General features: G+C 44.6%; 3 protein-coding genes across 6 annotated transcripts; 2 read left to right on the top strand and 1 right to left on the bottom strand.

Moving 5' to 3' along the window:
* Window positions 1–3,912: 3,912 nt before the first annotated feature.
* On the top strand, window positions 3,913–28,503 carry GSS (glutathione synthetase). Its single transcript, XM_068987451.1, has 13 exons — window positions 3,913–3,979; window positions 6,990–7,124; window positions 12,199–12,344; window positions 15,354–15,429; window positions 15,736–15,875; window positions 16,571–16,687; window positions 20,176–20,256; window positions 20,358–20,435; window positions 21,973–22,039; window positions 24,709–24,903; window positions 25,375–25,456; window positions 26,895–27,084; window positions 27,952–28,503. Exons 2-13 carry the CDS (start codon window positions 6,996–6,998, stop codon window positions 28,073–28,075), a joined length of 1,425 nt encoding a protein of 474 aa, XP_068843552.1. The 5' UTR covers window positions 3,913–3,979; window positions 6,990–6,995; the 3' UTR covers window positions 28,076–28,503.
* Window positions 28,504–29,191: 688 nt separating this feature from the next.
* On the bottom strand, window positions 29,192–71,507 carry ACSS2 (acyl-CoA synthetase short chain family member 2). Of its 4 annotated transcripts, none has more exons than XM_068986958.1 (19): window positions 71,291–71,507; window positions 65,488–65,683; window positions 43,166–43,257; window positions 42,844–42,947; window positions 42,580–42,652; window positions 42,227–42,302; window positions 41,951–42,065; window positions 41,133–41,171; window positions 37,124–37,261; window positions 35,947–36,117; window positions 35,505–35,638; window positions 35,181–35,313; window positions 35,043–35,099; window positions 34,771–34,851; window positions 33,018–33,126; window positions 31,497–31,565; window positions 31,026–31,202; window positions 30,160–30,234; window positions 29,192–30,018 (listed from the first exon to the last, which is right to left on the bottom strand). In XM_068986958.1, exons 1-19 carry the CDS (start codon window positions 71,466–71,468, stop codon window positions 29,891–29,893), a joined length of 2,145 nt encoding a protein of 714 aa, XP_068843059.1. In that variant the 5' UTR covers window positions 71,469–71,507; the 3' UTR covers window positions 29,192–29,890. The 4 variants fall into 4 exon arrangements, with proteins under 4 accessions (XP_068843059.1, XP_068843061.1, XP_068843060.1 ...); XM_068986961.1 differs by having other exon boundaries at window positions 29,887–30,018; window positions 30,160–30,230; XM_068986960.1 differs by lacking the exon at window positions 30,160–30,234.
* A 3,607-nt stretch (window positions 71,508–75,114) lies between these two features.
* GGT7 (gamma-glutamyltransferase 7) lies at window positions 75,115–98,802 on the top strand. Its single transcript, XM_068987417.1, has 15 exons — window positions 75,115–75,283; window positions 82,461–82,696; window positions 83,068–83,219; window positions 84,693–84,810; window positions 85,679–85,746; window positions 85,961–86,034; window positions 86,600–86,796; window positions 88,923–89,010; window positions 90,538–90,665; window positions 90,835–90,923; window positions 91,618–91,767; window positions 91,886–92,003; window positions 92,765–92,902; window positions 94,916–95,008; window positions 98,740–98,802. The coding sequence occupies exons 1-15, from the start codon at window positions 75,115–75,117 to the stop codon at window positions 98,800–98,802; spliced, it is 1,881 nt and encodes a 626-aa protein (XP_068843518.1).
* Window positions 98,803–118,612: the final 19,810 nt, after the last annotated feature.

The following is a 118,612-nucleotide window of genomic DNA, read 5'->3' as shown; positions in this document are numbered from 1 at the left end:
ATGCTGGGCCACCTGGGAAGCTCCCCTGAGTAGCATAATAATGGGTAAAATCGGACCTCACCCTGCCCTGCAGGTAGTCCCATAAGGATAAGTCGTAAGTGGAAAAAAGGGACTGTCAGAGAGTAAGTCATCGCTTCTTCCTGGGCTTCTGCTTCCTCTTGGATGAAATGAGAGCTGGACGAGAAGCTTGTGAGTAGAAAGTCTCTGAGGATCCTAGGTGCTGAGGAGTGTGTCTCCCCTTTATCAGCCTACAGCTTTAAGAATTCATCACACACCATGAGCACACAGGCCCTGGCATCAGTTCTGATGCCATCAATTATCCCAAGTGTGCCTAAGGCAAAGCCCAGCTGAGTCTGTTTCTTCTCAGCAAAATGGGAACAGTGACTTTTCCCTCCTAGGATTCCTGCAGCTTGTAAATGAGATAACACATATAAAGTGTCTGGGACGGGCCTGGCACACAGTAAATCCTCAACACATGGAGAAGTCCTCCCTTTGGTTCCCAAGGCATTTCCTGAGCAGCACTGCTGGGCCAGGCCTGTGCTATGGGCTGGAAGACAGAGGAATTCTACTCTGAATGGCCAAGCAGTGGCCCTCAGCCAGGTAGGGAGACAGCCTCATAATTCCAGGCAAAATGATGCCATTGCTAAAAAGAGACAGCAGCCACGTGCACAAATGCAGACCTTGGGACAACACAGATGTCCCAGTCAAGAGGCCCAGTCTAGGCTTGGCCAGAGGCCCTTATGGGCGAAAGGCAACATACAAATTCAAGAGACTGGCCTCCATTCACATAGCAGTGTAGCCATTCTTCTCTTTTTTAACCTCATCCAGACTCAACTGTTCCCACAAACCCTAAGAACAGAGTTTGTAACGGATTCAGAAGTCAGCTTTGCGAAGCCTGAGCTCATGGCACACCCCAAGGTGCATGTATAGGGGCACAGTGGCAAAGAATGTGAAGCTCCATGATCTTTGACAAGTCAGGGCATCTCTTCAAGCCTCCAAGTCCCCAGCTGTAAAATGGACATGATAACAGTCCTCACCTCCCAGGGTCGTGGTGGAAGTGAGATAGCAACTGCAAAGCCAGCACCCAAGTACCCAGCCCTTAATGAGCAGATCAAATAAAGATTAGCTATTATTAGAAAAAAAGATTCCATTTTGAAAGTGAAGGAAATGAGGGGATCCAGAGATGTGAAAGGCCTTGACCACAGTCACATTGGTAATTTGTGGAGTCAGGATTTGAACTCGTGTCGGAGACATCGAAGGACTTGGGGCATCATAAACTCTGTCTGCTCCAAAATCTTCAGCAGGTTCCCTGTTGTCCACTAAAGGGAATCTATCCCTGCCATGGGGTGAGGAACCAGCAAAGGCATTAGGCCAGAAAGACCTTGGGCAAGTTCCCTAACCCTGGCCTCCTTGATCTGGGATACCTGAGTCAGCCCAGAGAGGTCTTTGAACTCCTCCCCATGGTCTGCAAAATGTTTACATCTAATGGGGATTCTCAAAGGAGTCTATGGCCTCAAAAGTAACAGACCACAGACTCAACCTCACTTTGTGTTTTTCTTATCCATCTAAAGGAGACACAGTACCCACCTGGAAAGGCTGGGAGGGGATCAAATAAGACAGCTTATGAGAAGCACCTGAAACATCCCATGATTTAACCTAATCTGGTTTCCCTCCCCTATCTACTATTCCAGGTGCTGAGGCTAAAGTGGTGAACAAGACAGATACTGCCCCTATTTTCATGGAGCTCACTTTCGAGTGGAGGGAAACCCATAATATTAATAATTTCAGATACTAAGAAGTGCTATGCAAAAAATACACAGGAAAATGTGATACAGGCTGATCAGATGGGGATATCACCTGAGGAGGAAACATCTGAACAAGAAGGAGCCACTTATGCCAAGATTTATGGGGAAAAGCAGAGGTTGGATGGCATCACCGACTCAACGGACGTGAGTCTGAGTAAACTTCAGGAGCTGGTGATGGACAGGGAGGCCTGGCATGCTGCAGTCCATGGGGTTGCAGAGAGTCAGACATGACTTAACGACTAAACAACAGTAACAAGGGGAAAAAGCATCTGGGCAGAGGGAGCAAGAAAGGCAAAACCTCGCTGAAAAGATGCATGGCCAACAGCCCCTCACTCCCAGTCTCACCACAAACTGGGGTCTTTTGAACAAATCACATAACTTCTGAGGCTCAGCTGCTACATCTACAAAATGGGAATGAAGATACCTTATCTGCCACAATGTGAGAGAACTCAACCAAAGAGGTGTTAAGGTCTGGGATACTCTCCAAATCTCACCAATAGGCACCTGATATATATCATTCGGCACCCAACTTGAAAGAGGAGAACCTGCACTGAGAACGCTGGGTCACGGTTTTTTATTTTTAATTTCACGCTGCACTAGAAATAGATTCCTTTGTTCCTTGTTAACACAGGATTTTTCCTGGCACCTGGGTTTTATTATAGTAATTGCTGCTTCAGTCTCTCTCTTAGGTACAAAAGCAGGCAAAACAGTGGAATCACTGTTGTGACAAGCAGACCACCTCTCCCTTCCTTCCCACCAACAAAACTGGAAAGCTGTGTGTCCTGTAGATAGAGCATGTTTAAGGAGTTGGAACCATCCTGTCCTCTGGATTGGGCCACTGATTTATCATCAGTCATAGTTCTCTCTTCTAAATATCTCTTTTGTCTGTCCCCGTCTCTCCATCTTCTCAGGCCTGCCTCATTATCTCATACTTTAGCTCCCTCTGAGCTCTCTCTGGCCTTGGTCTCTGCGCTTATAAACCATCAGCCATGCTGTTACCAGTATCTTATACACCACATCTCTTTCTTAATATCTTTAGATAACTCATTGCACAAACGCTAAACTTCTTAACCTAGTATCCAAGGCTTCCTCCAAGAATGAGCTCCTAAGAGGCTGCTCCAACCCCCCAGTGTCTACACCAGACTCCTCCTTGTCTCCAAAACAAAACTAGCCACATTCATTATTCGGCTTTTTTGTTTCTGCTCCGGCTGTTTGGTACCCTGTCCCCATTCCTGCCTCTCACCTCCACCCCTACTTCCTTCACTGCTTACATATTCCTACCCATCCTTCAAGACCCTGGAAGGCTTCCCTACTTCCCCAGAAAAAAAGTTTACCTATCTACCTTTAATAATCAGATGTATAATGAGGGGCCCTGTCTTTCTCATGGTTAATTCCCCAGAGCCTAGACGGATAAATTCAATTTAATTAAAATTAATATCAGGTGCTTCAGACTGAGAAGAACCTATTACAACCCAGAAGGAAGGAGCAGTTAAAAGAACTGGGGCACTGCCAAGGGGTGAGGAAGGATAGGGATCAAAAATCTGCATTAAAAAAAAAAAAAGCTGCAGAAGATTCTGGTGTAAGTGATATTGGACATTTTGTGAAGCACTGGATCACCCTCCAAGTTCCTAACTTTAAAACTGCAGGAAAAATGAGAAACTACTTTGCTTCTGCCATTAAGGCTTTTCCTGAAGCTGCCCCATGGCTGGAGAAATCGGGTGTTGTTTTCTGGGACCCAGTTAAGTAGAAAACAGAAGCCTGGGTTCCAACACTGGCTCAGCCTTCAGCGTGCTATGGGGACCCTGCGCGGGTCTCTGTCTCTCTCTGGCCTCTATGACCACTCCTACTCCCAACAACTGTGTGTCCCCTCTGTAGTGACTGTCCCATTTTGGCCACCGGGTTCCCCCATCTTGCATCGGACATCGCCAGCTCTGACGCCCTACGTGCTCTGCACTCCCCTCCTTCCCAAGGTCCCATCCCCCTGGGTCCAGCCACGGACTGTCCCCTCCCAGACGCCGTCCAGCTCCGCAAGTACAAGCCTCCTTCCCCGCCCTGCTCTTTAAGCCCCGCCGGGTCGGTCTGCGCAAGCGCGTTGTATCTCGAGGCCCCGCCCCCTGAAGCTCGGGTTAAGGCGTCGGAGACCAGAGTAAGGAACGCGGCTGGACGACGGAAGAGTAGGTTGGGGCACAGCAACGGCGGCCCGCAAGGGTCATGTTTCTTCGGGAGGAAGGACACGAGGGAGGGGTCTGGTCAGCGATCGGAACCCCGGTGGCCGGGAGATGTTGCCGCTCACACCCATGGCAGGGACCTGGAAACTGGTGTCCAGTGAGGGGGTGGGGCTGGTGCTTCTTGATTTCAGATTCCCCAGATCTGACTCCAGATCGGGCTGGTGTCGGGGACTCCATGCCGGTGAGACTAGAGCCGGAGTTGTTGGGGGTTTTTGTTTTTGTTTTCTTTAAACACAACAGAAGGGGAAACGATTAGAACCAAACTTTGCCCCCCACTGAGAGCAAGCGGGCCCAGGAGGTAGGGCAAGCCTGGGCAAGAGACTGTGTTGTTGGCCCCGGCTTCCCGCAAGCATTGACCTGGCCCTTGGCTTAAAGTCCGACCGGGTTTTCTTGCGGGCGTGTTAAAGCTTTTGGTGATCGGGCTCCAGCTTGTCATTCATTCACCATTCATTCATTTAATATTCATCGAATTGAGTAGTAGGCGCTGGAGCTAGAGAAGTGATCAAGACCCCTATTCCTTACCGAACAGGGAAAACTAATGAGCTGTAGAAGGAAGCCCCGGGCGGGGAATAGGGACAGCTTCTCAAACTTAAGTCGTGAACGCTGGTCGGGAGGGGTGAGGATTGTCCCAAAGAAACAAATGCCAAGGCCTGGAAGCGGGAGAGAAGCTGGTGTGTCCTGAAGATACATCAATCACTCTGAACCTGTTCAGTGCTTAGGGGAGAGATGGCGGTATTCGGAATTAGGCTGCCAACAGTGGAGGTGGAGAGAAATCAAGGAGTTCAGAGTACAATATACTTAGAATCCACAGGATTTGGGCAGAAAGGGTGTAGGCAAGAAGTATATACAAGGCTTGGGTGCCTGGGGAAGGACTACCCACTCCATTACTCTGGCCTGAGAATTCCATGAACTGTATAGTCCATGGGGTCACAAAGAGTCCAATGCAACTGAGCGACTTTCACTGTGGGTGCCTGGGTGGGGCTCATCAAGAGCAGGAGCAGATTTATGGGCAGACAATACATTCTATTCTGGTTCTATGGAGACTGTCAGTAAGCAGTGGGATATTCTCCTATGAAGGTCAGGAAAAGCACTACAGTGAAGTTACAGATTTGATGTCATCAGCAAAACAAAGCCACAAGAAGGGTTGAGACTGTAGAATGAGAAAGGGCCCGATCAGTATTTTTCATAGTAATTATTTTTGTCTTATCTTTCTTTGCATCCTCAGTCCGGGTCCTGGCATTAAATGCCAGTCAGCGTTTACCAGCTAAACAAAAGGCCAACAGCAGGCAAAGATGTTGGAATCTCAGAGCTGTGAAGAGATGGGGGCTACTGGAGGGTTCCATTGCTCTAAAGTCAGAGTCACAGGTGCTAGTCTTGGCTTTGCCACAAGGCTGCTGCGTTACCTCTGACAAGTATTCTCACTGTAAAATGGGTACAGCCAGAAAAGAAGCTCCCACATATAAAACTCCAAACACTGCTAAGGCACTGCACACAGATTTTATTTTTCATTTAATCAACACAGTGTCCTTATTTATAAAAGAAGTAATTATCATGGCTTCAAACCCATCTGACTGACCCCAGAGTTTCGTTCTCTACTAGGACTGCCCTTATCTGTGTCTCACCTGGGAGGACCCCTTTGAAACCACATGGTCATTCTTTCAATACATTGTGCTGAGGCCCACAGACTTTCATGATTTGTTTAGCACCAGTTCTGTCATGGGGAGTGGGGGATGGAGCCAAATATGATGGAGATCATTCTCCAGCTCTCTTCCTGTGACCACTGAGCTGAGCAGCCGTGTTCTGTCCACAATTTCTCTTTCAGATCTTCTTAAACCCCTGGGGCCTGCTGCATAGTCAGTGAGTGTCAAAGTGTGAGTTGGTTCACCCGGTGTGTCTCTGGCAGCCAGTGGGACTCCTATTACACTGGGAACTTGGGTTTCAGTTATTCCTATCCTGCTAATATGACTTCTCAGAAATGTTTTCTGTGTTTGGTTCTGCGATGATAGATGTCCATACAAGGAATGCCATCATTTCCTTCTAGTGATTTTGCCTCTGGTTAGTATGAGGGAGGGGTTCACTTTATTTGCATTTAATAGTATTCCGCAGAGGGCTCCTTTTCTCCACTCTTGCATAATTTATTTGAAACCTGCCTACATGGGTTGTTGGAGCTAGAAAGGGAACTAACAATATGTTGCAGTGGTTCCCATTCCAGGAATATTTATTTAAAAAAGAGAGCTTCAGCTCTTCCCTCCGCTCAGACCTCTTGAATCAGAATCTCTAGCAGGGCCTAGGATCTGTATTCTTTAAAGAATACTCTGCAGAGTATTCAGCCGGTTTGGAAACCATGGTCTAGTTCAGACCCTTATCTCCCAGGTAGAGAACCTGCAGTTCTGGGAAGAGAAAGAACTTGTCCCAGTCATATATGACATTAGTGCCTCTCTCTCCAATGAAAGTAGGGCTTCCCTTGTGGCTCAGTCGGTAAAGCATCTGCCTACAATGCGGGAGACCCGGGTTCGATCCCTGGGTCGGGAAGATCCTCTGGAGAAGGAAATGGCAACCCACTCCAGTACTCTTGCCTGGAAAATCCCATGGATGGAGGAGCCTGGTAGGCTACAGTCCATGGGGTCACAAAGAGACTTCACTCACTCACTCCAATGAAAAGCATTGGGCTGGGAGTTCAGAGACCTGGGTTCAAGTCCAGGTTTTGCTAGTCATTATCTTGAGCAAGTCACTTCATCTCTCTGAGCCTCCGCTTCCTTACTGGGAGAATAATGGCGTCATTGTATTAGGACTCAAAAGAGAGACTGTCAATGGAAACGCTTCGTCAGACTTTCCATTTTGCGCTCATGGAAGTCGTTAAGAGCTGCCAGCCAGTGTTCTCTTCCCTGTACCACACTGCCAGTTGCTGGGCCCCAGGCCATCTGTCACTAAGCCCTCTTCTCTCCTTCTCTTGCAGGTTGGGATGGCCACCGGCTGGGGGAGCCTCTTGCAGGATGAACAGCAGCTGGAGGAGCTAGCAAGGCAGGCTGTGGACCGGGCCCTGGCTGAGGGTGTGTTGCTGAGGACCTCACAGGCACCCAGCTCCTCGCATGTAAGCCTCTTCTCAGCATTGACCACACAGCTTAGATCCTACAAGGCCCCTGCTAGGCTGGAGGCAGTTCCTTTGGACTTAAAGCCCACATCTCTTTTGCTTTATTTTTTTTTCCAGTAGCTTAAATTTATCTCTATAAGAGATAAATTTATCTTGTCTTAATTTGTCTTAATTTTATCTCTTAAATTTATCTCTATCTCTATAAAATTTATCTCTAAAGTTACCTCTGTAATATTAAAAAGCATCATGCTTTAAGCTGAGTAATCAACTTTAAGTCTAAAGAGCTTAAACTGTGACTTAGGCAAGTTACTTAGCCTCTCTCAGCTACCGTTTCTTCAAATATAAAAAAGAGATAATAATGGGGCCTACCTTATGGAGTTGGTAAGAGAATTAGAAGATAATTCACATGAAGCACCTTGTCCAGTAAACTTATTTTTTAAGCTCCCCTAATCATACTACCATCCCTGTAATTGGTTTGTGGTATATCCTTCCAGGTTTTTCCTCTGTGCATTTATATACATATATAACTATATAAAGAGGGGCTTCCCAGGTGGCACTAGTGGTAAAGAACCCGCCTGCCAATCCTGGAGACACAGAAGATGCAGGTTCAATCCCTGGATTGGGAAGATTCCCCTGGAGGAGAGCCTGGCAACCCCCTCTAGTATTCTTGCCTGGAGAATCCCGTGGACAGTCAATAGTGTCGCAAAGAGTTGGACACAACTAAGGAGATTTAGCATGCACATATAAAAATAAATGCAGTTGACCACTGAACAACACAAGGATTAGAGGTGTCTGCCCTCGGCACAGTTGAAGATCTGCGGGTAACTTATAGTCGGCCCACCATATACATGGTTCCTCTGTATCAGAGGTTCAGCATCCACAGATTCAACCAACCTTAGATCATGTAGTACTGTAATATTTACTGTGGAAAAAAATTATGTATCAGTGAACTTGTGCAATTCAAACCCGTTGTTGTTCACAGGTCAACTATATATAGTTTTTAAGAAACAAGCTGAATCAAGTATATTATTCTATGAGGTATATGTTTGTTTTTCATTTAACAATCTGCCTTAGAACTCTTTCCAACTCCCTTCATTCATAGTATTCCAAGTGTGAACGGATCACAGTTTAACTTTATGGATGGCTATTTCGGTGATTTCTCATGTTTTATGATTACATAAAGCCCTACAGGGAACAATCACACGCATGCCTGTTTGGGCACCTGTATGAATGTTTCTCTAGGGTTGATACATAAAAGTAGAACTGCTTATTCTAAACCACATCTCAAAACAAACAAACAAAATCTCATCCCTTTAAAAAGAATTTGTTTTGTGACCAGGTAAGACATTTTCATGGTTTGAAACTCAGAAGGTGCACGAGTTTACAGTTCAGTCCTCCCTTCCACATTCCCTAACCACCCAGTTCTCCTGCTCTAAAGGCAACCCGTGTTTCAGCATTCTTGTTTATTCTCTGTTAACCTTACTCTTAACAAGAAAATATGTATATATTCCTCTTTCCCATTTTTTTACACAAAGAAGTGTGTTAGACAAGCTCTTCTGTGACTTAACACTTACCTTATAATTATTCCCGTTAGTGGCTAAAAAGCTGCCACCATCTTTTTTTTTTTTTTTTTTACCAAGCCGCATCTCTTTTGTCTCTCTGTGCCCAGAACCAGTTAAGGGCCTGGTGGAGGGTCCAAACTTAATAACTGGTTTGAGGCCCAAGTGAATGAGAATGACTCTCACCTAAGGCAGACTGATACTGTAAAGGTTCTGCCTCTGGCTTTAGGATTATAATTCTCTTTGAATTGGTGTTTTAATTCCCATCCGATATATAGCCAGGAGTAGAATTGCTTGATCATACAGTAGTTCCATTTTCAGCTTTTTATACTGGCTGAAACAACTTACATTCCCACCAACAGTGTTTGAGGGTTCATTTTTCTCCACAACCTCTCCAAAATTTGTTATTTTAGTCTTTTTGATGATAGCCATTCTGACAGGTATGAAGTGATATCTCACTGTAGTTTTGATTTGCATTTCTCTCATTAGCGATCTTGAGCATCTTTTCATGTACTTGTTAGCCATCTGTATGTCTTCTTTGGAGAAATGTCTATTCAGGTCTTCTGCCCATTTTTTGATTGGTTGTTTGGTTTTTGATATTTAGCTATATGAGCTGTTTGTAAATTTTAGATATTAACCCCTTGTCAGTCATATCATTTACAAATATTTTCTCCCTTTGTGTAGCCTGTCTTTTCATTTTGTCTTATGTCAAAAGTGTTCCACCTATGTTCCCTTCTAGGAGTTTTTTGGTCTTTTTTAAAAAAAATTTTTTAAATTTATGGCTGGGCTGGGTCTTCACTGGTACACAATGGTTTTCTGTAGTTTCAGAGAGTGGGGGCGACTCTTTGTTGCAGGCCCTAGAGCACACAGATTTCAGTCGTTGTGGCACACAGGCTTAGTTGCTCAACAGCATGTGGAATCTTCCTGGACCAGGGATCAAACCCATGTCCTCTGCTTTGGCAGGCAGATTCTTACCCACTGCAACACCTGGGAAGTCTTCATCTAGGAATTTTATGGTTTCAGGGTTATATTTAGGTCTTTAAACCATTTTGAGTTTATTTTTGAATATGGTCTGAGGGAATGGTCTAATCTCATTGTTTTTCATATAGCTATCCAGTTTTCCCAGTACCATTTATTGCAGACACCATCTTTACTCACTGTGTATTCCTACTTCCTTTGCTGTGGATTAACTGATCATAGGTGCATGGGTTTATTCCTGGGCTCTCTATTTCTGTTCCATTGATCAATATGTCTGTTTGTCTGCCAGTACCACACTGTTTTGATTACTCTAGCTTTGTAGTATAGTCTGAAGTCTGAGAGAATTATAGCTCTAACTTTGTTCTTTTATTTTCAGGGTTGCTTTGCAATTCAGGGTCTTTTATGGTTCCATATAAATTTTAGGATTATTAGTTCTAGTTCTGTGAAAAATATCATGGTTGTTCTGATAGGAATTAGTTGCTTTGGATACTATGGCCATTTTAACAATATTAATTCTTCCAATCTAAGAGGCTAGGACATCTTTCCATTTCTTTGAATCATCTTCTATTTCCTTCACTAGTGTTTCTAGAATGTATACTCTTGGATGTTTATTGAAGCATCTATTTGTAATGGAGGGGAAGAGAAGGAAACCACCTTGATGTTCATACTAGAAGGCTGCTGCTAAGCTGCTAAGTCACTTCAGTCGTGTCCGACTCTGTGTGACCCCATAAACGGCAGCCCACCAGGCTCTGCCATCCCTGGGATTCCCCAGGCAAGAACACGAGTGGATTGCCATTTCCTTCTCCAGTGCAGGAAAGTGAAAGTGAAGTTGCTCAGTCATGTCTGACATTTTGCGACCCCATGGACTGCAGCCTACCAGGCTCCTCTGTCCAGGGATTTTCCAGGCAAGAGTACTGGAGTGGGGTGCCATTGCCTTCTCCATACTAGAAGGCTAGATTCACTAAATTATGGTATATACAAAAATTGAATACTATACAGCCACTGAAAATAATGAAAGTATTCTATTTGAATGTATTTGGAAATGTCTCTGAAATATTTATAAAGCAAAGGACACAACAATGTACATATTATATGCTTTTGCGTGTGTTAAAAAAAAGAGAAAATATGTATGTATACATACACATTAGTCTAGAAGGGTATGTGAGACACTAGTATATAATTTTTCATGGGGTGGCAAAGAATCAGACATGACTGAGCATGGACGCATGATCATGAATACATGAGCATATCATGGGGAGGAGAACTGGGTCATTGGGGACAGGGTGAGAATGAGACATGCTTTTCACTATGTCTTTTGAATTTATATTATGTGTTTGTATTATCTATTCAAAATAATAATATTTTTAAAATAAATTTGTAAATGGCAACTTCAAACAGCATTAACTTATACTACCATAATGACAAACATACTAACTCAGAGGTTAGACTCAGTGATGCTTCATAATATAATATAAGCACAAAGTCGTAATATAAGTCACAAAGTCATCTTCTCTTTCCCAAGTTCTTTTTTTAAATTTTGTATTTATTGGTTGTGCCAGGTCTTAGTTGTGGCATACAAACTCTTACTTGCAGCATGTGGGATCTAGTTTCCTGACCAGGAATTGAAGCCATGGCCCCCTGCATTTGGAGCATGGTGTCTTAGCCACTGGACCACCAGGGAAGTCCCTCTTTCCCAAGTTCTACATCATTTGTTGTTGGAAATCTCAGAATGTATTATCCCCTTCTAAAAATAGTATTCTAGGTGGTATTTGGGTTTCCTGACTCTGCCAAAGTCCAGAGAACTCAGAATGCAGCTGAATGAATTCCAGGCCTGGCAACCTGGGTCACCATCTCCAACACTGGGGGGAAACCAGCCCTGGCTTCTCCTCTGGGGGCCAGAGTCCACTTCTGCTACAGCAGTGCCTGCGGGACTCTCTCTCTCCCTCAACCAGAAGGCAAGGGCACTGGCTTGGATGGGAACCCGCCAGGAGAAGTGTGTGTGTGTGTGTGTGTGTGTGTGTGTGTGTGGGTGGGTGGGTGGGTGGGTGGGTGTGTGTGTGTGTGTGGTGGTTGTTTAGAAACCATCATGGTTCAAATCCCAGTTTCACTTAATAGCCTTGTATCATTTTGGTCATGTTACTTAACCTCTCTGAGACTTAGTTCCCTTATCTGTTTAGTAGGTATAGATAATAATAGTATCTTTCTCAAAACGTTAAATGATGAATCCTTGTAAAGTATTTAAAACAGTACTAAGCATACAGTCAATGTACAATAATTTTTTGGCTTATTTGTCTAGACTTTGTAATTTTTAATCTTTTTACATTTAAAAAAAATCAGAAGTGATTGGTCAAAAACAGTCTAGAAGTTCTCTTAATACCCACTCCTCATCCTGTTCTCCCTCCCTTCCCAGAGGTAACCAGTATTCTGCAGTTTGTGTGTTTTCAGTAATATGGGGACACTTTCCATGGGATTACGTTTGCAGGAAGACAACACACTCACAGGCATTCTACCCATGCCCACTCTCTCTCCTTGATCAGGTGGTGAGCTATGCTCCGTTCACACTCTTCCCTTCACGGGTCCCGAGTGCCCTGCTGGAGCAGGCCTATGCTGTGCAGGCGGACTTCAATCTCCTGGTGGATGCGGTCAGCCAAAATGCTGTCTTTCTGGAGCAGACTCTCTCCAGGTACGGAGGAGGGTGTTGGGGGGCAGGAGATGCTAGAGCTGAGGGACTGGAAGACTGGGACTCATGAGGTATTACCCCAGCAGGTGACTTTGTGGTGGGGGACAGGTACTCCCCAAGAGAAAGAAAAATTAATAGAATAGAAGTCAGGAGAGCTGGCTTCTAACCCTGGCTCTACCACTTGCTTATATGGCCTCAAACAAGTCCCTTTCTTTCTCTGGGCCTCAATTTCTTCATCTGTAAAACGGGAAAGTGAAAGTGAAAGTTGCTTAGCCATTTCCGACTCTTCGTGACCCCATGGACCATGGAATTCTCTAGGCCAGAATACTGGAGTGGATAGCCTATCCCTTCTCCAGCAGATCTTCCCAACCCAGGAATTGAACCGGGGTCTCCTGTGCTGCAGGCAGATTCTTTACCAACTGAGCTATAAGGGAGGTTGGCCTAAATCTAAGATCCATTCCAATGCTGACATTCTGTGATTCTCTGACCTGTGGCCTGCCCCCTGCTTTGAAGACTGAAATTTCCATTTGGAATTAGAGAAGGTCAGGGCTCCCCAGGTGGCGCTAGTGGTAAAGATCCTGCCTGCCAATGCAGGTAGACATAACAGACTCCGGTTCGATCCCTGGGTTGGGAAGATCCCCTGGAGGAGGGCATGGCTACCCAGTCCAGTATTTTTGCCTGGAGAATCCCATGCACAGAGGAGCCTGGCGGGCTGTGGTCCATAGGGTCACAGAGTCAGATGTAACTTAGCACGCATGCATGCAGCCTAGTTTTAGAGAAAATAGAGGGCAGAAGGGGTTATTGGATTTAAAGTCAGATTTTTTACTCATCTTAAGTAGTGGCTCTTTCTTGTCACCTAAGGCCTCTCATTCTGGATGAGATGGGGTGCATACTAGGCCACGCCCAGTTCATGAGGATACATGGCCCATGAAATGGCTCATTCCACCCACCTCTCTTTGTCTCTTCTCTCTTCTTTTTTCCCTTGAGGCCCTGGGGCAATGGATATTTATTTTAGAATGAAATTAGAATTAAATATTTGTGTGTGTGTAGATAGAGAATACACACATATATACACACATAAATATAATTGCATGTCTGATTAATTTATCAAAAAATTTATTTTGTTAAACACAAAATCTTTTAAAAATGTGCAATTTGGTGTGACGGTGAATAGGAGAAGGGTTCGTAATGCTAAGAAGTTTGGAAACCATTAAAGTGAAGTGAAATGAAAGTTGCTCAGTCGTGTCCAACTCCTTGTGACCCCATGGAATAGTCCATGGAATTCTCCAGGCCAGAATACTGGAGTAGGTAGCCTTTCCCTTCTCCCCCTGGATCCCAACCCAGGGATCGAACCGAGGTCTCCTGCATTGCAGGCAGATTCTTTAGCAGCTGAGCTTTACCAAGGAAGGCCCTGGAAACCATTGACTTGGAGCTAAAAGTCCACTGAATCATGAGTATATAAACTTCTCCAGGATATTTTCCTTGTGTCTTTCTCGGGATAGGCCCAGATTTTGTACCTGTGACTCTGGATTGTGGAGAAATATGAGCAGCCTGATTTTTGACCTTTATCCCAAAGCTGCAGTTACATGTGAGACTCCCTGTAGCCCAACTCTGCAACCCCTGCCTTTGTTACTACCTTCTCCTCCAAAATACACGCAACCCTAGCTTATAAGGGAGAAAAGGCCAGGATCACAGCTGGAATAGCAGCCTAGGCCCTGGGGTTGAAGGGGAGCATCTCTTCAAAAAAGGGTAAATGTGTCTCAATTTTGTTAGAGGCAGAAGCCCAGCTGGTGTCTCTCCTCCTTACCAGGGGCTGGGAGACCCCCTGAGAGAGCTGATGGGGAGCGGAGGAACTTCAGGGCAGGCCTGAGCCTCATAGGCTCAGTGGGGACCCTGTAGCAAGGTGAGCCTGAGAGTCAGGCTTGAGCAGATATGCAGAGATTCATGCCTGAATCTCGAGAGGCAACAAGGTACTTACCTGTGGGTGTTTCTTCCTAAGGCTCCAGAAAACCATACTGATGGGTTCCACCTCGTGTCCCATGTCACAGCAGCACACTTGTCCATGAGCATGAGTCAACACAGACATGTCAAACAGGAGAGACGACGCTCACCATCACACAAATAAAATGGAGCGTTATAACTGCAGGCAGCACTATGCAGGAAAGGCCCACAGTGCTCTGGGAGTGCATACCAGAGTATCTGACCCAGATATGGAAGGCTTCCGATGAGGACTCATTGAAGAAAAAAATGAGGATGTTTAGCTAGAGTCAGAAAAATCTTTGGAGGCACCAGGCATAACTGCTGTCTTCTAATCTGAGGCTGCCAAGCAAGAGGCGGGTAGGACTTGTCCTGGGAGATATCAGAATATAGGGGAAGCTATAGAGAGTTAATGTTAGGTCACCTAGAAAGCTTACCAACTACATAATGGTCATGGCGTATGCTAGTTTTGAATTCTTGGGGCCACACCCTATGTTCAGTTCTATACATATAATATCTCATTTACTCTTCGCTATAACTCTTTGTTAAGCTTCCCAGATGGGCCAGTGGTAAAGAATCCACCTGCCAATGCAGGAGATGTGTTCGATCCCTGGGGTGGAAGATTCCCTAGAGAAGGAAATGGCAACCCACTCCAGTATTCTTACCTGGAGAATGCCATGGACAGAGGACCCTGGGGAGCTACAGTCCATGGGGTCATAAAAGTCAGATATGACTTAGCGACTAAACAGCAACAGCGCCATGTTATAAATTTATATTTCTCCTCCTTTTCCAGATGACCAAACTGAAACATAGAGGTGAAGCGACTCTGAGGTTGCCTAGTAGTGAGTGGGAGAGCTGGGATTTGAACCCAGGTCATCTGGCTCTAGAGCTGGGTTCTAAACTACTGTTCTCTATGGGGTTGGTGTGGGTATTCAAGTTTGGGCCAGTAGACCTAGAGAGGATTCAGGAAATAGTGGAAATCCTTGGCCTTTAATGTCCCATGTAGCCCACAGAATACCCTGCTTCCTCTTCCAGCACCATCAAAAGGGACAGCTTTACTGCTCGTCTCTTTGACATCCACAAGCAAGTCCTAAAAGAAGGCATTGCCCAGGTAACCATTCTCCATTCACCCCAGTCTGAGATGAGACCTGCCCTTCCCATTTCTCTCTCTCTCTTTTAACCAGAAAAATTTGGCCTAGTCACTGAGCTCATGGGAATCTGCCTTGCGTTGGTCCCCATGGAGTTTATACATTAGTGGCCAATCCTGGAATGACCAGAGGAATGATTCCACTGGGTGTGGGAGCGTCAACTGGCCCCTCTAATCTCTGCGTACAATTCACAGTACCTTTTGGCTCTGTGGCTAGGCCCTCGGGGTCAGCCCTGGGCAAATGTCCTAAGCCTTCAGTTTTTCCCCTAGACTGTGTTCCTGGGCTTGAATCGCTCAGACTACATGTTCCAGTACAATCCAGATGGCACCACAGCCCTGAAACAGATTGAAATCAACACCATCTCTGCCAGCTTTGGGGGCCTAGCCTCCCGGACCCCAGCTGTGCATCGGTGAGTCCCTTGGGCAGTCCTGGGCACACAGGTGAGGTGTCAGCCTGATGAGCCTACAATCACAGGTGGGGCAGGGATCTCCAATGCTGACTGTGCCCTCCTGGGCCTTGGGTCCTGTGTTTCCACTTCATAACACAGTTTCCACTTGTAATTAGGTCTTGATATGTCAGAGAGAGAAGGGACTTTGTGATTCATCTCATCCTGCCCCCTCTTTGTGTAAGTCACTGTTCCAGGCAGAAGGAACAGTATCTGTAAGGGCCCTGAGGTAAGAAGGACCTGAAAGGAGGTCAGAGTCTAAGGCAGAGAGGGAACAGGGGCTTCCCTTTTGAAGGCTGGACCCTAGTAGCATCCACATCTAGTCAATAGTAATGCTCTAGGATTCTGTGATTCCACACAGTCTGTAGCAGGATTCCAGATGACATGTGGGGCTCAGGGAAAGGGGCTTCAGTTTACTGGGAGGCTGGTGTGGAGTGGAAAAACAGGGTCTCGGGGCTCCTCTGGTGTGTACACCAGCCACCAGGCTTAGGGCAGCCCAGCACATTCCAGCCTGAGGTGGATCCTCCGAGGGCATCATGGTAGGATGTTTCTTAGTGCTCAGCTGATTCTCAAAGTAATCTTCCAGTAAGTGTCTATGAGTCACAAGCTGAAGAGTCTTCAAGGTCCATCCAATTGCTAAGACATCTCTCTTTCAACAGACATGTTCTCAGTGTCCTGGGTAAGACCAAAGAAGCTGCCAAGATCCTCTCCAATAATCCCAGCAAGGGACTGGCCATGGGGATTGCCAAAGCCTGGGAGCTCTACGGCTCAGCCAAGTAAGGGAAAGAAGTGGCAACAGAATCTTACTTTAGATTCAGCATTCATGGATACAGTAACTTCTTTGCCTGACATCATTAGGAAATGAGGGATTTTTTCTTGAAATAGAAGCTTACACTTTGGCGTGTCAAAATTATTTTACTGGAGTTTTGGTCTTCTTAAGTAAGAGGTGATATAATTTAGTCTTTGATGATACTTTAATCTTTTCTTGTTGGCTCCAGGTCATTCATTATAACTGTCACTGATTGCATCTTGATGTAATGCAAAGCTGCTGCTTAGAGCGAGAGGTGTGAGAGGCTGTTTGCCTGCGCTAATAACCCAGCTATTAGGCTTTAAGCTCTTATTCATTATCTTCATGGTTTTTCTGTCTGTCTCCCCAGTAAGAGCTCTTACTTCTTACTGCTGTCATTGGGCTTGAATTTAGAATCCTCCACTCCCATTCTTATACCTCCTTTTTGATTTGTTATAGTTTGGGAAAGAAATTGATCTGTTATGTTTGAGGGCCTCTTTAATGAGTAAATGCATAAACTTTGATTTAGGGATTTTATAGTGTCTGTTTTAACTGTTCAGAGGCATTTTTTGCTTCCTTCTTTTTCTCACCTGTGTTCCAGATGTGTAAAGATGCTAGGTAAGTGACTTCTGGATGAATGTGCAGCCACTGTACTAACAATTACTGCAATGTTAACATAGCATTATCAGTTAACCATTAATGAGCACCCACTAGTACCACACTCTGTTCTAAGCATTTCATATACAGGATCTCAGTGAATCCTCAAACACTCTGAGGTAGATACTATTCATCTCCCCCACTTTAAAGATGAGGAAACTGAGGTTTAGAGACGTGAAGTGAATTGTTCAAGGTCAAGTGGTATGGTTGGCAGTAGAGCCATGAGTCCATCTCCCTCTAGAACCTGCATTCTTCATCACTTTATTGCCTCCCTGGGCTTGTTGAGCTTCATTGAGACTCAAGAAACCTCAGACTCTGAGCATTTGGAAGTCATCAGACAAATGTTTTGTCAAGTGGAACTCTTGGCTAGGTTATATTTTAAGAATGAAGCCAAGAGATGGGTCAGCTAGGAAACAGCTGATAAACAAATGCTGTGGGGGATTTCTCTATCCATGCTGTGAATAATGTGGAGAGAAAAGACTTGTGTACTCAGAATTAGGCACTGGTAATTAGGAGGTGTGGGGTCCCTGAGCTAAGAGTGGATACCCTCATTTTGAGAGTCAAATAGGTACTTCTGCTGATCCAAATATGACCTTTGCTAAAGTCTGTTCTTTTCCTTGAACATCAATTTCCTCACTTGTAAAGTGGAGGTAATAATAATAATACCTAAAAGGATCGTACTGAGAATTAAATGAAACCATAGATTTGAAAAATGCTTTAAAAACACTCGTTGAGGGTCATTATGTATTACTTTCAATAATAACAATAGTAATAATAACTACCGTTTAAAGAGTTCTAGTTTTATTACACAGAAGAGCAAACTGAGGGCTCAGAGAGGTTGCAATGACTTACCCAAATCACACAGCTAGTAAGTTTAGAATTCATATTTATCTGCCTCGAAAGCCTGTGATCTCTCTGTTGCACTGTTCTTCTTTTAAGAGGAATGGTCCCGTAGGATAGACTGAAAAACTGAGGTGCAAGCATTTGTAGAGCAGATGAATTTTTGTCAATTATCTCATACTTTTTAAAAAGAATTTAAAAAAATTAAGCCTGGAAAATGAATTGTGATTTTAATTTAGACATTTATTTGAACACTTGCAAAATACAACGTCTGTGGTTAGAATGAGTAGGGATAAGAAGAGATGATTCTTAATATAAAGGTTGGCAACTATGACCTGTTTATCTCTCTTACTTATAAATGGGGAAATCAGGGTACAAGGGAAGAAACTGACTTACCCTAGGGTGTACCTTAGGTCCCTGGCAGGACTGGGAGTCAGGGTGCCCACTCCCAGTCAGCAAGCTCCTGCCACTTCACCTTCCTTAGCTGAACACTCTCCCAGTCCTGCTCCCAGCAGACTATCAGAACTAAAGGCAGGAAGAGGTAGAATGTTTTCCGAGTCTGAGTCCAATTATTTGGCAGGGGGCAGGCTGACTTCATTAACCAGAGCATGCAGTTCCACTTTAACCTACAGCTTCCCTCCTCCTCCTCTTCTTGGAGGTGGGCCAGCCTGGGCCAACTGCCACATTCCCACCCATGAGCAGAGCAGATCAGGCTACAAAGTTAAGAGCAAGGTCATTGGCCCTCAGGACTCTCCAGGCAAGATGGCTTCTGAAAGCACTTAGCTTGTCTCCAGACACCCAACTCAAAGCCAAGACTCAGCTTAATATCAGCTCTGAAGTCAAGAGATTTCAGGCCGACTAGGAGAGGGGTCATAGCAGGAACTGTGTTTTAGCTAAGTGGAGAAGAGTTAGGCAAAGTGTAGCCCAAGAGGTTTAGCTGAGGAAGAGAGAAGCAGAGACAGACAGACAAGAGGCTAAGTACAGTAGGTCAGAAATCCACATTTAGAATCCTAAGCGAAGTCTGCCCACTCTTCAGGAGTCTTAACAAGAAGCCTTGGGCACAGAGCAGTATAGCTACAGCAAAAATGGAGTTTGGTACTGCTAAGCATTGGCTCTAAGAGAGTCTGGCTGGGAACTGGACCTGTTTTTGATAACTGAAAATAGCTTGATTGGTAATCAAACAGACAATTCTTTGGCAGTAGCATTTCCCTGAGTCCTTGAGCTCTTGTTCTTTTAAGAAACATGTGGATAAGCAGAAAGGAAGAGGCCAGGTAAGCCCCAGTGATCCTGTTAATACTGTGGGACCAAACATGGCCCCATGTGCGACACAGAAATGTTGGGAGGCCCCAGGAAATAAGGCCTTATTCATAATTTGCTCTTTAGAGTTTCTATAGGATTCTGCTGAACTATTTTAGTGTTTTATTCAAGAACCACACATTGTTTTATTATATGTTTCACAATCTAGTAATAGGGTCTTGTTTTATTATATGTTTCACAATCTAATAATAGGGTCATTAAGCCCCAAACCCCATTATTCTCTTACAAAATATTCTTCTGAAGTTCCATGGACAGAGGAGCTTGGTGGGCTATAGCCCATGGGGTCACAAAAGAGTCAGACATGACTTAGCTACTAAACAACAACTCTTAACCTCTTTACTCTTCCAGAAGATTTTTGAATCATTATGTTAACTTCTAAGAAAAAGTCCTCTTGGGTTTTTGGGATGTTTTTAAATCTAAATTTTAATTTACACAGAAAATTGACATTACTACATCTGCCTACTGGCGAAGGAGCAAAGAGATCTCCATTTTTTCATGTTTTCTACTTTCAGGAAATAATGTGTTGTGTAGCCTCAGGTATCTGTGCCTGAGGCAGTCCTGAGATGAGAGAATGTCTTCTCTTTCAGGGAAGCTGTGTTCTCATTCTCAGTGCTGAAGGGGGTGGGATGGGGTCACCTGGGGCCACAAATGTTCTTTCCCCAGTGCTCAGGTGCTACTGATTGCTCAAGAGAAGGAAAGGAACATATTTGACCAGCGTGCCATAGAGAATGAGCTACTGGCCAGGTAAGTAAAGGAGGGGAGACCTGCATGTGTGGCCCCTGGGTTGCGGAGAGCCAGTCAGAGCAGAGAAGGCAGTCTCTCTAACCCTTGCCCTTCTTTCTCAGGAATATCCATGTAATCCGACGAAGGTTCGAAGATGTCTCTGAAAAAGGGTCTCTAGACCAAGACCGAAGACTATTTATGTAAGTGTCCAAGGAGCATTCCCAAGGATCCAGTAGAGGGCTGATTTGGGAAACTCATCCTGCCGCCCTCTTCCCCTAAATGACCATTTCTTCTGGGAGATGTGATGGCTTGCTTCCTTCTCTCTGAATTTTAGGGTGAACACTGAAAATATCCCACCATCCCAGGCAGTTTTGGAGAAGCCTAGTTCTGCTTCTGGAGGGTTGTATCAGAACTATCGACATTCTGGATAACCTTGTTTTTCATATGCCTCTGGGCTTCTCAAAGTTTTCTTGCCCTTCTTGACTAGTCACTTTGGACTTGGGCAGTTGGGTTGGGCGGTCAAGGAGGAAGAGGAGTAGCCAGCTCATTCTTTGATTGGTTCTGGGAGTTGCTTCTCTGAGGTCACAGGCAAGACTTCAAGGGGGCTGGATTTGTGCTCCAAGCCAGGCTCCATGCTTCCCGTTATGGGCCACCATCAGGTGACTTGACTTTATATTTTTAATTTTTTAAAGATTGACATTTATTTTATTGTTAGCTGAGCTGGGTCTTTTGTTGCTGCTCGCAGGCTTTCTCTAACTGCAGCAAGTGGGGGCTGCTATTCATTGCTGCGCTCAGGCTTCTCACTGCAGTGGGTTCTCTTACGGTGGAGCATGGGCTCTATGGTGTGTGTGTAAGATCTTCCTGGACCAGGGATTGAAACCCTGTTCCCTGCATCGGCAGGCAGATTCTTAACCACTAGACCACAAGAGAAGTCCACCAGGTGACTTTAGTATTAATATCACATATTTAGACCTAGAAATTTGTGATTCTTAAAATTAAGAACCTCTTGGCATTTCACAATACCACTATTTTCTTTTCTTTCTTTCTTTTTTTTTTTTTTTGACCATGCCATGCAGCTGGAATGATTTTAGTTCCCTGACCAGAGATCGAATCCCAGGCCCTTGTCAGTGAGAACACCAAGTCCTAGCCACAGGGCTGCCAGGGAATTCACACTTAACTGTTTTCAAAATGTGCTTTTATCTTAACAAAACAAAGTCATTAATTTACTTTCCAGATATATCAAACAATATCAAATAAAGAAAAGGGGAAGAAGTTCCAAAATACAGTCTGTGGCTTAACTAGATTCATATTTTGCATCTGCCCACCCTCACCCCGCTACCATTTAAAAAAACATCAGCCTGGTTTCAGCTACTTTAAGCGGTATAAATACAAGTGTGTTTTGCTAGCAATATGATTCTGCCGCTGAATAATTTTGAGCCCACTTTTTCAGAGTTTACCTAATTTGATTCTGGTCACCTTCTTTTTTTTTCCCTGCAGCCTTCCTAGAATGACTCTAGATCTGGAACTATTGGAGAGCATTTCCCCTTCCAGTTTTTAGTGGAAGCACTGATGGTGTGGGTGTTTACTTCATGCTTCCAGTGAATCCCTGTTCAGGCCACCCCCATGGGCTGACTTTCAAAGAAGTCAAAGGCATTTTGATGCAGCCTGCAGCAGACTGAACCATCGAACACATCAGTTTTCGTTTAACACAGCAGCTTTCTCCATCCTGTCTTCTAGGGACGGCCAGGAGGTTGCTGTGGTTTACTTCCGGGATGGCTACATGCCAGGCCATTACAGCTTACAGGTTGGTGCTTTCCATTAGCCCACTTTCTGCCTCCTGGGACCCACCATTGTTCCTCAGAGATTCCACACACGGATCGTAACAACCTGGGTTTTTCCTTGGGCCCTGGCTTCAGTTCTTCCTCCCGGAACTTCCTCTCCTCCCACAAGCTTTTTGCTACCTCTCACTCCCTAAATACACACACCGTCTGCCAGAATCTAAATCCTCACAAATCCACAGTGCTTCAGCCATTCACCTTAGTTTCTAGGGTTATGCTGGTAAATATGTAACCATAATCTCTCTGGGGAGGCACGCCCTTATTTATAGCATTTGCTGATTTCTGTTGTAACTACTCCCATCATGACCAATTTCAAAGCTACCCAACTTAACATCTCTGAACAGAATTGGGAAGAGATGGGCACAATCAGCTCTCACTACCCAATGCAAACCAGTTTCACTGCACCAGTGACCAGTTCCTTCTTGCCAGATCTTTTTTCTCTTTTATCTGCATCCAAAAGTTTTTATCTGCTGTCCATTCATACTAAGGACACTAATGATATCACCTTAGCTTACTATCTTACCATGTAGTTTCAAAATTGCATTCCACATCTACTGTTTCATTTAATCCTTACACTGCAGGAGGTGTATAATTATCCCCATTATATAGATGGAGAAACTAAGATTTGTAGGAGCTTATCTTAGGTCCCCACAGGGAGCTCCCAGGCCTTCTGACTCTCAGTCCAGTGTCATTCTTAGCATATCATTCTCTTCCTCCTGCCCCTGATCCACAGCATGGAGAAGCTAATAGGAAGCTCTTCTTTCAGTTGGGAGAAGGTAAAGGAGAAAATAAGTTAGAAAATACCATGAGCAGTAGTCTGGGGATCCTGAGCGTTTGACTCCATGTTTGGGTGACCATGGGCAGGATGCTGTGTCTTTCTGGGCTCAGTTTCTGTAAACTGAGGGGACTATACTAGAAAACTGAGGGAGGTCCTTCCAGATCTATAGTTCTTTGAGTGTAAGATCCTCTCTGAGGCCCAGCCTATACAGGGAGCAGCTCCACAGAGGTGGCAGCTCTATAGAAGGCCCTTTCCTCTAGAAAGTGGTTAGTGGTAGGAGCTTGCTGACTAGAGAAGAGAGAAACTGTCTATTGGGAAAAATGGATCCAGGTTCTAGGATAAGGGGCTTGAGGGAAAGGGCCAAAGAAAACTTTATTTAGAGTTAATAGGAAGGAAATTAATGCACAAGGAGAACATTTTTAGGGAACTGAGAAGCTCAGACTGGGTTTAGACATGGAGACAAATCCTCCAGGCTTAGTGACTTGCTAGGAGACGGTGAGCAAGCCCCCCTGCTCATCTCTGAGTTTTGCTTTCCCTCCTTTCCACAATGGGGTGCTTTCCTGGGTTTATCTCCGACGTGCAGGGTACCTTTAGCTCTACCCAGAACACTAGCTCAGTTGTTAGGTGTCTGCGGTTATTGATGAAGACCAGGCAGAGGTGCTGCAGGTGAACATCAGAGGAAGGACATCACGTGTCGGGGTGAGAATGGCATGGGGTGGTGGTATTGCTCCTTTGGCTTTGGCCCTGATCCTGCTGTGGGCAGTTTGTTGTGATCTGGAGTAAAGACAGACTGTCCCTCTGGTGCCCTAGAAGAGAGGCTAGAGTGGGGGAGTGGGGCATGGTCCTCTGACGTTTCCCTGCCTCTTATACCCTGAACTCCTGACCCACCAGACTGTTCGTCCTGCGATTATTCACCTGCAGACCTTTGCTCATATTACTTTGTTAACCTGAGTACCTCTTCCCTGTTGAGTCTCACCTGTCACTCTCCCTGTTCTGTCAGATTTCCCCTCATTAAACAACAACATATTTACTGAGCACCTGCAAAGCTTCAGGCATTGTGTTAAACACTGGGGATACAACAGGAAATGAGAGCCAGACAAGAGTCCAGTTCTTGTGGAGCTCACAGTGTGCTCAGGGGGATGGTCATCAGAAAGTAAACAAAAGTAGAAAAAGTTGTTGTAAAAAAAAAAAAAAAAAGAAAAAGTTATTGTTGTTGTTTTTTTCCTGGCTAGGGGAAACAATAGAGAATTATGGAGAAATGACATTAAATAGGGTGCTTTGAGAAGGTGACTTTGAGCCAAGACTTAAGGATGAAAAGGATCCAACCATCCATTAGAAAAGCCCAAATGACAAGAATCCCAGGCGGAGGGAAATGCAGCAAATGCAGGCCCTGAGGTAGACATGACATTTGTGTCCGAGAACTGATAGACCTGTGCGGCTGGAAGGTGGGAGTGGGGTGAAGGGATGGCCTGGAATGAAGTTGAGAAGGAGACAAGAAGTATATCCTTACAGGATCCCCTTACAGGAGAAGAACAGCAGTTTGTATTTTATTTGATGTACAGTAGGAATCTGAGCTCATAAACAAGTGTCTCCTTCCCCTTTCAAACCTCCTCATCCACTGTTCACCCTTTTACCTTTTGTCATTTCCCCTTTTAGTTACAGTCGTGTCATCGTGCTAGGCTGTGAGCTCCCCAAGGGTAAGAATCCTGCATGTTAGGAGGAGGCCACACCTGCCTCACAAGTGTGTTACAAGGGCCCTGGGAGGTGATGCATGTGAGGATGCCTGGCACCTGATGGGTGCTCATTAAAGGTCAGCAAAGTCAAAGTAGAATTCCATTTGGTTTCTTCACTCCACAGAACTGGGAAGCACGCCTGCTCCTGGAGAGGTCATGTGCTGTCAAGTGCCCGGACATTGCCACCCAGCTGGCCGGGACCAAGAAGGTGCAGCAGGAGCTGAGCAGAGCGGGCGTGCTGGAGTCCTTGCTCCCCGGGCAGCCCGAGGCTGTGGCCCGCCTCCGCGCCACTTTTGCTGGCCTCTATTCACTAGACCTGGTGCGTGGACAGCCCACTTCTCCCAGCTCAGTCTTCCTCAGTATTGGGGACCCAGAGCCCAATGTGTTGGGGAGGCTGGAGCTGGCACTGGGCTGGACTTGAGTCAGTGATGCTCTGAGGTCCCCTGGAACCCTGGAGGCTGGAATCCATTGTAAGCTCCCTCAGCAAAGATGGCAATGGGGATGCTAACCAGGGAATGGGGCTGAGGTAGACAGCAAGAACTGAGGAGTATCTGTACCTGCGTTTCAGGCCTTGGGCTACTCCTGAACAGTTGCCAGAGAAAGCTGGTACTCCCTGCTACAGGGGATCCACTGGGGTTGTCTTGTCCAGATCGTAGCATCCAGCCTAAGGGGCTTTATGGCCCTTTCTCTTCCTGCTCTTCCTCTAATGCTGCTCTGCACAACCAGCAGGACCTTGGCTCTGTGCTCTTCGGCCTAAGATGCTAGTGACTACTCTCTTGCCTCCTACCAGGGTGAAGAAGGGGACCAGGCTATCACCAAGGCCATTGCTGCCCCTAGCTGCTTCGTGCTAAAGCCTCAGAGAGAGGGTGGAGGTAGGTGGTGCCCCCTTCGCAGGGCTGCTCAGTGAAGGGGGTTGCAGGAGGTCACCAGTGCTGACCTGCACTTGCTGTGGGCACAGTTCCAGGCTCCAGGGGACACGAGAGGAACTGACCCAGGTGCCCCACCTTGGACAGTGTCACGGGAGACCCTGTGATCACGTGCTGTGGAGCACAAGAGAATGTGTGAGGCAAACGTGATGACCTCTACACTACAGAAACACCCAAGCACCATGGAATGTGATTAACCAGCACTGGAGGGTGTGGGCAAGTATAGTCTGAGGTGCCTGTGGGAGTGCAGGAGGGGGCATATCAGGAGGTTGGATACCTTCCTGCCTGGTTTGAACTCTTTGAGGGCAGGGATCATATCTGCCTCATGGATCCAGAGATGGATATTTTTTTTTTGATCTTGGCCTTAAGGGTTGGGTAGGCATTTCACAGGTAGAAAAGGGGGAAGAGCATTCCATACAGAAGGAGCAACCTCAGGCATAGGCTTCCACTGGTCCATGGAAGTGTGGTACGTTTGGAGGTTAATAAGTTAACTGCTGAGGCTGGAGCGCAGCGTGGGAGGTGGGAGAGGGAATGATTTGGTTTGGAAAAGATGGCTTGGGACCTGATTATAAAGGATGTTGAATATACGTAGGAAATTGGGTTTTACCCTATGGGTGGTGGGAAGCCATTAGCAAGTTTAAAGGAGGGGAGGGACACATGGTGGATCCGTGTTTCAGCCATGGGAGAGTACACGGGGAGACATTGGCGGTGGAGGGACCGTAGAGGAGGCTGGTATAGTCGTCCAGAAGAGCAATGCAGAAGGCTGGGCCAGAACTTGTGACAGTGTGGAGTACGGACTGAAGGGACACGTCTGAGTCAGTGACAGGTAATGGGCAGGGAGATCGGCGACTCGGGAATGCCTTTCACTTGACTGGGTGCAGGACGGCCCAGGAGGAGCAGACCCAGGCAGAAGTAATGAGTTCTGTTCAGACATGCTGAGTTGGATTTGGTAGCCTCTGGGATATCTGTGATGTTTAGAGCATGGAGCTTTAGCTAAAGATTTGGGAGTTAACAAGTTATAGGCTACAGATGAAGCCTTGGAAGAGATCTCCCTGAAAAAGAGTGCATACATGGAGGAGAGAACAAGGGTAGAGGAATGATTCCTTGGAAACCCCAACATTTAAGAGGGGCAGGAGCCAGTCAGGGAGGCTGAGAAGGAACAGTCATAGCAGGGCAGGATGGTATGGTGGGAGGTGTGTCCACTTTTGTAAGAGCCCTCCTGTTACGGTGACATTTTCCTCCTTGGAGAACAAGCCTGCCCTGGGTTCACTGAACTGCTGTCAGGAACTGACCCTCTTGACCTGCCCACATGGCTCTGGAAGTGGGAGTACAGGGTAGAGAAGGTGGGCAGAGGGTCCAAGGTGACTGCTTAGTGAAATTGCAGGTAACAACCTATACGGGGAGGAGATGGTACAAGCCTTGGAGCGGCTGAGGGACAGTGAAGAGAGAGCCTCCTACATCCTCATGGAGAAGATTGAACCCGAACCTTTTAGGAATTGTCTACTACGACCCGGCAGCCCTGCCCAAGTGATCCAATGCATTTCAGAGCTGGGCATCTTCGGGGTCTATGTCAGGTGAGCCAAGCAACATGTTTCCTTATGTAGTAAATGAGGCCAAGGACCTAAGATCTGCCTACCTCACAAGGCTATCAAATGAAGTCCAGATAACAAGTGCTTTGCAACTATAAAGGAAATTCCAAGTGATATCAAGATGGCTAACAATATAACCCTGGACTAGGAGACCCCAGGGAAGAAAAGTTTAGGTCCAGTCCCAGGGCACCTGGGATGCTGGGGAAAGGTAGGATGGGCCAGCTAGAGGATAAACAGTGGCTTTGAAAAGCTGAGTGGCCCCTGGGCTTGAACTTGAGTACTAATGAATCAGGAAGAAGACAACTGGGGAATTTGTAAGGAACAGTTTCTGGTCTCTCATTACCACTTCCTGCTACTCACTCCAAGATCAGAGCAAGGAAGGAATACCAGATCCTATCATGCTCCCCACAAGAGCCTGCCCTCTCTATAATCTTCCCCTCCAACCATTCCACTTAGAGCATCTCTGCCTGCCAATTCCTCCCCACCCCCTACCGCCATCTTGAGAGAGAGGTAGAAATTTAGAGCTACAGAAGATGAAATGTGAGCCTGGCATCATGCTAAATGCTTTTCTGGTTTTCTTTAAACCTTGTCACCATCTTAAAAAGTGAGAGGTATTATCTCTGTTTTAAATTGAGGAAATTGGTACTTAGAAAGGCTGAGTAACTTGTTTCAAAGGGGGAGCTTATAATATCCACGCTAGGATGCAAACCCAAATCTGATTCAGAAATCCGAGCGCTTTCGCAGGTGTAGTCAGTCACCCATGTACTGCTCAGCCGGGACCAAAGAAGGTCTTGGGTTTGAGGGCTGAGTCCAGGTGATGGAATTGTGTATCTCCTGCCCCTGTTTCTATAGGGAGGGAAAGACACTTGTGATGAACAAGCACGTGGGACATCTGCTTCGAACCAAAGCCATTGAGCACGCAGATGGCGGTGTGGCAGCTGGAGTGGCAGTCCTGGACAACCCATACCCTGTGTGAGGGCACAGCCGGGCCTGCCTGACTGCACTGCAAAGACCTTCCATCCTTTGTCCGGTCATTCCTCGCCTGCCCTCTTGAGGGGCTGCCCTCCCCTTACCTTGTGGAGGCTGGTCTCTTCTAGAGATTTCCAGGGTCTTCGTGGAAGGGCAGATGCTGGGTACCTTCCCCCTTCTCCCCAACCCCCCAACCCCAGCTTTCCCTTCTGAGAACCAGAAAAGCTGTGTTTCCCTTAGGTGCAATCTAGAGGCCCCTAAATCTTCAGGGTGTGGATACAGCTGAAAGGAAGCTGATTTGAGGTCAGGGTCCATAACCTTGCCACCTTCCTGTTAGCCCCTTGTCAGCCTTTCCAGCAGGTTCTGGACCTAGGCTGGGACTGAGGGGTAGGAGGAAAAGGGTAGGGGCACAGCCTTTCCTCACCTCTGCCTTAAATAAAACTACTTGGCTGATTCTGTGATTCCTTTGTTTGTACATTTAGGGGAGGGAGAAGCTATAATCCTAGTCAGCCCACTTCAGATAGATTGGAGCAGGGGAAGGAACTTGGCTATAACCAGTCTCCCTAGCTCCAGATCCTATGGATAGGACCCTAAAATTTCAGTCCTTAGTCACTCACTAATGCTCCCACAGGATCACAGGGAAGAGAGACAGTCTCTAGCAGGGAGAGCAATCATGATCGCGCATTACAGTTATAATTTGGCTTTAGTTGCTTTCCTGCTTAGTTCAGGAGCTTGTCAAAGGGCCGAGAAGCCCTGGTGAAAATGAAAGTGTTAGTTGCTTAGTTGTGTCTGACTCTGCGACCCCATGGACTGTCAGGCTCCTCTGTCTATGGGATTCTCCAGGCAAGAATACTGGAATGGGTTGCCATTCCCTTCCCCAGGGGATCTTCCTGACCCAGGGGTCAAACCTGGGTCTCCAGCATTGACCTGCCTAGCGCTGCCTAGAACCAAATTCTGGAAGGAATATTGGGGTATTCCTGAGGAAAATCACTCCCCTTTCCATCCCCCACACAGATCAGAGCAGCCAGTAAGTATACACCGTGTAAGACACTGAGGAAGGAAGTCACCACCTTCATGAAGTCACAGACTTTATTCCTACAACCACAGGGCCTGAGTACAACTGGGGTAGGAAAAGAGAGCTTCATCTGAGAACGTCTCTCGCGGGCAAGACTGTTCAGGGGAGGCTGGGAACAGAGGGCAAGAAAAGCGAGTTTCTCTGGTCCTGGGAGCATAACACATATACTCCTCTGAAGACACAAATGATCTGAAAGCCCTCTGGAAATTGAGCCTGCCTGCAGAGCCCCTGGAACAAATGGCAGACAGGCACTGCCATCCAGTACAAAAGGGAATTTAGACCCACAAGAGAAGCAACAAAATGTTTTAAAAAATAATCATTGTTTCATGACTCACAAACAGGCATTTCTCGGGGCAAGTGCATGCCCAAGATAAGTACTGGTGCTTCCTGAGAAAGATGACACAGGATTAGAGTTGCTTCCCTGTTTCAGTCCATGCCTTCATTTGCCCACTGAACACTTAACTTGGGTTTGGGACATGACCTTCAGGTCCCTTCAGGGCTCCAAGAGCGCTTTGCAGTCTAGGGGCACAGCCTGAGGCTGACCTGGGCCCTCTCGCATCTGCCTGGCGGTTGCAGGAAGTTGCCTCCACCCAGAGGCAAAGATGGTCCTCGGTCCCAGACAGCTGGACAAGGGAAGTGCTGTGGGTCAGCACTGGCCCTCAGTACTCCTAGATGGGGGCAGGGAGGGTGGGCAAAACTTTGGAAAGCCAAGCAGGGGGTAATCCTGGGTTCCAGGCAGGGTCTTATTCATTGGATAGTCAAGCAGCGGTGGCTGAAAAGCTGGGTGATGATGGATGGGTCGACTACAGTGGACGTGTCCCCCAGGTCGTGGTCATTCTGAGCGATCTTCCGAAGCACCCGCCTCATGATTTTCCCTGGGGGTCCACACGCTTCTGGTTACCTGGTGACAACACACTGACCCACTCCAGCCCTGCCAAAACCTTCCATCCATGCACACTCGCCACCAGTGGGCCTTGGCTCATCCAATCCCAATCCCTAGAGGCCTCTGAACATACCTGAGCGAGTTTTAGGCAATCCAGGTGCATTCTGGATGTAATCTGGTGTGGCAATGGGGCCAATCTTTTCTCTAACTGTAACCAACAAATCATTACACATTTTTCCAGTACCCTTAGCCAGGCTGCCCAAAACCAAGGCACAGATGGCTTTGTTCCCAACCTAATCATTCTCAGGCTCGCTTTTTGTCTTTCTCTCTTTTCAACACATTGTCTCTTTACTCTCTCATTGTATATTAATTCACCTTCATGGAACTCAAGCTCTAGAATCAGCCTGCTAGAGTTGAAATTCACTTTACTTGCAGTGTGGCCTCGAACAAGTGATTTACTCCTAAATTCTCTGAGCCTCAATTTCTTCATCTTTAGAATGAGAGTAAAAATAGGATCTATTTCATGGAGGTGTGTGCACTCAGTTGTTCAGTTGTGTCCGGCTCTCTGTGACACCATGGACTGTAGCCCACCAGGCTCCTCTGTTCATGGAGTTTTCCAGGCAAGAATACTGGAGTGGGTTGCCATTTCCTACTCCAGGGCATCTTCGCAACCCAGGGATCAAACCTATGTCTTCTGCATCTCCTGCATTGGCAGGCAGATTCTTTACCACTGTGCCACCTGGGAAGCCTCATGGAGGTGTCTAGAGATTAAATGTATTAATGCATTTAAAACACTTAGTTCAGTGGCACAAAGAAAGAATTCTACAAATATCAATCATTATTAACATGGTGGAGACTGAGTGGGAAGAGGGCAGTCAGCGCCTGGGATCTATCTGTGATTTGAGAAACTAGCTCACTATAGCCCCTCCCCAACAACCTGCTGTGGTGACTGGGCCATCAGGACAGACCTAGCAATCCCTGCCCAGGGAAGGTCCTTACTCTGCTTCTTGAGCTCCTCAGTGAGAGCTGGGCTGAAGATGTGGCCATCGCACAAGGTGACAAAACAGTAGAGGCATTCGCCCTTCACAGGATGAGGGTGGCCAACCACAGCTGCCTCTGCAACAGCCTTGTGTTCCACAAGTGCTGACTCCACCTCTGCCGTGCTCAGCAGGTGTCCTTGTCAAGGGAAAGGAAGTTGCCATGAGAGAGATCCCAGCCCCTGTTCCATCTGTCCCAGTAAGGCAGTCCCGGTCTGGTCAAATAGGGACAGCCTTTCATTCATTCCTCAAGGGACATTGTTGCCCCACCATCCTGGTTCCCCTCCTCCAGGTACTCTTCAGTGTTTGTTACTCTTTAGCCCAGAAATGAACACTGCATTCCAGGTGTGGTCTGGCTCTCTTAGAAGGCTTTGGCTGGGAGTTGCCGGGTGAGCAGGGTTAATGAGAAGCAAAGATGGTCCCTGGCCCTCACCAGATACGTTCAGCATGTCATCAATCCTGCCGGTGATCCAGTAATAGCCATCCTTGTCCCGCCGGCAGCCTGGGAGGAGAAAATAAATACACCACAGTAGGACACCGCAGCGATCTGCATCACCAAACTGCCGTACGCACGGCAACAGCCTCCTAACAAGTCTTCCTGTTGTGCTAGCCAGGCTCCAAGACGGTCACACCAAGCTCCGTCTCCTGGTATCCGTACCCCTGTGTAGTCCTTTATCTCACCGTACTAGGGTTTGTCTCATGAGCAATTGCATTTGGCGGAAATGATAGGATGTCATTTCTGAGATGAGATTATAGAAGACACTGTGGCTTCTATCTTGGTTGCATTCTCTCTGATTATTTGCTCTGGGGGCAGCCAGCTGCCATGTCATGAGTAGCGCTATGGAGAGGTCCATGTGGCAAGGAACTGAAGGTTTCTGCCAGCAGCCACATAAGTGAGCTTAGAAGTGGGTCCTCCAGGCTCAGTCAGACCTTTAGATGACTGCAGCTCCAACCACAGGTTGACTGCAACCCACAAGAAACTCTGAATGAGAACCACCAGTGAAGCCACTCACAGAATCCTGATCCTCAGAAACTATGAGATAATTATTGTTTTTAGTTCCCAGGTTTGGAGTTAATTTGTTCCATGGCAATAGATAACTAATATACTGACCTAAAGTCTATTCTCCATAAAACAAGCAAAGTTATTTTCTAAATAATATATAAATTATAATCACTTCTCTGCTTAAAAAGCCTGATGGTCTCCCACTGTACACTGGATAAAATCCAAATTCCTCACCATGGCTCACAAGGCCCTGTATTATTATCTCCCTCTCCAACCTGATACAACATTCTTGCTGTTGCTCACTACATTCCAGCTACACAAGCTTCAGTCTTTTCCTCAGACATTCCATGCTTATGTCTCTCTGGTATAGAACATTCATTTTTACTCCAGATATTCCCATACCTGGCTGCTTCTTTAGGTCTCTGGTCAAATATCACTTCAAAGAAACTTCTCACCACCCCATGTATGGTGGCTGTCCCTGCAGTATTTATTTGCTGAATTTATTGCCTGTCTCTCCTCACTAGAATGTAAACCCCATGAGAGCAGAGACCTTGCCCACCTTATTCATGGTAACAACTCCTGTGCTTAGATAAGTATTACGTGCTCAATAAATATTTATGGAAGAATGGATTGGTGAATGGACACATGGGCAAACATAGGCTCTAGACATGCGGACACACATGACATGGTAATACATACTGCCATGTGCTGCCTGTCTTTCAGCCCAGCAGTGATGGAAACAAGAACATTTTCCCTCATACATCGAATCTCAGCACCATGCTGAGAGCCTTCCTGCAACACTCATTCCTGTTCTTATGGTCTTCTCTGTATCTCTGACTGGATATTACACATTGATACATAAGACACATCCCTAACCAACTCCTCTTGAAAACGAAAGGGGATGGTACATGTCTTAGTGGGAGGTGTGGGAAAGGGACAGCCAAGGCTCACCATCTCCTGTCACGTAGTACCCAGGGAACTTCTTAAAGTAGGTGGTCTCAAACCGTTCGTGATTCCCATAGACCGTGCGCATGATCCCTGGCCAGGGCTGCTTGAACACCTGGAAGATGAGGAAGTGGTAACCATCTGCTACACTGTCTCACAAGAAGACAGTTTCGTCTTTGCCAAACCTTAGGAGAAATAGCCTGAATGCCATTCCCAAGAAGTAGAACAAAGTATATGCTTTGGAGACAGATAGTCTAGGCTTGGAATCCTAACTCCGCCACTTACTAACTGTGTGGCCTCAGGTAAGTAACTTTACATCTCTGAGTTTCAGGATCCTTACCTGTAAATCAGAGAAAATAATTTCTACCTCCCAAAGTTATTTTGAGGATTAAATTAATAGTATGTGGAAGCTGCCTAGCACATGGTCTGTTAGTAATAAGCATTTAGTAAATTTGAGTCTCCTTTTTATAAAAAAATTATTTTTATTTATTTGGCTCTGCTGGGTCTTAGTTGTGGCATGCAGGATGTAGCTCCCCAACCGGGGATTGAACCCAGCCCCCTCCATTGGGAATGTGGAATCTTAGCTACTGGACAAAGGAAGTACCTTGAGTCTCCTTTTAGGTAATCCCTCAGGGATGCAGGTACAATTTGTTGCAAATGAAAGTAGTTACATAAAAATGTGGGACCTACACATAAGTAATAAGTATTGCCCCCAATCAGTAATGTTCTGTGGCAGCAGATTGGTGGGATGGACAGAACTTTATTCTAAGAGTCAGAGGACCTGGATTAGTCTTGCCCATGTTACTAACTTGCTCTTTTAAAAGTGTGTTAATCACTCGGTCATGTCCGACTCTTTGGGACCCCAAGAACTGTAGTCTGACAGGCTCCCCTGTCCATGGGATTCTCCAGGCAAGAATACTGGATTAGGTAGTCATTCCTTTCTCCAGAGGATCTTCCCCACCCAGGGATCGAACCCAGGTCTCTGCAATGCAGGCAGATTCTTCACTGTCTGAGCCACCAGGGAAGCTTGCTCTTAGTAAAAACAAAGTGGGTTGGAGGGTGAGGGTGCTAATGATCTCCCTACAACTACTAAATGATCACAACAACAGCTTACATTTATCAAGCACCAACTCTTAGGTTCTGTGCTAAACAAACCCTTCACATGAATCATCTAATCAATTCAGCAACCACAGGAGATAAAGATACTGCTGCTATTGCTGTTTAGTTGCTAAATCGTGTCCGACTCTTTTTTGCGATCCCAGGGACTACAGCCCTCCAGGCTTCTCTGTCTATGGGATTTCCCAGGCAAGAGTACTGCAGTGAGTTGTCATTTCCTTCTCCAGACAAAGGTACTATTGTAACTCTTTTACAAATGAGAATATTTATGTTCAGAGGGGTTAGGTAACTTATCTAAAGTTACAGAAGAGGCAGAGCCAGGTTTGAACCCAGACAGGTTGACTCTGGAGCCTATATGATTTTCTACTATGTCTTTCAGACCCAAAAAGGTACCATCAAGTATCTTTGAGTAGAGCCCTTAAGAGCCTTGTGGGCCAAAAGGCCTAGAGGCAGGCAAAATATCCAGAAGGATTGCCCCACTAGGGCCTCTCTGCAGAGGATAAACCCTCAACCAGGGAGCTTTAGCCAAAAGCAGCTACCAGGAAAGGTTAGGTTCTAAACTCTAAAGGAAAGCACACTGTGCCCTTCTGTGGACCATCCTCCCCTCCCCCTCATCAGAGACCCACAAGGGCCAGGATCTCACCAGATAGCCTTCAGCTTCACCTTCCAACTCTTCCCCAGACTCATTCAGGATCGCAGGAGCTACCCCGAAGAATGGGAAAGTCTAAAAGCAAATAGGAGACAGGACTCACAAGGAGGAATGAGACAACTCTGACTCAACTCTCTACCTCTAGAGATTCCCAGAGCCCCCAGTTTCCCACACCTATCAGTCCAGCCCCCCACCCTCTACATAGGCTGAATGCCCCAAGACTCTCCCTGGCCTAGCCCAGGACCAGCCAGGGGAGCCTCACTCACAGCAGAACCAGGCTTCATGGGTATGGCCCCAGGGAGGGGGGTCAGCATATGGCCACCCTGTGGAAGTCAGAGATCAGGGGTTTGAGTCACTCTTCGCACACACTGCCTGAGCGCCAGCCTTCGGAACCTGTTACTTACTGTCTCTGTCTGCCAGAAGGTGTCCACAATGGGGCAACGCTGCGCACCTACCACCTGGTGGTACCAGAGCCAGGCCTCGGGGTTGATAGGTTCGCCCACAGTTCCTAGCACCTGTAAGGACGCCCGGCTGTGCCTTGGGCAGGAGAGTGGGGAGAAAGGGAGGCTCTGAGCACCATTAGGAACCAGGAAGACGTGCACAGGCTCTTCTGCCCCCTCCCCTAGTCCAAGCCAGGGTGTTAGAATAATGGGATGGAAAGGACTGTGCAAAGGCCAGCACCAGCTCTGAGGGACACTCAAGAAGCAGCAGCCAGAGAGGGGTCTCACTTGGTAACAGGCTCATCTCCAAACTTCATGAGCAGACGGATGGCTGTAGGTGCTGTGTAGAACTTGGTCACCTTGTATTTCTCCACAATATTCCATAGGCGGCTCACATCCGGATATGTGGGAATCCCCTCAAACTGACCCCAGTAATAGCTGGTCATTTTCAGTCCTTCTCAGTAGTCCCTCCATTCCCCTACCATACCCTCAGGCTCAGTATTTTGCCTTTTCTGACAAATCCCTGTCTTCATACCCTTACCAGACAAGCCAAGAGATTTTCCCACTCAGCATATACAACCCTCTGAGAACTCCTCTTTCTCAAGGAAACAGGTCATTGTATAAGTCCCTCTGCCTTTAGGCAAGGTGGCCTTGGGAGGTCATCACCCAGGATCATCTTGTCCATCCCCTAAATAAACCAGGTAGCCATGGGTCCCAGCACCCTTCTTACCAAAACACTGGTGGCACCATTGGCCAGTGGCCCATAGGTGACATAGGAATGGCCAGTGATCCAGCCAATGTCTGCGGTGCACCAGAACACATCCTCCGCATGAAAGTCAAACACATACTTGAAGGTTGTGGCCACATAGAGCATGTAGCCCCCAACTGTGTGTACCACGCCCTGTGGAGAGAATAGGGCCTCAAGTTGGGCTCACCCTCACTGACTACCAAATATAGAGGAAAAGCCTCCCCAGGGATTCTGGCCCTGCCAGCACTGCTTTTACAGCATCCATCTCTCTTCCATCCTCCTTCCTCCACGTTCCCATCTCACACACCACATATATTTATATAGTCAGTCCATCATCCACACCCACACCCTAAGATGGTATTTCTGAACCACCCACATTATTTTCACACACATGGACCCTTTTGGTACACCCACATCTAATAGTATCTCTGTCGTGTGTTTGTGTATACACACTCAATTATACGTTGACAGAATGAGAGTGGGGAAAAAAGATAATCTTCTTTGCTTGCTCCATTAATACCCTATCCCTACCAGGCTCCTCCATCCATGGGATTTTCCAGGCGATAATACTGGAGTGGGTTGCCATTTACTTCTCCAAGGAAAGAGAGGCCCAAATTGTGTCTTAACGATTCATTGAGGAATATTCCAAAGCATGTGGAGAGAATAATTTATGGATGCGGCAAGTGGAAGGTAGAGTGATATATCTTTTAAGTTGGAGTTCTAAGTGTTTCCAGTTCCCACACTGCTCTGGGAGGGACTAGATGTTACCAGTGTGGCATATGGAAGGGATTGAACTCTAAGAGCTGTAGTCAAGAAGGCCAAGAGGGATCCCTGTGCCCACTCTTGGCCTTGACTTTACAGGCAGCTCTTCTTCAACCAAACCACATGGGTATGGGCAGGAAACACAGATGTCAGCCCCATGGATTTATCCTTTCCTCCTTTTCTGGGCACCCTGAGGCTCCCCACTTGAATTGTCTCACCCTGGGCTTCACCATCAATGTCTGAGGATTTGTCAACTTGATTTAGAAAAGGTAATGTGATATTTCTGAAACTCAGAGTTGTAAATTTCATGTCATTACATGCTTCCTCAGAAACTCACTTCTCACCCTTACACAGTGTATGTACACACACACACACACACACACACACACACACTTGCCTTGGGTTTGCCTGTGGAGCCACTAGTGTACAGGATGAAGAGTGGGTCTTCAGCATCACACCATTCAGGCTCACACTCATCCCCTGCCTTCTGCATGAGTTCATGCCACCACAAGTCAACCCCCTCATTCCAGGAGATCTGCAAGGGGAAGAAAATAGGAATGGGCAAGGAAGAATTGTTAACAGGTCAGGCTGGGGGCAAAATTCACCCCTACCTAGCACCTGGAAAGGCCAGGGTGGGAGTGGCAGATGGAGGTCCTGAGAGGGAGGAAGGGCCCAGTGAGGGTGAAATGGGGCAGGGAGAACAGAAACAGAACAGGAGGCTTCTTGGGTACTCCCAGCACCCTGCTTCAGAACTTCTCTCACCTGGCCTCAGGCTGAGGCGGGCCCCCCTTGGTTGGTCCCTTCTTGCTCTTCAATTCCTAGCTTAAATGTCACCTTCTTGGAAAGGTTTAACCTAAACGGCATCTGATAGGCTCCCAGACCCACCCTCACCCCTACTATTCTTCTTCTTCTTTTTTTAATCAGCTTCTGAAATTAGTTTCCCAATCAGGAATTGAACATGGGCCCTTAGCAGTGAAAGCACAGAGTCTTAACTCTGGATGGCCAAGGAATTCCCACCCCTGCTATAATTCTTGATCACAGCACCTTATTTCTTTACCACATAGCACATATTTCCAGCTGTTTTATTTAGCTGTTTACTTGATTACTGTCTCTCCAGATAGTGACCTCTATGAGTACAGTGGCATGTCTATCTTTCTTGCCCACCCCCCTAAATCTCCAACACCTAGTAAAATGCCTAGCACTCAATAGGCACTCAGTAAAACTTTGTTGGATGAATGAATATGGATACACAGGCCTGTATACACACATATGTACTTATGGGACTAGTGGCTCATCAGCAGGGATGCAGATACCACACAATTCAGAAATGCAGAATTAGTCAGAGCCTGCAGGTGAGGTGGGTACCTGACCCCAGTAGTTAGTAGCAAAAGAGTCAACAGATGTTGGTCCAAGCATCTTTTTTCGCATGTCCGGACATCATCCACATCTGGAGGTTCCTACTCCAGCTCTGCCCCTGCCCCTATACCAGTGGTACCAATGGGTTTCTCATAAAGACACTTTCTTGAGGTTCCATTCAGCAGGAAACTTTGCTTTAAGTTGGTGGAAAAGGATCAAGGTGGATTTCTCCCAGTAGAAGGATGTCCCTCTAATACTGAAGTGCCTTTCAGATCTGTCATCCTGAAATTTTTCTAAACTCTCCTTGAAACTGTTTTACTTTCTGAATTATATCACCTATTTGAAAAACTGGTTTTAAGTCTACTCTTTGCTGAGTGAAGTTGTATTCCCTGAATTCGTCCAAAGTTGCACTGGATTTCGATTCCCAGTTCTGCCACTTCCTATATATATATGACCATGGACAAGCCACTCTACCTCAAGTTACTCATTTTTAAAATGAGGATAGTCATTCTTGCCCTGATAGTCTCACAGGATTTTGGAAACATAAAAGGAAATCTGTTCTTACCTAGTAATCATCAAGCCTTGGATTGTCTGGGTGGGTAGAGGAGACTGATGAATGTCAGAAAGGTGAAAAGTTAGTTCAATTCCACTGAACTCCTCTGGGAGGTGAAATAAGAGTGTGATGATGGAAACTATTGTGGGTTTGGTTTAACTGTCACAAAACTGTTTCATATTCATTACTTCCTTGTTCTATAGTCCCAACTGGCAGGTAGACATGATAGTATAAGAGGAAACATCCTATTCCTCTCATTATATGGTTATATAGTAATTTATTGCGTGCATATTTGGTTTAAAAGCCCCAGAGTGTTAGACACATTCCTTGATAAATTATAAAATTACCATTCTCCTTTTTCTGAACTATCTGTCTCTTACTCTGGAGAATTTGAAGTTTCTGGCACATAAGCATGACAAGTCCAGGTCAAGAGAGACACCATTGAGAAGAAAAAGAACAGAGAGAAGGTCCCCACAAGGTAGAAAATACAAAAATACACCCTACTTTTTTTTAGATTGGAATAGCCATACGGCTTTACACATACATTGTCACATGAATAATTTTTTGCCCACCAGATGATCTAATTGAGATGAGGGCATTAATGTGTTTAAGAAGTGTATCAATAGTGCTCTGAGCAAATGGAGCTAGTCTATGGTGCTGGTGTGGATTGTCACAGAAAAGGCACTAGGTACATGTAAGGGCAAAGCACAGTTACATTGTGGCAATGAGGGGACTCTCTTAATCTTGTAAAACTGCTTCCTTTGTGGGTGTGGGTAAGGATGGGGAGGGGTGGGTACTTTGGGGTGGGTACTCCAGGTGTGGAGCTGATAACCAGCACCAGGAAGCAGGCTGAGAGCAATCAGTGGCACACATGTTGGTTGTGAATTAGGTGTATACCTATGAGGGCCCAGGGCTTGGAACCAGGAAAAGGTTTGCATTTTCTGAAATAAGAATCAAAGAGCTGGCCTTTGTTATTGGACCAGGAAAGCCTTAGGGAGGGCAGCTGCCAGGTGCGAGAGAGGAATATGAGGAAGCTCATAGGTAATATGGTTGAGGAAGGTCCCTGCCAACTGTAACAGGCCCTCCCTTGAAGACTGCTTAAGAATGAGGGGTTTGGAACTCTGCCAAGATTTCCATAGTTTTGACTATAGTTCTCAGGCCAAGCCACCTGGGTTTTGTAAGCCAATTTTTATGGTCTTTGGGTTTTTGGTAACTGAGTCTTTTTACCTCCAAGAAATAAAATTCCAGGAGCCTGTGGCCTGACAACCTCTGGTATTAAGAATTATAAGAGTTTATTTCTTTTCTAAACTCCCTTTTAGAAATGCCAGCCTGTCTGCTATATTGGAAATAATAAAAGCTAACATTTATGGAGCAGTTACTATGTGTTGAACACCTTACCTATACTGACAAAACCCTGTCAGGTAGGTACAACTTTATCCTTATTTTAGAGATGGGGAAACTGAAGTAAAGGAGCTTAAGAAACTTGCCCAAGTTCCCATATAGCAGCTAACAGAGCCAAGATGTGAAGCCAAGTGGTCTAACTCCAGAGCTATATTCTAACCACTAAGTTTGTTTCCTCTTTCAAGAGAAAAGTCTTAGGTTCCTGCCTGAGTTTTCAAATGAAAACATTTCCCCCTAGGACTCAGATCTGTCTCCACCGTGCTAATGAGAATAGAGAAAAGGTGTATTATATTTACCATTAGCCTAAGAGGTTGATCATAGCAGATTGAGAGTAAGACATCCTGTGAGGATGGTAAAACTCAGAGGAATAGTGGCTTTTATGTTTTGTTTTAGTAAGGAAAGAGGTTCCTTTAAAGCATTTACTATCATGTCTCCATTACTGATAAGGGATCTGAAGTCCAAAGAGAAGGGGTGACTCATTTAAGGTCATATAGCTAAAAATTGGTCTCTGGACTCCAAACCCAGTCTCTCCTCTATACTAATCAGCTTTGAGTTCCCTATACTAATCAGCTTTGAGTCCCCACTTAAGAATCTCTCTTCTTAGAATCACCTACAATATAACTTTTGTTGAATTTAATTATATCAGAGTTTATGTGTAGTTTGTAAATCCGAAAGTAGTTTATAAATATATTTAGAAGGCTTCTTCTCAGCTGCCAACTTGATGGTGATTCCCAAAGTCAAGGTCTGCATCTCCTCTACCTGTTCCTCCTCCTGTTCCTTTCCTGGTTCTGCCTCAGCTAAGTGCACAGTAAAAACTTTCTGACAGATTGCTTGGTCCTCTCTCCCACAATGGTCCTGAGAAGCAGGAGTGAAATGGGATGTCTGTTGCTACCTCTCTGAGATCCATGCTCTATGCCAATTCAGAAAAATAAGCATTTGGCCTCATGACCCTTCAGAGTGACTTAGACTAACTAAGGGTAGAGAGAAGGGGGTTAGGTCTGGCAGTCACCTCAATGGGGCGAACAGGCAAAGAGCAGTTGGACAAGCAAACAAGCATGCAGGAAAGCAGTGCCCAAGGCAACGCAGAGGTGGATACCTGGGGCCGGATGTGCTTGGGTTTCTCTTTCGGCTTACCCTGTTAAGAGCCGACGGAAAGGGTGGTGAGCAGGGTCCAAGGATAGGGGAGGGGAGGGAAGGGTCAGTGTGCCCCAAACCTCTGGCTGCTTCCTTTCCCTCTGGTTCCTCTCTCACTGGTCCTCCCAGCCTCCATTTTCCTGATTCTGTTCACAGCCTCTATACACTCAGAACCCCAAATGCTGACAGGGTCTCCAATGTTCCTAGACCAGACTAAGTCTGTCTAGCTCTAAGACTACTCAAAGCCTCTCAAGTCACAGAATTTCAGAAACCCTCTGTCCTTCTGGACCCTGGAGCTTTTATCCTTCATGCCCCTTAGACCTGGAGGCCACCACTGGGCTTTTTCATCAGAAGCATGTATCCAACGCTATCAAGGGCCATCTGTTGAGTGGCAGATCCTGGTCTTTCCATGGTGGGACCACATAGGTAGCCCACCCCAAACCAAAGCCCAGTATTTAAGATGACTACATATAGTCACCCAGGTCAGCCCATTTCTAACCCAATCCCAATCTCTAAAGATCCCTGATGCCCATCAGAATACTCCAACCAGCACAGGAGTCTTCCTCACAATCTCTTGTGCTAAGTTCCCAAAGCTCCCTACCTACATCCAAGGTCAAAGTCCCCTATCTCCAGTCAGCCCTGCCAGGGAGGCCATTCCGAGGACTGCTCCTAGATCCTCAGCATTATGGTAAGGAAACAAAGATGGACATCAGGAACTTCCTGGGGAGGAAGAGGGAGCCAGTTGGAGCCCAGAGGAGGGTATAATGGTACCAGACTCACCTGCACATCCGGGCATGGCCTCTTAATCGGAGGAGACTGGCTAGGAGAGTCACCTGTGCCCAGCTCTGCCCGCCCCAGGTGCTTGACCACAATGCAGCATTTCACTGGGAAACCCCTGGAGGAAAGAAAAGCCTGAAGTGGTGGGCTAGTTGGCTCAAAGGAGAATTTGGCAAGACCCACCCATGCCTATCTAGGGTAGGAGGGACAAAGGAGACCTGGCACTGGGGAAATGCCAAGTCAACTCAGGGCAGTAGCCAGCAGACCAAACACACTTACTTCTCCTGACACTTCTCCAGGGCCTCGTCAGCCAGCTCCTTCAGGTTGACAAGCTTTTCCCCCCTGTAGAAGGCATCTTTGGGGAGCAACAGATATTCCAAGCCTTAGGAAGGCACCACACTTCTACCCCTTGATCCCTAGTGGGTACAATGTTCAGTCCTTCCTGGGTAGGCCTCTTGTCTATGGATCTTCCAGCTAATTTGAGCTAACAGAGGGTAGGCTGAGGTGGAAGCAGGAGATAAAGGGTAGGCTGCTCCTACCCTTTACATTAATCAGTCCCAAATACCAGCTAGCTGGTTGAAGACCAAGACTGAGTGTGGGGGTTTTGGGGAAGGGGTGACAGACTTAGTCACCTGTAGTAATGAGAAGGCTACAATTGGAATCCAGGATCCGTTCACAAAGAGACTCTGAAGAGAACCCTGCAAACTAGAAAAGGGAAGAAAGACTGAGAAAGAGGGCAACCCAAGGATCGAGTGAACAAAAGGAATAAGGAACCTATGACACAAACATTCTAAATGCCTTAGTCTGGTTTTCCAGATCTTCCATCATCCAGGCTCAGCCTACTTTTCCTGAGCTGTACCCCCAACCCGGCCCCTTTCTCCAGCCCCAATTCCTACCACAATGGAGTGCAGAGCCCCAAGGCGGGCACACGCCAGCATAGCCACCACGAGCTCTGGGATCATGGGCATGTAGATTGCCACTCGGTCACCCTTGCAAATGCCTGCAGGTAAAGGACACAGATCATGGACCATGGTGGATCCCACCTGCTGCTACGTGTTCCTTCTCATCCAATTATCTGCTCCCCCCCACCTCCCCACCCAGGTGACCTTTTTTGTTCCTCTGTTAGCAGATTCCTTCTTTTCCTTCTCAACTTCCCCCAAGTCCTCAGATACCCCCAGGCTGGGCTCTCCAGTCCTCTCCCTATATCCCCACACTCACCCTGTTTTCGGAGAACATTGCTGAACCGACACACTTGGACCAGAAGCTCTTGGTATGTGATCTGGGTGGTTTCCTCTGGCTCATTGCCCTCCCTGAGATGTATCAGAAAGAGCCAGTCATTAGGGAATATGACTTCTTCCCCAAACAAACAAACAAAAATAAGAACAGTCATAAAATCCATTCATTAACACCAAGGCCTGGGAATATTCTGTGAAGATGAGCCATCTGCCACCACACCTTGAGCTGACTGATCAGACGCACTGGCCTTACAAAATATACTTTATACACAAGCTGTGTGTCACTGGAAAATGCACTGCCATCTCTGAACCTCATTTGATAAAATGGGATCATGATCTTCTCTCTTCCATTCGAGGCATGTATTAAGGAGAAATGGTATCACGAATGTGATTCTTCCTGAAAGTGATGTCAGCATTGCATTGGTGTTATTCAAAGTGGGGTCTCTAGATTACTTGTACCCAAGTCACCTAAGGAACTTGTCAAAATGTAGATTCCTGAGCCCAAACTTAGAATCACAATCACAAGATCCAAGAATCTGCTTCTTTACTACAAATTGGTATAAAGAATCAATAGGTAAATCAGATGCACCTTTAAAGTTGAGAATCACCACCCTCTATCAACTTCTTGCTGTCTACCTCCTCAGCCTTGCCTCCTACTCCTTTCTAGGCTTCAGCCTGGTTTCCTTCAGTCATTTCTTCATCGATTCATTTGCTTATTCAACTACTATGTTCTATATATACGAATAGAAATAAGGCACTGAGAATAAGATAAGCAAAATCCCTCCCAACATGAAGCTTATATTCCAATGATAGTACAGGAAATATACAAGTAAAAATATAACAGATAATTTAATTTCCAATTATGATAAGAATTATGAAAGCTATAAAAAATGACATAATAATGACCGAGAAATTTTTAAAAAGACATCTTAAGGATTCAGACTGTATACAAAGATTTAACTGTAAGAATATCCCCTTCAGTATTATTTTTCAATTTTATGATTTTTAAATAAGTAATTCTACTGCACAATTGCACTCATCTCACACACTAGCAAAGTAATGCTGAAAATTCTCCAAGCTAGTCTTCAACAGTATGTGAACCAAGAACTTCCAGATGTTCAAGATGGATTTACAAAAGGCAAAGGAACCAAAGATCAAATTGGAACATCTGTTGGATCATTGAAAAAGCAAGAGAATTCCAGAAAAACATCTACTTCTGCTTTATTGACTATGCCAAAGCCTTTGACTGTGTAGATCACAACAAACTGCGGAAAATTTTTAAACAGATGGGAATACCAGACCAACTTACCTGCCTCTTGAGAAATGTGTATGCAGATCAAGAAGGAACAGTTAGAACTAGACGTGGAACAATGGACTGGTTCCAAATTGGGAAAGAAGTACGTCAAGGCTGTATATTTTCACCCTGCTTATTTAATTTATATGCAGAGCACATCATGTGAAATGCCGGACTGGATGAAACACAAGCTAGAATCAATACTGCCGGGAGAAATATCAATAACCTCAGATACAAAGATAACACCACACTTATGGCAGAAAGCAAAGAAGAACTAAAGAGCCTCTTGATGAAAGTGAAAGAGGAGAGTGAAAAAGTTGGCTTAAAACTCAACATTCAGAAAATGAAGATCATGGCATCCAGTCCCATCACTTCATGGAAATTGATGGGGAAATGAAACGGTGACAGACTTTATCTTTTGGGGCTCCAAAATCACTGCAGATGGTGACTGTAGCCATGAAATTAAAAGACGCTTGCTCCTTGGAACAAAAGCTATGACTAATCTAGACAGCATATTAAAAAGCAGAGACATTACTTTGCCGACAAAGGACTGTCTAGTTGAAGCTGTTGTTTTTCTAGTGGTCGTGTATGGATGTGAGAGTTGGACTGTGAAGAAAGCTGAGCGCCAAAGAATTGATGCTTTTGAACTGTGGTATTGGAGAAGACTCTTGAGAGTCCCTTGGACTGCAAGGAGATCAAACTAGTCAATCCTGAAGGAAATCAGTCCTGAATGTTCATTGGAAAGACTGATGCTGAAGCTGAAACTCCAATATTTAGGCGAAAACTGACTTATCAGAAAAGACCCTGATGCTAGGTAAGATTGAAGGCAGGAGAAGGGGACAACAGAGAATGAGATGGTTGGATGGCATCACCAACTCAATGGACATGAACTTGAGCATACTCTGGGAGTTGGTGATGGACAGGGAAGCCTGGCGTGCTGCAGTCCATGGGGTTGCAAAGAGTCAGACACAACTGAGCAACTGAACTGAAATGAACATTAAAAGATATGTAAATTTTTAAAATGAATTTGAAAATTGAATTTTAATGCTGTTCAGAAATAAATACTTCACAGTCCCCAAACAAACATAGAATGTGGAGGTGGGAAAGAACAGCTTTAAGCACAGCACAGGCCTATTAGACAAGCATATAAACATGCTTCTATGTTTATATACTCTTTTTTTTCTATACAAATGGTGACATACAATATTCATTTTTCTGTATCTTGTTTTTTATTGAATATCACAAATCTTAAATATAGAGCTTGATCATCTGGCTTAATTTTTAAATTTAACAATATATCTGGATATCATTTTCCATCAAGACTTACAGTGCTATTTCATTTTCTTTGTCATATGCATAATGTTCTACTATTTGTGTGTGCCATCATTTATTTAACAAATAAATATTTCAATGAGTATCTTTATTAATATGTCATTTACTCACTTGAAAATATATCTGCAGGATGAATTACTAGAAGTGAAATTGCTGGGTCAAAGATATGGACATTTAAATACTGATAAATACTAGAGGATAAGTTCTTTAAGTAGGATGGTCAGGGAAGGCCTCTCTCTGGAGAGGTGACATTTGAGCTAAGACCTGAGCAATGAGAGTAGGCAAATGTATGAGTTCTTGAGAAGAGTATCCTGGGCGGGTAGTAAAGAGCTTGGCCTATTCAAAGAACAGAAAGGAAGCTAATATGGCTGGAGCGTAGTGAACAAGAAGGAGAGTAACAATCAGAAGTAGGCAGCAGCCAGATCACATAGGGCTTTGTAGGCACGGTAAGAAATTTGAATTTTATTCTAAGGAGATTCTTCCTGGCTTCCCTTATACACAAAGTGCCACTTCCACAATCTTAATCACACCAATGCCCCAGCTCAGAATGCCTTCCCACCTTTTTTGGGCTGCACCACGTAGCCCTCCATAAAGGTCACTGTGCTTCCTCTCCTTCCTTACCACCCAGAGAACTTACGAAGGAGGTAACTAAAATCCAGAGAGAGGTAGGAGCTTGTCAAGATCACAATAATAAGCGGCAGAGCCAAGAACAGATCTTCAGGTCTTCTGACTTCAAGTCAGGGCTGTTTCTCCTCATAGTGTGAAGGACAGGGACCAGTAGGGAAGCCAGGTCTTTGACGATTTTATGGAAGATTATCAGCTTCTTTCCAGCTCCTGGCTCAATGAGTTAGTTACTATCCTCTCATTGGCTTCACCTTCCTAGGGCTAAGAGGAGAAAAGCATAGAGCTGTTTAAAGTGGGAAGGAACTGGGAGAGAGGAAGCTGGCAAATGGCCCTGAATTCCGGATGCAGAAAAAGTCACTTCCTTAATTGGCTCACTGACAAGTGGCACACGGGAACGTCTCTAGTTACAGCTAAATGCTGACGTACATCTCACACCCATGCATACGTGTCCCCATATGTATGCTGACCTGTGTACCCCTGCATACATAAAAACATGTATACTAATATAAAAAACATTGCAGACATAGGAACTGCTCATTGGCACACATAGGAACAATCAGCATTAATGTATGGATATAGGACTCGAACATGGGCCCATCTGCAAGTATATGCACCACACACTTAAGTATCCACCTATGTGCACCTTCCGGAAACTCTCTATCACATTATTCTGTTTTATTTTCTTTGTGGAACTTTCTATGATTTGAAATTAGCTCATGTATTTTATTCACTTGTGTATTATCTGTATCTTTCACTGGAATATAAATTCCATGATAACAATGACCTTGTCTCTCTTGTTCATTGCTACATCCCTAGCAATGAGATTCAATACCTAGAATAGAGACTGGTACATAGAAGGTGCACAGGCACAGATAAGAACAAACCTAAACAAGAACACAAGAACAGCTTACTTGAGCCCACTTCCAGTTACACACACACACAGAGTGTACATCTCTCTCCCTGGCTCTGTGCTCAGATTATACATTATTGATATAGGCACCTTACTCCTTCCAGTGTCTTCTTTCTCTGACATACACACTTGGCTGGGGCCCCAGATGGTTGGGAGAGGGGAGGGAGCATGCATGCACACACACACATGTGCATGGGGACACACACCCCCCCAAAATGTAATATTACTCAGCCATGAGAAAAGAGTGAAACCTTGCCATGTGTGATAATATAGACAGACTTGAGGATATTATGCTAAATGAAGTAAATCAGAGAAAGACAGACACCCTATGATTTTACTTATATGTGGACTCTAAAAATAAACAAACATAATGAAACAGAAACAGATTCATAGATCTGGGGTTGTTGCTGGGGGCAGAGGAGAATGGGGAATGGGTGAAACAGGTGAAGGAGCTTAAGAGGTACAAACTTCCAGCTATTAAATAAATGTCTTGTGAATGTAATATATAACATAGAAAATATAGTAATAATACTACAACTTTGTATGGTGACAGATGGTAACTGGACTTATTTTGATGATCATTTTTGTAATTATAAAAATATTGAATCACTATGTTATACACTTAAAACCAATATTGTAAGCAAATTATACTTCAATTTAAAAAAGACGACTGAAGTGACTTAGCAGCAGCAGCAGCAGGTGAACACATGTACACCCATGGTGGATTCATGTCAATGTATGGCAAAACCAATACAATATTGTAAAGTAATTAGCCTCCAATTAAAATAAATAAATTTATGTTAAAAAATAAAAAAATAATAAATTTTTAATAAATTAATAAATAATTTAAAAGACTAGGTGAAATATCAACATGTTAAGCATATAAAATAAACAAGTGAGTGCCTATAATATAAATCTCTACATTTTATATATCTGGAACATTTCATAATTTTAAAATTTGAATAAAATAAGTAAAATATTTTACTATATCAAAAAAATAAAAAGAAGAAAGCAAACAGCAGCATGTGCCCACTTAGTTTTAGGGGGGAAAATAGAGAGGTGCGGGGACTGGAAAACTTGAGAATACATGGTCTGGAAAGAGGAGGCATCTAACACTTAAATGTAGTGCCTATTAACTTTTGCCCTCTGGGAATAAGGTCTCAATACTGCCCAATTTTTTGGTTTTTCAAGAGAGACCTGGAATCTGTTTCTGAATTTTTAAGTTTGATGCAATTAACTTTAACTTTAAACACTGTGGTCAAACAAAACTATTAATGAAAGATTTAGCTGATGGGCTACAGATTGGGAACCCTGCAGCAGACCCAGCTACTTCCCTTTTACCTGGAAGCCATATGGTATGGGACAGCTCAAGGTATATAATCTTTTTTTTAAGGAAAACTTCTACAACTAGCTTATCCTTACACTCTCCATATTCACTGTTATCCATTACTGATGCAAAATATCTTCAGAATTAGACTACTTCCCTTCACATCTACTACCATCATAGTCCAAAGTCACCATTAAGTATGTCAGATCATGTCATTCCTCTGATCAAAATGTTCAGATGTCATCCCATATCATTTTGAGTAAAAGTCCTCACACTGACCTGCTACATGATTTCCTCATTACCTCTCTGTCCTCAAATACTCCCTTTCTCTCTTCCTCTCCCCACCTCTCTGCTCCAGCCACATAGCCTCCTTACTGTTTGGCAACACCAATCACACTTAACCTCAGAACTTTTGCCCTCCACTTGAGTATTCTTCCCCCAGAGAGCCACATGATTTATCCCCTATCTTTTGAGTTATTGCTCAAATGTTGGCTTCTCAGTGAGGTCATCCTTGACCACGCCATATAAAAAAGCACTTGTCCACCCCCAGTCCCAGATACTCCAAGGTAACATCTTCCAGAAAGTCTTCCCTAATTTCTCTTTTTCCTCATCTACCTCAAAGTGGAAAATTTTTTCTTCCTTCCAAGTCCCTTTACCTTACTTTCCTTGTGATCTACTGGTTCCACCTTGTATTACATTTATTGGGGCCTTCCTGTTCCCATTATACCCTGGGCTCTTGAAGGGAAGGAATTGTGTCTTCTTCCTTTCTGTTTTCTCTAAGCACAGTTGGCACAGTAAATACTTAAGGTTCATGGTCAAATCAGTGAAAAACTTATAACTAATTAATGACAAGGGAAGACTGGAGAGCTCTTTCTCTTTGTATGAGGATAGTCATTGAATTGGAGATTTTAGTTCCCTAAACTAGCAGAAAAGTAAAGCACAAGATAGGAGGAAAGAGCTGAGGAAAAAAAAAAAATAGATGGGGAAAACTGGGTTCCTCATAGAAGCATCAGAAGGCAGGATCTAACCTAGTGAGTTAGGTATTCCAGGGAAGAAGTACCCAGATGAGAGGAGTCAAAACTGTTCTAAAAGGAAGACTGGACTTATCTGTTTAGCCTGGAGGTGAGAATATAATGAGAAACCTGATAGTAAGTCTCAAACACCTGTATCTCTGTTGCCACCACCATAGTACGAGCCACCTTCATGTCGTGCCTAGATGACCACAGTGACGCCACACTGGCCTCCCACTACACTCCTGCCCCCTTCCAATCTACACATAAACCAAAATGATCTATTACAAACACAAACCAGGCTACAGTATCTTCTCCAACTCATTATGTACCATTGTTCCATTATGCTTACCAGACTCCAAACACATTGGCCTTCTGACTGAGAGAACATGCCATGGTCTTTTTCTATTTTTCCTGAACTCTTCGAATGGCTTGCTCTACCTCATGTTTCAGATCTTGGTTTAACTGTCACTTCCCTAGTGAAGCTTTCCATGACCAGCATCAGTCCTTCCTGACATTCTTCATCACAAAATTGTTTATTTTTTATAGCATTTTTCTCAATTTGTAATTGTCTTATTTATTTACTGTTTTTTGGGATTTTTTTGCTAATTGTCTGTCTCACCTACTAGACTGTAAGCTTCCTGAAGGCAGAGACCAAGTTAGTCTTCTTCACTACTGAATCCCCAACACCTTGCAAAGAACCTTGTATATAATAGGTGCTCAATAAATACTTTCTGAATGAATGAATGAACCTGAAGGATTATTATGGGAAAGAAACAAATTAGTATTTTGTAACTATAATTGGAAGAGCTAGGTCAATTGGGAGAGTGCAATATAAAGAAAGCCTTTTTAAATGTCAGGCTTCCCTGGTGGCTCGGATGGCAAAGAATCTGTCTGCAATGAGGAAGACCCAGGTTCGATTCCTGAGTCAGAAAGATCCCCTGAGGAAGGGAATTGCTACCCACTCCATTCTTGCCTGGAGAATTTCATGGACAGAGTTGCCTGGTGGCCTACAGTCCAAGGGGTTGCAGAGTCGGACACAATTGAGTGATTAACACTTTTTCTAAATGCCAGAGTTGTCCAGAAGTGTAGGATTGTGCAGGTTGGAACAGGGAAACCCTGTCGTCTATTGGATCATTCTCAAGGGAGTGGGGTCCCTGGAATTTCATTTTATAAGCAATCCATGTGATTCATGTTCAGTGAACTTTCAGATGACCTTTAAGACCCTTCCAGTTTTGAGATTCTTTGATTTGGGAAAATTAAGAAATAATGTGTTCTCTGATCCATGAAGCACTGCACAAATGTGACGCACTTAGACATAAGTATATCCTCAAGTCACTTTCCCATTCACCAAGGGAGTGGGGTCTGGAAGCAACATAGCTTGACACATTAGTAGCTTAATGTTCCCTCTGGATACTCCTGGCTGAACAAGGAAAAGGGCTGGAGGAGGAGGTGGGAGGAGGCAAATACCAAAGACTGAATCATAAATCACTTAGAATGCCAGAGGAAGATAGGGCTTTTGATGTTCACCACCCTTATTCACAGATGAGAAACCAAATGTACAGATGGGAAGTCATGGCCTGGAGGTTACTTAGCACTTAGCAGCACTATTATTGTAAAGCAGAGCTATTCAATATGGTAGCCACAAGCCACATATAGCTACTGAACACTTAAAATGTTCTGGGGGAACTGGATTTTTAATTTAATCTATTTTAAATATTAACAGTCACCTGCGGCTAGCTCTAGAGTCTATATGCCTCAGGGCATTCTCCTGCTAAATAAACTGGACTATATAAGGAGAGAGATGTTTCCAAAACCCAGGATTAGCAGAAAGAAGAAAATCAGTGCAGGAGTCCTGAGAACTGTGAGGTTAAAGTCCACCAACCATGGATTTTAGTAAAACTATAATAACCCAAGAGAACTGAAAACATACATCCAAACAAAAACTTGTACACAGAGATTCACAGCAGCATCATTCATGATGTCAAAAAGTGAAAACAATCCAAGTATATATCAACTGAAAAATGGATAAATAAAATGTGGCACATCCATACAATGGAGTATTATTTTGTATAAAAAGGAATAAAGTACTGACACATGCTACAACATGGATGAACCTTGAAAAGATTATTCTAAGTTTAAGAAGCTAGACACAAAAGGTCACATATTGTATGATTTCATTCATATGAACTGTCCAGAATAGAGACAAAAAATAGATTAGTGATTGCCTAGCCCTGATGGCAAGGAAAGCTGGAAGAAAATGAAAGTGTGAGTGCTAATGAGTATGAGGTTTCTTTTTGGGGTGGTGAAAATGTTCTAAAACAGATTGTGATGATGTTTGTACAACTCTGTGAATAGGCCAAAAATCACTGAGGTGTGCTTTAAATGGGCAAATTGTATGTTATGAATTATATCTCAAATTTTAAAAACTTATTCCAATTCTGACTGGAACTGCAATAAGCACATAGAATAATTTGGAAAAAATAGACATCTTTACAAATCTTTCTTTCCTGAAAGATTGTACCTTAGCACTATTCATTCATTCATACTGTCCATTCATTCATACTGTTTCTATTTACCTAAAGACTTGGCATTTATTAATTTTTAGCATTATAGTCACAGTATACACTTGTTTCCCTCACTGGATTGTGAGTTTCTTAAAGGCAGACAGGATATCTTTTTATCTGTTTCCTCCTCAGTGCCTAGCATAAAGTTTGACACATAATAGGCACTTAATACATAACTATGAAATGAGTAGATAAAAGAAGGAATGAATAAACTTCTCTGCTTACATGATCAGCCAGATCTAGGCTGATCAGAGTGAGGAAACGTGGAAGGAAAGAGGGGATTATAGAGGATACAAATGAAGAAGACAGATGCTAAACAGACAGTGGGAAATGGTAGACAGAGGGGAAAAGTTTAAAACTTGTGGAATGGGATTTGGAAACATATCTAGAAAAGTTTCTTGAGCCCCTACAATGGACTCAATCCTGGACTCTATGCCATGAAAGAGACTGGAAGAAGCCCCTGAATATGAGGTTCAGGCTATGGGACACATGCTTTGCAATCTGAGCTATTAATACACCCTGTTCTCCTTCCAGCTATTTTTAGGCCTTGAGCCAGAGACCTTGCGCCTGTTCCCCTTGGCCAAAGTGGCTTTGGTGCCAGGTGGTTTCTACACATCTCTGTTGAGAAGGCAGGCCTGGGCTAGTATAGAAGGTAACCTTTCTCCCGATGCCTACATGCCTTCTTACAGGAGGAAAATGATACTCATTCCTATCATCCAGTTGTTCCTACCATGCTAGTCTCCCCCAAAATAAATGAATGAGGGCAGCCCTCTCAGCTCCTTTATTACCACTGTATTTGGAATGCTGCCTTAGATGAGAATATGCCTAGATTAGAAAAAGTGAGTGGGAAGAACCGCCAGGGACAACACACTACATGTACAACAAGTCTCTCAAGTATAACAGACACATGCAAAAAGATTCATGTCAATAGTTCTTTGCTATTTAGGTAGATATAGCTTAAATTAGTAATTTTTAAGGTATAGTACTCTATTCCTATGGGTACCTGTGGAGAAGGCAATGGCACCCCACTCCAGTACTCTTGCCTGGAAAATTCCATGGACGGAGGAGCCTGGTAGGCTGCAGTCTATGGGGTCGCTAAGAGTCGGACACGACTGAACGATTTCACTATCACTTTTCACTTTCATGCATTGGAGAAGGAAATGGCAACCCACTCCAGTATTCTTGCCTGGAGAATCTCAGGGATCGGGGAGCCCGGTGGGCTGCCGTCTATGGTGTCGCACAGAGTCGGACATGACTGAAGCGACTTAGCAGCAGCAGCAGCATGGGTACCTGAGCAGGAAAAGTTTTAAGAGAGTAAGTGTCCAAAGTTTCAACTTTCATATGTACTCTTTCCTAACAGTGATCTAAGTTGGTATTCCTTTCCCACTTTCTTTCTCCCACTTTACAAAAAAATGCCATGTCTCTCTTTTATCCCAAACTTTATTATGCCTATACAATGCTGAGGTTAAAAAATAAAAAAACAAACCTCTAGAGTGCCAAACAAAGGGACAATTTGAGAATGCATAAATTCACAGGGAGAGCCCCAAGGAAGCAAACCAGAGAGCTTCTATAAGAAATCAATATTGAAAGGAGTGACATGTTGACAGAACTGTCTGTACAAATTAGGTTATATGATGAACATTATCTATAAATTATATGAGCTAAATGTGCAGCTTCAAGATTTTGAAAAAGATATATAACATATATATATATATATATACAATAAAAACACATTAGAAATTAGATTCTTTGCAGTTATTTAATCTTTTGATAAAATGTTTAAATCTGAACTTTAAAATGTATGAAGAGTTACATATCAAAATTCTTCTGGGTATTAGATCACTAACATAAATAATTACTTTTCAAAGAGATCCTGCCACTGCCCACCATATCAAAAACTTGTGAGGAACTTTAAAAAATAACAAGTCAGAAATTTTATCCTCTGAAAATTCTGATTCAATAGGCTGGGTGGGATCTAGGAATCTGGATTATTAACAATATCCTCAGGTAAATATTTGGGTCACCAGACCTAGATTACTGTTTACCTCTAATTCAATGTATGAATTTGCACAAAAGTACCCTTACTTCGGAGAAGGCAATGGCAACCCACTCCAGTACTCTTGCCTGGAAAATCCCATGGATGGAGGAGCCTGGTAGGCTGCGGTCCATGGGGTCGTGAGGAGTCAGACATGACTGAGCGACTTCACTTTCACTTTTCACTTTCATGCATTGGAGAAGGAAATGGCAACCCACTCCAGTATTCTTGCCTGGAGAATCTCAGGGATGGTGGAGCCTGGTGGGCTGCCGTCTATGGGGTTGCACAGAGTCGGACACAACTGAAGTGACTTAGCAGCAGCAGAAGCAGCAACCCTTACTTCATACAATTTTAAACAGGCAACTCTTTGGAAGTCCTTGCTGAAAAATTCATATTTTTTTTAAATCTCAATCATTGGTATAAAATGAAAGATCAGCCAATTCAATTTAGACCCTTAAGCTGTATTTTGTAGCCTATAAGATTGAAATGATAGCATGTCAAGGCCATGAAAATCCAGAAAAGACTAAGGGACTATTCTAGATTGAAGGAGACTAAAAAGACACGACCACTGTACGTCATGTGTGATTCTGAACTAGATCCTTCTGCCATTAAGGACATTATTAAGACAACTGTCAAAACTTCCGTCGAATCTGAAGATTAGATAATAATGGTGGATCAGTATTGATTTCCTGATTTTGATAGCTGTATTACAGTTATACAGGAGAAAGTCTTTGTTGGAAATGTATACTATTCAAGGTTTGCATCTTATTCTCAAATGGTTCAAGAAAAAAGCTATTTGTATTGTACATGCAATTTTCATGTACATTTTTTCCTTTGTTTTTTCTCTTTAAGTGTTGATCCTGTTTTATTGTCTGACTAGAAAATTAGACAATTCACCAGTCCAGGTGGTAATGGACAAGCTTAAACTTGCTCTTTATTGCCAGGTCCAGCTCCAGGTTGGCCTTTCTTTTCCTTCCTCTTCATGAGGCCTCCTGGTAAGGATAAAAGGGGAAAAAGACAAATGTCTTCCAGGGAGGCCTCACAGACAATGAAGGATTCTATGTTCACTACCTGCTTACAGACTCTGATATGGTGCTGGCAGATCAGCACTCAGGCGAGGTAGATGGACTCAGCCAAGGCAAGCATGAAGACATCTCCAAAAAACCCTTGACAGTCAGGCCCAGGTAATCCAGCTTTACTTTGCCCTTGTGCAGCCCCTGGATGCAGATGAGTCACTGCAGCAAGGTGTTGCTTTCAAACAGAGGTGTGCAGCAGCAGCTCTTGGCCAGAGAAAGCTGACCCTCCAGACTCCATGTGTGTTCAGAGCCCCAGATTCACTGATTAACTTCACCTCTTGGTTTAGGTGGGATTTAAAGGGTTATCAACAGGTCACATTTTGCTACAGACCCAGCACCAGGCCACTGGCCTGTCAGCTCCACATTCCTGCCTCTGCTTAAATACAGGCCCTGGTAACTGAGAAAGAGCTGTACTTGTAACTTTTCTATCAGTTTAAGAATGTTTCAAAACTTTAAAGATTAATAATACAGGCTAGAGACGGGTCATACATATATAGGGCCGCAAATGTTTAGTTTAAATTTTATTCTGTAGGTAAAGAAGAGTTGGAGAGGTTCCTAGACTAAAGGTTCTTCCCCTACTTCAAAACTTTTTACTTACTAAACTCCCAAGCCACAGAGGACTGGAAATGGATGATCTTCGCCAGAGCGGCCACCCAACGATCAGCGCCTTCTGTTTGCTAAATTACGAAAGTAAGGGAGTAAGAGATTATTCCTTACTTTCAGATGCTTAAAATCTCTAATTAGAGAGATCTAAACCACCCACCATATCAGGCCAATATTGGGAAACAGCAACCAAGGGGAACAAGAAAACGCAGAAGTAGGAAATTAACAAAAAGGATGCAAAGAAATAACTTAAACACGATCAATCGTGAAACCCTTCCTAGAAACCGTGGATTCTGAGCCAAGTTTGAGAAAAGAGGCTACGCTCATCAGAGGAAAGAAGGACGTTTTGGAAAGTATAGAAGTCATGTGTGGCTGCCAGTCCTGAATCCTGCCTAATAATACCCTTAGATGTGTGTAATATGTGTGAATATGTAAGTATTAGCACCAATTCATAATAACATACATTTTTGGTGTGTTTTCTTGTCTTTCAACTCAGCTAATCCTTGTAGGAATTTTTTGAATCTGGCAGGACAAGATTTGCTATTCCCATTTGAAAGGTCAGGAAACTGAGGCTCAGAAGGGTTTCATCACTTGCCAAAGGTCATAAAGCAATGGTGAGCAACTCTGCCTGCAGATCCGTGAATAGGCTTTGGTGGGGGGTGAGGGGGGTGTTATTATTATTTTTTAAAAAGTATATACATGATCAAGAGAGTGATATTTTCAAAGTGTAACTCTTGATATATCATATCTCTACTTCAAATTCTTTATTGGCTACCTAACACATGTCACAGCTGTAATTTTACAGCTGTATATGAACACAAATTTCTGATCCTTCCTCAAAGCTTTTCCTCCCGGTTTCTTCTCCAACTCAACTAATGGAAATTATATTTTTCCAGTGCTCAGACCAAAAAAAAACACCTTTATTTCTTGACTCCATTCTCTTATACCCCCACATCAAGTTCATCAGCAAATTCTATTGGTTCTCTCTGCCTTCAAAATATTGACAAATTCCAAAATCTGAGAAATTCCCTGATGCTCTCACTGTTGAGGGCCTGGGTTTAATCCCTCGTCTCAGGGAACTAAGACCCCATAAGCCTCACAGCACAGCAAAAAAAAAAAAAAACTTTCAAATTCTGACCACTTTTCACAGCCCCTACTGTTACCTCCATTATCATATGGAGATATGATAATTATCTCAATTGCTGTCATGCCCCCTTACTGGTTCCCCTGCTATTACCCTGTGCCTCCCACCCACTATTCTCAAGGTAGTATGCAGACTACGTGCCATGCTGTGTTAAGCCGCTTCAGTTGTGTCCAACTCTTTGTGACCCTTTGGATCGTAGCCCACCAGGCTCCTCTGTTCGTGGGATTCTCCAGGCAAGAATACTGGAACGGGTTGCCATGCCCTCCTCCAAGGGATCTTCCCAATCCAGGAATCGAACCCACATCTCTTACAGCTCCTGCATTGGCAGGTGGGTTCTTTACCACTAGCACCACCTGGGAAGCCCCATGCAGACTATATATAGGAGATATTCAGTTTTTAAAAGTTGTTTAATGAATGGATGAATGAACACATCCCAGCTAAGAAAAGGATTTTACTTCCTTGAGGTTTGCCCTTTAATGTGTTTAGCCTTATAAATTATCATTATAAATTGTGGTCAACATTTCTTAAGCCAACCCTAAACCATGTAAGTAAACTACTGGCTAAATAAGTGACAGACAGTCAGAGGAGCTAGGTCTGTGAAAGGAGAAGCATAGTGTCTATAACAAAGAACGTAAGAGTTCTCTCTAGAACAAGTTCAACTGCTATGTGATCTGGCCAAGTCACTTCCACTCTGAGCCTTAAGTTCCTCATCTGTCAAGTATTACTGTGAACCATACCCAGGTTCAAAATAATAAGGGAACAATTACATACGTACAATGTAGACGAGACATAGTTTATTATTAGAACAAATAGAAAACTCTTAGGCATTATGGGAGACTGAGTGGTAGGGATGGCTGTCAATGGGTCTAGTGTGATCTTAGCTATCCAAGGTCAGAGCAAAGAATGGTAGTAATTCCCTGTCCAAGGCATACCATAGGTAGAGTACTTAATAAGTGATACTGGCCAACTAGAGAATGTCTACAGGAAACCAACATGCATGATAGAGTTGTTCCAGAAACTATACTATACAAGGAACTTTAAGATTACCTCATCCATAAAACAAGGGCACTGACTAGATCAGGGGTTTCCAAACTGAGTTTTGCAAATCCCCAGAGGTTCCACCCACATATCTCACAGGGACCACAATGACAAGGTAAAGAAGCGAACAGAATGTGGCTCTTGTCCTTCAATCTATGTTCAATTAGATCAGCTCTGCTCTTTCTTGTTTTAGGAATGAGGCTTTGGCATAATCATAAAAATAGCTAATATATTGTTTGCCAAGCACTAAGTTCTTTATTTGCCAGAAGAAATATCAATAACCTCAGATATGCAGATGATACAACCTTTATGGCAGAAAGCAAAGAGGAACTAAAGAGCCTCTTGATGAAAGAGAAAGAGGAGAGTGAAAAAACTGGCTTAAAACTCAACATTCAAAAAACTAAGATTATGACATCTGCTCCCATCACTTCATGGCAAGAAGATGGGGAAACAATGGAAGGCATCTTCAAGGCATCTTCTAGATTTAGATTCCTACCTCAGCTTGGCAAAGGGATGTAATAACTGCCCTCAAATACCTAAAGAGATGTCTCATGGAAAAAAGAATGGGATTATGCTATGTGACCCCAGAACATAGGATTAAGACCACAGGAAGAACATAAGTAGGGATAAAGTTACAGGGAGGGGATATACCTAAGAATTTGGTAACAGAAGTGCCTAACAAGGTGATAGGTATTATGTGAACTCTGTGGTTTTGGTAGTGTTCCAGAATCAGAATGATCACTTATGAGAATTGTTGGGAATGAAGATTCAGGGGCTACAACTCCTGCTTTGTACAGGAAGTGGACCTCAAAGGTCTGGGAGTCTCAAATTCTCATAAAGGTTTAAAGTATGATTATCAAACACTAAGTATCATTACCAGTGACCCAACTCTTCCATACCAAATCCAGGAAAAGGCAGACAACTCTAAGCCTTCTGTATTTACTGTTGTAAATGTGAGGCTGCCCTAAGGCAAGAACCTGTGCCCCTACCTAACTACCAGCTCTCATCAAGGGCAAGAGGCCAGTACTGGGTTCCTCTGCTTTCCTCCTTGCTGCCTTGCCACTGCAGTTCCCTAGATTTGTGATAGAAATTCTGAAGATCAGTGACGGAAGTAACTTTAGCAAGTATCCTGTTTACCTCTGTTTATAGTGAGATTAAGGCTCAAAAAAAAAGGCATTATCTAAAGTCATTCTCTTCATTAAATATTTACTCAATACACGTGTATAAGAAGTCAGCCCAGACACAAACACAGGTAGCTGACGTGGCTCCGGACACTTGTGTCAGGCCTCAAGACAGTCTCCAGTTATTACATACTTATTCTTACATATGTTAGTACATATAATAATATATTAATATATAACATATTCTATTTATTATTATACATGTTATTCAGATCCCACCTACTTCTAAAAAGTGACTAATGTCTTGGACAGCACAGCCTACTTGTTTCATTTTCACCACTTACTGCTCTTTAAGGCATCAATGGTCATAAAACTCAGGGAGAAGTAAGAGAAGAAAATTAACGATACACCTTTTTGTTTTTTTTTAACGATACACCTTAAACATGAAATCCCCCTGCCCTCCTCCACAATCTGCCCATCTGATTCAAGTGGAGACAGACTGTTCCCAGCATAGTTATTTCCCCACATACCTCCCATTAGTTTAAAGTATTTTTGCTAAAGTGTTCATGTTACCAGGCAAGGGGAGTAGACTCTTCCTCAGCCTCTTCACCCCAAACCTTCTAAAATGCTCCTTTTCTTCACCGTATCAACAGAAGACCAGCCTGCCTACTGAGTCACCATAGAGCCACTACAGGCTGCAACAGAACTTCTAAGAACCACTTCCTTTTCAAACAATCATAGAATCCTGACACATCAGTGCAGGAAGGGGCGTTGTAGAATATCAGTAGTTCACCTCCCATCATTCCCACAAAGGGAAGGCCCAGAGAGAGGAAGGGAATGGTCTGAGGCCATCTTCCTTCTCAATGAATGTTTTTCCTTAGCAAGTACAGTTGACTCTTGAACAACATGGGGGTTAACCTGCTTATAACTTACAGTTGCCTCTCCATATCCTTGATTCCTCCATATCTGCTGATTCAATCAACCACAGACCATGCAGTACTGTAGAATTTATGTTTGAAAAATATTTGCATTATAGGTGGACCCATGCAGTTTAAACTCACATTGTTCAAGGGTCAAATGGTGTATTTTAATAAGTAAATACACTATTGTGAAACTAGTGAAGATATAGATAGAGAACAAAAAAGTTCACTGAAATGAACTCCAGGTCATGGACCTAGATAATGAATAGAGTCGTTGGACATGAATGCTAAGACAACACATTTTAGAGTTGTGGTTTTCCATGTCACCTTGACAGTCTTCTCCTTGTTAGACCATGGGCTCATCTCCTCTTTTCAACCATCCCCATCTCCTCAAGTACACACACTCATACCCCACCAGGATCTGGAGAGCTCTAAATAACATACTTTCGAATTCATATTTGGGAACATACAGGGATCCTGAAAGCAGAGCCTTTGCCCTGAGGTCACTCTTGAAGACACCTGCTTCTCAGAAGTTTCTAAGGAAGCATTGAAAAATAGCCAGAGCCTGTGGAAAGAGACTTCAGTTGAGACTGAGGTAGGAGATGGTTCAGAGATAATGATAACCAGAGGCAATCCAAAGCAAAAAGTAGAAGGAATGGACTAAACCAAATTCTGGGGGCTTGAGAGATTGGGCTCCTCTCCTGGAATAACCTAAAGACTGAGCAGCTTGTATAACTCACCAGAAAAACAACCACCAACCTCTCTTTCTACCCTCTCCTCAGAAACTCTTTACTTAATCCTCCAATCTCTCACTGTTTGCCAGTATCCCTTTAACTAGTCAGGCCCCACTCCCAAAGCCACCTCTAATGTCCCTCACTGACTTATCTCTCTGTGAATGACTATTCTAATAACTTTGTCATTGATTTTTTTCTCATACATATACACATAAATCCCCACTAACACCCCAATCTGTCATGTTAGGGGGTAGAAAGTACAAGAGAGATTGAAACCATAGTCTTGTCTAGAGGGTAAATTTAGCCTTTGGATCAGATGACTACGTGCCTTTGAAAGAGGTAAAGTGCTAGAAAGACTGAGGGAACAACTGACTCTTCTCTTACTTTCTTTGCCTGTCTCTCCTGCATCTATACAACCAGTTACCTATATCGGTTTCTCTCCCCTAAATTACTGTAAAATTTTATTGTTCTATTCCATTCCCACAACTAATATCCCAGTTTAGGCATCTCTACCTTGAGTAACAAAACTCTCAGCTCTCTGCCTTTATATTCTCACTTCCATATGAATCCAGATTAATCTTCTTGAGCCCAGCTGTGACATCACTCCCCTGCATAAAATATTTTCATAGGTGTCCAAAAACAGTCAAGATGTCCCAGTCCTGGACCTCACCACTGTTGAATACAATCTTGATTCCCTTTTCTTTCACACCTTACATCCAATTCAAGTCAGCAAATTCCATGGGCTCTTCACTCAAAATAGATCCAGATTTTGACCACTTCTAAGTACCTTCAATCACTATCACTGTTCACATGGATTTCTATAATAGCCTCACAAGTCTCCATGCTTCTAATCTTGCCCTTCGACGGTCTATTCTCAACATAAAGACAGGTTCTAAACATAAGTCAAATCACTGTCACTTCTGTGCTCAAGATTGTCCAGTGGTTTCCCATTTCACTGTGAAAAAAAACCCCAAATCTTTCAATCTATACAATCTAGTGTCCTGCTGACCTCATTCCCTATCACTCTTGTTTTTCTAACTAATACTGCTTCAGCTATGCTAACTTCCTAGCTAGTATTCAAACACACTAGGTAGCAGAACACTCCTGTCCCAGGGGCTCTACACTTACTCCTCCATGTACCTGGAATAGTTTCCTTTCCCAAACCAACTATATGCATGACATTTTGCATTTCCTTCATATTGCTGCTCAAATGTCACCTTTATCAGAGAGGGCAACCGATATCAATCCCCATTTTTCACTGTCATTCCTTGTTCCTTAAACTGCTTTGTATTTTTCTACAGCACTTATCACTACCTGTCATATATTTATTGATTTGTTTGTCTGTCTCCTTAAGCTGGAACATAACCTCCAAGAGGGTAGAGAGTTTGTTTGTTTGTTCAGCATATTGCCTGGTACGTAGTAAGTCCTTAATAAATATTTAATGAATAAATTGACCCCTGCATAAACCCTTTACATCTGTAAAGACAGCTGGCCTAGATGGATTCTAATAAAACAATCACTTCAAATTCTAAAAATACTATTATTCCATGAATATTTACAATGTGTCAAGCCAAAAGTTAAAAGCCAAATTATTCCTTAATAGTGTTCTATTTTGGCTAACGGAAGTACTTCGTTTGTGGATTATTTCAGTACCTATATAAGATATGCCCTAAATGTGATTTTCTAATGCCACTATGTTGTTGTTGCTCAGCTGCTAAGTTGTGTCCAACTCGTTGTGACCTCTTGGACTGCAGCACTCCAGATTTCCCTGTCTTTCACTATTTCCAGGAGTTTGCTCAGAAAAAAGAAAAGAAAGCCACTTCAGTTATCTAAAGGTCTAGGCTGAAAAGAAAGTCATACTATGGCTCCATAAGAAGTGTATCAACCGGAGCAAATCACTGAAAAGATGTCACTTTAAAAACATTAATAAAAATTAGAGCAGAAAGAAGGTAGGCTCTAGGACCAAGGGGAAAAAGAGAACTTCATAGAATAAATTATATGATAGTTTGAAAAATATTGAGTATATGATAAAGGCAAATGGTATAAGAAAATTTTAGGTGATTTTTAACTTCTTTGAAAACAAAAACCTTTATATAAAAGCAAATACAATCATATATTATTCTAAAATAAGCACTGATTTTAAATTAACTAAAAAATAGAGGTATAATTACGTTGAGATTAAGAGAAAGAAGTTGGAGTAGTATTTAAGAACTGAATTCTCATCTATCATAAAAGGAAGTCAATGCTTTCTTAAAAAAAAAGAAATTGCAGTATAAGCATATTATTTTAGAAATATAGAGGTAAAAAAGGGAAGTAAACAAATATCTGGGATATTTGCACTTTACTTTCTTTTAACAAATGTGATTTATTTTCAGATTGAGACTTGAATAATAATGGCCCATGTGGTACTTGTCTTCCACTCTTCTTACCCCTATACCATAACACTCATAGGGCTGAGTACTCAATATCTTTAAAATTCTTATTGGTTGACTGACCAATGTAAAAATGGAGTAAAAATGTCTTGTTACAGAGTTACAGAATTTTGCACGAGAAGTAAATGTAGAGATTATATATCGAGTGCTTCATAAATCAGTGTTCCATGGAATACTGCTTCTTGTGATGTTAATCGCATGCTATAAAAAATGTTTGGGGCTCAAATAAACTTTAGAAATCCCATGTTAAAATTAATCAGGTATCTTTACTGTAGGACTTCTTGGAGCCTTTACTGTATCAATACACAATGGAAATCCCGGAAAGGTAATTTACTATACAGTGCTTCTCAGTCTGTTTTTTTTTTTCATGAATCAAGAAGCTCCTGCTTGGGGAAAAAAAAAGTTCCTGCTAATATGTCTAGTAATTAGTAGTTCCAAAAGCATTCTTGGGAAAACACTGATCTAATCTACTCCTTTCATTTTACATATGTGGAAAGACAGGCTCTGTTCAAGTACAGATGGTAGGAGAACTAGAAAGAAGGGCCTCAGGATTCTGCAGCAATATCCACTGAATAAACAATTCTGGCCTGTGCCTTTTCAGTCTTTCATCATGCACTTGATTTTAAACCAGGGGACAAATTCAGACAAAAGTATCTCCTATCCAGATCTTTAAAGGTTTTCTGATCTCTGAAGAACCTAGGAGATGGGCCCAAGTGTCAGCTGGAGCTCAAGCATAAAGTCTTATGGCAGGAGCTAAACAAAGTCTCAACAGGCATAATGGACTGTGAATTTCAGTGGCAAAGTGACCCCAACCTGAGCAATGGTAATATGATAACAGACCACTCACATTTGTACAGTGTTTCCCAATAAATAAATAAATGCTTTTACCAAATCATATTTGATTCTCCTAACAATCCAGTTATAAGGCAGGGGTGGGATTTAATATTACCCCCATTTTATGGACAAGGAAATTGACTCTCAGAGAGTTAAAAGCCTTGCCTATGGTTACATAGCAAGTGGACGGCAGAGTTAGAGTGAAAAACTGAATTTCCCATCTCTCAGGTTAGGGTTTTTCTTAATATATCACATAAACTGGGCAACGTTTTACTGACTACAAATTTAATGCATTCATGAAATACCAATATTCTTCTACTGGCTCATTTAAAAAAGAAACATTAATTCTCAAAGCGCTTATGGTTGGTGGCAGAAACACCCCAATAACTGGAACTTCAAGGTCCTATTTCAGGTTCAGTTTAGTAACACCTCCTCTAAGCTATGTTGCTAGGAAGAGGGGGTTTTAGTTTCAGTGGAGGAGTCAGCATGGCTGAGTGTTAAAAACAAGGAATCAGACAGACTTGGGTTTGAACCCTGGCTCCACCAGTTACTCACTCTATGACCTTATTCACTATGAAGCAGAGATGCATCCTTCATTTCTTCAGCTAAAAAATTGGGCTAAAAATACCTAATTTGCAAAACTGTTGAGAGGCTTGTATAAGAAATTAGAAGGATAGTATAATGTCATGGTTAAGAGTATAAACTCTGAAACTGTGCTACCAAGATATGAATATCAGTCCTTATTACTAGCTGTATAACTTCAAATAAGTCATCTATTTACGTCTCAGAATTTCATTTATGTAAAATGAGGAAAATAAATAATATATTTTTAGTTGTTGTGAGCATCAAATAGGATAATATGTGTGAAGCACTTGAGCATAGTATCTGGCATATAGCTCAATCAAAGATAATGATGATAACAGTGGTGGTGGCAGCAAAAAATCCAAAATCCAGTTTTCTCCCAAAGCAAGAATAAGAAAACAACATAGTCCTTTTTGCTTCCATTTACCCCCTCACATTGTTCCTCTCCAACTACAAATCGAAAACCCTAGACTAGAAGTCAGGACACTTGATTTTGAATGTCAGTTCTGTCACATACTAGTTACATGATTTTAGGGAAGTCATTTAACTTGAGGTATTTTTCCTCACCTGAGACATTAAGTTAATGATACTTTGCTTATTCTTCTGGGTTGTTGTAAGCATCAAATGCATGGATTTTTAAGGTACTTTGTGAACTATAAAATGCTATATAAATGTCAGGGTGACTTTTTATCTGCCACAGGCTATAAGATAGGTGTTTTTACCAGTAAAAAGCAACTTTATCGCCAAGTTTTTTCTCATGGACAATTCGATCCAGTACGTTGTAGCAGATGTTGGTAGTTGCTCCTTTCATCCATTCAATGAAGATTTTCCCTTTAGTCACATCAAAGTTGTACTGAAGGAATGGACCAGGACATGGGGTCTTCCAGTAAAATTCCTTGGCAATGTCTCCCCAAAACTCTACAACAGAAAAGAAAGACCAGACATCATTTAGCTTCTGAGGCACATTTATCCTCAGATGGCTTACCATTCTATGCATAGCACCAAGTCACAATTTCTCTGCCCTGTACTCTAGGACCTATCACCTGGGTCCCTCTTCTACCTCTCAAATCTTAACATCCACCACACTCTTAAACCATCTTTACTCTCATGGGCTGAATCTTGACTCAAGTTTCTTCCCTCCCTTCTCAAAATATCCACGCTATTTTTCACCATCTATTCAAACTGTAACCAGTGCCTATCACAATGCCTAGTACATTGTAGTTAATCAGTAACTTTAGTGAAAGGAAGAAATCCTTTACCCACAGAGCCTTCCATGACAAGGAAAAATTTGTTCATTCACTCTCAGCAATTACTTAATGAACATCTCTTTCTCCTACTACTATTTGCTAAGTACCAGATGTGGCTTTTAAACTCTTTAAATGCATTATCTCATTTAGTTCTTACCGCAACCGTAGGAGGTAGGGTTTTTCATTCTTATTTCATTGGTTTGAAAATCAAGGCTCAGAGAGGCTAAATAATTTGCCCAAGGTGGGTCAGTGGGTAAAGAATCTGCCTGCAAAGCAGGAGACCCAAGTTCAACTCCTGAATCAGGAAGATCCCCTGGAGGAGGGCATGGCAACCCACTCCTATATTCTTGACTGGGGATTCCAGGGAGAGAGGAACCTAGCAGACTACAGTCCATGGGGTCGCAAAGAGTTGGACATGACTTAGTGATATCTATTTACACATTTACTAAGTCAAGATTTGAACTGCCCTGAGGAAGACACTGTTGCTAAAGTCTGAAAGATGAATAGGAGTTTTTCTTCACTCTCCCACCAGGAAAAACATTACTATGGGACAGAAAAGAACCATGGGGATACGTTAAGAGGAATTCCTTCAGGCTGAAGCACTGAGAATAAGAGAAAGAATAGCAGAAAATAAGGCATAAACTAGGCAGATAACATGCAATCCTTCTAAGCATAGAGAATTTGAGCCTAACAGCAATAGGCTTCCTTGATGGCTCAGATGGTGAAGAATCTGCCTGCAATGCAGGAGACCTGGGTTTAATCCCTGAGTCAGGAAGATCCCCTGGAGAAGGAAACAGCAACCCGCTCCAGTATTCTTGCCTGGAAAATCCCATGGACAGAGGAGCCTGGTATGCTACAGCTCATGGAGTTACAAAGAGTCAGACATGACTGAGCAACTAACAGTTTCCATTTCTAAGAGCAATGGAAAGTCATTGTACCGTTTTAACCAGAGAAGACTTACAATATTGAAACATTTGCCTGGTTACTCTGGAGAAAAGGTACTCAACAGGTTAAACATGCTGTTGCAGGACACCTAGGATAATCTAAGTACTGGATCACAAGCTAGAGGAGAGAGAGAGAGAGACTTAGAACCATAAGAATGGAAGGAAAGTTAGAGGTTATCGGCCTCTCATTTTACTGATATCAAGAAATCAAATTTATAGAAGTAAAGTGACCTGTTCAAGTTGGATGATGTAGTTTATACAGTCTGATTAAAGAGATAATGATGCTGAGCAGGGCCCCGTTAGACACAGGCCTGTTTGTCCCCCACTTTGTCCCCCACTTCTTATAGGCAAGAATTCAGCCTCCATGACCTAAATGGCATCACAGTTGCTCATCAAGGGAGGAATAGCAGTAAAACATCAAGATTAAAGGACCACAGAGGCTCATCAAGGTGAGGACACTGGACCACCTAAGACCCTCCACACATCCAATCTTGTGAGGAACCCCACCCCTTTGAACTTTGCAGAAGAAAGAATACAAGACTGTTATTGCCTTGATCCTTATCACATACTCCCGCCTGACTATATAACCTTTCCCTTCTCACCAGGGAGGAGGCATAGTTCTCGAGGCACTAGCCTACTGTGCTCCTCCTCTGCCTGGCAAAGTAATAAAGCTATTCTTTCCTTCTCCTCCATAACTCTGTCTCCGTATTTCTGTTTGGCATTGGTGCACAGAGAGACAAGATTTTGGCAGCAATAAGACTAAAACATAAAATATTTTTGAGTATACAAGACAGAATATACTGAAAGCTAAATCACATGGTATACATCTTGCTACCAGATTCCCTGGTGGCTCAGGCAGTAAAGAGTCTGCTTGCAATGCAGGAGACCCGGGTTCGATCCTTGGGTCGGGAAGATTCCCCTGGAGAAAGAATTAGCAACCCACTCCAGTATTCTTGTCTGGAAAGTCCCATGGACGGAAGGGCCCGGCAGGCTACAGTCCGTTGGGTCACAAAGAGTCAGACACGACTAAGTGACTTCACTTTCTTTTCTTTCTATACAACCTGCAATGAATTAAAGAAATCCAAATCAAATCAACCCCAAGGTGCCATTATATGCCTCTGAGACCAGCAAAGACTAAGAAAGTATTAAACTCAATGCCCAAGTGATCCTAGAAAACCGATCTATTATATGATAACAGCATTGTAAGAAATTAGCACAACGTTACTGAACAGCAGGGCAATGCATGACAAGAGTCATAAAATGTTTTATATTCTTTCAACTGCTAACTTTGGGGAAACACACCCTAAGAAAATAATACCACAGGGAAAAAAGTGATTACTCAAGAGATGTTTATACTAACACCATTTATACTAGTAAAACTAGAAACAACCCTAAAGCTCAACAATGAAAAAACTGATGAAAACTGAAGAGATGAAATCTCTTTAATCACTGGTAGTGATACAACAGGATACTAAATGGCCATTAATGAAAGAACAAATGGGAATTGGCATTTTAATGAATGCCATTAATGTCCAAGGATTGAGCTAATTTCATTTAATCTTTATATGGCCCTCTGATGATCTTGATATTAATACATGAGAAAACTGAAGCTCAGGACACATAGGAAACTCTCCCAAGAATCACACAGCAAGTAACCTGAATACAAAATAAGATCTAACTCTAAAGTCCATCTTGTTAGAACTACATTTAATATGTGTATACTCAAAAAAATACATTTTAAGTGACAGTGGTAGGTACAGATTATGTAAAACCATATATGAACCACATTTATGTCCATCAACAAGAAGTAAAGAAATCTGAGTTTTATAATCACTTAGTTTTGTTTTGTTTTCTGGCCCGCCAGGCCATAGGCAGCATGGTTCCATGACCAGTGATCGAACTCGTGCCCCCTACAGTGGAAGCATGGAATCTTAACCACTGGAATGTCAGGGAAATGCATAATCATTTAGTTCTTGCTTTTATTTTTTTATGATGGAGCTGTTGAATTCTGGATGGTTCTCGCACATGTTCTAAGTACTGAAGTTTAGAAAAGATAAAAATGGACTGGCATGATCAGGAAATGCTCTGTGGAACTGGTGGAGGTTGACTAGGTAGGGAGGAACAGAAGGGAATGGGCAAAGCCATGGTGATGGGAAAGGGACTTCTGTGGATACAGCATATCAACAAGAATGGTCTGTTAAAGAATGAGGGGCATGCGGTAGGGAGTATCAGAAGATAAGAACAGAAAGGTGGGGTAGGCTAGTTATCCAGAGATTCTGAAAGAAAGGCAGGATTTTAACTTTAAACTGTAGGAAATAGGGAACTATTGAAAGTTTTTGAAGTAACATATGAAAGCACTATTTCCATTATCAGTCTAATAGTGTTTAGTTAATTCTAAATATACCAGAAATAATGGAGATGAGTGAGACTAGGGGAGAGAGAACCAATGAGAAGGCTGCTCCCTTGAATTAAAAGGGTCTATAGAAATGGAAGAAAAGGTAACCTAAGAGATATTTGGAAAGAGTATTTGATAGAATTTCATAAAAGGCAGACACACACACACTAATATATATAAAATAGATAACCAACAAGAACCTACTGTATAGCACAAGGACTATACTCTGTTTTGTGATAACCTATAAGGGAAAAGAGTCTGAATATGGACATATGTGTAAATAATTGAACTACTTTGAACTATATACCTGAAACAAACACATTATAAATCAACTATACTTCAATTTTAGAAAGAAAGAAAGAAAAAGAAACAAGCTGGAGTTATCTAATCTGAAGGTAAACTCTGATTAGGAAGTGAGTCTATAGATAAGATCACCTCTCTAAGAGCCAACTAGGAAGTCTCCATTGGAAAGATGAAGATATGATATTGCTTTAGAGCCAGTATATGAATTGGCCTTTATATTTTATTCCTAGAGAATTCCAACAAAAATACAATGTTATCCCAAGAAGTCAGAATCCTGGGATAGTTGGTGGATACAGGTGGTGTTGTAGGTGTGTTTTATGAAACTTCCATGTGATTGCATTTTTATTTAAAGATATTGGCTCATTTCCCTATTAAAGGAAGCCTACTCTGAAATCTTTTGTAAAGAGTAGGAACTTGACAAGAAAAGAATTACCAACCACAAGAGTCAATTAAAAGATTAAGTGTAATATTTGTGTAAGGGATGGTCTATATAGACAAATTTAGTCAACAAATATCTATAAGAACACCTAAAAAAAAAAAGAGGTCTGAGCACTAAAACTTGGACATTGCCTGCAGCAATCAACGGCTCTACACCTGATTTAATCTTAGCTTGCTTACTAAATAGTTGCTTCATCCACATTGCTCTTATGGGTATCAGACTAACCACTATTTAGTGAAAGCTGCTGTGCATTAGGCACTCTAATGCACACTTCACTTACTACTCATTTTAGCCCTCAAACAAATCTTCAAGGTAGGTATTATTACCTCTATTTTATAGATAAAGAAAAGGAATTTCAGACAGGTTTTAAAATCTCAAGACCAAAGAGCAAATGAGTGGCAGAGCCAAGATCTAAATCCAGATTGTTCATGCATGTCCCACTGCCAGCATCATACCGCCTTCCAATTCAGCTACATCTGTGACCCCTTACCCAGCTTGAGTCTCAAAGACATGGCACTACCTATCAGAATTACGGAGTTATTACAATCCCAGCCCTAATTTTTTTTATTTTAAAGACAATATTTTAGTGACTTGTTCAGTCTTACATGGTAGTCTTCATCGAGATTTCTGAAATACTAAAAATAGATCTCCATTACTAACTTGGGGATTGCCAGGATGGGACTCGAGTGCCCCTCAGCAGTGGAGACTAACTCACAGGCGAAAGGTGTCAGGAGGCACTGGGCTGAGCTGGGCTGAAAAGCGGTAAAGAAAGTTCTCTTCGTGGCCCGCCTCCCTTCAAGGCGCTCCTGGCACCTAAGAGCCCGACTGTTCATATGAGGAACTCTCTTCTCAGGACATTTGCACTCTTTCAGACGTTCACAGAATCTGCGAAACCCCCAAGTCGCAAAGGAACCCCCCAACTTCTAGGAGACGCTCATTTCCTACAGAACGACATTTCCTCCTTCGCCTCAGAGAACCCCCTCCTCCCGGAACCCCTTTTCCATCTCCTTAAAGAACCGCTATTCTTCCATAACAGAACCTGTATCTCCTTACCAACTCCCCAGTTTCCCAAGGGAACATCCATCTCCTCTCGGAACCTCCATTTCCCGACGGAACACCCCCAATTACTCCCTCTCCTGTGAACCCCCACTTCTCTTCTAGCTGATGTCCCTCAGGCCCGCCCGGGCCCCGCCTCACCTCTCGGCTCCTCCAAGGAGCGCCGGTGCAGCTCGCGGTAGCGCTGCAGCGAGGGGACGTGCGCCGAACGGCTGACCTCGGGCGGAGGAGACCAGCTCCGCGCCGGGCTCCGGGCCCTAGCCTCCTCCCGGGCCCCGCTCCCGCTGCCGCTCCGGCTCCGTTCTTCGGGAAGTCCCATCACCTCAAGTTCCGAACACTGTAGCCGCCTTGGCGGTAGCAGCTGGCGCCCAGGCGCGGAAAACAGGCCGACCGAGGGGCGGGGCCTTAAGAAGGGGCGGGGGCCTGGGGCGGGGGCGGGGCTTAGGCAGGTGCAAGAGGGAGAGGCCCAGGGGGGCGGAGCCGTGCCTGGTGGTGTTGGGACCAGGTCTAGTAAAGAAACCCATAGGCCAAAGTTGAGCATTGCTTGGGGCATGGGGCGGAGCTTACTTGCGGAAGGGGTGGAGCCTCAGCGGGAAAGCAGAAGGGGAGGGGCCAGGCGTGACAGGAGAGAGGGTGGGCCCGTGGAGTGACCGGGAGTGGCAAGGCTGGATGTGATAGGAGAGGAGGCAGGACCATGGAGTGACCAGGGTGGGGTGGGGTCTTGGAGTTACAGATGCAGAGTTGAGTTAGGGCGGGGCATGAGCAGGAAAGAGCTGGGCTAACGAACGGAGTTTGGTCAGGCCCATCGAGGAGCCGCCCCGCGATCTGATTGCACAAGCCTGTCACCCCACCGAGTAGAAAAGCCAGGTGGAGTAGGGTCCTTTCCGGGTGACACACTTTCGCTCTGGGAACTAACCGCTACCCTGAGGAAACTCAGATTTTCTTCCACTCCTAAGGAGAGTTCTTTACTTTCCTTGCTCCACAAATTTCCATCCAGACCTAAAACGCAAAGATTCATTAAGACTAGGAGGCGCCTCAAGTCTTTGCTAATAAACCCATTTCATTGCATGAATTGTAGACTCAGGAAAAGGGAGGACTTTGTACAAAGTCCCAGAAAAAAAGACCATAACTTGGCCCAAACCTAGATCTCCTGCCTCCAGAAGTTTTTACCACCTTATCTGGCTGAAGCTGAGGCTTGTGAAATAGTCTAGGCAAATAGAAGGAATCAGTCACACCCTTCTTTCCTTCCCAGTCTCTTACTTCATCAAGAGACACCTGGGCTCAAATACCTCCAGCTTCCCTCTATGCCTTCCACTCCAGAAAGGAGGGACCAGCCAGGACCCTCCATCTCTCTGCACTCACCACCAAGAAGGGCCCACTCCCACCCATCCGTTTACAGAACAGCCATCATGTCAGGAACGATCCTTAAGTACCTAACTCCAAGAGTGATTCTGAGGCCTGGAAGCAGGCAGCCCCCACTTCCTGAAGCCTACGCAGAACCCCATCTGGCCCAGCCTCCCTTCCCACCTGCTCTCTTGTTCTTTGTCCAACTAATCTCATGCCCAGCACATCCTAGATTCAGTTCAGTTCAGTCGCTTAGTCATGTCCAACTCTTTGTGACCCCATAGACTACAGCATGCCAGACCTCCCTGTCCACCACCAACTTCTGGAGCTTGCTCAAACTCACGTTCACTGAGTCAGTGATGCCATCCAACCATCTCATCCTCTGTCATCCCCTTTTCCTCCTGCCTTCAGTCTTTCCCAGCATCAGGATCTTTTCTAAGGAGTAAGTTCTTTGCATCAGGTGGCCAAAGTATTGGAGTTTCAACTTCAGCATCAGTCCTTCCAATGAATATTCAGAACTGATTTCCTTTAGGATTGACTGGTTTGACCTCCTTGTGGTCCAAGGGACTCTCAAGAGTCTTCTCCAACACCACAGTTGAAAAGCATCAATCCTTCAGTGTTCAGTTTTCTTTATGGTCCAACTCTCACATCCATACATGACTCCTGGAAAAATCATAGCTTTGACTAGATGGGCCTTTGTCGGCAAAGTAATGTCTCTGCTTTTTAATATGCTGTCTTGGTTGGTCATAGCTTTTCTTCCAAGGAGCAAGCGTCTTTTAATTTCATGGCTGCAATCACCATCTGCAGTGATTTTGGAGCCCAAGAAAATAAAGTCTATTACTCTTTCCATTGTTTACTCATTTATTTGCCATGAAGTGATGGCAAATAGTTCTAGTCCAAGGGCACACGGTCCTAGTATAAACAGTCCTCTTCCAGTCCCACACACAAAATTTTGAGCAGCCCTCTACCTCTTGCTCCTCCCAGCTCTTCTCTTAAGCTCCAGAGCGGTTTCCCAACACACTGCTGCCCTCTCCTGTCTACAGATGGCATGGCAGATGCTGTACCCCAAAGGGATTTCACAGGGTTAAAGTCATCTCTAAGCCTGGAGCCGAGGCTGGGGGAGGAGGGGATATGTGGCCAAGGTCTTAACCAGCCCCCTCCCTCTGCCAGGGATTGTGGAAAGAAGAGACCATGAGAAAAAGCAGATATTCTCTTCATGTCCAGGGAAGGGTAACGAAAATGTGATTCTCATCTGTCTGAGTACTGGAAGACAGGCGGATAGACTGTTAAATGCAAATTTGGACAAGAGGCCTAATAATAAAGGGAACCAACATTCCATCCTTGGAGACTGGGTAGTAGAGCAAGCTCTGGTGTAGTTGGAATTTGTCAGAGTGGGAAATGTTTGGATCACGTTGGACAAGATGAGAATCCACGAGATTAAGGAAATGATGATAAAGACTATGGCATTTACCGTGTTAAGTAGGTGTGAAGCCATATTCTAAAAACTTTCCATATGCGATTTACTCTTCACAGCCAGAGACGGCTGCTATTATTCTCTCTATTTTACAGATGAAGAAACCCATACTGAACGAAATTAGGTACTTTGCCCAAGATTACAGTTTGTAAGTGGTCACAGACCGAATAGAAGAACCCATAGACCCATTCCCTACCCTCTCCCACCCCAGCCCATTCCTGCCATATCATTACCACCACCATTTCTTCTTTCTCAAAGTGTCCTTTCCAGAACCACATAAAAAACTCTTTAAATAATGGTAAACACGCAGGTTCCAGAGATCCCATTCCAGCCAACTAAATCATGATTGCTAGAATGCCATCTAGAGACCCGCTTTTAAAATCCTAACATGAGCTCAACACTTGCTAATAGGTCAGGGTTCCCAGAAGGGATTGTAATTGAAAGAGGAGTTGGCGAAATGTTGAGGAGGGTGGTCCAGGGAAGGATTCGACGACCCAGGAGAGACGTCCAAGAAGCGGTCTCAAAATGAAGCAGGTTGTGGATGAAGTAGGGGGCTGGGGCTGGGGGCAGAGGTGGTGATGAAGGCGGAATCTGAAGTCGAAAGAGGGCTCTGGGGTCGGAGGAAGTATGAGATAGGAGAATAAGGATCTTGGAGTTCAAGAAGGGGTTTGAGGTTCGAGAAGTTTGGCATTAGAGACAGCATCTGGGGTCGACGAGAGGTTTGCAGTCAGTGAACTGGACTGCGAGCCGATGAGGGAACCTGGAGTCTGAGGAGGTTTCTAGCTCAAACTAGAAGGAAGAAGGGGTTTGGTCACTGGGCTGCGTGAGGTGCCCCGAGCCACTAAGGTCGCGCTTACTGAATGCTCTTCCCCTCCTGACTCCCCACTGCGCGACCCCGATCGTCCTCCAGCTTCTGCACCCACACCCTGAGCCCTATCTACGCGCCCGGTGCAGGCTGATAACGCTAAGCGGGAGGGGGCACGTCAAACCCCGACACCTGGGTCAGAGTTTGAGGCGCCCCCTCCCGGCCGTCCAGGAGCTCAGGCCCCGCCCTCCTCCTCCCCCGGCCCCCCCCACCCCCACCCCCGCCCGGCCCCCGCCGCAGCACTTCCGGCAGGCGCTGCGCTGCTGGGGGGCGCGGGCGAGGATGGCGGCGGAGAACGAGGCCAGTCAGGAGAGCGCCCTGGGCGCCTACTCGCCGGTGGACTACATGAGCATCACCAGCTTCCCGAGGCTGCCGGAGGATGAGCCGGCGCCCGCGGTCCCTCTGAGGGGCCGCAAGGACGAAGATGCCTTCCTGGGAGACCCGGATACCGGTGAGGCCCGCTTGCCCCATCCCTGCCCCCTGGGACGTCTCTGGTCCTCCATCTGCGCGGAGCATCACCTCCAGCTCCATCTCCCTAATTCATTCCCTTCTCCTGGACCTCGCCCTTTTCCTCCCTTGTCTCTGTTAATTTTCTGGTGGGGTTGGGGATGCATCTCTGCCTTGGAGGCTTAGGATGCGACAAGGGAAGGGATGCCGGAGACTGCAGTAGGAGGGGTTGGGGTTACCCCTTGCGAAGAACCAACTAATAAGGAAGGAATGTCGAAGGGGAGTTCCTAAGGAACAGTTGTGATCACCCAGCAGAGGATTTTCTCTAGTCACAGAGAACAGAATAGGAGAAATCAAGTCAGAGACTGCAGCAGGATGGATAGAGGGTAGATCTTGAGAAGAACTTCCCCACAGCCAGGGATTGTGGGAAGGAAAGACCATGAGAAGAAGCTGAAAATCTCTGTATGTTCTCAGCTGTCTGTGAATGATGAGTATTGGGAGACAGGGGGATGGACCATATGACCTCTCAAAGTCCTTGGGGACCAGAGCACCTTCACTGCTCTGTGGCTACCTCACTCTGCCCAGAGCAGTGGATCAGGCCAGAATGTTAGTAAGGTACCCTGCCCCCTAGCAAGCAGGCTCCAGAATTTTACTGTGTTATCTTCAGCACTCTACAGGAACTGCAAGAGGTGGAAATAGGGAGGCAGGAGACAGGACCTGGGGGAGACCTGGCGCTGAAAGCTCTCTGAGCAGTTTTTCCCTAATGTTCTTTCTCCTGTCCATGTGGCTCAGCTCTGTCCTCCCCTCCATTTTTCATCCTCCACCCCCCACCATCCCTCATTCCCTCAACGTCACTTCCTGGCATTAGAGCATCCTCTGCTTCACTCTCTCTTCCTCTCAGTGCCTGCTCTTGAGCTCTGTCCCTTACCAGCCTGGCAGATTCTGCTTCTCTGGCCCAGCCCTCTCTAGCCTGGCCCTTCTGTAGCTACTCCTAGGCTGACAACCACCAATTCTTCCCCCGTCCACAACTCTCCAGTCACCTGGCTCTGACTAGCAGGCCCTGTCAACCTGACTTGATTGTAGCCTACATGGAGGGGATTTGAGGGGACCATGGGAGGCTTATGGCCATCACATGTCAAAGCTACAGATTAAAACTTCTTTTTTAAAGGGAGTAGCCCCAGAATCAGAAAGAAGCAGGAGAGAAGTGGGAGGATATGTCCTGGTGGATACCAGGACTGAAACCAGGTTCTTTATACAGGAGTCAAGAATACCACTTCTGGTCCCAACACTGCCCTGACTCACTGTGTGTCTATGGGCACACATACCCTGATCTGGGCCTTAGTTTCTTCTTCCAGCTCAAAACTGGGAATGCCTATCTCCCAATCTAGAGATTGGAAACCCCTGATATGTTTTATCCTTCTTTCCTATGAATGTCTTAGCATTTGTCAAAACTGGTGATTATTTATTTGGGTGACTTTTGATTACAAGCCCTATGAGGATGGGATCATGGCTGTCTTGTTCACCATCCTTTATGCACCATCCAGCACAGTGCTAATCTCTCAGCAAAAATTGTTGAAGAAATAAATGAATGGAAAGAGATCTCAAGATGAAAGAACGGCAGAGGAGGGAGTTCTCAAACCTCAGAGAGTTCCTTAAGGAGTTAATACAGGTTCTGCCCACAAGTGTACAAAAATCCCACAAAGACCGTGGTCACTGGAGTTTCTGGGAGCCTGCTCTTTAGACCAAGCTGTGTGCTAAGGTTCCAAGGACCTTGCCATCCTACCTGTGTAGCCATGTCTTCCGTCACTCTTTTCCAAGCCCCAAGGCTCCTCTAAATCAGCAGGACCACCCTACTGGCTAACATGTCCTCCTGTGTTCTCAATCTCCTGGCTCCACTGGGTGGCACTGCCCTATCCTCTATGCAGGACTTTGGTTGTGCCCAGCTAGTCTCTAGCCTGCTGTTTCCCAGAACCAAGTGTCAGGCACCCCGCAGTAGGCTCTGTGAGTAACGGAGCTAGATGGTGACCACTCCACAATTGGGGAGAACTTTCTTTGCTCTTTGCTGAGTTCCAGGCCCACGTGTTCTTCTCTTTCCCAGACATCTGCCTCTAGATGTCCTGCAAGTCCTTCACCTTCCACATGTTCTGTGCTGTTATCATCTCTTCCCCATTAATCTGTTCTCCCCCCAATGTCACTCTCAATTAATGACACTGCCATTCATCCTGTCCCAAAGTAGAAGCCCTGGAGCCACCCATGGTTCTCTCCCTTCCTCTCATTTCCAGATGGTGATCAGATGCTTTCTGTCCCCCTCCTAAGTATCTTCCAAATTCCATCTCACCATCCCTGGCATCACCACTGTAGACTAAGCTGCCATCCTCTTTGATCTGTATTACCCATAAGCTTCTAGCTATTCTTCCTGCCTCGTTCCTTCTTCCCCACCCCTCCCAACTCAATCTCCATTTCTGATCATGTCACTCCCTATTTCAAAAATCTTTAACGATTCTCCCCTCAAGGGAATAAGCAAGCCAGCTATGATCCTAGTCTCCTGCTAAGCTCTCTCTCCTGAGTTCTAGCAAATAAACTATTTTAGGGTTCGTTTCTTATGTGCTGTGCTGTGCTAAGTCACTTCAGTCATGTCCAGCTCTTTTTGACCCTATGGACTGTAACTTGCCAGGCTCCTCTGTCCATGGGATTCTCCAGGCAAGAATACTAGAGTGGGTTGCCATTCCTTTCTCCAGAGGATCTTCCCAACCCAGGGGTTGCGTCTCTTACACCTTCTGCATTGGCAGGTGGGTTTTTACCACCAGCGCCACCTGGGAAGCCCCTCGTCTCTCATAAACCCAGTTAAAACTGAGAATGTTACTGGGTAGCATAACTGAAAAGTTCAGGATATAGGGCTTCAGGCATAGCTGCAATGAAGTACCTGAAAAAGAATTGGCTTTTCTCCATCTTTTGCTTTGCCTTCATTATTGTGGGCTCATCTTCAGAAAGCCTCTCATCTTGTGGGGGTACGAAGCCCCCAGCAGTAACAGGCTTACATCTTATCATCTTAGCAACCTAGCCAGAAAGAAAGTCTTTGTCTTTCCCAGTATTCTAGCAAGCAACCAAACAACAACAAGAACAACCCGGAGTCTAAGTATCATTGGTGCTGTTGCTGGTCCCATGCATCTGAACCAATACACTGTACTGAGGTCCCTGTTCTGATTGGCTAGACCTAGGTTATATACTCACTCTGGTCAGGAGGAGGGAATGAGGAATGAGAGAGGGGAACTGGTGTTCTCTAAAAGAAAATTGAATGAGGACTGGTGTCTAAGCAAATACAAATTAGATGCCTACTAAGCCAACTGCCTTTGATAGCTCCTGCTGTTGTCCCACAAATTCAGAATAGCCAAAAGTTACACTCATTTTTCTTCTTCTGAAAGACTTGTTTCTTCTGGTCCCAAACTAGCCTTTTCCCAGTGTCTTGCTGTTGTCCTTACACATCAGGAAAATCAATGATATTTTCTCCCCACCACTTAGCACAGTTCAGTCAGTTCAGTTCAGTTCAGTCGCTCAGTCGTGTCCAACTCTTTGCAACTCCATGAATCTCAGCACGCCAGGCCTCCCTGTCCATCACCAACTCCCGGAGTTCACCCAGACTCGCGTCCATAGAGTCAGTGATGCCATCCAGGCATTTTATCCTCGGTTGTCCCCTTCTTCTCCTGCCCCGAATCCCTCCCAGCATCAAAGTCTTTTCCAATGAGTCAACTCTTTGCATGAGGTGGCCAAAGTACTGGAGTTTCAGCTTTAGTATCATTCCTTCCAAAGAAATCCCAGGGTTGATCTCCTTCAGAATGGACTGGTTGGATCTCCTTGCAGTCCAAGGGACTCTCAAGAGTCTTCTCCAACACCACAGTTCAAAAGCATCAATTCTGTGGCGCTCAGCATTCTTCACAGTCCAACTCTCACATCCATACATGACTACTGGAAAAACCATAGCCTTGACTAGACGGACCTTTGTTGGCAAAGTAATGTCTCTGCTTTTGAATATGCTATCTAGATTGGTCATAACTTTTCTTCCAAGGAGTAAACATCTTTTAATTTCATGGCTGCAATCACCATCTGCGGTGATTTTGGAGCCCCCCAAAATAAAGTCTGACACTGTTTCCACTGTTTCTCCATCTATTTCCCATGGAGTTGGTACCCAGTAAATATTTTTATTGAATAAATGGAAAATGATATTCACTTATATATTTATATGTTCATATGTAATATACATTATATTATCTATTTATATTGCATATTCATATATTATATATATTTATATTATATATTCATAATAAATGATTGGTAGAATAAGAAGACTTGAATATATCTAATTGTGATGGGGCCGTAGAACCTTTATCTTCTGGCTCCTCATATCTTATTGGAAAAACAGATTTAAGGACAAGATCCTGGAAATATAAACTTGAATTAGTATATAAGGTTCATTTTTGAGGGCAGAATTGGCTCCTGATGCTATGTGGAGCAATGGAAAAGACGTTTTCAAGTTATGGAGACTCTTGATTCTGCTATCTGTTTATTTTTTACTCTAAGCAGGCAGTATCACCTTCTTCAGCCCCAGTTTACTTTTCTGTATAATGGAGAAAGTGGACTCTCAGAAGTTATGGGAGCGGAGGGAATGTATATAAAGTTCCTAGTATAGTTAGCATCAATAAATCTAAGTTCAAAACCCTCTCCTTCATTTGAAACCTCTAGGAGACAAGGAGAGTTCTGGATCCACAGTGGGAATTTAACATGTTTGTTGAGTGAATTCCAGTTTTATTTACAGACTCTGGTGTTGGTGCTGAGGGTTGGAAGCAAACATAATCAACTGAGTTGTTGCTGTTTAGTCACCAAGTTGTATCAGACTCTCTGTGACTCCATGGACTGTAGCCCGTAAGGCTCCTCTGTCCTTGGGATTTTCCGGGCAAGAATACTGGAGTGGGTTGCCATTTCCTTCTCCAGGAGATCTTCTGGACCTAGAAGGGACTGAACCCACATCTCTTGCATCTCCTGCTTTGGTAGATGGATTCTTTACCACTGTGCCACCTGGGAAGCCTGCAAATACACACACACACATTCTTTTCCATCATGGTTTATCACCGAATATTGAATATAGTTCTCTGTGCCATTACCTCTTCCAGTGGACCATGATTTGTCAGAACTCTCCACTATGACCCCTCCGTCTTGGGCTGCCATGCATGCCATGGCTGACAGCTTCATTGAGTTATGCAAGTCCCCTCACTGTGACAAGACTGTGATCCATGAAGGGAATGTTGATACTGAAAGAAGTGAAAGTGTTAGTCATTCAGTCATGTCCAACTCTTTGCCCCCCATTGATTGTAGCCTGCCAGGCTCCTCTGTCCATGGGGTTCCCCAGGCAGGAATACTGGAGTGGGTTGCCATTTCCTTCTCCAGGGTATCTTTCCTGACCCAGGGATCAAACCCAGGTCTCCTGCATTGCAGTCACATTCTTTACCATCTGAGCCACCAGGGAAACCCCTATTAGTTATTCCCAAAAAGTGGAAAGGAGGAAACACTTCCAACTCATTCTGTAAGTTCACCATTACCCTGATACCAAATCCAGACAAAGAAGTCCAAAAAATAAGAAAGCCACAGACCAATGTCATTTATAAACATATGTGTAAAAATCATCAAGAAAATACTAGCAAACCAAATCTACCTATATATAAAAAGGATTAAATATTGACCAGGTAGAGATTATCCTAGGATATTCCTATAACATCTCGAAATCAGTATAATATACCATATTAGAATAAAGAGCCAAAGCATATGATCATCTTAATAAACATAGAAGAAAACTTTTGACAGAATCCAATATTCTATTTTAATCAAAATACTAAGCACAACAGGAATGGACTGGAACTTCCTCAGTATCATAAAAGATCTGTGAAAAACTCCAAAGCTAATCTAATACTTGATAGTGAAAAGCTTAATGCTTTCTTCCAAAGATCAAAAACAAGACATCTTCTCTCAGCACTTCTGTTGAACACTGTAGAATAGATTCTAGACAGGGAAATATGTCAAGGGAAAGAAATACAGGGCATCTATATTGGAAAAGAAGAGATAAAACTCTCTATTCCCAGATATCAGGATTTAGTATATGTGAAATCCTGAGAAATTAATAAACTATTAGAACTAATAAATGAGCTTAGCCTAGTTGTAAGATAGAAATTCAAAGTGTTGTATTTCTGTATGCTAGGAATTGGAGAAGGCAATGGCAACCCACTCCAGTCCCCTTGCCTGGAAAATCCCATGGACGGAGGAGCCTGGTAGGCTGCAGTCCATGGGGTTGCAAAGAGTCGGACACGACTGAGCGTCTTCACTTTCACTTTTCACTTTCATGCATTGGAGAAGGAAATGGCAACCCACTCCAGTGTTCTTGCCTGGAGAATCCCAGGGACGGGGGAGCCTGGTGGGCTGCTGTCTATGGGGTCGCACAGAGTCGGACACGACTGAAGCGACTTAGCAGTAGCAGCAGCAGCAGTGCTATACAGTAGGACCATGTCATCCTTCTTTTTCTTCAGAGTACCTGCCACAACTTGTAATGATATACTCCTTTGTTTACTTGTTTTTTATCTTCTTTCCACTGGTCTTCAAAACCCATAAGGGCCAGAAACTGTCTGTTGCATTCCCCTAGCATCTAGCGTGGGACTGGACAAACAGCAGACCCACCATATTTGTTGAACGAATGGATGGATGGATGGATCAGGGAAACAAGGTTGGAAGCCAGGGCCTGTCCACCAGGTTTATGGAGCTGCCTGGTGGCCTAGAAGGCTGGGCCTCAGCTAGGGCAGGATCTGGTTTCCAGGGAGAGCCCAACCCCCGCCTCTCCAGGAAGTGTTCTCAGCGCTGGGTCCTGGGTCCCCCGCAATTTGGTCTAGGGACGGGAGGGAATCCAGCCACCCTGCTGCCCAGTTGGGGGGTCCCAGTCTTTTTCAATCTGGGACCACTCCCCACCCCCACTCCGCCCTCCCTGGGGTGCCTCGGAGAGACGCTGAAAGGGGGGCAGTGCTGTCTGGTGGCATCTGTTTGACCTGGGCGGAGAGAGGGGAGGGGGACGCAGAACAACCCCGCCTAGAGAGCGGGTAGGGCCAGGTGAGAGGAGCCCAGACAGACCCCCGGCCCGCCGCCCGCAGACCCGGATTCCTTCCTGAAGTCGGCGCGGCTGCAGCGGCTGCCTTCGTCGTCGTCGGAGATGGGCAGCCAGGACGGGTCGCCGCTGCGAGAGACGCGCAAAGATCCGTTCTCCGCGGCGGCGTCCGAGTGCTCCTGCCGCCAGGATGGGCTCACGGTGATCGTCACGGCCTGTCTCACCTTTGCCACTGGGGTCACTGTGGCGCTTATTATGCAGATCTACTTCGGGGACCCCCAGGTGAGGGGTGGGGGGGGGCGGTCGGAGAGGCAGCGGAGAGAACCAGGAGAGGAGGGGTGAGGAAGCGCTGGAGGAGACCGTGGGAACCGAGGACGGGCTTGAGTGATGGAAGGGGGTCAGCGAATAGAAAGGGGAGAGGGCGGTGACTTGGGGGAAGGACGGTCTCAAGGGAGGGGCTCCCGGGCGTGAGGGGGACAGAGCTCACAGAAGGGAACGGATCGGGTCGGGGGCAGACTCGTAGGCAAAAGTCTTGGGGATAAAAGGGCAGGCCTCCCGTCCCCAGCCTCTGTTGGAGGTCCTGGGGTTAGTGGAGGTGCCTTAGGGAGGTAGGGGGTCTCCTACGGTCCCACCTAGTTCCTTGTCCCTTCCAGATCTTTCACCAGGGAGCTGTGGTGACTGATGCCGCCCGCTGCACATCGCTGGGCATCGAGGTGCTCAGTAAACAGGGATCCTCCGTGGACGCGGCTGTCGCAGCGGCACTGTGTTTGGGGATCGTGGCTCCGCACAGTTCTGGTCTGGGCGGGTAAGAAGCTCCCAGCTGCGAGGGTTGGGGTGCCCCAGGGCTACTTCTGTCTCTTGGTCTGTCATCCTCATGTGGGAGATCTAGTTTGAGCAGAGGGGAGACGGCCCCAACTCCTTACGTTTGCTCTTTCTACACCTAATCTTACCCCCTTGTCTTTTCATGGAGTCAGAGGAGGTGTTTTCCTCTAACTGGGAAAATGACTTCATAAAGCTATAAATTGAGGTATACATCTGGGAGTATGTTGTCATTTATTAAAACTGTGATACTTAAATTTTTAGGATTTACAAATCCTTAAATCCCTGTGAGTCTGATGAAAGCAATGAATCCTCTATCCTCCAAAAATAAATCCCCACCCCACCCCGCCCCCATGGGTTCATGCATGCTCATTCACTTCAGTTCCACTCTTTGCGACTCTATGGACTATAGCCCTCCAGGCTCCTCTGTCCATGGGGATTCTTCAGACAAGAATACTGGAGTGGGTTGCTATGCCCTCCTCCAGTGATCTTCCTGACCCAGGGATGGAACCCATGTCTCTTAATCTCCTGCTTTGGCAGGTGGGTTGTTTACCACTAGCACCACCTGGGAACCCCCTACCCCAGGGTAAAACCTCCTAAAACAGAAATGATAAACTGGCTACCCACGGTCCACCCCCAGCACACAGCCTGGTTTGGTATGCACCCTTAAATTTTTAAAATTTTGTTTGCTAATATTAAAAAATTGAGAATTTTTTCATAAAAATCTAGATCTCTAATATTTCTTGGACAGTCAGGAGACCTGATAACACTGGGCCTACATTCTCATGTGGCTGCAATTATCTGGAGCTGAATAGAAGCTGCTTCCCATGATGGGGCTTGTACTGTCCACTTGGCCACAGTTCCTACCACTCCCTTTTGTTTATCTGTCCTGCTTTCTCTATTACATGAGTCGGCTGCAAACCAGTTATCTCAGATGTAACCCCCATCTCAGATGGAAACAAACCATAGACCAGGGACAAGCTGACCAAGTCCATATCTTGGCTCCTGCAAGACACACCCTCCAGGCCCTGACTTTTGTGTATAGTCTGTGCTTACATAATTCAGTCCTGGGAGAGGGAGCAAGGCCATACCACAGAGGCAGGTGCAGGAAGCTGGCAGGGGTCCAGCTTGGTGGGGGAGGGGGCGAATGGGGAAGGGGGAGTAGAATGTCCTGCTCTCCCAGTCTCTGGGTTTTTCTTAATCAGGGATTAAAGTCTCCAGTAACAAACAGGCTGGAAGAGGTCCATGGATTCTGAGTTCCCAAACCCCTTGATTTCACTCCCCATCTTGGGCAGGTAGCTCAGGCTCTGAACCCCTGCTGGAGAGGGAGCTCAGACCCCTGACTCCAGATGACAAACAGACTACAGCCATCACCATGGGGGAGGTTGAGGAATGGAAGGTTAATGGTTCAGAGGAGTGGCATCTTATCATCACCCTCCCTCTTCTGTGTCTATCCTAGAGGGGGAGTTATGCTGGTACATGACATCCGACGAAATAAGAGCCACCTAATTGATTTCCGGGAGTCTGCACCTGGGGCTCTCAGGGAAGAGGCCCTGCAGAGATCCTGGGAGACCAAGGTGGGGACCCTGGTGAGAAGGGGGGGCGGTGTCTTCCTTTACTGCCCTTCTGCTAACCTCAGCATTACTTTGCTGAATATTTACTATGGAGACAAGGAAAAGAGTTAAGTAGAATGATCTCAGGCCATGAGGGAGATAGGCAGCCCCCCAAAATAAAATATGCACCAAAAAACCTGAGTGATTGATAACAGGCAGTAAATAACATCTGACTTCTCTGGCGACCTTGCCTGTCTGGCACATAAGAAAGAAGAAGAAAGGCCACTGGGTAGTCAGAGATGTCACAAAATAGCTGCATTATCACTCACACAGCTCATTCTGAGGCTGTTGTTGGTGACTTTCCCAGTCCCTGACATACTGGAAGATTATAGAGGAAGTGCTGGAAGCAAACCCACTATCTACTGAATCCAAAGGAGGAAATGGAATAACTCGGAGAAATAAATATTTAGTGCAGTAGCAAAAGCCCAACTCACTCCTGAATTACCACAGTTCAGAGTAATGGTGATGTGATAATGAAAAGGTTAAATGAAGGTCCCTTGTCCACTGTTCTAAAGGACAAGAGTAGGTATAATCCAATATAGACAGGTTTCTATCTAAATTGTTGTCTCGGCCCTTAAAAGGGTTTGCTTAATTTATAAATCTCTCGGTTATAATAGAGAAAGGAAGCCTTTCTGCATTTACTGATAGGAAATCAGGGAGATGGGAGGAATGCATGCTGGGGACAGCTTGTCCCTCCTCTGGGATACTTGGCCTGTGTCTCTCCCCTGTGCCAGCCCCCCATCCCTGGCTTGGGGCTCTGCGGAGTTCAGCCCAGCACCCCCCCTTCCAGTGACCTGGTCTCCTCTCTCCCTCACCTGCCCGCCTTGCCCAGCCCGGGCTCTTGGTGGGGGTTCCCGGAATGGTGAAGGGTCTACACGAAGCTCACCAGCTCTATGGCAGGTAAGGATTCTCCCCCTGGGGACCAGGGACCCCTGCCTGCACTCCTTCTTGGGTGGCCTTCTCCTACCTTCCTGGATTCTCCCCTTCCCAACTTCCCCCTCCTAATATCCCCTTTGGTTGCCAGGACTCTCCTTCCCAGGAACCCCCCTCCCCCCCAGGACCCCTCTTCCTTCCCCCAGGACCTCCTCCACCCCCTGCTCTCCGGCTCCCCCAGGCTGCCATGGTCCCAAGTCCTGGCCTTTGCAGCAGCTGTGGCCCAAGATGGCTTCAACGTGACCCATGATCTAGGTCAGTGGGGCCTGGGGGTGGAGGGAAAGGCATGAGGTTGATGGAGAGGGGAGAGGAAACCTCTGTGATTTGGGTCCGAAGCCAGGAAGTGCCTCTCTTCTGATTGGCTCCTCAGACCCCCCTACCCACACCACTGGTAGCTTCACTGTGTGTGTGTGTGTGTGTGTGTGTGTGTGTGTGTTCAGCTGCTTCAGTACTGTCGGACTCTTTGCAGCCCCATGGACTGTAGCCCACCAGTCTCCTCTGTCCATGGGATTCTCCAGGCAAGAATACTGGAGTGGGTTGCCATTCCCTTCTCCAAGGGATCTTCCTGACCCAGGGATCCAACCCGTGCCTTTTGCCTGTCCTGCATTGGCAGGCAGATTGCTTACCACTGGGCAACATCTCTGAGAGGGAGTCTCAAATCAGGGGATCTGGGAGGGGTTCATATACAACCCACCTCCTCAGTAACAGGCTCCTGGAGGGGCCTGAGGTCTCATGGGCCTACCTCTCAGCCCTCATCCACCCTACCTGTTGCGCGTATAGTCCCTACGCCCCCAGCCTAGCTGCGCATCCCTGCCTGCAGCCCAAGCCCTGGCCGAACAGCCGCCACCCAATGCGTCTGACCGCTTCCGTGAGACGTTCCTGCCGATGGGCCACCCACCACTACCTGGCTCTTTGCTGCGACGGCCTGACCTGGCGGCTGTGCTGGAGGAGCTTGGCACCTACGGCCCCGCCGCCTTCTACGCAGGTGGCAACCTCACGCTGGAGATGGTGGCAGAGGTAAGCGCCTGTAGCACATCCCCTGCCCCCGCCCTGCCTCGGAGGACCCTACTTTAGAGAAGTCCTCTTCCCCCTTGCTTCCCGCTTTCTTTCTACATGTGTTTACTGGGGATTCCATGCATTTGAAATTCTAGAATAGACACAACTAACTAACCTCAGAATCAGATCAGTGGTTTGGCGATTGGAGTTGTTGACTGGGACGAGGCGCAAAGAACCTCCTAGGGTGATGAGAATATTTTGTCTTGATTGAGAGGGGTATCTTTGAGCTCCCCAGTGTTGGGACCAACTTGTACAGTGGGCTGTCCTGGCCCTCCCAGGCTTAGTGGGGACCCAGGATCAGCCTCAGCTTCCCTGAGCCCACACCCTGCTCCCTGGGTTTTCTAGGGAGAGACACAGTTGTCACTGGTGACTCTCAGGATTAGGGAAGATTGACACAAGGGCTTACCAACCTACTCCAAAGAGTCTTAGTCTGAGGCAGTAATGGGTTCGGGACCAATGGAAAATTATGTTTGAGATAAGGATTCAGGGACCAACTGAGTGATTCTCTCATTTGTGCATTGGGGGTGGGAATTAAACAGGCCGGTCATTCATTCTACATTCATGGAGCACCTGCTCTGTACCAGCCTCAGTGCTGGACACTGGTGTTATGGATATGGTGATAGACACCCATCTCAAATGGATTTCCCTGGAAAGCCCAGCAGAGTACTGGCTTTAGATCTCCTGGGTCCAGGGGCTCCATCCATACTTGGTCAGTCTCTCTCTTTTTCCATCTCACAACTCTGTTTTCCTCTATTTGAAGTCACTCTCTGTCAGATCCTTTCCACACCTGCTCTTCACCAGCCATCCTTCAGCAAACCATCCCAGAGAAAGAGCCTTCTCACTCCAGTACTTCCAGCAAAGCCTCAAGGCTAGGTCTCATTGGCCCATTATGGGTCTATTCCCACTATTGCCACAGTGGCATGGAAAAGAAATGCCCTGATTAGCCAGACCTGGGTTGCATATCTTCTGGAGGTGGAGAAAGGAATGAACAAAATTCTAACAAAAGACCATTAGAGCTTTCCCACAGTTGAGTTTATTAACTTACCAGACGAAGCCAAGAAATTCAATGTGTAGGTCACTGAGGGTAGTTTAGAAGCCAGAGGTTTCAAGTTCTAAAAAAGTACTAATAAAAAAAAAAAAAAAGGAGGGGATTCCTAGTGGTTATGGTAATTTAGGATTAAAAAATAGAATGTTGGATAGAATGAGCCCATAAGTTTGTACAAGATTGGATCATTGGTCAGTGGAGTGCTCTGTTATGTCCTGTAAGGGTTGTTACTACCAGGGTCATCCATAGTTCATGATTTTGGAGTGACTTTAGTTGATTGTAGTGAAATACAATGGCACCCCACTCCAGTACTCTTGCCTGGAAAATCCCATGGATGGAGGAGCCTGGTGGGCTGCAGTCCATGGGGTCGCTGAGGGTCGGACACGACTGAGCGACTTCACTTTCACTTTTCACTTTCATGCATTGGAGAAGGACATGGCAACCCACTCCAGTGTTCTTGCCTGGAGAATCCCAGGGACGGGGGAGTCTGGTGGGCTGCCATCTGTGGGGTCGCACAGAGTCGGACACGACTGAGCAGCAGTAGCGGCAGCAGCAGTGAAATACAGAATTCAGTTTTGATAGCTCCTAGGCAAGTGCTGCCATAAGTGGAAAATCTTTCTTCTACATAGGCAGGGGGCAGTATGTGCAAAGACATAGAGTCATGAGTCCAGCACCTGCAGGTCACTCTGGTTGCTGTACAGAGCTCACTGGGGAGCAGCAGGACGTGAAGTGGGAGAGGTAGGCAGGGGCCAGGTCACAAAGGGCCTTGGCTGCCAGGCTAGGGAGGTTATTCATAGATCATATCTAGCACAACACTTGGCACATACTGGGTGCTTATCGTTAGTGCTTTTTCCCTTCCCTTTTTCCTCGTGTAGCCACAGCTGATGGGGTTCCCTAAAGCTCATGATGGGAATTGCAGAAGGCACAAAAATTGTAAACATTTGATCTGTGTGTGATCCAAACATATACCTTAAGCTAAACTGCATGCTCCCAGTGTGGTGTGTGACTCACAGTGGTGAGGGGGTCATTCTCTCCTCTCCAGGCTCAGCACGCAGGGGGCGTCATAACTGAGGAGGACTTCAGCAACTACAGTGCCCTCTTGGAGAAGCCTGTGTGTGGCGTGTACAGAGGTGACCTCTCCCTCAGCTCCCAGGGTCCCCACTGAGGAGAAGCCTCCCAGTCCCTGGCCACATCCTTCTGGCCTAGTGGTTCCTCCCCATTTCACAAGAGAGAAACTGAGGCAATGAGTTGCCTAAGCAGCCACCTGTTGAAGCAAGCCAGAGCCAGCCTACCTTCTGAAGTAGTGGGGTCAGTTACCCCAAGTATTTAGGAGATGGAGAGGGAGGTCTGGTCAAAGGCTGAAGCCTAGGGTTTGGGGTTCTGGGCATGGGTTTTCTTGATTTGGGTTCTGTGTTGTCTCAGCTCCCTTCCCAGCCCCTCTGCCACTGCCTGTACTTCCTAAGATGAGTCCTTAAGACCAGTATCCATCTTAGCTTCATGTTAGAACAAACTCTTCAAGACAGTCAGAGGCCTTCCTCCTCATTGTGTTAAAAGGAAACTGAGGCCCTGGAGAGGAAACGAACTGAACCTACCAAACTCAAAACCAATGAGGAACCCAAAAAGTCAAGCTTATGACATGGGTGAACTCCATGTTTGTTGAACCCAAAGTGGTGGGCTTCTGGATTCCTCAGAAGGCCCTCAGGCCCTCTCTCCTCAGGAGGCCCAGATCACCTCAAGCTCCAGCAGAGGCTGCTTCTGTGTTCAGGTTTCCAGGCCTCAATCTCTTAGGCCTGACTCCTCTGCCAGAAGGGGTGGAATATTGAGCAATGGATGAGCGTAGCCTTGGAGCCAGAAGACCTGGTTTTGGGTACCAGTTGTGCCATTCACCTTAAACAAGCCACTTCGCTCTTTGAGCCTTGTTTCTTTCCTTAAAAGGGAGATAATAATAGCACCTGCCTCTCAGGATACCAAGAGGAGTTGATGAGATGATGTTGGAAGTTGCCCTGAACAGAGTGGGTGCTGAATGTGTCATATTTGATTTCCATTTGCCCTCCCCAGACTAGGTTCTCTTAGAAATGCCAGTACCTTGAGTACTCTGGGCTCTCCTTACCTCTTATAACCTTGGACCAGCTGCCTCATTTACAGTTTCCTCACCTGTACAATGGGGATGATAACGGTACCCATTATGAGGATTGAATGAGTTAATTAGTGTTATTTGTCAGGTAGTATTATTCCTTTGATATCCAAACATCTAATAACAGAGACCTCAAATTGGAAGAGAAATTTGCTATTTCCAAGAAGTTTCAAGAGTGGGACCAGCAGGGGCCCTGAGGGAGGAGCTGAAAGGAGACATATGGTAGACCAGAAGTCTGGACATGAATACCTGTCTCTGCTCTGCCAATGGACTGCAGTGTGACTCTGGGCAATTCACTGTTTTCCTGAGCCTTAGTTTCCTCTTAAGGAAGAGGAAACAAAAGACAAACGTTCTGGCCCAGCCCTTGACTCACCATGTGAACTTGGGTGCACCCCTTTGCCTCTCAATGTAGTTTCCCTATCTGATAAGGAGGTTCAGTGCAGTGGTCTCAGGTCTGTGTGATGGTGGGATGTGGAGATGCCTTGACCCCTCCCCTGCCATCAGTCATTTCCTGTCCTTTCAGGCCACCTGGTTCTCAGTCCCCGACCCCCACACACAGGCCCTGCCCTCATCAGCGCTCTCAACATCCTTGAGGGGTTCAATCTCACCAGCCTGGTATCCCGGGAGCAGGCTCTTCACTGGGTGGCAGAGGTAAGGCTGACCCCTTCGCTCCACCTGGGTCTGGAGACCCAAGAGTGGGGGGATGGGGTGCTGGCATAAGGCCTGACTAAATCACCTCCAAGTTTCCTCACACAGGAAGATCCTGGTGTAGGTGCTGGAGGGGCTTGGCAGCCTCTTCACACCCCTGCTCTGTTTACAGACCCTGAAGATTGCATTAGCTCTGGCCAGCAGACTGGGAGATCCCATCTACGATTCTACCATCACTGAGAGCATGGATGACATGCTCAGGTGGGCCCCCAGGAGCAGGACCCTGAGTACTACAGAGGAGGCGGCAGGTGTGGTGGCAGGTGTGGGGAGAGAATCGGGTGAAGCAGCTGGTGGAGCAGTAAGGCCCGCAGTCCCAAGTAAATGTCAGCTCAACCCCAGCTCACAGTGTGACACTAGATGCCTCCCTGTGTGCCTCAGTTTCCCCATTGGTACAACAAGGTGGTCTACTTCATACAGCTCTCAAATTTTTTTGATCCCAGTGAGTGAAAGTCGCTCAGTCATGTCTGACTGTTTGCAACCCCATGGACTGTAGCTTGCCAGGCTCCTCTATCCATGGGATTCTCCAGGCAAGAACACTGAAATGGGTTACCATGCCCTCCTCCAGGGGATCTTCCTGACCCAGGGATTGAACCCGCATCTCATATATCTCTTGCATTGGCAGGCAGGTTCTTCACCACTAGCGCCACCTAGGAAGAAGGAGCTTTTCTTTTTTCCAGAAAAAATTGAATAACATCTAAATAAATTCATTCAATAACTATTTCCTGTTTATTTGCAATATGCCAGGAATAAGTGAACTTCTGTTCTCACTAACAGTTCAGTAGTGGGGCAGGGGCTGTATTAATCAAATAATTGCACAAAGAGACTCTGCTAAGTGTGGTAGGTGGGGGTAAAGAGCGCCCAGTGTATGTTCATCTCCTACTTCTTATCTTTTCAGCAAAGTGGAGGCTGCCTACTTCCGGGGCCAGATCAATGACTCCCAGACAGCCCCTGTCCCACTCCTGCCCATCTATGAGCTCAATGGGGCTCCCACGGCTGCCCAGGTGTTGATCATGGGCCCTGACGACTTCATTGTGGCCATGGTCAGGTATGCCGACTCAGATCAGAACCTGGCACAAAGGATCATTGGGACCAGGAAGGAGGTGGGGGTTGGGTAGGAGTAAGGGCAGGCTCAGGGCTCACCTGGCCCTGATCTTGGTCCCCAGCTCCCTGAACCGACCCTTTGGCAGCGGCCTCATCACCCCCTCGGGGATCCTGCTCAACAGCCAGATGCTGGACTTCTCTTGGCCCAACAGGACTGCTAACCACCCTGCACCCAGCCTGGTAGGGCCTCGCTTCCCTTCTCTCCTGGGGACCCTGAGATCTAGGTAGAAGGTGCAGTGGCATGACTGCCCCTCTCTCCCCACTTCTAGGAGATTATATTATCAAGTAAAACAGCTAAACAAGGTATCCACTTCCTCCCCAGCCCAAGTCCAGGGCTTAGAGCCTGGTGGTCCCAAGAAACCTCATCCCATTCTGCCATCATCTCACTGTGTGACCCGAGGAAGATCTTGTCCCCTCTCTGGGCCTCAGTTTCTTCACCTACTGTACAGTGAGGCTATTGGCCACCTTGGGTGGCCAATGCTTTGGGTACTTTGCAGAATTAGCAGTCTATGACTGTGTGATGCTGAGCACTGAAGGGGCTCTGAAGAGGGACCCAAAGGGAAAAGAGATGAATTATTGTCTGTTGTGAGAGCAGTGTTCTTAGCATCCTGCAGGCTGGGTCCCAGCAGGATAAAGACAGAGATGCCCAGGGTGGGGATGAATCTGTTCCTTCTCACGGTCCTCTTTCTGGGCTTGATCCCTTTCCCGCCACCCGTGGTAGCCCCCTAGCAGCCCTATAGTTCAGGGGATCCATTATCTACCTTGGTTATCCAAGGACCCTGCCCATTTCACAGACACCAAACTATGGCCTGGGAATGGGCTGTCCCCATGAAAACTGGGGCTGTGGAAGGTTCAGGAGAGGGAGAGATGTTGGAAGAGTGGTGGAGTAAGCCTTTCCTGTCTTGTTCCACCTCTTATTCCCTTGTGATCTCTGACAACAGGAGAACTCAGTGCAGCCAGGGAAGCGGCCACTGTCTTTTCTGCTGCCCACTGTGGTCCGGCCAGCAGAAGGACTCTGTGGAACCTACCTTGCCCTGGGGGCCAATGGAGCTGCCCGGGGCCTCAGCGGCCTGACCCAGGTGAGATTCCCCCAGGTAGGCCTTTCATGGCCAGGAGTCAAGCTGTGACCTGGGCTGTGGATGCCCCTCATGTCTCTGACTTGTCCTCATCTCTTGTTTATTTATTTTGGGGGGCTTCCCCAGTGGCTCAGCAGCAAAGAATCCACCTGCAATGCAGGAGACGCGGGTTCGATCCTTGGGTCGAAAAGATCCCCTGGAGGAGGGAATGGCTATTCACTTCAGTATTCTTGCCGCAAGAATCCCATGGACGGAAGGGCCTGGCAGGCTACAGTCTACGGGGTCGCAGAGTTGGACACAATTGAAGCAACTAAGCACATTTATTTTTGGCTGTGCTGGGTCCTTGCTGCTGTGTGCAGGATTTCCTTAGTTGCAGCAAGCAGGGGCCACTCTTCCCTGTGGTGTGTGGGCCTCTCACTGCAGTGGCCTCCCTTGCTGCAGAGCACGGGCTCTAGGCATTGGCTTCAGTAGTTGCAGCTCTCCAGCTGCAGAGCATGTGCTCAATACCTGTGGCGCACTGCCTTAGTGGCATGCGGAATCTCCTTGACCAGGGATCAAACCAGTGTCCCTTTGCATTGGCAGATGGATTCTCAACCACTGGACCACCAGGAAAGTCCCTGTACTCATCTCTTAACTCACGCAGCAAACATGGGCTGAGGCTGCTTTGTGGCAGTCCCCTCCTGAGCGCTGGGGACATGAACTACATCATTCTTCGTAAAAATGGAGCCCTGAAGCTCCATGTCATCCCAGGTTTCAGGGAAATCACAGGGTCAGTGGAACTGAGAGGTCAGAGAGCATCTGGGCTGCCTGGGTTCTGTCAATGTCAAATCCCATTGTGCCTCTAGTCATTATCCGAAAAACAAGCAGCCCTCTTCAGGGTCTGATTTTGAAAGGGAGGGTCTGCTCCCTTCTAAAACATCTCACTACAGTTCCATGAAGGTCTTGAGTATCTGTTTTATGTGCCAGATCTGTGCTTTGGCAGATGATGAGTTAATAAACCTGGGCTTTGGAATCAGACCCCTGTGGGCCCCAGCCTAAGTGCTGCTAATTTCCAACTGTGTGGTGTTGGGGAATTCACTTAACCTCTCTGAATCTCAGTCTCCTCATCTGTAAAATGGAGATAATAACCAATAGCTAACATTCATGGAGCTTTTAGCAAGTGACAGGCAGTGTTATATGTGTTAACCTTATAACCTTCTCCACTTTGGAAGAAATCCTTACTTCTGTTTCATAGATGAGGAAACTGAGACCCAGAGAAGTTCAGTTCAATTTAGTAAGAATGGGCAAACAAGTAGGGGAAGAAGGTGGGATGAATTAAGAAAGTAGTACTGATACATATATATATGTGTGTGTGTGTGTGTGTGTATACATATATATATATATATATATACACACACACACACTACTCTGTGTAAACACTGGGAGGACTCAGCTTGGTGCTCTGGGATGACCTAGAGGGGTGGGATGGGGAGAAGGAGGCTCAAGAGGAACGGGATATATATATACTTAAAGCTGATTCACGTTGTTGTACAGCAGAAACTAACACAACATTGTAAAGCAATCATCCTCCAATCTAAATTAAAAAAAAAAAAAAAAAAAGGATGGGCAGGCAATTTGATTGCAGAGCGTACTCACACTTCCAACCCCAAAGCTGTAAGTATTTGCACATAGTGTACCCTAGACCACTCCCATCTACTAGCCCTCTCCTGGCCAAGAAGAAGGGAGGAGAGCCGCGGCTTATATTAAAGGAGCCGGGGCACTAGTGGTGCCTCTTCCCTAGTTCTGTCCAAACTCTGGAATGAATCCCTTTTCTTCTCTGGCCCTTGGTTTCCCCTCTGTGTAATGGAGACAGTCGTCACAGGCCTCCCTGTCTTCTGGGGCTGTTCAGAAACTCAGATGACACTCCTGGTGTAAATGTTTCAAATACTAAAGAGTCTAGACCAGGGGCAAGGGCTGTGGAGGCCTGAACCTACACCTCTGGGACAGCCCTGACTTCTGCCCCTTGGCTGCCTGCAGGTACTGCTGAACGTCCTGACCTTGAACCGGAACCTGAGTGACAGCCTGGCCCGTGGTCGCCTGCACCCAGACCTGCAGACCAACCTCCTGCAGGTGGACAGTGAGTGAAGAGCAAAGGTCCCCATGGGGTGGGCACAGGGCAGGGTGGAGAAAGGGGCTCCTTCCAAGGGTGCCCCTTCCTCGACCGGCACCAGCTCCCTGCCAGTGAAAGTCAGGTTTCTTTCGACCAATTCCTATCAGAACAGTGAAAGGTCTGGGAATTGAAATCTACCCTGCTGTTTCCTGTCTGTGGCCTTGCAAAACGCAGGTCTCCACTCTGAGCCTTGGTTTTCTCATTTGTAAAATAAGATATAGTTGTTCATTTTGCAAACTGTTCATTCAATAGTTGTACTGAATACCTACTGTGTGCCAGGTATTATCCTAGGTGCTGGGGACACTGCATTTACAGGCTTACAGGAAAATAAGGAAACATAAAAAAGTGAAATAAATTCTCCACAGAGCATCAAAGCAGGATAATATATATGAGTGACTCCATGACTGTGGAAGCTTTCTCTTTGGTGACATTTAAGCTGAGATCTGAAGAGTGGGAAAGAGGCTACCAGGAGAAGAACTGTGGCAGGAATGTAGGCCAAGGGAACAAAGGCAAAGAACTCACTGCAGGATTGGACTGGTGGTTTAGGAGTAGAAAGGAAACCAGGGTGATTGAGGGTGAGATAAGATCAGAGAAGCAGGCAGGGGCCAGATCAAAGACTTTACAGATTATGGTGAGGAGACAGACTTTTCTCTAAGAAGGATGGGTGCTTAATTTTGGACCCCACTTAATTTCATAACTGGGGAAGATTGTGTACCTTTGAGAAGTTTTTATTAGAACAATGTATTATGCTAGTCCAAAAGGGATACAGAATTGAATGAGACATGGTCCTTGCTTGTTCAATCTCCCCATTTTACAGATTAAAAAAAAACTGATGCTCACAGAGGTTATTAATTAGTCAAAGGTAAACCAATAAATGGCAGAACTGATATCAGATACATGCCAAAGACAGTTTTTTACTCCATGGCTCTTGATATCTCCTGGACTGAGTAGTTACACCATGTAGTTGGCCAATGTCCCTCGGATCCCAGCTGATGGGTAATGAGGTCAATTCCTTGAAAATGAACATTGCTCAACTACTATCTTCTGGTCTCTATCGAGACCAGATAGAGTTACTCTCTGGTTACTAAGTTACTGTAGGGGTGAGGGGTGCTCATCCCAGCCCTCCCTGGAAGGACACACAAGTCTAAGGATATGGAGAGTGGAGGCTTGGTGAAGGGAAAGTTCATGCGCTTGAGGGCTCTGGAAGGCGTTATGGAAGAAGTAACAACTAGCTGGGCCTTGATGGGTAAGCCGAAATTTGGCATGTGGAGGTAAAGAACATTCTGGACCAGGGGGAGGGGGTACACCTTTGGCAAAGACAGAAAAAAATGGTTCAGAGAGCAGGCAAGAGGCCAGTTGAACTAGAGACATGGTTTCCCAAACTTCAGAATTTATCCAGTACCTTCATGACTTTTGCCATATTTGCATATCATTTAAAGCATTATTTACATAATGTGTGTCTACAAATGGACTTCCCTTTTCACCTAACTGTATTTTAAAAGTAAATCTTATAACCACAAATGGAAAAATGGCATCATTTGCCACAAACAGATGGTAAACAGCTATAAAAATAATCAAATTTTTTAGGTTTTAGTTAGATATTTTTGCCCACAGATGGTTCTGAGGTCTGCTGTCTCTTAAAGAAAAAGATTAGAAATGTTAGAGACTAGACTAGGATGTAGTCCTTTCTACTATCAAAAGGACTAAAAGTGAACCCCAAAAGGAATACATTTCCAACTTGGTGATGTAATGTTATTTAATATGTGTCTTTATCTCAAGAAGTACCCCCAAATCATCCCATTTAGGGAAATAAGATCAGATTCTTGTTGAGCAGTGGGAGGTGAAGATACATGGCATACCATGAAGGTTCATGTTAAGGAGTATGGACTTTATCTAGTTGAGCAGGAGGAGAATATGACTTGATTTGTTTTATGTAGGGAAGGTGGATTGAAAGGAAGAGAACTTAAGTCAGAGAAACACAAGAAAGTGGCTGAGATAATGGTCCACGTAAGAGATGATGAAGACCTGAACTTATGCGGGAGAGTGAGATTGATTTCTTCATTTAGCCATTAAATTTTAAACATTTACTGTGTCCTCTGTCCTAGGCAATGGGGATCAATAGTGAGCAAGAGAGCATTCTTGCCTTTAAAAACTTGTTTTCTAATGAATACATAAACAAGTTGCAGGTGGTGGTAAGTACTTTGAAAGAAAATTAAGCAAGGTAAAGATGACAGGGGCTGCTGTTTTACATAGTGGTCAGGAAAGTTCTTGAAAACTAGAATGAAGTATGAGAGCCAGTTCTGTGATTATTTAGTAGGAGAGCATTGTAGGCAGAGAGAATAGCAGATGCGAAGGCCCTGAGGTAGGAACATGTTCGACTTACTTGAGGGATCGCAAGGAGGCCAGCTTTCCTGGTAGCTCAGACAGTAAAGAATCTGCCTGAACCGCTGGGGACCCAGGTTCAATCTCCAGGTCAGGAAGATCCCCTGGAGAAGGGAATAGCTACCCACTCCAGTATTCTTGCCTAGAGAATTCCATGAACCGATAAGCCTAGCAGGCTACAGTCCTTGGGGTTGCAAAGAGTTGGACACGACTGAGTGACTAACACTTATTTACTTAAGGAGGCTAGAGCAGAGTTAAGCAAGGAAGATAGTAAAAGGAAGTGAGAAGAGGAGTTAAAAGAGATGTGAGTTTCCTGATAATGTGGGCCTTAGAGACTTAGGTGAGGATTTTGGATTTCATTCTAAGAATCATCAAAATTGTTGGAAGGTTTTGAGCAGGGGAAGTGACATGGTCTGACTAATGGCTGCTATGTGAATAGGCTATAGGGAAGCAGGACTGGAAGTACAAAGACCAGTTAGTGGACTGTTTGGTAATGCTGGCAAGTAATGATGGCAGCTTGGCCTAGACAGATAGAATGAGACCCCCAAAGCCAAGCCCTTTTTCCAATATTAAGAATGATGACACATTATTGATCACTTACTATATTCAAGGCTCTGAGTTTTGTGCTTTGTGTATAATATCTGCTTTACTTTATGTGGTAAGTTCTCAGATAATACCCATTTTGTACATGAGGAAACTGAGGCTCAGAGAGGTCACACAGCTCGTTAGAGACAGTGCTCTAAACCAGTGGTCCCCAATCTTTTTGGCACCAGGGATCAGTTTCGTAGAAGACAATATTCCCACGGACTAGAGTGGCTGGGAGATGATTTGGGGATGATTCGAGCACATTACATTTACTGTGCACTTTATTTCTAAAGCTTCCCTGAAAGCTCAGCTGGTAAAGAATCCGTCTGCAATGCAGGAGACCCCAGTTCGATTCCTGGGTTGGGAAGATCTCCTGGAGAAGGGAAAGGCTACCCACTCCAGTATACTTGGGCTTTCCTTGTGGCTCAGCTGGTAAAGAATTCACCTGCAAAGCAGGAGACCTGGGTTCACTCCCTGGGTTGGGAAGATCCCCTGGAGAAGGGAAAGACTACCCACTCCAGTATTTTGGCCTGGAGAATTCCATGGACTATATAGTTCATGGGATTGCAAAGAGTTGGACATGACTGAGCTACTTTCACTTTCACTTTATTTCTAATCTAATGCCACTCCTGATCTGACAATGAGGTGCCAGTCCATGGCCCAGAGGTTGGGGAATCCCTGCTCTAAACTTTCTGAATGTGTGTATGTTGGGGAATTCACACAGGTGAGTTCACAGAGGAAGAGATTGAGTTCCTGGAAGCCAGGGGTCACCACGTGGAGAAGGTAGATGTCTTATCCTGGGTCCATGGCAGCCGGAGAACCAATAACTTCATCATCGGTGTGAAGGACCCTCGGAGCCCAGATGCAGCCGGAGCTACCATCCTGTAGAGCAGCGGGGTGGGGCGGGAGTCTCTGCTCCCTGCCTTTGCATGTTCCTAGAGTCCCTCCTTCTCCCAGGTTTGGTCTCAGAGGGACCCCAGGGATGCCCCAGATCAGGGGCCAGAGGGGATGCTTAGCAAACCCTATCCCAGAGTAACAGGAAAATTCTCCATCTGGAGGCCTGTGGTGGTGGCAGTGGTGGTGTCAGTGTCCACAGGACCTTGAGGAGTCAGACTGTCTGTCTGTCTCCTTTCCCTCAGCCATGCAGGCCCTGAGCTTAGGGATGTGCTTGCAAACCCTTTTCAAGAGTCCTCACCACCCCAACATTGCCAGTTGGGCCTGACCTGGCCTTGTCTTCCAGCTCCTTTCTCCTGTCCCCAGCCTCATTTCTTAAATGACTAGGATTTTTTTAAAACGGACCATCCTAGGGAAGCGAGCGGGGGAGGGCTCTTCTCCTCCCCCCATCAGGTTAAGGTGGGGGCCTTACATCTGGGGGGCCCTGGGGTGTGGGGTAGGGGTGGGGGTGGGGACCAGCTCAGGGGCTTCCATTTGCAAAAGGGAATTAAAGAAAGAATATTGCTTAACCATGGCTCTGACTTATGTTTCGTTGTGCTGGGAGGGGAATGAGAGAGGAGACCTTGGCTCACCTTGTCCCAGTAGCCCTGACTCCAGGGCAAGCTGGAATGAACTTTGTGGAGGTCATAACAATATCTGCCATCTATCCAAGACTGGTTCCCAGGTGGCGCTAATAATAAAAAAAAAACCCACCTGCTAATGCAGGAGATTAAGAGAGGTGAGTTCAATCCCTGGGTCAGGAAGATTCCCCTGGAGAAAGGCATGGCAACCCACTCCAGTTTTCTTGCCTGGAGAATCCCATGGACAGAGAACCCTGGTGGGCTACAGTCCATGGGGTCACAAAGAATCAGACACGACTAACTTAACACGTAGCAGGCATCCAAGACTAAAACTAATAAAAATAATTAATAACAATAATTATAATGATAGACTCTATTGAACACTTACTGTGTACCAGGCTGTATGCTAAATGCTTTATGTGGATAATATTAATTACATTATAAATCTTCATTACAGACTTCATGAAGTTGGTACTGATATTATTCCCATTTTACAGATGGCAAAAAGAAGTTAAGGAACTAGTTTAATGTTCCTCTTGTATTAAATGGAAGAATTGGGATTCAGTCTCAGGATATTGAATTCCTAATCTATGCTCTTAACCATTTGAACATCTACTAGGTAAACTGTTTGTTATAAAGCATACTTTACACAGTATATATCAGATAATAAATACATTTTACAGATTATATCATTCATGCATGAATGTTATCTACCCATTATGTTACAGGTACTTTGTTAAGCACTGGAGATTCAGTATTGAAAAAAAAACAACACAGTTTTTTTTGTGTGGATTTTCAGTCTATAGGGGAAGTCAAACATTAAATAAATAAGGACCCAGATAATTAGGGTAATTGCCATCATGATACCGTCTAGGAGGAAAGCTATGAGGAAGTACAACAGGAAAGATAATTTTATTCTGTTTTGGAATGGGATCAGCTTTCTCCAGATAATGAGATGAGCAAGATTGACAGAAAATATTAGATGTGGGGTGTGGGAATGTCATTTTAGACAAAGAGAACAGTAAATGCAAATATGCCATGGTGAAGAGGTGAAAGAACACCAGTGTACTCTTCCTAGAGCAGGGATCAGTCAACAGACTTTTTCTGCAAAGGGCCAGATATGAATATTTCAGTCTTTCAAGCCATCTGGTCCTTATAGTAATTACTCATCTTTGCTGTTATAGTGCAAAAGCAGGCATAGACAATAGGTAAACAGATGGCTGTGACTGTAGTCCATAAAACTTTATTTTAGAAAAACAGGATCCAATTTGGCCTAACGACAATAGTTTGTCAACCTCTATTCTAGAACATACTGAGAGAATGAAAGTATGTGATGAAACTGTTAAGGTCGGCACAACATTCTTATGAGGCTGATACTAATTTCTCCATTTTATGGATGTGAAAATTGTGGTTCAGAGATATGAAATAACTTGTCCAAGGTCACCCAGCTGATAGCTGGCAGATCCATGATATAAAAGCAGTCTGTTTGACTCCAAAGATCACGTCCCTCTCTTCTTTGAAAAAAACTTTATTACTTTATCTGATTACAGATGTAACAGTCATTCAAATATCAAACATTTCATAAGCATATAATATAAATGATCCATGCCCTCAAAATCTCAACTTTCAAAAATCTCACTCTTCCTCACATATTCCTCCAACCCCTCCAAAAATCTCACATATTCCTCCAACTACTTTTTTTCTGTAGCTATCACATACATCATCATTCTATTTATTTATTTTTAAAATAATATTTTATTTATTTGGCTGCGTTGGGTCTTAGTTGTGGCATGTTGGACCTAGTTCCCTGATGAGGGATCAAACTGGGCTGCCTGCATTGGGAGCTTGAAGTCTTAACCGCTGGACCACCAGGGAAGTCACTCGTTGTTCTTTTTAAAAGTAAAAATGGATTATGTTAGTCACAGTGTCTACAACATCTTTTTTTTTTCACTTACCTATATAACATGGACATTTTTTCATGTCAATATCAAAATATATAGATTTACTTGATAATTTATAATGATTCATCATAGTTCATTAAACATTTTAACTGGTTTCCGATGAAGCTTTGATTATCCTTGCCCTGATATCTTTAAATGCTTGAGTAACACCTGTGGTCATACCAACTCTCCTACACTGATGTTACAGGACCTTCCATGCAGCAGGTTTTGGAGGGTTACATGGGCATCTTGGGGTTATTTTATTTCTTAAATATACAAATAATGATAGGACAGCTTTGAATAAAAGATTTGTCAAGTGGAACAATTCCTATTTATCAAAGCAAGATTCTGATATCTTGGAAAGTCTGCTTCCTCACTCAGTATATGAAATATCATATTTTATTTCATTAATATTTTCTTAAATGTCTACTCTGTGCCATACACTGCCTGATGCACTGGGAACACTGATGAGGAAGACAGACAGGGTTCGCGTGGACATTGTTTTCGTAATTATTTTTACTTTATTTAGGTTTTACTCTCTTGATCTACCATCAGTTCAGTTTAGTCGCTCAGTCATGTCCGACTCTTTGCAACCCCATGAACCACAGCACACCAGGCCTCCCTGTCCATCACCAACTCCCGGAGCTTGCTCAAACTCGTGTCCATTGAGTCGGTGATGCCATCGAACCATCTCATCCTCGGTCGTCCCCTTCTCCTCCTGCCCTCAATCTTTCCCATCATCAGGGTCTTTTCAAATGACTCAGCCCTTTGCATGAGGCGGCCAAAGTATTGGAGTTTCAGTTTCAGCATCAGTCCTTCCCATGAACACCCAGACTGATCTCCTTTAGGATGGACTGGTTGGATCTCCTTGCAGTCCAAGGGACTCTCAAGAGTCTTCTCCAACACCACAGTTCAAAATAGAAAGCATAAATTTACCTCATACTGACAAGCTAACTTTAGCTGACTATGAAACAAAGAAAAAATAAACTTGGAAATTTAAAGAATTTTTATAATATTCTCTCCAACCTAAAATAACTCTAGAATATACCCATTTGCTTCTTAAGTTGGGTATCTTAGGTATTTCCTTCATCTCTTAGTTAAGATATGAAGCTTCCTGACTTCAAAACTTACTATACGACAAAGTTACAGGAATCAAAACACTGTGCTACCGGCAGGAAGATGAATATATCAATGGAATAGAATTGAGAGTTCAGAAATAAACCATCTACCTATGATCAATCTATCTTGACTTTTCACAAGGATGCCCAGATCATTCAATGGAAAAAGAATAGTCTCTTCAACAAACTATGCTGATACAACTAAATATTGACTTACAAAAGAATGAAGTTTGACCCTTAACTCACAGCATATACATAAAATAACTCATAATGGATTGAAGACCTAAATGTAAGACCTAAAACTATAAAACTCTTAGAAAGAAACACTGAAGTAAATCTTCATGATTTTGGATCTATGGCAAACAAAAGCAGAAACAACAGAAGAAAAAAGTAGGTAAACTAAACTGCATCAAAATTTAAAATTTTTGTGCATCAAACGACACTATCAAGAGAGTGAAAAGACAACCCCCAAAATGAAAAAAATGTTTGCAACCAAATACATGATAAGGGGGACTTCCCTGGTGGTTCAGTAGCTAAGACTCTGTGCTCCCAATGCAGAGGGCTTGGGTTTGATTCCTAGTCAGGGAACTAGCGGCTTCCCTGATAGCTCAGTTGGTAAAGAATCCGCCTGCAATGCAGAAGACCCCTGTTTGATCCCTGGGTTGGGAAGATCCCCTGGAGAAGGGAAAGGCCACCCACTCCAGTATCCTGGCCTGGAGAATTCCATGGACTGTATAGTCCATGGAATCAAAGAGTTGAACATGACTGAGCGACTTTTCCCCTCACAGGGAACTAGATCCCACATGCTATAACTAAGACCTGGTTCAGTTCACTTCAGTTCAGTCTCTCAGTCGTGTCTAACTCTTTGTGACCCCATGGACTGCAGCTTGCCAGGCTTCCCTGTCTATCACCAACTCCCAGAGCTTACTCAAACTCATGTCCACAGAGTCAGTGATGCCATCCAACCATCTTATCCTCTGTCGTCCCCTTCTCCTCTTGCCTTCAATCCTTTCCAGCATCAGAGTCTTTTCCAATGAGTCAGTTCTTCACATCAGATGGCCAAAGTATTGGAGTTTCAGCTTCAGCATCAGTCCTTCCAGTGAATTTTCAGGACTGATTTCCTTTAGGATTGACTGGTTTGACCTCCTTGCAGTCCATGGGACTCTCAAGAGTCTTCTCCAACACCACAGTTCAAAAGCATCAATTCTTTGGTGGTTAGCTTTCTTTATGGCCCAACTCTCACATGCATACATGACTACTGGAAAAACAATAGCTTTGACTAGACAGACCTTTGTCAGCAAAGTAATGTCTGCTTTTTAATATGCTGTCTAGGTCTGTCATACCTTTCCTTCCAAGGAGCAAGCGTCTTTTAATTTCATGGCTGCAGTCACCATCTGCAGTGATTTTGGAGCCCAAGGAAAGTCTGTCACTGTTTCCATTGTTTTTCCATCTATTTGCCATGAAGTGATGGGACCAGATGCCATGATCTTCATTTTTTGAACATTAAGTTTTAAGCCAGCTTTTTCACTCTCCACTTTCATTTTCATCAAGAGGCTCTTTAGTTCCTCTTCACTTTCTGCCATAAGGATGATGTCATCTGCATATCTGAGGTAACTGATATTTCTCTTGGACCGAGCAATCATAGTCCTAGGTATAAATCTAGCAAAAATTATACATGTGTTTACTCAAATACATAGGCAAGAAGGTTCATAGTAGTACTATTAAAAGTTGACCTACAGTGAAAACTGAAATGCTCATCATCAGTAGAACGGATAAACTGTGACAAATTAAAATAAGGAACTATATGTAGCAATGAAATGGAACCAACTACAACTCCCTGCAACAATATAGAAGAATCTCAAAAACAGAAAATTGAGCAAAAGAAGGCAGACTCAGAAGAGCACATTTTATATGCTTCCATTTACATAAAATTTAATACCTGATAAACCTAATCTATGAAGTTAGAAGTCAGAGTACTATTTACCCTCAGAGGGGTGGAAAAGGAGAACGAAGGAGCTTTTGTGGGGCTCAAATGTTCTGTTTCTTGATTTGGATGTTGGTTGGACATCTGGTCCCATCACTTCATGAGAAATAGATGGGGAAACAGTGGACACAGTGGCAGACTTTATTTGGGGGCACTCCAAAATCACTACAGATGGTGACTGCACCCATGAAATTAAAAGACACTTACTCCTTGGAAGGAAAGTTATGACCAATCTAAACAGCATATTAAAAAGCAGAGATATTACTTTGCCAACAAAGGTCCATCTAATCAGAGCTATGGTTTTTCTAGTAGTCATATATGGGTGTGCGAGTTGGACTATAAAGAAAGCTGAGCACTGAAGAATTGATGCTTTTGAATTGCAGTGTTGAAGAAGATTTTTGAGAGTCCCTTGGACAGCAAGGAGATCCAACCAGTCCATCCTAAAGGAGATCAGTCCTGAGTGTTCATTGAAAGGACTGATGTTGAAGCTGAAACTCCAATACTTTGGCCACCTGATGCATAGAACTGACTCATTGGAAAAGACCCTGATGCTGGGAAAGATTGAAGGTGGGGGGAGAAGGGGACAACAGAGGATGAGGTGGTTGGATGGCATCACTGACTCAACGGACAAAAGTTTGGGTAAACTCCAGGAATTGGTGATGGACAGGGAGGCCTGGCAAGCTGCAGTCCATGGGGTTGCAAAGAGTCAGACACGGCTGAGCGACTGAACTGAACTGGATATATGTGTCCATTTTGTGAAAAATCATCATTACACTTATGAGTTGTGTATTTTCATGTCTTTATGTTATATGCTAATATGTTTAAAATAGAATATTTTTGAAATCAGGTTTTATAAGCCCTAGAATATTTCTCCTTTTTTTTTTTTTTGGTCTCTTCTTGATACTCTTTCATTTTTTTCGATTGTGTATTCTATTTTTCAAAATTTTTATCCCTCTTCAAGACACTTTATTTCCTATTGTCTGAAAACTGAACTGATTTTGTAATAATAAGGCACATTACTGCCATCTACTGGTAAATTACCACAATAAAGGTATACTTTACAGTGTATACCAGTGAGTGGCATCCATTTACATGTGATGTCCTCCAGTAAGACACAGCTTGCCTAACCAAATGTGATAACCTTGCCATTTGGCACCATCGTGATGAATCCCACAGACAGTAGCATGTTGATGCTCTCTAGTAGGCTTTAGTCTTCTTTTTTTTTTTCCTGTTCAATGCTGTTCTTAAAGACATGGTTCTAGTGTTCACCATCAGTCTTACCACTGCAAAGCTTAAGCCCATCAGACAAACATGAAAATAAATGTTCAAAAAATGCCGATCAAAGTAAGTCAGAAAGAAATATATATGTGGTGGTTGTGGTTTGGTCGCTAAGTCATGCCTGATCCTTGCGACTCCATGGACTATGTAGCCTGCTGGGCTCCTCTGTCCATGGAATTCTCCAGGCAAGAATACTGGAGTGGGATGCCATTTCCTTCTCCAGGGTACCTTTCTGACCCAGGAATTGAACCTAAGTCTCTTGCATTGCAGGCAGATTCTTGACCAACTGAGCTACGAGGGAAGCCCTAACACACATATATGGAATCTAATAAAGTGGTACTGATGAACTTATTTGCAGGGAAAAAATAGAGATGCACACGTAAAGAACAGACTTGTGGTCACAGAGTGGGAAGGAGAGAATGGGACAAACTGAGAGATTAGCACTGACGTATAATCCTACAAAGTGTAAAATAGATACCTGGTGGGAAGGTGCTGTATAACAAAGGGAGCTCAGCTCCGGGCTCTGTGATGACCTAGATGGGTGGGATGGTGGTGTGGGAGGGAGGCTCAAAAGGGAGGGCAGATATGTATACTTATAGCCGATTCATGTAGTTGTACAGCAGAAACTAACACAACATTGTAAAACAACTATCATCCAATTTTTAAAAAAGGCCAAATTGTTCACATCAAAGAATAATTAATTAGATGGTGATGAACAGGGAGGCCTGGCATGCTGCGATTCATGGGGTTGCAAAGAGTCGGACACGACTGAGCGACTGAACTGAACTGAACTGAACTTTCTCTTTATCTACTGGACTTCCTTGGTGGATCAAACAGTAAAGAATCTGTCTGCAGTGCAGGAGATCCAGTTTTGATCCCTGGGTCAGGAAGATCCTCTGGAAAAGGAAATGGCAATCCACTTCAGTATTCTTGGCTGGAGAATTCCATGGACAGAGGAGCCTGGCAGCCAACATACAGTTCATGGGTCACAAAGAATTGGACATGACTGAGCATCTAACAGTTTCTTTTTATCTAAATCTGAATCCAGAACAGTCCTGGATGTCTCAGGACTGCTTTTCTTGCTCAGAGAATACTGTGAAACAGCCTGATAACCTCTTCAGCGGCCTCAGGTAGTCTGTTGCTTATTGAGGCTATCATAAGTGCTAGTCACTCTTCTAAGCATTTTGTATCTACTAATTCATTTTGAAGTGAAGTGAAAGTGAAGTGGTGCTTTTGAACTGTGGTGTTGGAGAAGACTCTTGAGAGTCCCTTGGTCAGCAAGGAGATCCAACTAGTTCATCCTAAAAGAAATCAGTCCTGAATATTCATTGGAAGGACTGATGCTGAAGCTGAAACTCCAATACTTTGGCCATCTGATGTAAAGAACCGACTCATTGGAAAAGACCCAGATGCTGGGAAAGATTGAAGGCAAGAGGAGAAGGGGACAACAGAGGATGAGATGGTTGGATGGCATCATCAACCCTATGGACACGAGTTTGAGTAAGCTCTGGGGGTTGGTGATGGACAGGGAAGCCTGGCATGCTGCAGTCCCTGGGTTCGCAGAGAGTCAGACAACTGAGTGAATGAACCGGACTGAACTGAAAGTCACTCAGTTGAGTCCTACTCTTTGTGAGCCCATGGACTGTAGCCCACCAGGCTCCTCTCTCCGTGGGATTCTCCGGGAAAGAATACTAGAGCGGGTAGCCGTTCTGTTCTCCAGGGGATCTTCCCCACCAAGGGATTTAACCTGGGTCTCCTGCAGTGCAGGCAGATTCTTTACCGTCTGATCCTGTAAGGTACCCTTATTATCTGCACCTTACAGATGAGGCAATTGTAGCACAAAAATGTTAAATTATATTATGATACTACAAAAATAGAGCTTATAGTCTTTTGGGAACAAAAACCATGTAAGGATTTAAAAACAAAGGGAAAAAATACTTTGGACCCTGTGGAACGAGTCATTTTTCTCCTTTTGGTCCAAGTTGTATCATCCGTAAGATAAGAACTCTGGATTTACCTGAAGTCACACAGCTAATAGGGGCTTCCCTCGTAGCTCAGTCAGTGAAGCATCTGCCTGTAATGCAGGAGACCTGGGTTTGATTCCTGGGTCAGAAAGATCCCCTGGAGAAGGAAATGGCAACCCACTCCAATATTCTTGCTGGGAAATCCCATGGACAGAGGAGCCTGGAAGGCTACAAAGAGCTGGACATGACTAAGCCACCAACAGTTTCAGCTTTCTTTTTCAGGATCCTCGTATGAGGAATCACATAGTAGTTGATCTTTTGTGACTGACTTATCTCACTTACAGAGAGAGCAGTGGCACCCCACTCCAGTACTCTTGCCTGGAAAATCCCATGGATGGAGGAGCCTGGTCGGCTGCAGTCCATGGGGTTGATAGGAGTCAGACATGACTAAGAGACTTCACTTTCACTTTTCACTTTCATGCATTGGAGAAGGAAATGGCAACCCACTCCAGTGTTCTTGCCTGGAGAATTCCAGGGACGGGGGAGCCTGGTGGGCTGCCGTCTGTGGGGTCGCGCAGAGTCGGACACAACTGAAGCAACTTAGCAGCAGTAGCAGCAGTATCTCACTTAGCATAATGTTTTCAATGTCTGCAATGTTATAGCATGTGCCAAAATTTCCTTCCTTTTTAAGGCTAATGTTACATTGTATGTATATGCCGCCGTTTTGTTTATCCATTCATCTGACAGATATATAGCCTGCTTCTACCTTTTGGCTGCAGTGAATAATGCTGCTATGAACATGAGTACATAGCACAGTACATATGCATAGTACATAGAACATAGCACATAGCATAGTACAAATATCTGCTTAAGTCCCTGCTTCTACTTTCTTGGGGTAAATATCCAGAAGTAGTATTTTTGGATCAGATGGTAATTCTATATTTAACTTTTTGAAGTTAAAGTGATAACTGTGGTGGTAAACGGTAACGTAGGTAAAAATGTATTAGATGTACACTTAAGATGTTTGCATTTTCCTGTATGTAAATCATGCTCCATTTTCTAAAAGAAGAAAAAGCTTAAAATTTTTTTTCTAGGTTCTTGTAAACCCTTTTGGTGTTAATTTCTTGGGCTCAAGCATCCGAGGTGCCCTTTTGGCTGCCTGTGGTTCTCTTTATTTTTCTCTGCCCTTTAGGGTCCACCACCATTCTCAAGATTCACACACAACAAATATTTACTGAACATATGCTCTGTGCCAGGCCCTGTGCTACGTGCTGAGAAAATGTCAGTAAACAAGATGGATAAACTCTCCCTCCTAATGAGGTCCACAGCCTCGAGAAGACAGGTGATAAACAACCTAGTGAGTCCTATTGAGGACAAGGAAGAGAACTTGCCTAAAGAATCCTCAGAGAAGGTGTCCTTGGGGTAGTGATGTTTGAGCAGGGATCTGAAGGCTGACAAATTATCTAATGAGGAGGGGGAGCACACCAGATGGACCGATCAGCATGTGCAAGGATCCTAAGAAGGAAGTACAGAATGTGAAGATCAATGTACTTAAAGTCCAGAGAGAGTTAGAGTGCTAGGAGATAAGCCTGGCCATGTGGGACGGGCAAGAGACATCTATTTGGCCTTTATCATAAGAGCAATATGAACCATCAAATAGTTTTAAATAGAGGAGAGACATGATCAGATTTCTGACTTAGAAATATTGCTGACAGCAGGGTGGAGAATAGGTTGGAGGGGAGCCAGGGAGAATGTGGACTGGCCTTAGAGGGCTACTGCACCACTCCAAGCACATGGTGTGTGCTCAATAAATATATTGGTGGAATGAAATGACTCTGACTTTTCTTAGATGAGACCAACATGCCTGAGCTGTACAATCAGCTAACAATCCCCTGTTTATCTATATAACATGATGCTTGTAATAGACCCTTAACTCCCATTTCACAGATGAGGAAGTTGAAGTTGAGGCAAAGGAAAATTACACAGCTATCAAGAGTGAAAGCCGGATCTGAATCCAGGCCTTTAGGACAGGCATCAAGCCCAGGGCTTGGGAGGCTTCCCTACATTTGGGAAGAGGGGGAAAGGGCCACACTCCCCTGTACCCACTGAGTCTGCTAGGGTCACAGTGATGGGACTTACAGGCAGACATCAGTAATAAAGGCTAAAGATGATCTTTATCATCATTAGCGTTATTAGATACTACGTGTCAGGCACTGTGCCAAGGGCTTTCCACGCTTTCCCTCATTTCCTCTTTGCAAAGACTATTATTATATCCGTATCTCAGGTACATAAACTGAGGCTTGGAGAGTTGACTTGCCCAAGAACACTCAGCTTAGAGGGTTTCCATATGGCTGTGCAGTGACTCCAAGATGGGGGCAACAGCCACTGGGAATATTACAGCGCCAGGAGCCAAACAATCTCATATCCCGGCTCGAGCTCTGCACCCAACCGAGCTGGCGCGCGCTCGGCCCCGCGCTCTCGGGGACGTTTGGTCACGTGGCCAAGGCCCCGCCCCCGCCCTACCCCGCCCTCTCCCGCGCTCCCACCCTCTCTCCCTCCCTCCCCCTCCCTCCCCGACCCGGTCCGGCCCATCCCCCTCCCCGCCGGCTCCCTGAGGCCCAGCCGGGTCGGGCTGCGGGCGGCCGGGCGCCGACGGCCGGATAGACGGGCGCACGCGAGGACGGACCGACAGACACACGGAGGGCCGCGGGCACGCACGGCCCGGGCCGGTGCTCCGAGGCCCGCCCGGGAGGGCTGGGGCCGCGCTCAGGTGAGCTGACGGCGACGCGGGCCCGTAAGGGGTGGGCCCGCCGGGCGTCCGCGGTGCCGGCCCGGCTGGCTCCGCGGGAAGGAGGCGCCGCCCGGGCCCGGCGCGGGAAAATGGCGCCGGCGGACCGTGGAGCACGGCCCCTGTGCGGTCCCGGCCCGTAGCCGCCCCGCCCGCCCGCCGCGCTGGTGTCCCCGTCGCCATGTTGGGGAGCGGGCCCGGGGCCTGCGGGCGCGGGCGCTGGGGACTGCTGGGGGCCCGGCAGTGGTGGGGAGGGTGCGGGACTCGGTGTCCGGGAGCTGAGGGAGTGCTGAGCCGGCTGGGGTCTGCACGGGGTGGCGCTCCAGGCCTGAGGAACTGGAGGGAGTCGGACGTGGGGTCGTGGCCGGGGTCGCCGAGAAGGGTCGCTGGGTCCAAACGGGATCGGGATCGGGATCCGTGGGGCTTGGGGAGCAGGAACTGGAGCTGGGTCAGGTCGTGGTCCATGTTCAGGACCCCAGGCCGGCAGGGCGCGGAGGGGCGTGGGATTTGAGCCCAGGCTGTCAGGGCTGGGACAGTTCTTTGCGGGGGGCGGGGGCTGGTGGTGAAAGGGTTGATTGGAAATGGGGGCCTTTTCGGTACAGAGGCGAATATCAGACTGGTCTAGTCGTTAGAGTTGCGGGGCAAGTCCGTGTAACTCCCAAGGGACTGAGGACATATGTGCCCCCAGGATCCTGCACTCCGTATTGGCAAGAGGAACAGAAAAAGTAATGCTTTGATGAAGAAGAGAGAGAAGGGGGATTGAGGTTTGGGTGCAGGAGCTGGCCAGCAAAAGAATGCAAAGTGGAACTGGTTGGCAAGAAGAGAGAGCCTCCATCAACTTAGGGAGTTTGTGTGTGTGTCTTTAAAAGGAGGGACCTGGCTGTTTGTGGGCGGTGACCCAAGGTGTCTTCCCAGGAAGGGGACAGCCCACTGTTTTTTAAGAGCAGTGTCACCTGGGGAGGTCATCAGAAAGGCGTTATTGAAGCCGTGAGAATGGTAAAGGATTAAATGTGTGAAAACTGCAAAGGCCTTAGATCATGTAATGATTTTAGATTATGTAGTGATTTTAGCTGAGACACAGAAAAGTAAAGTTGACTTCTCAAGATCTAACCAGTAAATGACAGAAGTAGTACTAGAACTCAGGCCTGTTGCCTCCTTATTCAACACAACTGCCTTAGAGGAATTTGCCAGGTGGGCGAAAAGTATTAAGTCAAGTGTGGCAGCATATATCAAAGAACTACTAAGTAAGTTCTTTTTGTATTGAGTTTGTCAGTACAAAAAATGAGGGGGATAGCAGGAAAGTATAGATAACTAGCTATTTGATAATTTCTAGTGTACTTCTGTTTGTGCAAAGAAGTTATCTTCAAAATCTTTTTGACTTCTATCTTTATGTAGAGTCTTAAAAGATGCTCCTTCTCTTCTAGGTGTTCACTGTACAGCAAAGGGACACAAAAAGCCTAAAAGGTAACAGTGAACAATGGATCTCTATCATGACTGTAATTGATGTTCTATCATGATAGAGGAATTCAAAGTCCCCATGGGCTATGAGAGAATTCTCAGTTTTGTTATAGTTGTCCCAGGGCCCCCATATAATCAAAAGAGACTTTCAACAAAAAGGTTATGAAGATGTTCATAGCAATGATATTTTTAACATATGTTCAATATCCTTATTCAGCAACATGTTCATTTGTTTTGGATCTTTCTAATGCAGGAAAGCCTAATCTTGTCTGTACCATGGGCCCCTTTGTTGCTGTTCAGTCACTAAGTGAAAGTAAGTAAGTGAAGTTGCTCAGTTGTGTTGGACTCTTTGCAACCCCGTAGACTGTAGCCTACCAGGCTTCTCCGTCCATGAGATTCTCCAGGCAAGAATACTGGAGTGGGTTACCATTTCCTTCTCCAGGGGATCTTCCCGACCCAGGGATTGAACCCAGGTCTCCCGCATTGGAGGCAAGCGTTGCTACCTCATGGACTGCAGCATTCCAGGCTTCTTTGTCCTTCATTATCTCCCAGAGTTTCTCAGATTCATGTACAGTGTGTTGATGATGCCATCCAACCATCTCATCCACTGTCGCCCTCTTCTCCTCCTCTCAATCTTTCCCAGCATCAGGGTCTTTTCCAACGAGTTGGCTCTTTGCATCAGGTGACCAAAGGATTGGCGCTTCAACATCAGTCTTTCCAATAAATATTCAGGATTGATTTCCTTTCCTTTAGGATTGACTGGTTTAATCTCCTTGCACTCAAAGGGACTCTCAAGAGTCTTCTCCAGTACCACAGTTGGAAAGCATCAATTCTTCAGTGCTCAGGCTTCCTTTTGGTCCAACTCTCTGTACATGACTACTGGAAAAACTATAGCTTTGACTAGATGGACCTTTGTCGGTAGTCTAACAAAGCTTATGGATCCCTTTCAGGATAATATTTTTAATTGCATAAAACAAAATACATGGGGTTATAGAGAAACCAATTGTATTGAAATGCAATTATTGCAGTGTACAAATTGTGATGTAATATAGATATACACTTCTTTATCAGCAAATTAAGAAATTAGATCTAGTGGTGGGTCTGATAATTATCTCAAATGAGCATAATAATTCTGCAATAACTATAATATGATATAAAGATATCTGTGATTACAGTAGCAGAATCACAGATCTGCTAATACAAGAATGGCTTACTGCCTACATTCATATTTGAATAAAATGGTAGCTTCAGTTAGAAGTTAGTGAAAATAAAGTAATTTTTTTTCCCTATCCAAGTTCACAGCCCCTCCCCTCCTTCCCCTGGAATTCTGTCTGTGAACTCCTATCTGTGAACCCCAGGTTAAGGAACCACAAAGGATGTCTTCCATTCAACAGACATTTACTATTTGCTGAGACATCTATTTATATCAGCCATTATGATAGGCTGTGAGGAGTCATAGATCTTTAAGGCAGGATAGGGTCTTTTCAGTTTGGATATTCAGTCCCATGAGAGAAGTGAACATGTAAACAGTGACCATTCAGGCTGTTAAATGCCAAAGGAGAGCTGTCAGTTTCTTAGGACACAGTTAGGCAAGTCTCTGCTCTAGGATTAGGGAAGGCTTTGGAAATAAGTGAGACTTGAGATGTGTCCTGAAGGATAAAGGAGTTTGCCAGATGCAGAAGAGAGAAGAGTTTTCACATAAGGACATATATTTTCAGGGAATGTAATTTAACGTGTCTGCAGCATAGTGTGTGTGTGTGAAAGAGTGGTTGGAGATGAGACTGGGAAGGTTGTTTGGAACCTGGGTTGAAGGACCTTGCTAAGGAGTTTGGACTGAATCCTTGGCTTTTAGAGAGGCATTCTAGGCTTTCAAGGAGTGGAGTTATGATGAGGTTTAATTTTTAGGAGATAAATGAATGTGTTTTGGAGGGAGGGTGGATTGGAGAGCAGAAAAGAAGTAATGAGGGAATGAGGGCCTGAACCAAGACAGAAGCTGGGCACGTTGACTAGAGTGAGAATTTTCAAGTGTTGATATAATTACATTGTGAGTGATGAGCGAGAAGGGGAATTTTTTAGATTTCTCGTTTGAGGTGGCAGTCAAAGAGGTTTAAAAAAGGAATGAAAGGAAAATGAGTGAGAATTGCTGCAGATAATAAGGAAAAAGGTTTTTTTTATAGAATAATAGACTTTTGGAAGCCAGTGGAGAGATGTCAAGTGTGATGTCGTTTATTGCTTAAGAAAATCATGTGTCAATAGACTGGGAAAGTATTCCTAGAGTAGGGAAATCATAACTGACAATGTCAGGTCTTGGCAGATTGTGGCTCATGCATCAAATCTGTTCCACCACCTGTTTATGTAAATAAAGTTTTATTGCAACATCGGCACACTCATTTACATATTGCTTTTGTCTGCCTTCATACTAGCAATGGCAGGTTAAATAGTTGTGACAGAGAATATATAGCTCACAAAATTGAAAATATTTACTTTCTGGCCCTTTACCAAATATATTTGCCAGTTCCTGATCTGTGTGTCTGAATGTTGGACAGTAAACTTCTGATTTACCATCCTGTGTGATGAAGAATAACCATCTTGGCACTGTCTTTCTGGCCGGATTCCCCATGCTCTGTGTATCTGCAGCATGACATAGATCCCTGAATATTTTATATTGGTCAGTGGTGCCATGGTTTACTGTTTTGGGGTCCACTGTGTGACAACTGGTTCTTGCCAGGTTTTCACAGTTTAGACCTTCCTGGGGCCTATTTTGTCATTTTTTTCTATTGGGTTGTCTTTTCCAAAAGATTTCTTCATATTTTTTTTTTATTATTAATCCTTTTGTTGATTATATGTATTACAGATATCATTTCCTGGTTTGTTTTTATCTCCTGCTAATGTTTTTGTATCTCTTTAAGTTGTTAAAAAGTTTTGAATTTTAATCAAGTTTATCTTTTTCTCTCCCAAGATTTAGTAGCTATTCTTTATATTATCTTTTTGCCTTTTATGTTTAGACCTCTTATCTGGAATTGACATGTGTGTGTGGTGTGAGGTAGAGTCATTTCATTTTTTCTGATGTACAGTTAATTATCCCAGCATCATTTATTGAATGGTACTCTGTCTTCATATTGTGAGCTCTTTTTGGTGAAATCTATTGAAAGCCCTGTTTCCAGCTCCATGGTTTGTGAATTGTGTACCTTGGACACGTTGCATAACCACTTTGTGCCTTGCTTTTCTCATCTTTAAAATAAGGAAAGTAGAGTTGTGAGGATTAAGTAAGCTAATTCTGATAACATGTAGAACAGAGTGGCATCTAGAAAATGCTCAATAATGTTAGCTATTATTTATTATTTAGCATTATTGTTCATTTATGATTCCTAGGCAAGAGTGGAAGCTCAATATGCTCAGCTCAGTTGTAGACTTTATTCAGTTTTCAGATTGAAAGGGGCCGAGAGCTAAGTGTTGCAGGAGATGCTTCCAGGTGGCTGCTTAATTTTAGCTGCTGCCTTAGACTGTCTGCTGGAGTGGAACTCCTCCCTGTAGTTCTTTGCAGTTTTCACTACTCTTTTGTTTTGTTCATTTACTTTATCTCCCTACAGGCATTTGGTTTTCTAGTTCTGACTTTACCAAAGTTTTATATATTACCTCTCCCGAACTAATAAGGGACATATCGAGATATTGTCAGGGTGGCCAGAAACTGACAGATGAGTTTGGGGGCAGGTAAAAACTAAATTATGTTTTTAAGATTGAATCATTCTTAGTCATAATGAATAAATTGATCCTTGAAGTAAGATGAGATGAAATTCAAATCATTGAATATTTAGGCATCTACTGTGTGCTGGATACTATAATAGAAATTACCACATTGGTAATAGAAAAGAAAACTAGCTGACCAGCTTTATGAAATACTACAGAAGAGATCTTTTTACTTGTGATAGGGAGCTGTTTTCCAAGAGAGCATTTATTTGGATGACAGAGAGGAAATATAGGCATTTATTCATTTGTCAACAAATTGAACCCTATCATGTACACTGGGCTAGAACTCTGCAGAATACAAGCATAAATCTAGCCAGGATTTGTGTCATGTGGAGTGTATATATAATGTGTTATGGAGCTGGGCTATCAGAGGATGGTACCTGAAAGAGAAGGCCTTTTAAGCAGGATTGCCAAAAATATTTAGGATCTTACAACTTGAAGATGAGACAATTTTTTTCCAGGCTGAGGGAAAGCATGAATGTAGAGATGGGAGTTTAAGAGATAGTAAAGAGTCTAGTTTGGTTGGAGAACAGGATTGTCACAGGAATGTTGTTGAAGTTGAGGCTGGAAGTGGAGATTGAACAACAGTAATAATAGTAGTAGGAGCTCTCATTTTTCACATGCATACCATTTGCCAGATAATGTGCCAGGCATTTTACAAGCAGCATTTCATTTAATCCTCACAATAACCCTGTGAGAGAGGCACTAATTTTAAATCCCCTTTTTGTAGATAAGGAAACTGAGAAATAGAACTAACAATTGATAGAGAATGAGTCTAGGCAGTCCAGTTCCAAAGCCTGTGTTCTTAATCTCTGCATACTATACATGGAAGGCTTTGAATCCTCTTCAGTTAGAGGCTGAGAAGTTTAGAATTGATTAAGTAATGGGAAGTCATCAAAAGTGCTTGGCTATGCAGTGACATAATGAAATCTGTGCATTGGGAAAGTAAGCCTGGTCATAAAATACAGGAGCAGCAAGGTGAGAAAGGAGAGATATGGAGGTAGTTTTCTCTCTCCTTCCTCACCAAATTGATTGCTCCTTAAGGGCTGGGACTGTATCTCTCCTTTCCTTCAGCTCTGGTGTCTACTTACTGTGTTGTCTGTCACATTTATTTATTTTAAAAAATTTATAATCTTTTTTCTACCTTACCTTGTTCTAAAAAGGACTTAAGGTGGCTGCCTAGGAGCGCAATAAACATTTGCTGAGTTAATTAGTAAATGACTAGAGGTATATATAGATGTGTACATAGAGGGAATACTATGGTTTTGTTGGAGGGAGTAAATGCAGCCTTATAATTTGGTGATAAGCTTTATTTTATATAGAGAGCCTACAAAGTGAAAGGCCAGAACTGCTTCTTTTTTAACTTGTGAAGAATTGTATATTCTGTTTCAGTTAGACTATTAACACTCAGTTAATGTTAGCTATGTCAGTTAAAAACCCAAACTCACAGAAACAAGAGAGTAGAAGGGTGGTTGTCAGGAGCCAGGAGATGGGGAATGGGGAGATTTGATCAGCGGGTATAAACTTACAAGGTGAATAAGTGCTGGGAGTCTGATGTACAGCATGATGACTATAATTAATAGTACTGTGTTATATATTTGAAAGTTGCTAAGAGAATAGATCTTAAATGTTTTTACCATACACATAAGAAATGGTAATTATGTGAGGTGATGGATATGTTAACCAACCTTATTATAATAGCCATTTCTCAATATATATGTGTATCCATCTCATTGTACGCCTTAAACCTGTACAATATTGTATATCAATTATATCTCAATAAACCTGGGAGAAAAACTATGTCAGTCTTAATAATGTTAATGATCACCAAATTCAGAGGGTATTCATATTTTAAATAGATAATTGGTTTGTATTTAGCATTAATCAGCTGCAAGTCCCCCCATACACAAAGAGGCAACAAAAATTGCCAAAAACCAGCTCCTTTACTGATATTGAACCTGTTGAATATTAGTTCCATAGTGCCATTTATGTACATTTTCTTAAGACCAGACTGCAGTTTCTTTCAGGAAGAAATAACTAGTTGCAGATTTGTGAATCAGATGCCTGTGAATCAGATTTTACTCAGGGAAATTAGTCAAAAGATTAAGTCCCTTGCCATAAATTTAAATGTTACATGGAAGTAAGGCTATGTTCTTTCCATCAAATACAGACTTAAAAGTTCAAACATTTTGGAGAAATTCAAAGACAGATTAACTGCCAAATACCAATAAAAGTAGGAAGATATTAAGTAAACCAGCATTTGACTAGATCAGTTACAAATCAATAACATTCTTTTCCATTGTGGATATTAGCTATCAGTAGAATGTATGTATACATGCAAGCGCATATCTAAGTGTAATATATATTGATATAATTAATATAAGTACATTTGGATCTAGGAACGCTTCCTAAAGAAAATGAATCTTCATCTGAGGTTGTGTGTAACTCTTCAGTATATATGAGGATAACTCATTCAGAAGTTTTACAATCAGAATGATTATGTATTGAGAAAAAGTTAATTATGAAAGTCAGTATATGCTGACTACCTTATCACTGTTGAGGTCTGTATACAGTTGATTAGTTAGCTTCTGCCTTTTAGGAAACAAATTCATCTGGGGAGTTGATATGAACATAAATAAAAGAGGGGAAAGTGTGTTTTAAATGAACTAGTGAGTGCTGTGGGAACTCAGGCGAGATTACTTTTACTTGAAGAATCAGGGACAGCTTCATAGAAAAGGTGGTGTATTTGTTTCCTGCTACTGCTAAGTCGCTTCAGTTGTGTCCGACGCTGTGCGACCTCAGAAAC

This window comes from Capricornis sumatraensis, chromosome 15 (assembly GCF_032405125.1).
Source record: "Capricornis sumatraensis isolate serow.1 chromosome 15, serow.2, whole genome shotgun sequence".
Taxonomy (NCBI): Eukaryota; Metazoa; Chordata; class Mammalia; order Artiodactyla; family Bovidae; genus Capricornis; species Capricornis sumatraensis.
The sequence above is the reverse complement of the archived record's forward strand: the minus strand, read 5'-3'. Positions and strand labels throughout refer to the sequence as shown.

Coding starts and splice junctions, on each gene's coding strand:
- GGT7 (XM_068987417.1), top strand. CDS start 75,115: ATGGCGGCGGAGAACGAGGCCAGTCAGGAGAGCGCCCTGGGCGCCTAC. Junction 82,697..83,067: donor TCTACTTCGGGGACCCCCAG/GTGAGGGGTGGG, acceptor TGTCCCTTCCAG/ATCTTTCACCAGGGAGCTGT. Junction 86,035..86,599: donor CAACGTGACCCATGATCTAG/GTCAGTGGGGCC, acceptor CCCTGCCTGCAG/CCCAAGCCCTGGCCGAACAG.
- ACSS2 (XM_068986958.1), bottom strand. CDS start 71,468: ATGGGACTTCCCGAAGAACGGAGCCGGAGCGGCAGCGGGAGCGGGGCC. Junction 41,172..41,950: donor GGCCATGCCCGGATGTGCAG/GTGAGTCTGGTA, acceptor GGCTCTTAACAG/GGTAAGCCGAAAGAGAAACC. Junction 34,852..35,042: donor CCATGAAGCCTGGTTCTGCT/GTGAGTGAGGCT, acceptor ATTTGCTTTTAG/ACTTTCCCATTCTTCGGGGT.
- GSS (XM_068987451.1), top strand. CDS start 6,996: ATGGCCACCGGCTGGGGGAGCCTCTTGCAGGATGAACAGCAGCTGGAG. Junction 12,345..15,353: donor CTGGAGCAGACTCTCTCCAG/GTACGGAGGAGG, acceptor TTCCTCTTCCAG/CACCATCAAAAGGGACAGCT. Junction 22,040..24,708: donor CAGGCCATTACAGCTTACAG/GTTGGTGCTTTC, acceptor TTCACTCCACAG/AACTGGGAAGCACGCCTGCT.